Source organism: Oncorhynchus keta, chromosome 25, assembly GCF_023373465.1.
Source record: "Oncorhynchus keta strain PuntledgeMale-10-30-2019 chromosome 25, Oket_V2, whole genome shotgun sequence".
In the NCBI taxonomy this organism is placed as follows: Eukaryota; Metazoa; Chordata; class Actinopteri; order Salmoniformes; family Salmonidae; genus Oncorhynchus; species Oncorhynchus keta.
The window spans coordinates 77,554-221,732 of NC_068445.1; the positions used below are offsets into that span (position 1 = coordinate 77,554).

The window sequence follows — 144,179 nt, forward strand, 5'->3', positions numbered from 1 at the left end:
GCATTTTTGATTTTATTTAAGTGCCCCACTTAATAGTAGAAAAGTGTCAATAACCTGTATTTATTCATGATATGTGAAATATAATTGTCTAAACAGACCGGAACCCTGGCCCATTGATCCTATTGCATGAGAGTCGAGTAAGTCAGGAATTGTGGTGGCCTTTTTCTGTTTATTTCACAAAATCCTAAATTGTCAGGGGCAATTAAACTTTTTAAAAAACAATTAAACTGTTCTGTTGTGTGCAACAGAATATATATTTAAAAATTGAGTTGGAGGACTGTTTTTCCTAAAGAGAGGTAGTACTTATATATACATATATTTTAAACACACACACACACACACACTAGTCAAACGTTTGGACACGCCTACTCATTCAAGGGTTTTCATTTTTACTGCTTTATAAATTGTAGAATAGTGAAGACATCAACACTTAGAAAAAAACAAATATGGAATCATGTAGTAACCAAAAAAGTGTTAAACAAATCAAAATCCATTCTCTGTATTTGAGATTTTTCAAAGCAGCCACCCTTTGCCTTGATGACAACTTTGCACACTCTGTGGCTTTCTCTCAACCAGCTTTATGAGGTTGATGGTGGAACAAACTCCCTCACGACGCCAGGACAGCGGAGTCAATCACCACCTTCCGGAGACACCTGAAACCCCACCTCTTCAAGGAATACCTAGGATAGGGTAAGTAAGGGTAAGTAATCCTTCTCACCCCCCCCCAAAAAAAAAAAAATATTTAGATGCAAGTGGCTGTTCCACTGGATGTCATAAGGTGTATGCACCAATTTGTAAGTCGCTCTGGATAAGAGCGTCTGCTAAATGACTTAAATGTAAATGTAAATGTAGTCACCTGTAATTAAATTCAATTAACAGGCGTGCATTGTTAAAATTTAAAATTTAATTTTTGAACATTCCTTCTTATTGCATTAGAGCGATTCAGTGGTGTTGTGACAAGGTAGAGGGGTATACAGAAGATAGCCCTATCTGGTAAAAGAACAAGTCCATATTATGTCAAGAACAGCTCAAATAAGCAAAGAGAAATGACACTCCATCATTACTTGAAGACGTGAAGGTCAGTCAATCCGGAAAATTTAAAAAAACAGTCTCAAAAATCATCAAGAGCTATGATGAAACTGGCTCTCATGAGGACCTCCGCAGGAAAGGAAGACCCAGAGTTACCTCTGCTGCAGAGGATAATTTAATTAGAGTTGCCAGCCTCAGAAATTTTAGCCCAAATAAATGCGTCAGAGTTCAAGTAACAGACACATCTCAACATCAACTGTTCAGAGGAGACTATGTGAATTAGGCCTTCAATGGTTAAATTGCGGCAAAAAAAACACCACTAAAGAAAACCGTAAGAAGAAGAGACTTGCTTTGGCCAAGAAACATGAGCAATGGACATTAGACCGGTGGATATCTGTCCTTTGGTCAGATGAGTCCAAATTTGAGATTTTTGGTTCCAACCGCCACATTTTTGTGAGACGCAGAGTAGGTGAACGGGTGATCTCTGCATGTGTGGTTCCCACTGTGAAGCATGGAGGAGGATGTGTGATAGTGTCACCAGCAAAGCACCTCCAGGCTGTGTAAGGGCCATTTGACCAAGAAGGAGAGTGATGGAGTGCTGCATCAGATGACCTGGCCTCCACAATCACCCGACCTCAACCCAATTGAGATGGTTTGGGATGAGTTGGACCGCAGAGTGAAGGAAAAGCAGCCAACAAGCACTCAGCTTGTGGGAACTCCTTCAAGACTGTTGGAAAAGCATTCCAGGTGAAGCTGGTTGAGAGAATACCAAGAGTGTGCAAAGCTGTCATCAAGGAAAAGGGTGGCTACTTTGAAGAATACCAAAATATTTCCGCAGCATTAAAGGTCCCCAAGAACACTGTGGCCTCCATCATTCTTAAATGGAAGAAGATTGGAACCACAAACTCTTCCTAGGGCTGGCAGCCCGGCCAAACTGAGCAATATGGGTAGAAGGGCCTTGGTCAGGGAGGTGACTCTGACAGAGCTCCAGAGTTCCTCTGTGAAGATGTGAGAACCTTCCAGGAGGACATCCATCTCTGCAGCACTCCACCAATCAGGCCTTTATGGTAGAAGCCACTCCTCAGTAAAAAGGCACAACAGCCCGTTTGGAGGAGTTTGCCAAAAGGCCCCCGAAAGACGCTCAGACTATAAGAATCAAGATTCTCTGGTCTGATGAAAACAAGATTGAACTTTGGCCTGAATGCCAAGATTCACGTCTGGAGGAAACGTGGCACCATCCCTACGGTGAAGCATGGTGGTGGCAGCATCATGCTGTGGGGATTTTTTTCAGCAGCAGGTACTGGGAGACTAGTAGGGAAATATGAACAGAGCAAAGTACAGAGAGATCCTTAATGAAAACCTGCTCCAGAGCACTCAGGACCTCAGACTGGGGCGAAGGTTCACCTTCCAACAGCACAACGAACCTAACCACACAGCCAAGACAGCGCAGGAGTGGCTTTGGGGCAAGTCTCTGAATGTCCTTGAGTGGCCCAGCCAGAGCCCGGACTTGAACATCTCTGGAGAGACCTGAAAATAGCTTGAGAGGATCTGCAGAGAAGAATGAGAGAAACTCCCCAAATACAGGTGTGCCAAGCTTGTAGCGTCATACCCAAGACGACTCAAGGCTGTAATCACCGCCAAAGGTATGTCAACAAAGTACTGGGTAAAGGGTCTGAATACTTATCTAAATGTGATATTTTAGTTTAATATATACAAACTAGGGATGCACAATATAGTCAGTGAACATATCGGAATCGGACGATATTAGCTAAAAATGCAAACATCTGTATTGGCTGATGTCTAGTTTAACGCCGATGTTTAAAAACCAATGTCAAAAGGTACTGACAATACCTACATAACGTAGGTACATGACATAATGACGCCACGTAAAATTTTGCACTACACGTGCAACACAGCATTCCTAACCTAGCCCACAATGCCTGCTGTGTGGATCGAGCAGTCAACAAGTCAAGCAGTCATTTGAAAGAGTAAGACAATTTCAGCGAGACAACTCAAAGGGAAATCCATTAAAGCCAAGATAATGAAAGTCATTGCTCTTGACAATCAACCGTTCTCTGTCGTGGGTGATGTTGGCTTTTGCCGACTGGTCAAGCAACGGTACACACTACCAAGTGCGCTATTTTTCAGATGTTGCCCCACCGGAGTTACACAGTTACACACTTCAATTAGCTTCATGACATACATACTATGGAACGCCGTTTGGGTCTTTGCCTGTCAAAAAAATATACAGTAAGTAAGCAAACACCAGCCACGAACGATGTGTTTACAATACCGCGTTGGTAATAAAGCATTATTTGTTAGAGCACAACTTCTGGTACCTAGCTAGCTCCAATACAACCAGCCTGAAAACACTGACCAGTAGAAACTGCAGTCATTTTTAAGGGCTTTCAATTGATGAAAGCACATTGTCATAATTAAATTATACTAACAACAAATGAACAATGAAACAGCACAGCAAGTAAGTGAAAGAAATAGGTTTTGATTATGTTTTACTGGTAATGGGGACATACACAAATGCCAACAAAATAACATTTTGTTCAGTGTGGTGTGTGTAACCTTTTAACTAGGTAAGTCAGTTAAGAACAAATTCTTATTTACAATGACAGCCCAATTGTGCGCCACCCTAGCCACCCTATGGGACTCCCAATCACGGCCGGATGTGATACAGCCTGGAATTGAACCAGGGACTGTAGTGACACCTCTTGTACTGAGATACAGTGCCTTAGACCGCTGTGTCCATGTGTGTGTGTTAACTATTTAACTGTACTAGAATGCTTAAAGGACTGCAAAAATGTAATATCCGTATTGTTTTTTTTGCAAGGAAAATATCAGATATCGGACAAAAATGTCATATCGGTCAATAATACAAACATTTCTGTAAACCAGTTTTTGCTTTGTCATTATGGGGTATTGTGTGTAGATGAGAATTTTTTTTTTTTTAATCCATTTTAGAATAAGGCTGTAAATGTGGAAAAAGTCAAGGGGACTGAATACTTTCAGAATGCACTGTAGCAACTGAATAAGTTAAACATGAGAACTGACCTCTTCAATCTCCAGCGGTTATTGTTATGCCATTCCTTTTATGACCAGTGTTCTCCTGCTGCGACTGATTTGGATGGAGACCTTCACCTGGTGGGACTGCTTCTGTAACAAGAGCTTGAGTTCTCGCTTTCCCATCGCTTCATTGGGAAATTATAGGTCCTCATTTTCCTTTCTAATTGCAAAATTGCATAACCTTCATCAACAACTTCACAGATGTCAGCCACTGCTGCCTTGGTCAACACACCAAAGCAGGATGCAAACTGCTTGTGCAAAGCCTTGGAATTCCACATGGGTCCGGGTATCTGTTCATTTTCAGGGCTAGTCTGTTACAGTTTTGTTTGACACTTTAAAATGTCAAATTATATGTGGGTGGTACTATGGATTTGGAAATGCCAATGTGTGAATAATTTGTCCATCTGGAGAATAGTATGCCACAAACAATAGGAAAGGGGCGAAGAAAAGATACTGCCTGTACCCAAGTTTTAAAACAGCAGCCTTGGTGACAGCCTGTGTTCTCATCACACAAATATTGCAGGTGGAACCTCTGAAGCTACACAGGCAAGAACCTGATAAATGTGGTTAGGTTCTCTTTATTATACAGTGGCAAGAAAAAGTATGTGAACCATTTGGAATTACCTGGATTTCTGCGTAAGTCCAAACAGACAAGCAGTGAGCTTAAACTAATAACAAACATTCAGTGTAGGTTGGGAAAAGTATGTGAACCCCTCCAAAAGCTCATTGGAATCAGGAGTCAGCTAACCTGGTGTCCAATCAATGAGACGAGACGAAAAACACTCACAAAATTTGAGTTTGCTATTCACCAGAATCATTACCTGATATGAACCATGCCCCGAACAAAAGAGATCTCAGAAGACCTAAGATTAAGAATTGTTGACTTGCATAAAGCTGGAAAGGGTTAAAAAAGTATCTCTAAAAGCCTTGATGTTCATCAGTCCACGGTAAGACAAATTGTCTATAAATGGAGAAAGTTCAGCACTGTTTTTACTCTCAGGAGTGGCCATCCTGCAAAGATGACTGCAAGGGCACAATAATACAAACATTTCTGTAAACCAGTTTTTGCTTTGTCATTATGGGGTATTGTGTGTAGATTGATGAGAATTTTTTTTTTAATCCATTTTAGAATAAGGCTGTAATGTGGAAAAAGATGACTGCAAGGGCACAGCGCAGGATGCTCAATGAGGTTAAGAATTCTAGTGTCAGCTAAAGACGTACAGAAATCTCTGGAACATGCTAACATCTCTGACAAGTCTACAGTACTTAAAACACTAAACAAGAATGGTGTTCATGGGAGGACACCACGGAAGAAGCTACTGCTGTCCAAAAAAAACCATTGCTGCACGTCTGAAGTTTGCAAAAGTGCACCTGGATGTTCCACAGCACTACTGGCAAAATACACTATGGACAGATGAAACTACAGTTGAATTGTTTGGAAGGAACACACAACATGTGTGGAGAAAAAAAAAGGCACAGCACACAAACATCAACCTCATCCCAACTGTAAAGTATGATGGAGGGAGCATCATGGTTTGGGGCTGTTTTGTTGCCTCAGGGCCTGGACAGCTTGCTATCATCAACAGAAATGTATTCCCACGTTCATTAAGACATTTTTCAGGAGGATGTAAGGTTCTGTCCGCCAATTGAAGCTCAACAGAAGTTGGGTGATGCAACAGGACAACGACCCAAAACACGGAAGTAAATCAACAACAGAATGGCTTTAACAGAAGAAAATACACCTTCTGTCAGCCCAGTCAGAGTCCCGACCTCAACCCAATTGAGATACTGTGGCATGACCTCAAGAGAGCAGTTCACACCAGACATCCCAAGAATATTCCTGAACTGAAACAGCTTTGTAAAGAGGAATGGTCCAAAATTCCTCCTGACTGTTGTGCAGGTCTGGCCAGCAACTACAGAAAATGTTTTGTTGAGGTTATTGCTGCCAAAGGAGGGTCAACCAGTTATGAAATCCAAAGGTTCACATTTTTTCCACCCTGCACCGTGAATGTTTACACAGTGTTTTCAATAAAGACAAGAAAACATATCATTGTTTGTGTGTTATTAGTTTAAGCAGACTTTGTTTGTCTATTGTTGTGACCTAGATGAAGATTAGATCAAATGTTATCAATTTATGCAGAAATCCAGGTATTTCCAAAAGGTTCACATAATTTTTCTTGCCACTGTATACAAGTCTTGTTTTTAAATTGTGAAGTATATTATGTGACAGTTATGTAAATGCATTATAAAAGGAACTCTGAATTTACAAGACAGATATTCATGAATATTAGAAATATATTGCAATGCACAAGTTCAACAATTGCCTGATGGTGAGCTAGAATTGACTTATTCCTGACTTTTTTTTATTGCATATGAACAACTAATAATACATTGTTCTGACTCACTAATTTCAGACATATTATGAAAGTTATTCAACCTTCAATGTCAACACACTGCCAAACCCAAATATTGACAATCACGTACTAAATAAACAGGTAAATCAATACATTTAAAAAGGTTGAGTAAATTAGAATTTTAACCAAACATATCCACATTTCTATGATCTGCAAATAGTTAGTGAATGCCATAACATAGTTATTTTGTTAGATACTGTACTTTTAGGGTTTAGCTGAAATTGTATTTTGTTCAAACTGCTGTTTGACAAATATAAATATTCTCAGTCTTATCCATAATAATCTCATCATGTAGACTAGCATACTGTATCTGCGAGCTGTTGGCTAGAGCACACGTGTCAAGACCAGAGTAGGCACATTTGCTATTTAATGCAACAGTTTGTTACAAAGCTATCGGTAGAGTTGAAAATGCAATGGAAACACATTGAACACATTTTATTCGGTACTTGAAAAGTTAAACGGAAAAGTAAATTGTATGCACTAAGTCATCAGGCACTGATTTGTATACGCAACAAGTCAGTTTGGTGAAAACAGACCACTGGTTGGAAAACGCGCATTTTCATCATGCAGATTTTATAATTTTGCATGAAAATCGCCAATTGGATGGAAACCTAGCTACTGACCCACAAAACGTCTTTGTAGATTCATGATAGTGTTATTAGACAAAACAATGAAAGTGAACTTCAAAACATGTTGTTTAACTGGGAATTGCAGCTGTTGGCAAGTAATGAATCTTCTAGCTTCTGAACTGACTCATCCTTTAAATAAACTTTCCTACTGTCTGTATTATAAAAATGTAAGTTTACTGGGAGAACACATTTTCTCTTACAGTTCTGGCCTGACATGAGTCATCTTCTTGCAAGCACACTAATAATGTTATATTGTTTACAACCCTTTGTAAAGCACAGCTTTATTGAGAATTTCCATAGTAGGATATGATGCACTCTATAGTTCTTATTAAGACTTTATGTATGCTATATTAAGCCTTTATGAATTGTGGTAAATTTAAAGTGTGACCATTATCCTAACAACTTATATGGAAGGACTGTTCCATTTTCAAAATACATTCCAGTGGTAATAATGTCTCATCAAATAGCTTTGTTTCATTGGGTTAAATATTATCAATTGTATCATTTCAAAGGCAATTAAATGGAACAAAAATTGAAATTAGAGCATCGCAATGTTAGACCATGTTTTTCACCTCCACCATTCTTGCGGAGTCAAAACATATCATGAGTGTGAAAATACAAAATAGCCTGTTCTTCATGACTAATGTTCAAACTTAGATGTCAAACAGTGTCACGGTTCTGGTCTAATGCTTCTAAAAATGTTAGGCATAACGGTTCGTGGAGCTCTCAACTAGCCTTACACCTCACAGATTAGGGTGGTTTTTCTGTTGGTGTAACCTCAAATTCTGTTTCCCTGCAAACCTTTTACCACACTGCTCACAGGCAAATGGCCGCTCTCCGGTGTGTACGCTCTGATGCGTTTTCAGATGGCCAGACTGGGTGAACCTCTTCCCGCACTGGGTGCAGCTGTATGGTCTCTCTCCCGTGTGAACCCGTAGGTGTGTCTCCAGATTTCGCGACGATGTAAAACACTTGCTGCAGAAGGTACAAATAAAACGCTTGCTGTCTCTGCTGTCATACTTGGCTGCAGCGTGAAGTCCGGCGGCAGTCATTTGATAATGGGCAGAGCTCAAGTCTGCAACCTTGTCAAGCAGCAATTCCCTGCGGTCCGGTTTCAGGTATTTCCCGTCCTGCATGGAAACCATTCCCAGCATATCCTGGTTGCTCCATGAAGAACACATATCCAGTTCCACGTCGTAGGGTAGAGCGCTGACCATGGAAACTTCTCTTTTCATTTCGAAATTCCCAGCGAGAGAATTTGGACTACTGTCTGGTTCAAAGGGAAACCGCTTCCCTGTCGGGTGAGTAGAGGGGACGGTGTCAGTTTCTGAAGGGAAATCATAAACGGGTTCCACTGTATCCATTTCATTATTCCCCCCCGGTGGACTGGACCCAGACTCACTAGGTGTCTCGTGCAGCGTGTAGTTAAGGCTCAGGGGGTTCCATCTTCCGGCCGTGAATTTAGAACGCAAAAACTGGGGAGTCCTCTGAGAACTCTCATTCCCCTGCTCGGATCGGTGGCCACTATCCTCTCCACTTCTGTCCCACTCCCTCGTAGTTATGGTGGAGGAGGTTATTCTGGAAGGCCCTTCACCGTCATCCACTTCACCATACGACGCCTCAGTACCTTAGGGAAGAGATTAGAGCAAATAGGGATGTCAAACACAGCAATCTACCTGTGTTTCCATTGTTTTGTAAGGGGAGAAGTAAGAGATGTACACCCACCCTGTTGCCAGCCACATATTGCCCTACACAAGCAATCATAATGTAGATAAAGCTTTTTCCTATGTCTCAAAAACATTTAAAATTGGGTTGTAGCTCAGCCATCTACAACTAATGTCAGGGAGACGCAGTCGAACCAGTTTGGGCCACAACGCTCACGACAAATGACTGTCAGCATTGATGCGGGGAGCAATATTGCCAGTAATGGGGGACATTGTGTAGGCCTACACTTACTTTTGTGTGTGATAATGTTAGGAGTGTGATTCAACTAAGTTCACTTTACCACTTGACATCGGGGAGAGAAAAGCAGTTGACATAACAGACAATTTGCAACGTCCATGCAATTCCACCTGGCTAACAATTCATGTGTACACGTTTCACTTACCCTTCTCACTGAATAGCAGAACATCCTGTGTGTCATTACTACTATCCAAGTCCCCGCCCAGCTTCTCCTCCTTGATCAAGACTATGTCAGGTCCGATCTTCTCCTCTTCAGGTACCTGCAAAACCACCTGATATGGCGAGAGAGCATATTTAATTGAAAATACAGGAAGATGCAGGGTTTGCAGAATGAGTTGTAGAGGCAGCAAAATTGGGGGCATGTTTGTCTTTTACCTTTTAATCATGACTTACAGTACAAGACATTAATACCATAACATTTTTGTACAGACCAGGGGTTGCATATGGTTTCAATCCACACTGAAAGTACTAAAACCCAATAAAATGGAACTATATTAATAATCTCTTCACTCTGTCCAACTTGCTAACAATTACCAAAATAAATGTTAGGTCAGGGAGGATTGAAAATTCTGAAAATAATGGATAGAGGACTAGCACATTTTGAAGGAAATATAAACACATTTTCGGTGCGTTCCTCCGGAGCTCCCAAGTGGCGCAGTAGTCTAAGGCACATCTCAGTGCTAGAGGCATCACTACAGACACCCTGGTTTGAATCCAGGCTGTATCACAATCGGTCATGATTAGGAGTCCCATAGGGCAGAACACAATTGGCCCAGCGTCGTCCGGGTTTGGCTGGTGTAGGTCGTCATTGTAAAATAAGAATTTGTTCTTAACTGACTTGCCTAGTTAAATAAATAGAAAAATAAAATAAAAAATTGAAGACCGAATGCAGCCTGCAGGGCAAAATTAGTTTGACACCCCTGGTATAGACATTGTGATTTCACCAGTAGAGACCATTACTTCCTAATGTAAAATGTCTCAAGACACTCAATGTAATGGAACCACCAAGTAATGGTTGTAGTGGAAACCATTAGACTGCGGTCTAGTGGTCACTGATGTTTTTTTAAGTTGGGCTCTCAACAGGATTTATCATCAATAAAACATGGATGGCAAAACAGAACATGAGAAAGCCATAAACCAGCTCTAATAAAGCTTCATGTAGATTTTTTTAATAGATTTTTTTATTTACCTCTTTATTTTCAGACTGTTCTGTGGCTTCCCGAACAGCTGTGATCTTTCCAGCTCTTCTTAGATTTTCATTTGACTGCTTGGTACAGGCAGCCCTTCCAGATGAAGAGGGATGTTCTAGGACAAAGTGAGAAGTAGGCCTGATAACTAAGTAAGTTACAATGTTGTAATGAAGATAGTATGTGCCATCAATGAATCACACATGATGGACAAGACCATCAAAACGCACACACGACCAAAAATTTGAGGACACCTGCTCGTCTCATTCCAAAATCATGGGCATTAATATGGAGTTGGTCCTCCCTTAGCTTCTATAACAGCCTCCACTCTTGTGGGAAGGCTTTCACTAGATGTTAGAACATTGCTGCAGGGACTTGCTTCCATTCAGCCACACAAGCATTAGTGAGGTTGGGCACTGATGTTGGGCGATTAGGCCTGGCTCGCAGTCGGCGTTCCAATTAACCCCAAAGGTGTTCGATGGAGTTGAGGTCAGGACTTTGTGCAGGCCAGTCAAGTTCTTCCACTCCAACTGAGCACGGGGGCACAAAGTTGGAAGCACAGAAACTAGAATGTCTAGAATGTCATTGTATGCTGTAGCGTTAAGATTTCCCTTCACTGGTACTAAGGGGCCTAGCCGGAACCATGAAAAACAGCCCCAGACCATTAATCTCCTCGACCAAACTTTACAGTTGGCACTATACATTGGGGAAGGTAGCTTTCTTCTGGCATCTGCCAAACCCAGGTTTGTCTGTCGGACTGCCAGATGGAGCATGATTCATCACTCCATAGAACGCATTTCCAGTGCTCCAGAGTCCAACGGCAACAAGGTTTACACCACTCCAGCAGACACTTGGCATTGCGCATGGTGATCTTAGGCTTGTGTGTGGCTGCTCTGCCATGGAAACCGATTTCATGAAGCTCCCAACAAACAGTTCGGCTGACGTTGCTTCCAGAGGCAGTTTGGAACTTGGTAGTGAGAGTTGCAACAGAGGACACAATTTTTTTGCTCTACGCGCTTCAGCAGTTCCGTTCTGTGAACTTCTGTGGCCTACCACTTCACAGCTGAGCCGTTGTTGCTCCTAGACATTTCTACTTCACAATAACAGCACTTACAGTTGACTGGGGCAGCTCGAGCAAGGCAGAAATTTGACGAACTGACTTGTTGGAAAGTTAAAATCCTATGATGGTGACACATTGAAAGTCACTTTGCGCTTCAGTAAGGCCATTCTACTGCCGATGTTTGTCTATGGAGATTGTATGGCTGTGTGCTCGACTTTATACACCTGTCAGCAATGGGTGTGGCTGAAATAGCCGAATCCACTAATTTGAAGGGGTGTGCACATATATTATTTTGTGTGTATGTATGTATGTATGTATACACAAAAAAGTTTGGTTTTTGAAAGCACATTTTTTGTCTATTAAGGTAACATCAAATTGATCAGAATTAGTGTAGACATTGTTAATGTTTTAATGACTATTGTAGCTGGAAACAAGATTTTTAACGGAATATCTACATAGGCACACAGAGGCCCATTATCAGCAACCATCACACCTGTGTTCCAATGGTACGTTGTGTAAACTAATCCAAGTTTATAATTTAAAAGGCTAATTGATAAATAGAAAACCCTTTTGCAATTATGTTAGCACAGGTTTATTTTTATTTTTAATATTATCTACATTGTAGAATAATAGTAAATACATCAACTATGAAATATAGCATATGGAATCATGTAGTAACCAAAAAAGTGTTAAACATATCAAAATATATTTTACATACAGATTCCTCAAAGTTGCCACCCTTTGCCTTGATGACAGCTTTGCACCCTCTTGGCATTCTCTTAACCAGCTTCACCTGGAAAGCTTTTCTAACAGTCTTGAACATATGCTGGGCACTTTTACTTTACTCTGCGGTCAAACTCATCCCAAACGATCCCAATTGGGTTGAGGTGTGATTGTGAAGGCCAGGTAACCTGATGCAGCACCATCCCTCACCTTATTAGTCAAATAGCCCTTACACAGCCTGGACGTGTGTTGGGTCATTGTCACGTTGAAAAATAAAAAGTATAGTCCCACTAAGCGCAAACCAGATGGGATGGCGTTTATTTGAGCTGTTCTTGCCATAATATGGACTTGGTCTTTTACCAAATAGGACTATCTTCTGTATACCACCCCTACCTTGTTGCAACACAACTAATTGGCTCAAACACATTAAGGAAAGAAATTCCACAAATTAACTTTTAACAAGGCACACCTGTTAATTGAAATGCATTACAGGTGACTACCTCATGAAGCTGGTTGAGAGAATGCCAAGCGTGTGCAAAGCTGTCAAGGCAAAGGGTGGCCACTTTGAGGAATTTCAAATATAAAATATATTTTGATTTGTTTAACAATTACTACATGATTCCATATGAGTTATTTCATAGTTTTGATGTATTCACTATTGTTCAACAATGTAGAACAAAATATATTTAAAAAATAAAGCAAGACCCTTGAATGAGTAGGTGTCCAAACCTTTGACAGGTACTGTATATATATATATACACACCGACTTAGGAAAGTATTCAGACCACTTGACTTTTCCAGATTTTGTTAGGTTACAGCAGGGGTGTCAAACTCATTTCGCATCGTGGGCCACATACGGCCTAGGGAGATGTCAAGTGGGCCGGACCATTAAAATTATACCATACTCTGCTATAAATAACCAAAATATCATGTCTTTCCTTTGTTTTGGTGTAAAGAAGCACAAGAACATTAGGAAAATATTGAAATTTAATGAACTATCCTTTTACAAAACATTTCATGAAACACCTCATATTTCCTTAGACAAATGTGCAATTTACTTTTATCATTCACAAATATGCATATTGCAACTGATCCCACTGATTGTACAAAGGCACAAAACTTTAATTGGTACTGAAAAATATAGTAATGCACTTTAAGATTAAATGAGACTTTTAAAGAAAGGAATTTTTAAACCACTTACACATACGCATATAAAATCTAAATGTAATCCCTGCGTACACCTTACAAACTAAGGAGAGTGATTTTAAATGTGTAATGAAGAAAGTGTTCGCCTGTCCTGTAAATCTGTAAACTTCATACATGAAACATACATACACATACAATACATACTGAAAATGTATGGAGTTGTATGAACAGTAGAATTCCATCACACAACTTTTGTTTTGAAGCTGCTGACTAACATTAAAGTGCACATTTTTTAAATCACCACAGTAAGGATTCATCTTCACAGAGCTGTATTCTTTCAATGCAAACAGTATCTAAGGCAGCATTTTAAAGGTGTTAGTCTAGTCTGGACTTGTATTTGTACCTGAAACTTGGCATCTTTTGGCCTGTACAAGTGCATCAACACCAGGTGTCATGTCCTGACTAGCTGTCACTTTCAGAATGTCATTTAAGTGCTTGTTTGTGAGCCTTTGCATTTTTGTTTTATTGATATTCATCACTGAGAAAATTTGTTCACAAAGGTAGGTTGTCCCAAACATGCACAAAATTTTAGCAGCCAGGGCTGTTAATTTGGGGTACCCTGGTAGTAGATACTGATAAAATCAGGGCAGGGTTGCCATTTGCCAGTTGCATCTCCCACAAAGTCAGCTTCAACTTAAATGCATGTATGTTGTCAGAAAACTGTGTGACAACTTTTTTGCGGCCTTGCAACATTTTGTTCAGATTGTTCAAGTGTTCAGTAATATCAACCAAGAATGCAAGGTCCCGTAGCCATTCCTGAGATTGTAATTCCAACACCGGTTTTCCTTTTTCTCCATGAACTGTCCGATTTCCTCTCGTAGATCAAAGAAATGCCTCAGCACAGCGCCTCGGCTTAACCATCTCACTTCAGTGTGGTATGGCAGGCTGTGTAATGTTGCTGTCGCTGAGAAGTTTGTCAAACTGACGATGGTTCAGACCTCTGGACCGGATGAAATTTACAGTGCGAACAACCACCTCCATGACGTGGTCCATTTTCAGCGACTTGCAACACAATGCCTCCTGGTGCAAAATACAGTGAAATGTCCAGAAACGATCTCCTCCATTAAGAGCTTGTACTTTGTCTTTGAACTTTGTCGCGACACCTGCTTTCTTTCCGACCATGGATGGCGCGCCGTCTGTAGCCAGGCTGACAGCGCGGGACCAGTCCACTCCAACTCTGTCCAATGCAGCAAGGACAGAGCCGAAAATGTCCTCGGCTGTTGTGGTGTCCATCATTGGCACCAACTCAAGAAACTCTTCAGTAACAGTCAATGTCTCATCAACTCCTCGAATAAATATGGCCAGTTGGGCCACGTCTGTGATGTCAGTGTCGTCAATTGCCACGGAAAATGCAATAAATGACTTGACTCTCTGTTTCAATTGACTGTCTAAATCTGCCGATAGTTCCGAAATCCTCTCTGCTATAGTATTCCTCGTCATGCTAATATTGGCAAAAGCTTGTCGCTTCTCGGGACATACAAGTTCAGCCGCCTTCATCATGCATCGTTTAACAAAGTCACCGTCGGAATACGGCTTCGATGCTAATGCTATTTCGCTAGCAATTAGGTAGCTGGCTTTTACCGCTGCTTCACTGACTTCTCGGCTCTGGATGAAAGTTGACTGCTGTATCCTCAGACCCGCCAGCAATTCGTTAATCTTATCTCTTCTCAGTTGTCCTTGCAAGCCGTCATATTTTTCGCTGTGATGAGTCTCGTAGTGGCGTCGAATATTATATTCCTTCAATACCGAAACTTGTTGCAAACACACCAAGCACAAAGGTTTTCCGTGCATCTCTGTAAATAAATAGGACGTGGTCCATTTTTCTTTGAAAATTCTACACTCCTTATCTACTTTTCTCCGTTTGGATAACGACATTTTGGCTAATGAGGGTGTAGTGGAGAGGTAGAGACATTAACAATCTTAACAACGTCGTAACAAGCAGCAGATGGCGCATTGATACCGTCTGCTGTTTTCAGTCTGTCTCAGTGATGCGGCTTGTCTTAAAAAAAAAAAAAAAAAATTAATTCCATGTCTTTTATGCATTTTTTCCACTTTCAAATTATCCTGCGGGCCTGATGAACCTCCTTGGGGGCCGGTTCCGGCCCGCGGGCCGTATGTTTGACACCCTGGGTTACAGCCTTATTCTAAAACAGATTAAATTGTTTCCCCCCCCTTAAAAATATATACACAATTACCCCCATGATGATAGCAAAGGGTCTGAATACTTATGAAAATAAGGTATTTCAGATTTTTTTTTAATTATACATTTGCAAAAATGTCTAATGACCTGTTATCTTTGTCATTATGGGGTATTGTAGTTAACTAATGCACTTTTTTACATTGTGCTGTAACGTACAATTTACCTTATTTTAGTGCCCTAAAAAACACAATATGAATACCATTGTAAAGCACAATTTCTCCCCTTTCCAGCAAAATCCAAGACGAGACCTTCAATGCTGCCTGTCTTTGCATGATTGAAGGAGGCAATGAGCTCCGTCGGGTCTTTTTAAAAATGTCAGGTGGGGAAGCGATACCTACTGCGTGATAGTGAAAGGGGGAGATCAGCCGTGTGGGGAAACAGCTTTTTTTCACCCAATCTGTCCAACTCATCACCTCTAAAATGTTAATAAAACACTATAAAGAGTTTATATTAAGTGTCATTACATATCTACTTGAAGGTTTGTGTCGAATTATAAATCGGGGTTTTAGGGCGGCGCTACAGTTATCTTCAGAAGTAAACAGCGGCTGTGGCGGCTTTTGAGTCTTGATGGCTTGCAGTGACAACGCAAAAAATGCATGCATTCAGTTGTACGATTAACTAGGTATCCCCGTTACCCTGTCCCTTTCTTGTTTTTAATTTGTGAGAGAAGCGCTACACCTGGTGGAGAGGCTGTACGACACAGAATAAGCTGTATTGCATTGCATGACACATCACAATTTAACATACAGCTTCAGAGGGGTCCATTGTTTCAACTCTTCTCCAATACTATCGGGTTATTCCCATGTCAATCAACGCTTGAACAGAAACGTAGTTCACACCCCGGATTTTGAAGCCAACACAGTCACTACAGTCCATTAGTTTTCATTGCAGTCTCGTTTGTGCAAATTTGTGCGTAATGGGGTTAGTCAACAGTAGATTGATGAGGAAAAAATCTATTTAATACATTTTAGAATAAGGCATTAACGTAACAAAATGTTGAAAAGGGGAAGGGGTCTGAATACTTTCCGAATGCACTGTGTTTATATATAAATACATTGGGACAGTTAAATTGCACTTCAGAACGATTCTGGGACAGTGATGAAAAAAGTTCGTTTTGGAGCCCTGTATGTAGCAAGCTAGCTACCTAACATTGCCCAAAAATCTGAAGTCAGAGGAGAAACAGTCTCCTGCAGGTGAGGACAGAGAGAAACTGATTAACTCTATTACTGACTATCAAATTATATAAGTTGATGAATTGATCGTAGAATGAAACAATGTACTTGACTCATTATGAATACAGTGGGGCAAAAAATTATTTAAATCAGCCACCAATTGTGCAAGTTCTCCCACTTAAAGATGAGAGGCCTGTAATTTTCATCATGGGTACACGTCAACTATGACAGACAAAATTGTTTAAAAAATCCAGAAAATCACATTGTAGGATTTTTTATGAATTTATTTGCAAATTATGGTGGTCACCTACAAACAAGCAAGATTTGACTCTCACAGACCTGTAATTTCTTTAAGAGGCTCCTCTGTACTCCACTCATTACCTGTATTAATGGCACCTGTTTGAACTTGTTATCAGTATAAAAGACACCTGTCCACAACCTCAAACAGTCACACTCCAAACTCCACTATGGCCAAGACAAAAGAGCTGTCAAAGATCACCAGAAACAAAATTGTAGACCTCACCAGGCTGGGAAGACTGAATCTGCAATAGGTAAGCAGCTTGGTTTCAAGGCATCAACTGTGGGAGCAATTATTAGGAAATGGAAGACATACAAGACCACTGATAATCTCCCTCAATCTGGGGCTCCAGGCAAGATCTCACCCCGTGGGGTCAAAATGATCACAAGAACAGTGAGCAAAAATCCCAGAACCACACGGGGGACCTAGTGAATGACCTGCAGAGAGCTGGGACCAAAGTAACAAATCCTACCATCAGCAAGGGCATTGAAGATGAAACGTGGCTGGGTCTTTCAGCATGACAATGATCCCAAACACACCGCCTGGGCAATGAAGGAGTGGCTTCGTAAGAAGCATTTCAAGGTCCTGAAGTGGCCTAGCCAGTCTCCAGATCTCAACCCCATAGAATATCTTTGGAGGGAGTTGAAAGTCCGTGTTGCCCAGCAACAGCCCCAAAACATCACTGCTCTAGAGGAGATCTGCATGGAGGAATGGGCCAAAATACCAGCAACAGTGTGTGAAAACCTTGTGAAGACTTACAGAAAGCGTTTGACCTTTGTCAATACTAACAAAGGGTATATAACAAAGTATTGAGATAAGTATTTGGTCAATAACAAAAGTTTCTTTTCCACCATAATTTGCAAATAAATTCATTAAAAATCATACAATGTGATTTTCTGGATTTTTTTTCTATTCTCATTTTGTCTGTCATAGTTGAAGTGTACCTATGATGAAAATTACAGTCCTCTCTCATCTTTAAGTGGGAGAACTTGCACAATTGGTGGCTGACTAAATACTTTTTTTGCCCCACTGTATCTTCGCTTTCCATCTTAAGAGGGATAGATGACTGGGACGTCAGGCTACAGCCATACATGAATTACATTTTTTTAATGAAATGCAAACGGTTGGGGCTTTTTGATTTACATACTCCTGTTGAAAATGTGATTATATTACAGCAATGTGACTTGTATTAGTACTATTTCACAATGTTTAACATTGTGTTATTTTACAATGTTTTCTGGGGGGGGGGGGACATACATATTACCAATCACTTCTATGGTTCAGATTAAAATAATTTGGTATGATTAATCAATAACGAAGGGAGAAATGCTGAGAACAAGGTAAAGCAAGTTTACCAGTTGTATTTAGATTGTCATTATGGAGACACCTATTGGAATAATGTGGCAACTTCATCTTTTGGGGTTTTTGGGGTTAAGTTTTCAGGCTTTGCAGGCATGTTAATTTCAGATAGAGCTGGCCACACACACACACACACACACACACACACATACATACATACATACATACATACATACATACATACATACATACATACATACATACATACCGGCATTGAGGGAATCAATGTTAGCTTGGTGGTTTGTTTCTGCCATATTGCCTCTCTGCCCACGCGCAATGATGGTCTCGATCAACTCGAGTTTCCTTCTCAATGCCTCATTCTCTTTGTGGCTTCGAGAGAGTTCCAATTGTAAAACAGCATAACTGTCATCTACGAGCTCGCAGATATCTGCCACCGCCGCTTTGGTCAATGCATCCATGATTGACGACAGTTGTGTATGAAAAGCTCTGTAGTTGGTCATTGTGTTAGGTAGAAATTGGCGCACAGCTAGCATCTTCTCCAGCGACCATAGGTGTTCTCCCGTGGAAATATGGTGTAAACAGCCTCTTCGAGTTGAAACCTAAGCTGCGTTTTTGATATCTGTGAATTTAGCAAGTGCTGGTCGTAGATAATTGAGCTAGCTATCTAACAAGTTGTCCTCCTGAACCGCAACAAATAAAATAGATTTTCCGTTTTTTTTTCTTCTTCTGTGGTTTTGTTGGCGTTCACGAACTTTCAAAATAAAAGCCCTCATCTATGAAATTCGCCAGCCAGAGAGGATAAGCATCGAAGGGCACGGCAGTGGCGATTTTAGCATGCAAATCTTGTTAGGGCAAACTCTCCCAAAAAATGTATATGCCTGCCAGCAAAGCCACTAAACAACACAACACTAAACAATACATTAATTGCACTATAACGGCGACAAGCAGTGCCCACAAACTGTTCCGGCCTACATAAAGCTGTCCCAACAGCAGGGCTCTCTTTTCAGCACCATGGAGTGAATCCTTACCACTGCTACACCTGGCTATCAGTGGAGCCTTGTCTGGCAGCAAAACAATGAATTCAGCCTCCCTTACTGCCTTTAAAAGAAACATAGCTGATATAGCTGACTTGATTAAACAAATGTAGTTTCTACTGACAATTGAGATTTACAAACTATGGCATTAAAGAACGATGAGTGGATAAGAGGCATTCCGTAATTTTGATTAAGACATTAATGAGCGAGCTAAGACAGACGTAGTCAATATAATGTGTTCAGCACTTTTAATTTGTACAGTGACATAATTCAGAACATGGGCTGCTCTTACAGTATTTTCCCTGTACACCAAGTCAGAAACGTAGGATAAATAAAGGGGCCATATAAGCAGACATTGAAAGCTCTTAATATTAGATGATGACATTTCTCAAAAACAGCTACATGTGCACCGCCGAGTCAGAACAGTAATGATAGGCGAAATTAAGAGGTGAAAATAGACCAAATTATTAGGGTGAGGCACATGGACTAACATCTTATTACACAACATACACTTAGTATTACTTTCTTAGCTACAGTATACATATCTCCCTAGCATATTACATAATTTATGCAGCAGCATATAAGACATTTTTGGACTCACCTTGTGATGTGCTCACTTGAACAGGAAGGTGGCGCGGCCGTCCTTCATGGGCAAATTTTGTCATCAGAGAAAGATTTACAATTACGAGTTGGATGACCGTTCAAACGTATTTTCCTAGTCTGAGCTCGTTTATTCCCGACTTCCTAGTTGCAATGCTTGCAGTTAGCCACTGTCACCGGTTCCTTCCAAATCACTCGTTGTGTAATGTTTATGTCCAATGGCTGATGAGCACCGATACGTTTTATCTATAATGTATCTTCATTATTTCTCTTCATATGACAAGGATTAAAAAGGATTTGCCAGTAGATTGTCGACTTGATTTATGATGACTGCTAGCTAAGACTTTGAAAGTAATATGTTGACATGATCAGTCCAATCAAAGCTACTGTACATATAACGCGATTTTACATCATTTTATCTGTGGCCAATGACCTTGAGCCTTCTTGGAAGGGCACTTTTAATATAACTCTATGGCAGGACCCAAAGGGTTGACATTTTGGATGTCTACCCTTACTAAGGACATACACTTGGCGACGATGTAGTGTCCCCATGAGTGACAGAACACTGAGCCAATCACGGCACAATGCTCCTATTTTCTGCTGGCTCGCCACACCACCACAGAAAGCACAGAGCTAGGCTGAAACACCTGCATTTTGGATCTGCCTTACTCAAGAAAACAAAAGAAAGACCATGTTTGTGCACGGTTTTATTAACTTAATGATATATATATATATATTTTACATTGTTTGCAAATCGATATGTGACTCGTATTAATGCCAAAATAACATGCAAAACAGGCAAGCCCCTACTGCCCTGAATGACGGGTCGCCATTGGGCACGGCTGTTATTATTTTAATTGCAACAAAACACAAAACATATCAATACAAAAAAGCATTATTAGGTGGACCCTTGTTCAACAGGCAGTGATATAAAGGGTAAAATACCATATAATAAATCTGATTTTAGTAGGCCACATTCCAATATTAAATTCAGCTGTAAGCAGCAATGAACTGATTTCACAGGATGACAGAAACCCAGTTATCAATAAGCACTCAGGAGGCCGGTGTCCCTCCAGAGTGGTCGAGTGCCGTGCGACAGCTTTTTTGCCCTTTGGCCTCATTCACGGCCACTTTCTCAAGCGGCAGCCGTGCTCCTGCTGTTCACGTGCCGTTTCCTCACACAGCCCACCTGCCATTCTCCAGACCGACAACACTACAGCTGCCAGGTGGAGACGAGACACTTTTTTCATCTTGTAGCCATCGGTTTTCCTACTAACTGTCGCCACTTATTTGTATATATTGATTGATTTTTATTATTTAAGATACATTGGAAGCTATTTGAAAAATGTATGTGGAATAGTACTGTAAATGATTGTGTGTGCTAAATATATCAGATATCAAGGGCCAGTCCTGATCCACTGGTAACGACAAATCAAATCCAAATCCAGTCAAATCAAATGTTATTATCATATACTTGCAGGCTTCTCACACAGTGTGAAAAAAAGTGACATAGTAATCAAATAAGTAACATAGGAAAGCATTGAAATATAAAACAAAGTAATATGCAGATAAAAGAAAATAAGATTTAAAAATTGCCTGTAGGGTTATAGTATGGACATTGTTTGCCCATGTGCATAGTGAGTGGAATAAGGTACAGTGCAGTAGCAGCATAGAATGATATGAAAGTATATACATTAGTATTTTTTGTTATTTTATTTTTTTATTTTTTTTATTTCACCTTTATTTAACCAGGTAGGCTAGTTGAGAACAAGTTCTCATTTGCAACTGCGACCTGGCCAAGATAAAGCATAGCAGTGTGAACAGACAACACAGAGTTACACATGGAGTAAACAATTAGCAAGTCAATAACACAGTAGAAAAAATGGGCAGTCTATATACAATGTGTGCAAAAGGCATGAGGAGGTAGGCGAATAATACAATTTTGCAGATTAACACTGGAATGATAAATGATCAGATGGTCATGTACAGGTAGAGATATTGGTGTGCAAAAGAGCAGGAAAGTAAATAAATAAAAACAGTATAAAAACAGTATGGGAATGAGGTAGGTGAAAATGGGTGAGCTATTTACCTATAGACTATGTACAGCTGCAGCGATCGGTTAGCTGCTCGGATAGCTGATGTTTGAAGTTGGTGAGGGAGATAAAAGTCTCCAACTTCAGCGATTTTTGCAATTCGTTCCAGTCACAGGCAGCAGAGTACTGGAACGAAAGGCGGCCAAATGAGGTGTTGGCTTTAGGGATGATCAGTGAGATACACCTGCTGGAGCGCGTGCTACGGATGGGTGTTGCCAATCGTGACCAGTGAACTGAGATAAGGCGGAGCTTTACCTAGCATGGACTTGTAGATGACCTGGAGCCAGTGGGTCTGGCGACGGATATGTAGTGAGGGCCAGCCGACTAGAGCATACAAGTCGCAGTGGTGGGTGGTATAAGGTGCTTTAGTGACAAAACGGATGGCACTGTGATAGACTGCATCCAGTTTGCTGAGTAGAGTGTTGGAAGCCATTATGTAGATGACATCGCCGAAGTCGAGGATCGGTAGGATAGTCAGTTTTACTAGGGTAAGCTTGGCAGCGTGAGTGAAGGAGGCTTTGTTGCGGAATAGAAAGCCGACTCTTGATTTGATTTTTGATTGGAGATGTTTGATGTGAGTCTGGAAGGAGAGTTTGCAGTCTAGCCAGACACCTAGGTACTTATAGATGTCCACATATTCAAGGTCGGAACCATCCAGGGTGGTGATGCTAGTCGGGCATGCGGGTGCAGGCAGCGATCGGTTGAAAAGCATGCATTTGGTTTTACTCGCGTTTAAGAGCAGTTGGAGGCCACGGAAGGAGTGCTGTATGGCATTGAAGCTCGTTTGGAGGTTTGATAGCACAGTGTCCAATGACGGGCCGAAAGTATATAGAATGGTGTCGTCTGCGTAGAGGTGGATCAGGGAATCGCCCGCAGCAAGAGCAACATCATTGATATATACAGAGAAAAGAGTCGGCCCGAGAATTGAACCCTGTGGCACCCCCATAGAGACTGCCAGAGGACCGGACAGCATGCCCTCCGATTTGACACACTGAACTCTGTCTGCAAAGTAATTGGTGAACCAGGCAAGGCAGTCATCCAAAAAACCGAGGCTGTTGAGTCTGCCGATAAGAATATGGTGATTGACAGAGTCGAAAGCCTTGGCGAGGTCGATGAAGACGGCTGCACAGTACTGTCTTTATCGATGGCGGTTATGATATCGTTTAGTACCTTGAGTGTGGCTGAGGTGCACCCGTGACCGGCTCGGAAACCAGATTGCACAGCGGAGAAGGTACGGTGGGATTCGAGATGGTCAGTGACCTGTTTGTTGACTTGGCTTTCGAAGACCTTAGATAGGCAGGGCAGGATGGATATAGGTCTATAGCAGTTTGGGTCCAGGGTGTCTCCCCTTTGAAGAGGGGGATGACTGCGGCAGCTTTCCAATCCTTGGGGACCTCAGACGATATGAAAGAGAGGTTGAACAGGCTGGTAATAGGGGTTGCGACAATGGCGGCAGATAGTTTCAGAAATAGCGGGTCCAGATTGTCAAGCCCAGCTGATTTGTACGGGTCCAGGTTTTGCAGCTCTTTCAGAACATCTGCTATCTGGATTTGGGTAAAGGAGAACCTGGAGAGGCTTGGGTGAGGAACTACGGGGGGCGGAGCTGTTGGCCGAGGTTGGAGTAGCCAGGCGGAAGGCATGGCCAGCCGTTGAGAAGTGCTTATTGAAGTTTTCGATAATCATGGATTTATCGGTGGAGACCGTGTTTCCTAGCCTCAGTGCAGTGGGCAGCTGGGAAGAGGTGCTCTTGTTCTCCATGGACTTCACAGTGTCCCAGAACTTTTTGGAGTTGGAGCTACAGGATGCAAACTTCTGCCTGAAGAAGCTGGCCTTAGCTTTCCTGACTGACTACGTGTATTGGTTCCTGACTTCCCTGAACAGTTGCATATCACGGGGGCTATTCGATGCTATTGCAGTCCGCCACAGGATGTTTTTGTGCTGGTCGAGGGCAGTCAGGTCTGGAGTGAACCAAGGGCTGTATCTGTTCTTGGTTCTGCATTTTTTGAACGGAGCATGCTTATCTAAAATGGTGAGGAAGTTACTTTTAAAGAATGACCATGCATCCTCAACTGACGGGATGAGGTCAATGTCCTTCCAGGATACCCGGGCCAGGTCGATTAGAAAGGCCTGCTCACAGAAGTGTTTTAGGGAGCGTTTGACAGTGATGAGGGGTGGTCGTTTGACTGCGGCTCCGTGGCGGATACAGGCGATGAGGCAGTGATCGCTGAGATCCTGGTTGAAGACAGTGGAGGTATATTTGGAGGGCCAGTTGGTCAGGATGACGTCTATGAGGGTGCCCTTGTTTACAGAGTTAAGGTTGTACCTGGTGGGTTCCTTGATGATTTGAGTGAGATTGAGGGCATCTAGCTTAGATTGTAGGACTGCCGGGGTGTTAAGCATATCCCAGTTTAGGTCACCTAACAGAACAAACTCTGAAGCTAGATGGGGGGCGATCAATTCACAAATGGTGTCCAGGGCACAGCTGGGAGCTGACGGGGGTCGGTAGCAGGCGGCAACAGTGAGAGACTTGTTTCTGGAGAGAGTAATTTTCAAAATTAGTAGTTCAAACTGTTTGGGTATGGACCTGGAAAGTATGACATTACTTTGCAGGCTATCTCTGCAGTAGACTGCGACTCCGCCCCCTTTGGCAGTTCTATCTTGACGGAAGATGTTATAGTTGGGTATGGAAATCTCTGAATTTTTGGTGGCCTTCCTGAGCCAGGATTCAGACACGGCAAGGACATCAGGGTTAGCAGAGTGTGCTAAAGCAGTGAGTAAAACAAACTTAGGGAGGAGGCTTCTGATGTTGACATGCATAAAACCAAGACTTACTGCAGTAATGTGACATAACTATTTCATTGGTCCGGTAGACAAAGGTAATTTCAGTGTGTACAGAATATAAATAAATAGTAAGTGTGTGGTAAGGTGCAGTAGTCAGCCCAGGGTTCAGCTGTTGGAACAGTCTCGTGGCTTGCAGGTTGAAGCTGGCTTTGAGACAGATGGTCTGAGACTTGATTTTGACCCTCACTGCAGCGGATCCCTCTCCGACGTGCGCCACCGCCTCCCACATTCACAATCAGAGGCCCCTTTCATGTAATGGGTGACCTAAATCTGGACCCCCTCATCCGTGGCATCCCTGGTTGGAGCATTCTTCCGAATGGAAAGGAAAGACCATTGAGGTACATTTGAATCGCACATGGTCTTACACATGAGTTTAAGAATTTACTTAAAAATAGAGAAAACAAGTGTTACACATTTAATAATATTAATTCTTACTGTGAAGAATGGTCTTCAGAAACAAATCTCTGAAACAGGTCTTATACCCTGCCCCAGTCCAGGTTGTGGCGATGGCAAGACGGTTTGACAGAATGCAGGGGGGGCTAGCATGTTGGAGTGAACAGCCGTGTTTGAGAGAGGCTCCCGCAACGTTTTATGAAGCAGTCTAACTTAACCTACTTTACTGCACTTTTTGCACCATAAGTCTCTTTTTAATACAATAGTATAATTTCTATGACAACATGTTGGGTTGTAAGCGACTAAAGGCCTCCTCCCTACCGCACAATGAGACACCTATAGCGTAAGGCACATGTAATAACGTGAAACTTTCAGAACTTACCCTGGCTCTGGGAGAATTACGTGTTGCTATAGCTGAGGATTTCAAGGCTGCTATTGCTAAACTGGATGCCAAAATCATGAACGCTAACCGAACGGTTGCTTCGCAGGGCCAGAGTATTGTGGATGTTGAGAAGGCTACTAAATTCAACGCTGGTAGGCTTGATGAGTTAGAGAAGCTATGGACGTCTTTTCAGGAGAGTGTGCAGAGGCTTTCCGTGAAAGTGGTCGACTTAGAGGGCCGGTCTAGACATCATAACCTTCGCATTGTTGGTCTAGCAGAGGGTGGATGCTGGATCTCGCCATACCAACGTCTTGCCTGTTTGATTGGCTTGCCAGGTCTGATCATAGACACTTTCGAATTAATGTCCTTAAATTCACCCCTTTTTGTTTTTATTTTGTTAGTTATTTGTTTATATATTTTTACATTGTTTTTTTTCGGAGGTCCGGGCATGTATGTGTTCATTAGCCAGCCTGCCAGCTTAGTGGAGTCTGCTACTAGCACTGTCAGTGTAGTCAGTTCAGCTATCCCCATTGAGACCTTGTCTGTGCCTCGACCTTTGTTGGGCGAAACTAAACATGGGGGGTGTTCGCCTTAGCAATCTCACTAGGATAAAGACCTCCTCCATTCCTGCCATTATTGAAAGAGATCGTGATACCTCACATCTCAAAATAGGGCTACTTAATGTGGACACCAGGCGAGGCCACACAGATTCCTGTTGAACACTGTCTCTTTAACTTCCTTACTTTCTCAATAACAGTCTCCCCTTCACTTCATCCCTCTCTCCCCTTCTCCCTAAATCCTCAAGGTTATATCAGCTGTGTCGGTGAAACCCTTCCCACATCTGAGCTGGGCACAGCATGATCAGAGGTCACTTGAGAGGTCACTTGGTCAGGTCAACAGGAAGTATTATTAAAGAGATGCTTTACATTGAAAATATGTAGTCCCAGAGTTAATGATTCATTCATTTTTTTATTTTTGTATCTGTCGGCCACAGCCGCAAACTCAGGATCTGTGTCAAGTTTAACCGACCCTCTCTCCCCATTCATCACCATTTTACCTGTTGTTGTTTTAGCTGATTAGCTGTTGTCTCACCCGTTGTTGTCATAGTTAGCACTCCAAATCAACACCTGTGATTACTCTATGCCTCGCTGTATGTCTCTCTCATATGTCAATATGCCTTGTATACTGTTGTTTAGGTTAGTTATCATTGTTTTAGTTTACAATGGAGAGCCTATTCCACTCATTATACCTCTGATACCTCCTTTGTCGCCACCTCCCACACATTCGCTGACCTCATCCATTATAACCAGCTTATCCAGAGATACAACCTCTCTCATCATCACTCAGTGCCTGGTCTTACCTCCGCTGTACCTGCACCCCACCATTCCCCTGTCTGCACATTATGCCCTGAATCTATTCTACCACGCCCAGAAATCTGCTCCTTTTATTCTTTGTCCCCAACGCTCTAGGCGACCAGTAGCCTTTAGCCGTACCCTCATCCTACTCCTCGTCTGTTCCTCGGGTGATGTGGAGGTAAACCCAGGCCCTGCGTGTCCCCAGGCACCCTCATTTTGTTGACTTCTGTGATCGAAAAAACTTTGGTTTCATGCATGTCAACATCAGAAGCCTCCCCTCTAAGTGTGTTTTACTCACTGCTTTAGCACACTCCGCAACCCTGATGTGTTTGAATCCTGGCTTAGGAAGGCCACCAACAATTCTGAGATTTCCATACCCAGCTACAACATTTTCCGTCAAGATAGAACTGCCAAAGGGGGAGGAGTTGCAATCTACTGCAGAGATAGCCTGCAAAGTTCTGTCATACTTTCCAGGTCTATACCGAAACAGTTTGAACTTCTAATTAAAAAAATTTACCTCTCCAGAAATAAGTCTCTCACTGTTGCCGCCTGCTATCGACCCACCCTCCGCTCCCAGCTGTGCCCTGGACACCATTTGTGAATTGATCTCCCCCCATCTAGCTTCAGAGTTTGTTCTGTTAGGTGACCTAAACTGGGACATGCTTAACAGTCCTACAATCTAAGCTAGATGCCCTCAATCTCACACAAATTATCAAGGAACCCACCAGGTACAACCCTAAATCCGTAAACATGGGCACCCTCATAGACATTATCCTGACCAACTTGCCCTCCAAACACACCTCCGCTGTTTTCAATCAGGATCTCAACGATCACTGCCTCATTGCCTGTATCCGCTATGGGTCCACGGTCAAACGACCACTCCTCATCACTGTCAAACGCTCCCTAAAACACTTCTGCGAGCAGGCTTTTCTAATCAGCCTGGCCCGGGATAAGGATATTGACCTCATCCCGTCGGTCGAGGATGCCTGGTCATTCTTTAAAATTAATTTCCTCACCATCTTAGATAAAAATGCCCCGTTCAAAAAATGCAGAACTAAGAACAGATACAGCCCTTGGTTCACTCCAGACCTGACTGCCCTTGACCAGCATAAAAACATCCTGTGGCGGTCTGCAATAGCATCGAATAGTCCCCACGATATGTAACTGTTCAGGGAAGTTAGGAACCAATACACACAGTCAGTCAGGAAAGCAAAGGCTAGCTTTTTCAAGCAGAAATTCGCATCCTGGAGCTCTAACTCCAAAACGTTTTGGGACACTGTAAAGTCCATGGAGAACAAGAGCACCTCCTCCCAGCTGCCCACTGCACTGAGGCTAGGTAACACGGTCACCACTGATAAATCCATGATAATCGAACATTTCAATAAGCATTTCTCAACGGCTGGCCATGCCTTCCTCCTGGCTACTCCAACCCCGGCCAACAGCTTCGCCTCCTCCGCAGCTACTCGCCCAAGCCTCCCCAACTTCTCCTTGACCCAAATCCAGACAGCAGATGTTCTGAAAGAGCTGCAAAACCTGGACCCGCACAAATCAGCTGGGCTAATCAATCTGGACCCTCTCTTTCTAAAACTATCCACCACCATTGTTGCAACCCCTATTACCAGCCTGTTCAACCTCTCTTTCATATCGTCCGAGATCCCTAAAGATTGGAAAGCTGCCACAGTCATCCCCCTCTTCAAAGGGGGTGACACCCTAGACCCAATCTGTTTGAGACCTATATCCATCCCGCCCTGCCTATCTAAAGTCTTCGAAAGCCAAGTTAATAAACAGATCACTGACCATTTCGAATCCCACCATACATTCTCCGCTGTGCAATCCGGCTTCCGAGCCGGTCACGGGTGCAACTCAGCCACGCTCAAGGTACTAAACGATATCATAACCGCCATTGATAAAAGACAGTACTGTGCAGCCGTCTTCATTGACCTGGCCAAGGCTTTCGACTCTGTCAATCACCGTATTCTTATCGGCAGACTCAATAGCCTTGGTTTTTCTAATGACTGCCTCGCCTGGTTCACCAATTACTTTGCATGTTGTCCGGACCTCTGGCAGTCTCTATGGGGGTACCACAGGGTTCAATTCTCGGGCCGACTCTTTTCTCTGTATATATCAATGATGTCGCTCTTGCTGCGGGCGATTCCCCGATCCACCTCTAAGCAGACGACACCATTCTGTATACTTCTGGCCCTTCCTTGGACACTGTGCTAACTAACCTCCAAACAAGCTTCTATGCCCTACAACACTACTTCTGTGGCCTCCAACTGCTCTTAAACGCTAGTAAAACCAAATGAATGCTTTTCAACCGTTCGCTGCCCGCACCCGCCCGCCCGACTAGCATCACCACCCTGGACGGTTCTGAGCTAGAATATGTACCTAGGTAAATACCTAGGTGTCTGGCTAGACTGTAAACTCTCCGTCCAGACTCATATTAAACATCTCCAATCCAAAGTCAAATCTAGAATCAGCTTTCTATTTTGCAACAAAGCCTCCTTCACTCACGCCGCCAAACTTACCCTAGTAAAACTGACTATCCTACCGATCCTCGACTTCGGAGATGTCATCTACAAAATAGCTTCCAACACTCTACTCAGCAACCTGGATGCAGTCTATCACAGTGCCATCCGTTTTGTTACCAAATCACCTTATACCACCCACCACTGCGACCTGTATGCTCTAGTCTGCTGGCCCTCACTACATATTCGTCGCCAGACCCACTGGCTCCAGGTCATCTATAAGTCTATGCTAGGTAAAGCTCCACCTTATCTCAGTTCACTGGTCACGATGACAACATCCACCCGTAGCACACATTCCAGCAGGTATATCTCACTGATCATCCCTAAAGCCAACACCTCATTGGCCGCATTTCCTTCCTGTTCTCTGCTGCCAGTAACGAATTGCAAAAATCGCTGAAGTTGGAGACTTTTATTTCCCTCACCAACTTTAAACATCAACTACCTGAGCAGCTAACCGATCGCTTCAGCTGAACATAGTCCATCTGTAAATAGCCCACCCAATCTACCTACCTCATCCCATACTGTTTTTATTTTATTTACTTTTCTGCTCTTTTGCACACCAGTATCTCTACTTGCACATCATCATCTGCTCATTTATCACTCCAGTGTTAATCTGCTAAATTGTAATTATTCGCTCCTATGTCCTATTTATTGCCTACCTCCTCATGCCTTTTGCACACACTGTATATTATTTTTTCTACTGTGTCATTGACTTGTTAATTGTGTAATTGGCTTGTTTATTGTTTACTCCATGTGTAACTCTGTGTTGTTGTCTGTGTCACACTGCTTTGCTTTATCTTGGCCAGGTCGCAGTTGCAAATGAGAACTTGTTTCCAACTAGCCTACCTGGTTAAATAAAGGTGAAATTTAAAAAATACAATTTCACCTCCTGATGATTGATGACTGGCAGAATCAAAAATAAAAAACAAAGCTTAAACATGCTCTCTATCTCCATCTGTCTCTCGTCTGCAGGCATGTTAAGATGTGAGAGAGGATAGCAAACCCCCAGTCCAGTCATCACCACCTCACCCTTTCTTAAGATAACCTGTGGGCTGACTGGGAGCCCAAGGCTGGTTAGGAGACACCACTAGAGACACTATTATGTAATTGTGATGAACTGAGAGAATATTAGTGTAGCACTGTGATTCATTAATCATATGCTGTCTTCCCTGATCCTCTGTTACCTCTGTTACCTCTTTCCCATTCTCTTTTACATTTCTCTCGCCACCTCTTTCTTCCTGTTTTTATAATGCACACCATTGAAGTTACAGATTGAACTTGTATTTATAAAATTACAATGTATTATGTATTCATAACACTTGGATAATTAACTTCTTTCAATAAATCGTTTCACATTCTCTAATGGTTGAAATTAAGTCTCATTTGATTAAATGCTACACCTATCCTGTGTTTCTCAGATCAATGCAGATGAAGGAAATTAGATATTGAGACTAACAGGTTTTATAGTATTTACATGATACAAAGTAAGTGTAGTGTACTGTTTTTTATATTCTATTTCTGTATATATGAATTAGAAATCATCCTTTAACTAGTTAAATCATGTTTATAGTCTTTTTTTGAGGACATTTTTACAACTCAAACTATGGATTTTACACAAGAGGCTACAAGATTTTCCTATTCCCATGAAGAGGGCCAAAGGATTATTACCACTACCTCATTGCTAGATGAGATGACAGCCACAGAGAATACTGGAATGGATTTTAACAAGGCTTAGAGACTTGCAACACCTTATGGAGAAAGATACCAAACTTGACCTCAATTATATCGCCTTGTGTGACTATTGGAGGAAATGCCTAATCCCCAGAGGCCTCCGTATTATGGAGTTTCCAGCTAATGGAGCACAAGGTAAAACTGAATTTAGAGATAAATGGGAGGCTATTCTCAACAAGTGTTCTTTTGACCTAATCCTACTTCTAATAGAAGAATCTAAAAAGGACGGATAAATAGTCCAAACTGTCACGCCCTGACCTTAGTTATCTTTGTTTTCTTTATTGTTTTGGTTAAGTCAGGGTGTGACAAGTGTGGTTGGTTTAGTTTTTGTATTGTCTAGGTGTTTTTGTATATCTATGGGGTTTTAGTATGTCTAGGTATATGTAGGCCTATGGTGGCCTAAATTGGTTCCCAATCAGAGACAGCTGTTTATCGTTGTCTCTGATTGGGGATCCTATTTAGGTTGCCATTTTCCATTTTGGTTTTGTGGTTTATTTTCTATGTGTAGTTGCATGTCATCACTCCTTATTATCAGCGGTTTGTTTCGTGTTATTCGTAATAAAGAAGAATGTATTCAAATCCGGCTGCGCCTTGGTCTCATCGTTACGACGAACGTGACACAAACAGAAATTGAAGAAATAAAAAGGGAAATCACAGAACACAGTGACAATTCTAACAAAGCACAATGTGATGAGATCTTGAAAGAGAAAGTAGACACATTCACTCTGACATTGAATCAAGACAAGCTAAAAAAATTTAGAAGGGAAGAAGTAGACCATAGAGATGGCAAGGTCTTTGCCTGGAGAAAACCAACACGCAAGACTTCAGAATAACATCTGCAGAGAAGGAAGCCTAGAAATGTTTCTTTCAACTTTACAAGCAGTGACGATGAGGATCACCCCAGACGCTCAGAGGCCAGCTCCTCTCAAGATTTTTTAGATCAGGAAGAGGAGTCACACAGGTTCCTCAACAAGAGGGGGAGAGGACGCGGAAGAGGCCAACATGGAGGGGGAAGAAGAAATCAAGACTATCCAACCACACGGAGCAGGACAAGAACAAGACTGTGATCAACATTTCTGGAGAACCCCTTTCTGATGATTGCATAAGGGTATTGTCTAAAGGACTGTCCTTTGCCCCCACATATTCAACTAATGAATTTAATACAAAGATTGACCTATTTAGTATCTACAGGAATCTACATCTGAAGGCCTGGTACAAGTAGAACATCTGTCCAACTACAGACGCCAGTGTCTCAGGTCAGGCAGTTTCTGTTCCCTCAAAAACACCTTTCAAGCCCAAGTCCACTTTTTGTCCCATCGTCCAGAATGCCACACTAAATACATTTGCCAAGAAAGTGAATTTTGATGTGGAGAATATGTTTAAGGGAGAGAGGGATGCAGTTGAATCATTGTTGAATCATTATCCAAAAATGTCCAAAAATTAGCGGATATAGTTAAAAAAGCAGACAAAGGTGTTGCTACAGTAGTGTGGAGTAAAGACAAATACACTGCTCAAAAAAATAAAGGGAACACTTACACAACACAATGTAACTCCAAGTCAATCAAACTTCTGTGAAATCAAACTGTCCACTTAGGAAGCAACACTGATTGACAATAAATTTCACATGCTGTTGTGCAAATGGACTAGACAACAGGTAGAAATTATAGGCAATTAGCAAGACATCCCCAATAAAGGAGTGGTTCTGCAGGTGGTGACCACAGACCACTTCTCAGTTCCTATGCTTCCTGGCTCATGTTTTGGTCACTTTTGAATGCTGGCGATGCTTTCACTCTAGTGGTAGCATGAGACGGAGTCTACAACCCACACAAGTGGCTCAGGTAGTGCAGCTCATCCAGGATGGCACATCAATGCGAGCTGTGGCAAGAGGGTTTGCTGTGTCTGTCAGCGTAGTGTCCAGAGCATGGAGGCGCTACCAGGAGACAGGCCAGTACATCAGGAGACGTGGAGGAGGCCGTAGGAGGGCAACAACCCAGCAGCAGGACCGCTACCTCCGCCTTTGTGCAAGGAGGAGCAGGAGGAGCACTGCCAGAGCCCTGCAAAATGACCTCCAGCAGGCCACAAATGTGCATGTGTCTGCTTAAACGTTCAGAAACAGACTACATGAGGGTGGTATGAGGGCCTGACATCCACAGGTGGGGGTTGTGCTTACAGCCCAACACCGTGCAGGACGTTTGGCATTTGCCAGAGAACACCAAGATTGGCAAATTTGCCACTGGCGCCCTGAGCTCTTCACAGATGAAAGCAGGTTCACACTGAGCACATGTGACAGACGTGACAGAGTCTGGAGACGCCGTGGAGAACGTTCTGCTGCCTGCAACATCCTCCAGCATGACTGGTTTGGCGGTGGGTCAGTCATGGTGTGGGTTTGCATTTCTTTGGGGGGCCGCACAGCCCTCCATATGCTCGCCAGAGGTAGCCTGACTGCCATTAGGTACTGAGATGAGATCCTCAGACCCCTTGAGAGACCATATGCTGGTGCGGTTGGCCCTGGGTTCCTCCTAATGCAAGACAATGCTAGACCTCATGTGGCTGGAGTGTGTCAGCAGTTCCTGCAAGAGGAAGGCATTGATGCTATGGACTGGCCCGCCCGTTCCCCAGACCTGAATCCAATTGAGCACATCTGGGACATCATGTCTCGCTCCATCCACCAACGCCACATTGCACCACAGACTGTCCAGGAGTTGGCGGATGCTTTAGTCCAGGTCTGGGAGGAGATCCCTCAGGAGACCATCCACTACCTCATCAGGAGCATGCCCAGGTGTTGTAGGGAGGTCATACAGGCACGTGGAGGCCACACACATTACTGAGCCTCATTTTGACTTGTTTTCAGGACATTAGATCAAAGTTGGATCAGCCTGTAGTATGGTTTTCCACTTTAATTTTGAGTGTGACTCCAAATCCAGACCTCCATGGGTTGATAAATTTGATATATCAATATTCCATTGATAATTGTTGTGTGATTTTGTTGTCAACACATTCAACTGTGTAAAGAAAAAAGTATTTAATAAGAATATTTCATTCATTCAGATCTAGGATGTGTTATTTTAGTGTTCCCTTTATTCTTTTGAGCAGTGTATGTGACAGAAGCCTACAATCAGTTAGAAAATGATGAATTCTACCAATCTCTTACCTTCAAGCCTACAGAGGAACTAAAAACTGAATTGAAAGGGATCCTCACAGAAGCTAAGGAGAATGGTTACATTTCAGACAATGAGTTCAAATTTCTTTTCAATGGCAGTCCGCGTATGGCTTCTTTTTACCTTCTTCCAAAAGTCCACAAAAGTCTTGAAAATCCCCCAGGCAGACCAGTCATTAGTGGTAATGAAAGTCTGACAGAACCAATCTCTAAGTACATTGATTACTTTATTAAGCCTTTTCTGACTTCACTCCCAGCCTATCTTCAAGATACCACAGATCTTGAACAATATAGGTACCGCTTCCTTTTTAGTCACCATGGATGTGGAGTCTCTATACACCACCATTGAGCATGAACAAGGTTTGGCAGCTATGCACCATTTCTTGAGTACCCGACCTGAAACTGAGATGCCTCCTACAGAATTCATTGTCTCACTGACTGAATGGACTCTTAAATATAACATATTTTCTTTCAGAACCGTATTTTAAAATCAGGTCAAAGGATGTGCCATGGGATCTTGCTACAGCCCTTCCTATGCTGGTTTGTAAATGGGAAAATGACTTAATTTTGAATTATTCTAATAACCAGTTCTTTGACCGGATTATATGGTGGGGATGCTATATTGATGATGTTTGCCTGTTTTGGTCCGGCTCAGAAGATTAACTTATTTCCTTCCACCAATACCTTCACAGCATTAACCCTAACATCAAACTAACTATGGAGTACAGCAAGGATAACATTCATTTTTTGGACCTCGATATTAGTAAAAATGACAAAGGTTGTTTGCACACATCAAGCTTTAGGAAACCTAAAGATGGGAATACCATTCTGAGGGCAGACAGCTTTCACCCCAAAAGGCTAAAAGAGAATATTCCATATGGCCAATTCCAAAGTGTCCGCAGAATTTGCGATCGGGAAACAGACTACAGTGTCAAATCTGCTGAAATGGAGAATTGCTTTTTGCTACAGCATTCAGGTCCTGAAAAATGCAGGTATAAAGACTTGATTACTTGACAGAGAGAACTTGTTGCGAAGGGGAGTGCCTCGTGATACATCAGAGAGAGTGTATTTTGTTACAAAATACAGTACTGAAGCAGAGAACATTAAAATAATCATTAAAAATAATTGGGGAATCATCCAAAGTGATTACGCTACTACGCCAAGTCTTTCCTGAGCCACCAGTCAGTCATAAGCTTTAAGAGATGTCCTACCCTGAATGACAAATTACATTTACATTTACATTTAAGTCATTTAGCAGACGCTCTTATCCAGAGCGACTTACAAATTGGTGCATTCACCTTATGACATCCAGTGGAACAGCCACTTTACAATAGTGCATCTAAATCTTTTAAGGGGGGTGAGAAGGATTACTTTATCCTATCCTAGGTATTCCTTAAAGAGGTGGGGTAAATTAAATTAGTCCACATTTATCTTCCGGGTGACTCTCACAAACCCAAGGGCTCTTTTAAATGTAACCAATGCAACCATTGCAGAAATTATGCAAATAAGTATTTTGTTGACACAGCTTCCAAAATGGAGTATTACGTCAAGCATGTAATTAACTGCAAAACCACTCCTGTCATCTATAGATTGGAATGTCCACAGTGCAAGGTTGGACAGAGAAAGAGACGCCTTCAAGACCGCTTAGCGGAACACAAGTACGCCATACGGGTAGGCAATGAAGACTACCCCATGGCAAGGAACTACAAGTCCTTACACCATGGCAACCCTGCCTCCCTACAAGCTATGGGTATTGCTCATATTCCGGCCTCTATTAGAAAAGAGGACCGTCTTAAAAAGTTAATCCAAAGGGAATGTTTTTGGATTTACAAACTACAGGCCAAAAAATAACCTGGTTTAAATGAAGATATGGATTTCTCACCCTTCCTGTAGGGTCATGATAGGTCCATTTGCTGTCATCTAGTGGACATTTTGCTCAATTGCCCTCAGCTATGTTTAGACGGTTGTTGTTCATGTTTTGCTGTGTTCTAGTGTACTATGGAATATATTGCTTTAATATTCTTGACACTTCTCCCAGTCATATTTAAGGTTAGAACTACCTTTCTAAGTGTTCTGATACTTCTAGCTTGGAGTTGTATTTGTATGATAATATAGCTACGGTATTTCACCTTTTAATGTGTATAGTATTGCTTACTAGGTGTGCCTAATCAATGTTGTAACCACTCCCTCTTCCGATTAGGGCTAATTGGAAAAGCTGTTCAAGTATTCTTTTTTTGTTGTTGTACTCCCTGACGAAGGCCAAGCAGCCGAAAAGCATCGTTTAAAAAAAAGCGTTGTTTCTATTGAACATGCCATACTAATAAATGCATTTTAATTAATTATATGAAGAGTGCCTTGGTCCTCCTTTCATTTTCATGTTTATAGTCTACTGCATAGTTACAATGTGTGCCCATTGATGTCCCAGGATTGGTAAACACTGTTTAAGAACTGACTTTTTTACAGAGAGTTGAATGAGTGTGTGTTATTTCAGAAAATCACAGAAATCACGCATAGCTCGGAAACACAATTCAAAAAGATTTGTCTGAACACGCTGCAACTGGATCTGTAACTTTTTTTGAACATCACCAATTTGACATTGTACGATTTCTCTTAAATTACGAAAGATAAATGGCTGGTTCTTTTTTTATTGACACAGTAGGTTCCAAGGGTATGGAAGTCGGCCATAATAACGGCCATCTTTAAATCAGGCGACCCTGCTGACGTGAGTAACTACAGGCCCATTAGTATACTACCTGTGGTGTCAAAGGTTGTTGAAAAGTGTGTAGCAGAACAACTGATTGCCCACCTCAACAACAGCCCCTTCACATTACACTCCATGCAGTTTGGCTTCAGAGCGAAACACTCCACAGAAACGGCCAACTGCTTTCTTCTGAAAATGTGAAGTCCAAGATGGACAAAGGGGTGCTGTTGGGGCTGTGTTTCTGGACCTAAGGAAGGCTTTTGATACTGTTAACCATGAGATTCTCATCACAAAATTGTCCAAGTTCAACTTTTCCCTGATGCCTTGAGATGGATGAAATCATACCTTGAAGGCAGAACTCAGTGGGTCAGAGTGAGCAATGAGCTGTCGCCCACTCGTAGCTATGATGTGGGCGTGCCCCAAGGGTCAATACTGGGGCCCCTCCTGTTCAGCCTGTACATTAATGATCTGCCTTCTGTATGTACTGGGTCTGAAGTTCAAATGTATGCAGATGATACAGTGATATATGTGCATGCAAAGAGCAAACAACAAGCTGCACAAGAACTCACTACTGTAATGGTCCAGGTTACAAAGTGGCTCTGTGACTCATGTTTGCATCTCAATGTGAAAAAACTGTTTGCATGTTCTTCACAAAGAGGGCAACAGATGCTACTGAGCCAGATGTCTATGTGTCAGGGGAGTAGCTCCAGGTGGTATCCGATTTTAAGTACCTTGGCATCATACTTGATTCCAACCTCTCTTTTAAAAAGCATGTGAAAAAGGTCGCTCAAATAACTAAATTCAATCTAGCTAATTTCCGATTTATACGAAATTGTTTGACTACAGAGGTAGCAAAACTGTACTTCAAATCTATGATACTCCCCCACTTAACATACCGCTTGACTAGTTGGGCCCAAGCTTGCTGTACAACATTAAAACCTATTCAGTCTGTCTACAAACAGGCTCTCAAAGTGCTTGATAGGAAGCCCAATAGCCATCATCATTGTCACATCCTTAGAAAACATGAGCTCTTGAGTTGGGAAAATCTTGTGCAATACACCGACGCATGTCTTGTATTCAAGATCCTTAATGGCCTGGCTCCCCCTCCACTCAATATTTTTGTTAAACAGAAAACCCAGACATATGGCAGCAGATCCACAAGGTCTGCCATGAGAGGTGACTGTATAGTTCCCCTAAGGAAAAGCACCTTTAGTAAATCTGCATTCTCTGTGAGAGCTTCCCATGTCTGGAATACACTGCCATCAGACACACATAACTGCACCACATATCACACTTTCACAAAATGCTTGAAGACATGGCTAAAGGTCAATCAGATTTGTGAACATGGTCCCTAGCTGTATGTTGCCGCTTTCCATGTTGTCTGTAGCTTGTGAGGTATGGAAACACTTTGTTGCTTTTATGAATTTTGTCTTGCTGCTTTTTGTTCTATGTTGCTCTGTCTGTATGCTATGTCTTGCTTGTCCTATGTTGCTATGTTGCTATGTCTATGGTGCTATTGTCTATATTGTCATTGTTTTTAATAACCTGCCCAGGGACTGTGGTTGAAAATTAGCCGGCTGGCTAAAACCGGCACTTTTACTGAAACGTTGATTAATGTGCACTGTAAAAATAAAATAAAACTAAACTAAACTTACTTTGATGTGAAGTGGTACTATTTTGTGACATGCAATTGTTGTACTCAATTGTGCCTATGAAGCTAGTTACATTATTCAATTAGCTCTGTAAAACAATGCTAATGGCATCAGAGAGGTATTAGCTTGAGTTGTATCCTTTGAAGCTGCTCTGGCCTTACATGACCATGGCCTGAGTATTCATTTGGACTGTTTAGCATAGCTCTGCTCTGCCACCTTGTGAAAATCTTCAGTCACTATTTCTTACTGTTTCTTATTGTCTCTATATCCCTCATAATTGTGATGTTGTAAATGCAAGTTATTATTTTTATAGCAGTGTTGTTATGTTACTTAATTGTAATATTGTTTTATTGCTACATACTGATATTGTATTCTAATTACTAATAATTCCTCTTTATTCTGTACTTTCAGAAACCACACACAAAAACAGTATTTCCGGTCACAACTTGCAGACTTGTTTACATGCTTCTGTGCGTTTTGTTGCCAACCTTACTTTGCTACCTGACAACTTTATGGTTTTTACTTTATAATTACCATTTATATTTTTAGTTTTTCCCTCACTCAGCTTTTTTTCATTCAACTTTTTCAATCGAGACACTTTATCTGGACATGGTTCGTCAGGACCTCCAACAGCCGAGGCTAAGTAGTAACATTAACATGATGCCTTCTTACTGCAGTGGCTGTACTCATAATATACAGGAGAATGATCACCTTACGGCGAGGATAGACCAGCTTCAGACGCAATCATTAGGCAAGGGTAATTTCAGTGTAGGAAAGGATGAAACAGCGTCTGTGCCACCAGTAAGTACAGATAGTAGTGTAAATCCCCCTGCACGGTCCCTGCAGCCGGACAACTTTCTCATGGCTTCTGTAGGGAAATGCTGTAGGAATGCTCAACCGGTGTCGCTCATTCAGCCGACAGAAACTTTCAAACGGTTCTCCTCATTAAGCAGCGAGTTGGAGTCAGAGGGCTCAGGTCCTCCACGAGAGAGAGAGAAAGAAAGAGTTGAAGAGAGCATACCTAAATTCACACAGGACACCAGATAAGACAGGAGAAATACTCCAGATATAACAGATTGGCCCTAGCCCCCCAACACAAACTACTGCAGCACAAACACAGCTGCTAGAATCTTGACTAGAACCAAGAAATGTGATCATATTACTCCAGTGCTAGTCTCTCTACACTGGCTTCCTGTTAAGGCAAGGGCTGATTTCAAGGTTTTACTGCTAACCAATAAAGCATTACATGGGCTTTGCTCCTACCTATCGTTCCGATTTGGTCCTTCCGTACATACAGTGGGGCAAAAAAGTATTTAGTCAGCCACCAATTGTGCAAGTTCTCCCACTTAAAAAGATGAGAGAGGCCTGTAATTTTCATCATAGTTGCACTTCAACTATGACAGGCAAAATGAGTAAAAAAATCCAGAAATCACATTGTAGGATTTTTAATGAATTTATTTGCAAATTATGGTGGAAAATAAGTATTTGGTCAATAACAAAAGTTTATCTCAATACTTTGTTATATACCCTTTGTTGGCAATGACAGAGGTCAAACGTTTTCTTCACACTGTTGCTGGTATTTTGGCACATTCCTACATGCAGATCTCCTCTAGAGCAGTGATGTTTTGGGGCTGTTGCTGGGCAACACGGACTTTCAACTCCCTCCAAAGATCGTCATCCTGGTCCCTTTGCAGAAAAACAGCCCCAAAGCACGATGTTTCCACTCCCATGCTTCACAGTAGGTATGGTGTTCTTTGGATGCAACTCAGCATTCTTTGTCCTTCAAACACAACGAGTTGAGTTTTTACCAAAAAGTTATATTTTGGTTTCATCTGACCATATGACATTCTCCCAATCTTCTTCTGGATCATCCAAATGCTCTCTAGCAAACTTCAGACGGGCCTGGACATGTACTGGCTTAAGCAGGGGGACACGTCTGGCACCGCAGGATTTGAGTCCCTGGAGGCGTAGTGTGTTACTGATGGTAGGCTTTGTTACTTTGGTCCCAGCTCTCTGCAGGTCATTCACTAGGTCCCCCCGTGTGGTTCTGGGATTTTTACTCACCGTTCTTGTGATCATTTTGACCCCATGGGGTGAGATCTTGCGTGGAGCCCCAGGTCGAGGGAGATTATCAGTGGTCTTGTATGTCTTCCATTTCCTACTAATTGCTCCCACAGTTGATTTCTTCAAACCAAGCTAAATCAAATCAATCAAATCTAATTTTATTTGTCACATACACATGGTTAGCAGATGTTAATGCGAGTGTAGCGAAATGCTTGTGCTTCTAGTTCCGACAATGCAGTAATAACCAACAAGTAATCTAACTAACAATTCCAAAACTACTGTCTTATACACAGTGTAAGGGGATAAAGAATATGTACATAAAGATATATGAATGAGTGATGGTACAGAGCAGCATAGGCAAGATACAGTAGATGGTATCGAGTACAGTATATACATATGAGATGAGTATGTAAACAAAGTGGCATAGTTAAAGTGGCAAGTGATACATGTATTACATAAGGATGCAGTCGATGATATAGAGTACAGTATATACGTATGCATATGAGATGAATAATGTAGGGTATGTAACATTATATTAGGTAGCATTGTTTAAAGTGGCGAGTGATATATTTTACATCATTTCCCATCAATTCACATTATTAAAGTGGCTGGAGTTGAGTCAGAGTCAGTGTGTTGGCAGCAGCCACTCAATGTTAGTGGTGGCTGTTTAACAGTCTGATGGCCTTGAGATAGAAGCTGTTTTTCAGTCTCTCCGTCCCAGCTTTGATGCACCTGTACTGACCTCGCCTTCTGGATGATAGCGGGGTGAACAGGCAGTGGCTTGGGTGGTTGTTGTCCTTGATGATCTTGACCTGGAGGGCAGGTAGCTTGCCCCCGGTGATGCGTTGTGCAGACCTCACTACCCTCTGGAGAGCCTTACGGTTGTGGGCGGAGCAGTTGCCGTACCAGGCGGTGATACAGCCCACCAGGATGCTCTCGATTGTGCATCTGTAGAAGTTTGTGAGTGCTTTTGGTGACAAGCCGAATTTCTTCAGCCTCCTGAGGTTGAAGAGGCGCTGCTGCGCCTTCTTCACGATGCTGTCTGTGTGAGTGGACCAATTCAGTTTGTCTGTGATGTGTATGCCGAGGAACTTAAAACTTACTGCCCTCTCCACTACTGTTCCATCAATGTGGATAGGGGGGTGTTCCCTCTGCTGTTCCCTGAAGTCCACCATCATCTCATTAGTTTTGTTGACGTTGAGTGTGAGGTTATTTTCCTGACACCACACTCCGAGGGCCCTCACCTCCTCCCTGTAGGCCGTCTCGTCGTTGTTGGTAATCAAGCCTACCACTGTTGTGTCATCCGCAAACTTGATGATTGAGTTGGAGGCGTGCGTGGCCATGCAGTCGTGGGTGAACAGGGAGTACAGGAGAGGGCTCAGAACGCACCCTTGTGGGGCACCAGTGTTGAGGATCAGCGGGGTGGAGATGTTGTTACCTACCCTCACCACCTGGGGGCGGCCCGTCAGGAAGTACAGTACCCAGTTGCACAGGGCGGGGTCGAGACCCAGGGTCTCGAGCTTGATGACGAGCTTGGAGGGTACTATGGTGTTGAATGCCGAGCTGTAGTCGATGAACAGCATTCTCACATAGGTATTCCTCTTGTCCAGATGGGTTAGGGCAGTGTGCAGTGTGGTTGAGATTGCATCGTCTGTGGACCTATTTGGGCGGTAAGCAAATTGGAGTAGGTCTAGGGTGTCAGGTAGGGTGGAGGTGATATGGTCCTTGACTAGTCTCTCAAAGCACTTCATGATGACGGAAGTGAGTGCTATGGGGCGGTAGTCGTTTAGCTCAGTTACCTTAGCTTTCTTGGGAACAGGAACAATGGTGGCCCTCTTGAAGCATGTGGGAACAGCAGACTGGTATAGGGATTGATTGAATATGTCCGTAAACACACCGGCCAGCTGGTCTGCGCATGCTCTGAGGGCGCGGCTGGGGATGCTGTCTGGGCCTGCAGCCTTGCGAGGGTTAACACGTTTAAATGTTTTACTCACCTCGGCTGCAGTGAAGGAGAGTCCGCATGTTTTCGTTGCAGGCCGTGTCAGTGGCACTGTATTGTCCTCAAAGCAGGCAAAAAAGTTATTTAGTCTGCCTGGGAGCAAGACATCCTGGTCCGTGACTGGGCTGGTTTTCTTCTTGTAGTCCGTGATTGACTGTAGACCCTGCCACATACCTCTTGTGTCTGAGCCGTTGAATTGAGATTCTACTTTGTCTCTATACTGACGCTTAGCTTGTTTGATAGCCTTGCGGAGGGAATAGCTGCACTGTTTGTATTCGGTCATTTTACCAGTCACCTTGCCCTGATTAAAAGCAGTGGTTCGCGCTTTCAGTTTCACGAGAATGCTGCCATCAATCCACGGTTTCTGGTTAGGGAATGTTTTAATCGTTGCTATGGGAACGACATCTTCAACGCACGTTCTAATGAACTCGCACACCGAATCAGCGTATTCGTCAATGTTGTTATCTGACGCAATACGAAACATATCCCAGTCCACGTGATGGAAGCAGTCTTGGAGTGTGGAATCAGCTTGGTCGGACCAGCGTTGGACAGACATCAGCGTGGGAGCTACTTGTTTTAGTTTCTGTCTGTAGGCAGGGATCAACAAAATGGAGTCGTGGTCAGCTTTTCCGAAAGGAGGGCGGGGCAGGAAGTATGCGTTGCGGAAGTTAGAGTAACAATGATCCAAGGTTTTTCCAGCCCTGGTTGCGCAATCGATATGCTTATAATTTAGGGAGTCTTGTTTTCAGATTAGCCTTGTTAAAATCCCCAGCTACAATGAATGCAGCGTCAGGATGTATGGTTTCCAGTTTGCAAAGAGTCAAATAAAGTTTGTTCAGAGTCATCGATGTGTCTGCTTGGGGGGAATATATACGGCTGTGATTATAATCAAAGAGAATTCTCTTGGTAGATAATGCGGTCGACATTTGATTGTGAGGAATTCTAAATCAGGTGAACAGAAGGATTTGAGTTCCTGTATGTTTCTTTGATCACACCACGTCTCGTTAGCCATAAGGCATACGCCCCCGCCCCTCTTCTTACCAGAAAGATGTTTGTTTCTGTCGGCGCGATGCGTGGAGAAAGCCGCTGGCTGCACCGCCTCCGATAGTGTCTCTCCAGTGAGCCATGTTTCCGTGAAGCAAAGAACGTTACAGTCTCTGATGTCCCTCTGGAATGCTACCCTTGCTCGGATTTCATCAACCTTGTTGTCAAGAGACTGGACATTGACGAGAAGAATGCTAGGGAGTGGTGCACGATGTGCCCGTCTCCGGAGTCTGACCAGAAGACCGCCTCGTTTCCCTCTTTTACGGAGTCGTTTTTTTGGGGGGTCGCCGACTGGGATCCATTCCGTTGTCCTGGTTGAAAGGCAGAACACAGGATCCGCGTCGCGAAAATCATATTCTTGGTCGTACTGATGGTGAGTTGACGCTGATCTTATATTCAGTAGTTCTTCTCGACTGTATGTAATGAAACCTAAGATGACCTGGGGTACTAATGTAAGAAATAACACATAAAAAAACAAAAAACTGCATAGTTTCCTAGGAATGCGAAGCGAGGCGGTCATTTCTGTCGGCGCCGGAAGTATCTGCTTACCTATTGCAGATTCAGTCTTCTCAGCCTGGTGCAGGTCTACAATTTTGTTTCTGGTGATCTTTGACAGCTCTTTGGTCTTGGCCATAGTGGAGTTTGGAGTGTGACTGTTTGAGATTGTGGACAGGTCTTTTATTCTGATAACATGTTCAAACAGGTGCCATTAATACAGGTTGCGAGTGGAGGACAGAGGAGCCTCTTAAAGAAGAAGTTACAGGTCTGTGAAATCTTGCTTGTTTGTAGGTGACCAAATACTTATTTTCCACCATAATTTGCAAATAAATTCATTTAAAAATCCTACAATGTGATTTTCTGGATTTTTTCTCTCTCATTTTGTCTGTCATAGTTGAAGTGTACCTATGATGAAAATTAAAGGCCTCTCATCTTTTTAAGTGGGAGAACTTGCACAATTGGTGGCTGACTAAATACTTTTTTGCCCCACTGTACCTACACGTACGCTACTGTCACAAGATGCAGGCCTCCTTACTGTCCCTAGAATTTCTAAGCAAAGAGCTGGAGGCAGGGCTTTCTCCTATAGAGCTCCCTTTTTATGGAATGGTCTGCCTGCCCATGTGAGATACGCAGACTCAGTCTCAACCTTTAATTCTCTATTGAAGACTCATCTCTTCAGTAGGTCCTATGATTGAGTGTAGTCTGGCCCAGGAGTGTGAAGGTGAATGGAAAGGCACTGGAGCAATGAACTGCCCTTGCTGTCTCTGCCTGGCCGGTTCCCCTCTCTCCACTGTGATTCTCTGCCTCTAACCCTATTACTGGCTTACTGGTTCTCTTCCATGCCGTCCCTAGGAGGGGTGCGTCACTTCAGTGGGTTGAGTCACTGACGTGATCGTCCTGTCCCCCCTCCCCCATGGCTTGTGCCGTGGCAGAGATATTTGTGGCTTTGGCAAAGTGCAAAGGGTTATATCCTGCCTGTTTGGCCCTGTCCGGGGTTACTGTCTCGGCCTCCAGTATTTATGCTGCACTAGTTTATGTGTCGGGGGGTTGGGTCCGTCTGTTATATCTGGAGTATTTCTCCTGTCTTATCCGGTGTCCTGTGTGAATTTAGGTATGCTCTCTCTAATTCTCTCTTTTTCATTTACTCTTTCTCTCTCTCTCTCTCTCTCTCTCTCTCTCTCTCTCTCTCTCTCTCTCTCTCTCTCTCTCTCTCTCTCTCTCTCTCTCTCTCATGGGACCTGAGCCTTAAGACCATGCCTCAGGACTATCTGGCCTGATGACTCCTTGCTGTCTCCAGTCCAGCTGGCCGTGCTGCTGCTCCAGTTTCAACTGTTCTGCCTGCGGCTATGGAACACTGACCTATTCACAGGACGTCCTACCTGTCCCAGACCTGCTGTTTTCAACTCTCTAGAGACAGCAGGCGCGGTAAAGATACTCTGAATGATCGGCTATGAAAAGTCAACTGACATTTACTCCTGAGGTGCTGACTCTCTACAACCACTGTGATTATTATTATTTGACCATGCTGGTCATTTATGAACATTTGAACATCTTAGCCATGTTCTGTTATAATCTGCACCCGGCACAGCCAGAAGAGGACTCATAGCCTGGTTCCTCTCTAGGTTTCTTCCTGGGTTCTGGCTTTTCTAGGGAGTTTTTCCTAGCCACCGTGCTTCTACACTTGCATTGCTTGCTGTTTACGGTTTTAGGCTGGGTTTCTGTACAGCACTTTGTGACATCAGCTGATGTAGGAAGGGCTTTTTAAAATAAATTTGATTGATTGAATTTAATTGAAAGAGTTAAGAACAGCGGCAGACAACATATGATTAATGAATTACAGTGCTACCTTAATATTCTCTCAGTTCATCACAATTGCGGTGTCTCCTAACCAGCCTTGGGCCCCCAGTTGGCCCGAAGGTTATCTAAAGAGCAGGTGAGGTTGCGATGATGGGACTGGCTTCCTCTCTCACATCAAAACATACCTGCATACGAGTGACAGATGGATAGAGAAAGAGAACATGATTAAGCCTTGTGTTTTTTATTCCAACACGGTCAGTCATCTGAAATCAGGAGGTGAAATGCAAAATTGACCATGGATCATTAACTCTGGGACTACTACATCTCTTTCTGTATTTCAATGTAAAGCATCTCTTTAATAATAGTTCCTGTTGATCCGACCAAGTGACATCTCACCTATGATCATGCTGTGCCCTCTGTGTCAGCCAGTTCAGATGCGGGAGAGGTTCACCAAAACAGCTTATATAACCTAGAGGATTTAGGGAGAAGGGGGAGAAGGATGAAGTGAAGAAGAGATACTGTTATTGTGTGTGTGTGTGTGGTCTCACCTGGTGTCCGCACTAATTGGCTACAGAGTACTTTATGCTGAAAAACAGACACATGAGGACAAACAATAGAAGATAATGTCAATAGAAGATACTGTATGTGACGCAGACACCTATCGGAGTGTACCTCAAACATTTAAATATAGAGGGCTATGTGTCTCACCACATGGTTATTGCAAGGCTAACCCCCAGGGAAATCATGACTTGGCAGCAACAGATAGTCCAGTGAAAATGGCTGTGTTAATGTGGTGTAAATCTGAAAATTAGCAGCTGACATCTTAAGTTTTTAAAAATTAATGCATGTGAGACAGGTTCCATGTACAACAAGACAGGCAGAGGTGGAGAAAAAGAACACAGAATTGTTTAATTACCTGTGGTTATGGACACTTTTGCCAGCAATAAAGCATCCACGGCCTGTTCCTCAGACAGTGAACATCTGGCAATATCTACATTTTCGACCTCTTGATCAGCTCGTTCTTTGAAAGTAAAGAAAACAGCTTATTTTTTATAGATATGAAAACAATAATTGAGATATGACCGTTCAATCTAAAGCAGCAGATGTCATTTTTAGGATACATCAAAACAGCCCAGTGCTGCTTACCTGAGATCTTTATAGGTGTCCGCTTTGACTTCCTTTGTTTCGGAAAAAGTTGCTTTCAGAACAATTATTTTTGATTAAAAAGAAAAAAGGTTTTGCTCTTGACAAAAAGACACAAATGTACCTCCATATAGCTCATAACAATTTGCCTGTGAATAACCACACCTTCATACAAACGTGCTACTGTATGCAGAATTCTTGATGCTGCCATATCCTGCCAGCATGCCCACAAGTGAGCCCCTCAGGAGCAGAATCATGACGCGTGGAAGAAGGAAAGGAATGAGATGGGAACAGCAATTTGTTGCAAGTTGGGGAGGGCTAATATTTGAACAATAGACTATTCAACCTTTACTAAAGAATGGTCTAATAGCCAAGCTTGGTGTGAAAAACCCCCTCCTATCACACACCAGATTTGCCCTAACAACCAAGGGGTAGCTTGCTACTCAATGTAATAAAGTAATGACTTTTCAAATAAGTTACCGTACACGTTATGTTGCTGACAATTTGTTAGCTACACTGTCCTTAAGGACCACAATGCATATCATTACAGCAGTATGTACCGGTATGTTAGCTAGCTACCTAACGTTAGTAGTTATACATCAAACTTGCCAGTATATTACCTATAGGCTAACTACCCCAATTTTTCTCTGAATGGAAACACCATAATTTTAATCAAATTAATTAAGCCACATTTCTTAAAATAAATCCCATATACTATGTTATTATGAAAAATGTTGTAAATTCTCTGGTAATGCCAATAAGGAATACTAGGAATACTATGAAATGCTTCTCAAAGATGGTCAAATTAGCAATAACTTGCAGTAACAGAAAAAATGAGAATTAAATGACGTGCCACAGAATTCTGCAGCAGCGCACAGGGTGTGTCGCAGTATGAAGCAACTTTTAAAGGAGGAACCACTGTACATATGGTCAGCAGTTGTGTGGTTCAGTAATTATGTTGTTCAGAAGTTGTGGTCATTAGTTGTGTGGTTTTGTGGTCAGTAGTGTCTGCAATGATGTTTGTGGTCCAGTAGTTGTGGTCAGTAATTTTGGTGAGTAGTTGTTGTCAGTAGTGGTCAGTAGTGTCTGTAAGTAGGTGTATGGTCCTGTAGTCAGGGTCAGTAGGTATGTGGTTGTGGTCAGTTGTGGTGAATCATTTTCATCAGTAGTAGTGGTCAGTAGTTGTGTGGTTGTGGTGAATAGTTGTGTGGTTGTGCTGAGTCGTTGTGGCCTGAGTGGTTGTGTTCAGGAGTTGTGGTCATTAGTTGTGTGGTTAGAAGTATTGTGTTTGTGATAAATAGTTGTGTCCTTATGCTCATTGTTTGTGTGGTTCAGTAAATATGTGGTCAGTAGTTGTGGTTAGATGTTGTTTGGTTGTGGTCAGTAGTTGGGGTCAGTAGTGGTCAGTTGTTGTGGTAAGAAGTTGTGATAAGTAGTTGTGTGGTTGTGATCAGTAGCTGTGATCAGTAGTTGTGGTTGGTAGTGGTCTGTTGTTATGGTCAGTAGTTTTGAGGTTGTGGTCAGTAGTTGTTCTCAGTAGTTGTGTGGTTGTTGTCATTAGTTGTTTGGTTCAGTAGTTGTGGTTAGTAGTTGTGGTCAGTAGTTGTGGTTCTGTACTTGTGGTGAGTAGTTGTGTTGTTATGGTTCAGTAGTTGTGTTCATTAGTTGCGATCAGTAGTTGTGGTCAGTAGTTTTCATCAGTAGTTGTGTTGTTGTGGTCAGTAGTTGTGTGGTCCAGTAATCATGGCCAGTAATTGTGTGGTTGTGGTCCGTAGTTGTGGTGAGTAGTTTTCATTAGTAGTTGTGGTCAGTAATCAAATCTAATTTTATTTGTCACACGCAACGAATACAACAGGTGTAGACATTACAGTGAAATGCTTATGTGACAGGTTAAAGGACATATTCATAGCCTGTTATACATTGAAAAGTATTAGTAAGTTCATAGTATGTGAGGATCTTAAAACATCTAAGGTTAAAAAGATGCATTCAGTATTAGTTGATAGAGATTGATAACATTCATATAATTGTGTTAAAGTTCAAATCTGTCAAAGGGTACGAATTGTGAGAGTAATGTGTAAATGTTATATTGATTACTTTATTTTGTGGTGCCTAAAAGTGTTAATCTGTGATCTACGAAATGCTCTTAAGCTATGAGCCGGAGATCGATTGCTCTGGTCTCCACGCATATTCCTGGGGAAATTCGCGGTCTTTTCTCATTGAACTAAATGTTGACTTGAGAATACAACACCGTATCACTCTCGTGATTATTTCTCCCCTGTTTTCAGGTACTTTATTGATGATAAAAATAGTAATTTAAATGTTATAACTAGCGAACATGTCAAGAGTGTTTAAGGTGTGTTTTAGTAACGTCTTGAGGAAGTTAGAGTTAAGTGAAGAGAGTAATATTAGCCCTGCTCGGTTGAAGTGAAGGATAGCGTCGTACTGAGAGTAGCTGCCATTTTATGTTGATTGTGAATGAACATGCGTGTTGTTAATAAGATATTTTGCTGTGTTATTTGTATAATGGGTTTTCTGTTATGTAATGTGTTACTTTTGTGAAATGATTGAACTAAATGTTGACTTGAGAATACAACACCGTATCACTCTCGTGATTATTTCTCCCCTGTTTTCAGGGGCGTATAACACTTACTTTTACAAGCCCTTAACCAAAAACGCTTTAAACGTGTTAAGGCTAGGCATAATACTGCCCCCTTTGGATGAATTGCGTGCCCATAGTAAACTGAAATAAAATCTGTCCAAAATTGCTAATATATGCATATAATAATAATTATTGGATAGAAAACACTCTAAAGCTTCTAAAACCGTTTGAATTATGTCTGTAAGTATAGCAGAACTCACAGGGCAGGCAATCTCCCAAACTAGTTTTGGAAGCCTGAAACTTGGGGCAACTTTGACGTCATCGCCTCCACCCTTCCCAACCAGCTATGGATCTGGAGACATTTTCTATGTCTTCCACTAGATGTCCTCATTCAGTAGAGCGTTTAATTGTGCAAATCCCGCGAGCTTTGACCCTTTGGGAGGCAAAACAGTGGGTGTCGTGAGAAAATACATGTGCGTTAGGGCGCGAATTGGACACAGACCTTCCTCTGTTCCAGCTTGCCTGAGAAGAAGTATGATTGTCCGGTTGAATTGAGAATTGTTTTGTACGTTTATAACATCCTAAAGCTTGATTCTGCACTTAGTTTGACCAGTTTAGTCGACATATAATATGTAATTTTTAAGTTTTGATGCGCAACTGTTCGGGACCAGAAGTCATTTTGGATGCATTTCAGCTGAAAGTGGTAGCAGAACTGAAACAAAACGATGTATTGGGTTAGTATGACTCCTTCCACTACATTCTGATCGAAGACCATCAAAGGTAAGGGAATATTTATGTTGTAATTTTGTATTTCTGTTGACTCCAACATAGCGGAGAAATATTACTTACGTCTGAGCGCTGTCTCAGGTTACTGCATAGTCAACTAATTCTGTAACGTTAAAAACAAATCTGACACAGCGGTTGCATTCAGAACCAGTGTATCTTTCTAACTATATGTAAAACATGTATCTTTAGTCAAAGTTTATGATGAGTATTTCTGTTATCTGGCGTAGCTTTCCATAATTTCTCCGGACATTTTTGATAATTTTATGAACATGGCGTCAATGTAAACCGTGATTTATGGATATAAAATGCATATTATTGAACAAAACATAAATGTACTGTGTAACATGTCATATGACTGTCACCTGATGAAGATTTTCAAAAGGTTAGTGAATGATTTATTCTTTAATCCTGCTTTTATAATTTTATATTTTCTGGGACAAAATGGCTGCCTCTTGTCTTTGTTTCGGTGGTGGTCTAATATAAATATGTGCTGTGTTTTCGCCGTAAAACATTTAAAAAATCTGACATGCTGGGTAGATGAACAAGGTGTTCAAGGTGTTTATCTTTCATTTGAAGTATTGGACTTGTTAATGTGTGGAGGTAAAATATTTCTAAGAATATATTTGCATTGCCTGCGCCACCGTTTCAGCTGACCGGGGGCGGACCCTGAGAGGGACCCCTCACTTTAATTGGTTTTAAGAAGTTAAAAAGAAAAACATGTTCAGTAAAAAATTAATAAGTAAAAACATTTAAATAAAAGTAACAAACTATTAAACAGCAACAGTAAAATAACAATAGCGAGGCTATACACAGGGGGTACCGGAACAGAGTCAATGTGCAGGGGCATCGGTTAGTCGAGGTAATTGAGGTAATATGTACATACATTTACATTTACATTTAAGTCATTTAGCAGACACTCTTATCCAGAGCGACTTACAAATTGGTGCATTCACCTTATGACATCCAGTGGAACAGCCACTTTACAATAGTGCGTCTAAATCTTTTAAGGGGGGGTGAGAAGGACTACTTTATCCTATCCTAGGTATTCCTTAAAGAGGTGGGGTTTCAGGTGTCTCCGGAAGGTGGTGATTGACTCCGCTGTCCTGGCGTCGTGAGGGAGTGTGTTCCACCATTGGGGAGCCAGAGCAGCGAACTGTTTTGTATTCATAAACAACTGTATATTTGATAGATTTGAGAACCACCCATTTAAACTACAAACCTGACATTGGTTAAGTCCAATGGGTAGCCTACTTAGCCCTGTTGCTTGGTGTGTGTGTGTGTATATATACATATATATACATATATATATATACATATACGTCTCCGGAAGGTGGTGATTGACTCCGCTGTCCTGGCGTCGCGAGGGAGTGTGTTCCACCATTGGGGAGCCAGAGCAGCGAACAGTTTTGACTGGGCTGAGCGGGAACTGTACTTCCTCAGTGGTAGGGAGGCGAGCAGGCCAGAGGTGGATGAACGCAGTGCCCTTGTTTGGGTGTAGGGCCTGATCAGAGCCTGGAGGTACTGAGGTGCCGTTCCCCTCACAGCTCCGTAGGCAAGCACCATGGTCTTGTAGCGGATGCGAGCTTCAACTGGAAGCCAGTGGAGAGAGCGGAGGAGCGGGGTGACGTGAGAGAACTTGGGAAGGTTGAACACCAGACGGGCTGCGGCGTTCTGGATGAGTTGTAGGGGTTTAATGGCACAGGCAGGGAGCCCAGCCAACAGCGAGTTGCAGTAATCCAGACGGGAGATGACAAGTGCCTGGATTAGGACCTGCGCCGCTTCCTGTGTGAGGCAGGGTCGTACTCTGCGGATGTTGTAGAGCATGAACCTACAGGAACGGGCCACCGCCTTGATGTTGGTTGAGAACGACAGGGTGTTGTCCAGGATCACGCCAAGGTTCTTAGCGCTCTGGGAGGAGGACACAATGGAGTTGTCAACCGTGATGGCGAGATCATGGAACGGGCAGTCCTTCCCCGGGAGGAAGAGCAGCTCCGTCTTGCCGAGGTTCAGCTTGAGGTGGTGATCCGTCATCCACACTGATATGTCTGCCAGACATGCAGAGATGCGATTCGCCACCTGGTCATCAGAAGGGGGAAAGGAGAAGATTAATTGTGTGTCATCTGCATAGCAATGATAGGAGAGACCATGTGAGGTTATGACATGTAGGTAGAGTTAAAGTGACCATGCAAAGATAATAAACAGAGAGTAGATAATAAACAGAAAGTTGCAGCAGCGTAAAAGAGGGGTCTGGGTAGCCATTTGATAAGCTTTTCAGAAGTCTTGGGGGTAGAAGCTGTTCAGGAGCCTTTTGGACTTAGACTTGGTGCTCCGTTACCGCTTGCCGTGCGATAGTAGAGAGAACAGTCTATGACTATGGTGGAAGGTGTCTGACTATTTTCAAGGCCTTCCTCTGACACCGCCTGGTGTAGAGGTCCTGGATGGCATGCAGCTTGGCCCCAGTAATGTACTGGGCCATACACACTACCCTCTGTAGTGTCTTGTGGTCGGAGGCGGAGGAGTTGCCATACCAGGCAGTGATGCATCCAGTCAGAATGCTCTTGATGGTGCAGCTGTAGAACCTTTTGAGGATTTGAGGACCCATGCCAAAAAAAATCAGTCTCCTGAGCTTTGTCGTGCCCTCTTCACAGCTGTCTTAGTGTGTTTGGACCATGATAGTTTGTTGGTGATGTGGACACCAAGGAACTTGAAGTTTTCAACATGCTCCACTGTGATGAGAATGGGGGGCATGCTCAGGCCTCCTTTTTCTGTAGTCCACGATCAGCTCCTTTGTCTCGCTCATGTTGAAGAAGAGGTTGTTGTCCTGGCACCACACAGCCAGGCCTCTGACCTCCTCCCTATAGGCTGTCTCATCGTTGTTGGTGATCAGCATGTTGTGTCGTCAGCAAACTTAATGGTGGTGTTCTAGTCGTGCTTGGCCACGCAGTCATGGGTGAACAGGGAGTACAGGAGGGGACTAGGAACACACCCCTGAGGGGCCCCAGTGTTGAGGATCAGCGTGGCAGATTTTTTATTGCACCTTTATTTAACTAGGCAAGTCAGTTAAGAACAAATTCTTATTTTCAATGACGGCCTAGGAACAGTGGGTTAACTGCCTTGTTCAGGGGTAGAACGACAGATTTTTATCTTGTCAACTTGGGGATTCGATCTTGCAACCTTTCGATGACATGTCCAACGCTCTAACCACTAGGCTACCTGCCTCCCCTGATGTGTTGTTGCCTACCCTTACCACCTGGGGGCAGCCCGTTAGGTAGTCCAGGATCCAGTTGCAGAGGGAGGTGTTTAGTCCCAGGATCCTTAGCTTAGTGATGAGCTTTGTGGGCACTATGGTGTTGAACGTTGAGCTGCATTCAATGAATAGCATTCTCACATAGGTGTTCCTTTTGTCCAGGTGGGAAAGGGCAGTGTGGAGTGTGATTGCATCATCTGTGGATCTGTTGGGGCAGTATGCGAATTGGAGTGGGTCTAGGATTTCCAGGATGATGGTGTTGATGTGAGCCATGACCAGCCTTTCAAAGCACTTCATGGCTACAGACATTTAGGCAGGTTACCTTCACTTCCTTTGGCACAGGGACTATGGTGATCTGCTTGAAACATGTAGGTATTACAGACATGGTCAGGGAGAGGGTGAAAATGTCAGTGAAGACACTTGCCAGTTTGTCCACGCATCTTCTGAGTCCATGTCCTGTTAATCTGTTTGGCCCCACAGCCTTGTGAATGTTGACCTGTTTAAAGGTATTGTTCACACCGGCTACGGAGAGTGTGGTCACACAGTCATCTGGAGCAGCCTGTTCTCTCATGCATGCTTCAGTGTTGCTTGCTTCAAGGTGAGCATAAAAGGTGGTATACTCCTCAATGTCATTGGATGAACCCCTGAACATATTCCAGTCACTACAGGACTGCAAAACAGTCCTGTAGTGTAGCATCCGCGTCATCTGACCACTTCCATATTGAGCGAGTCACTGGTCACTTTAGTTTTTACTTGTAAGCAGGAATCAGGAGGATAAAATTATGGTCAGATTTGCAAAATGGAGGGCGAGGGAGAGCTTTGTATGTGCCACTGTGTGTGGAGTAAAGGTGATCTAGAGCATTTTTCCCTCTGGTTACACATTTGACATGCTGGTAGAAATGAGGTAAAACAGATTGAAGTTTTCCTGCATTAAAGTCTCCGGCCATCTAGGAGCGCCACTTCTGGATGAGCATTTTCTTGTTAACTTATTGCCTTTATACAGCTCTTTGAGTGTGGTCTTACTGCCAGCATCGGTTTGTGGTGATGGTAGATAGTGTGGTCCACACCTTATCATACGGTACTCTACCTCAGACGAGCAATACCTCGAGACTTCCTTAATATTAGACATTGCGCACCAGCCGTTATTGACAAATAGACACACACCACCACTCCTCGTCTTACCGGACGTAGTTGTTCTTTCCTGCCGATGCATGGAAAACCCAGTCAACTGTATATGATCCGTGTCGTCGTTCAGCAATGGCTCAGTGAAACTTAAGCTATTACAGTTGTAATGTCCCATTGGTAGGATAGTCTCGAACGGAGCTCATTCAGTTTATTCTCCTGTGATTGCACATTGGCCAATAGAACGGATGGTAGAGGCGGGTTACCCACTCACCGATGAATTCTCACAAGGCACCCCGATCTCCACCCCCTGTACTGCCGTCTTTTCTTCATGCGAATAATGGGGATTTGGCCCTGGTCTCTGAGAAACAGTATATCCTTTGCTTCGGACTCATTAAAGAAAAAATCTTTGTCCAGTTTGAGGTGAGTATTCACTGTTCTGATATCCAGAAACTATTTTCGGTCATAAGAGACGGCAGCAGCAACATTATGTACAAATCAAGTGGGTTGACGTGCAGGTACTGCTAATAAGAAAATAAGGTGTGTTGGGCAAATACAACTAATAGTTCAGGGTTGCTGAAACTGCTAACAAAGGCCGGGCCTTTTTAATAATACCCCTAGTCTATGTTTTTTATTTGTTGCATTGGATGCGTCTCAATCCACCTCGTCCGGTGATGTCGCACATCTGCAGTGAAAATGTGACAGAGCTAGAGTACTTGTTTGTCAGACCATGAGACATCCTGAAAATCGGTCTTCTCACAAAATCATCTGTAGCATCCAAACTACGACCCATCTGTTGAAAGACGAGGCTCCCATGAACACAATGGTGTTCTCCATTTTGCTCTACGACCCCCACAAGCGTCTTGGGACTCATTTTATAGTTCTTGTTGGTATTAGATAGAACGCCCACTTGTGGGGAAAACAACCTGTGGTTCCCTAAGTTACCCCACTGGCTCAGAGCAAAAACATGACCCCATTCAAACAGTTTTCTTGTTGTCTGCTTGTTTTAATCAATTACAAAACTACATTTAAGAAAAGCATGTCTAAAGATTATTGCTCCAAAGTGTTCTCACTACTTCGAAAAATGTAATATTCTAGGGCTTCCCTCATGCCCCTTTTCATGACAGTGCAAGCAGCAACTTGGGTGAGTGCTAGCTACATAGCTACTGACAGAACATTAAGCTAGCCAAGACCAACAACACAAACAAATAGACTACACAGATACAAGTAGTGAGTGGAGTATACTAACAAGTTAAATGGATTATTTGTGATAAAATGTTTTCCACACAAAAACGTACTTGTAGCCTACTTGGCCACCGTGTCCCCAAATTTCTCACTCCCATGCCAAATAGCCTGAAGATGTTTGACCCGATTACACAGCAGCTTTGGCATGTTTTGTTATCCTGTATAAACAAAATAGACTTTTACAATGGTGGTCCATTGGAAAGATTGTTTGTTTTCCACAATCTGTGGGCGTGGTCGAGGGAATTACTTTTATTTTGTGATTATCGACTCAGGATAGCCTAAACACAAACATACAAATATAGACTCGGAGTGTTGCGTGACGATACAGCGTGACGCAACATGACAACGTAAACACGATTGGTCGACAGTCTTTGGTCAATGTCCAATGGGATTTCCATCTCCTCTTTTCTGCGATATCTCTGGCCTTTACCCCTCAAACGCTCCCTGTGCCAAAACATGGCTTGTGCTTAAGGAGCTGCATCCCGGGATATGTAGTCAGTCATTTAGCGACATACCTCCAATTCCAAATGCTTTACCCATCAAAACACAACAAGGACCATGATGCTGCTCGAAATTGCGCATGGGATATCAGACAGCCGATAACCCGTCTATTATGCTACTTCGCTGAAATAAAAAGGTACCAGAAAACTGCGAGCGAACAACCATTGGAGCCACTTGAGAAAGTAATAAAGTAAAATATGTACTTTTTCCTGATTTGTGTAATTTAAAGGATGGGATGCATATCGAAGTGTTTCTCAATACACTCAATCCATAGGTTGCTTTCTGAGTCAGCCTGCCCGCTCGGCGCCTTGATTGAAACAATGCATACAAAGCTTAGTTAGCGAGGATTTGTTAGGCTAGTAGTTAACCTTAGCTAACGCTACATTTGTCGTATGCAAAGTTGAAATGGAAACCTAGTTATCGTTTCATATTATTTTCAGCGCTTCTACAACGCACTGGTCAGCATTTTAGTTGTACTTCACATGAACTAGTGTGTAAGTTAGCTATTTGCATTGCGTGCACATTTAGCATTTTGCCTATTGAGAGGCTAGTTACTGTAGCAAACAGCTATAGCATCCCCCTGCCCGCCATCTTTTTAAAGGAATAGATGTGATGCACAACCATATGCACCCGGTCGCTAAATTGTAAATGGCTACTATTTTGTGAAATAAAGTGTGTACGCCCAGTCGAGTAACTAGCTAATCTGTCTACATTTAGCCATATGGATTTGTAATTGCTAAACGTGCCAGATTTTGGCGTAGTTTATTATCCTACAATGTGTACTTTTGTGAATGTTGATCTCTGCATCATTGCTGTTGCCCAGCGAAATGCTCACTTCTTTGCCTCTGTTAGAATTCCTAAGTGGTTTGTGTAGGCTATATTACTTTGGCTACATGTATGTGTACTCACATTTTAGATTCATTTGACTTTTAGTTTATTAGAATTTAGCCACCATAGCTCAGTCATTCTCATAAAATATTAGCCCAATTGACTCGAGATTTGACTACTGTCTGTGAGGATGGCATCTGAAGGTCTCATATTTTCTGAACAGCACTTTCAGAAAATTCTAATTCCAATATTTGACCATTTTGTTTGGCAGGGCACATACACCCAGGTGGTGATGGGATGTGTGTACTGCTGGAGGAATAATGAGCTGAAAGAGGAGCAAAGTATCTATTGAAAACACTAGACTCAGACGTTTTGTAGAACAGGGAAGAAGTGCTCTCCTGTTGCCAGTATGTCGGCTGTTCCTGCATCCGCCCCAGCACTTGTCAATCCCCCGCCACCAGAGTTCACCAACCCCAACAAGCCTGGCCGGAAAACAAACCAACTACAGTACATGCAGAACGTTGTGGTGAAGACTCTATGGAAGCATCAGTTTGCGTGGCCCTTTTACACACCTGTGGATGCCATCAAATTATGTCTTGCCGTAAGTCAATTCCACACTCAGTAGTTTTCTCTCTGTTATTGGTAGTCAGTATGGGGTACTAAAATCAGAGCCTTAATGCTAGAATCCTTAATTGAGACAATAACAAAGTGTGGACCCCCCCTCTGTTTTGGTAAAAAGCTGAGGAATGGACCTGGAGAAATGTAACCACTCTCAAATTCATAGACTGAGCTATGGATTCAAGGACTGACCATCCATAATATCAAATGCGTAGTTTTAACCATGTTTTGAGGCTACAATGTTTGTTTACGTTTAACAAACATTGGAGTGAAACAGGCTTATATATTGGGTTTTGATGGGGTATGACAGTTGAACTATGCTCATGAGACATTTCTAAGTTATATTCTCCAAGAATCAGTAGGTATATGTCATTAATGTCTAAGTCTAAAATGTATGTAGTAACAAATGATTCTACCTTTAACAATATTTGCCTCTGGGTAAAAGTAGGCTGTTGCATTTTAATATATACATTGTGTGGATGTGTGTACATTTTGGTGTTGTTCCTAAACTAACCCTAACCCCTCATTGTTGAACAATCATAATCTTAAAACGTTTTCTTTATTTCCTGGCTGTTTTGTTATTGCTCATTCATAGTGAATTCTACTTTCCTCTTGATGCTGTCATACAGGACTATCATAAAGTTATCAAGAGCCCAATGGACATGGGAACAATAAAGAAGAGGCTAGAGAATAACTACTACTGGAGTGCCAGCGAGTGTATGCAGGACTTCAATACAATGTTTACTAACTGTTATATCTACAACAAGGTGAATTCTCCTTTGCCATTCATAAAAATATATAGATGCGAAAAACAACAAGGTCTGCACTCAACAAGTAGTTCACAGAGCTTATTTCCTTTAGCAGTGTTTTCACTGGATCACATACAGATACAGTTTACACACAGTTTACACACACAATGTTTTTTCAGTGACATTGATGAAGACTTTTGGACTGTATTTTGACTCATTACGAGGAGGATGTATTTATACTTCCTCTAGTCAGTCTAGAGGTGCCCCGTAGGCATTTTTAATAGCTGTGATGATTATGATCAAGTGAACCATCTGACCTTGTTCACCTTAATCTTGACCCATAACTCATCCTTTCTTGTGTTCCCACAGCCTACAGATGACATTGTGCTGATGGCCCAAGCTCTAGAGAAGATATTCTTACAGAAAGTGGCCCAAATGCCTCAGGAGGAGGTGGAGCTGCTACCACCGGTGCCCAAAGTCAAAGCAGCCCGCAAACCAGGAGGGCCCGTTAGTGCAGGCAAGTCCAGCCTTTCACAGTTGATAGGGACTCATGCGCTGAGGAAATGTCTGTCATTTACACCTTTTTGCTTCCATCATCTTTCTTGCAGAGAGCCAAGCACAGGGTGAGTCGACGGATTCACCCCCATCTTCTTACCCCAGCTCCCCTCCACTTCTATCTCAGAATCCTGTCATAGCAGCCACGCCAATGCCAACCATTACATCTGTTACCCCTGTCCGAGCTGTGCCTACCGCTGCCTCCATGATGGCTGTGGTTCCAACGGCACAGCCAGTCATCAAAGTAAGTCCCAGAGAGACAGGCTGCTCTAGGGGGTCTTTTCATTTAGCTCTACAGTCTAACGGAGGATTCTTGTGGGGAGCGTATTTTACAGTTCTACTCGTCAAAATGTTGTCTTAGGATATAATCCATTAGAAATCTGAGAGAAATTCTAACATGCCATATATTGATGAAGAGAAGAGGCTACTGATATATTTGCATTTGGACATTGTCATTTCCACAGAAAAAGGGGGTCAAGCGGAAAGCAGACACAACAACTCCCACCACCTCAGCAATCTCGGCCAGTAGAAGTGACTCCCCTACCCAGCTCCTAGAATCCAAACAGGAGAATGTCTTGTCCAGGCGGGAGAGCACAGTGCGGTCCGTCAAGCCCCCCAAGAAGGACACAGAGGATGGAGAGGCGCCCCTGCTCAGTGGCAAGAAAGGCAAGCTCGGCGAGCAGCTGAAGCACTGCGAAGTCATCCTGAAGGAGATGCTGTCCAAGAAGTACACGGCCCACGCTTGGCCTTTCTACAAGCCTGTAGATGCTGAAGCGCTAGAACTGCATGACTACCATGAGATAATCAAACACCCCATGGACCTGAGCACTGTCAAAGTAGGTACCCTATTCACTCCCTCGACTCACTACTAACTCTTCTAAATTACCCTCCAAAGCCTGGCTGTCTACTTGGTGGAGGAAAATAATTTGACCAATGTTTTTATTTGGTGGTTAAGAATAGTTCACATGGAACTATCCCTCAACAACAGTCACTGCTAAGGGGAGGACAATTACATCTGTTTTGCTAATATATTTGTTTAGAGTTTTATAGAGATCTCTATCTCAATAATAAGGCTCTGACTGTTTGCTCTGTATTAACAGAAAAAAATGGACAGTCGAGATTACCAAGACGCCCAAAGCTTTGCGACAGACGTCCGGTTAATGTTTTCAAATTGCTACAAGTACAACCCCCCCGACCACGAGGTTGTTGCGATGGCCAGGAAGCTCCAGGTAGGATAAGATTAATCAGATATTCACACCACCTCATTGGAGAGTTGTCGGTTGAACTACCCCTTGTCTTGTGTTTCTCAGGATGTGTTTGAGATGCGATTTGCCAAGATGCCGGACGAGCCCATCGAAGCCACCCAGCTCTCCACCATGCCGGTGGTAAGCAAGAGTACAGAGAGCAGTGAGAGCAGCGGCAACACCTCCAGTTCGGAGAGCTCCGACTCAGAGGAGGAGCGGGCCACGCGGCTCGCCGAACTGCAGGAACAGGTGGGTTCGGAACAGGTGGGTTCTCACAACCAAGGACCAAGATCCAAAACCCATGGATGGATGAACAGGGAGATGCCCCCCCCCCCATGCCCCACTTCAGATTTAGACCGCTAACCCTTAAAAATCTAAGCCACTCCACGATGTTCAGAAATGATTTTCAGCCAGCCCTCCAGAGTAAAAGTGACATAGTTAACCCTCTGCCGCTACAAATGCTGAAATAAACTGTTAGAATAACTTGGTATTATGGCTTGCATGCTGAAACTGTAGAGCTCACATTTTTAGAGCAATGTTTTACATTTCATTCATACCAATGGTGATAGTTTTTAGCTCTAATGAAATAGTTTGTTGTGCTACTAGAATGTTAACATGATCTTTGGAGTTTTCTATCTTTGTCCCCTGATTTCCCCTTTGGCTTTCTTACCAGCAAATCACTGTGGAGCACCCCAATGGTAACAGGGCGGGGGGAAAAAACGGGTGTGCCAAACGTTTTCAGGTGATTTATCTCTTACTTCCCCGTCCCCACAAAACTTTTATTTTTGTATTGCACCTTGTTGAAAGAGCGGTAGAGGGTTACATGTGGGGATGAGAACTATTAAACAGGTTGTAAGTGTGCTAAAGGTATTTCCCTCAGTAGTCAGCTTGCTCTTTGACATGTAGCCCTAGATATTCCTTTTTAAGGCTTTTTGTGAGATGCAGGTAGTTACTTTTTCTCCCATTGTCACATTTTTTTAGTGGTTTAAAAATGGGAAATGTTAGTTTTCATGGTGGTCACAGTGTTTGCTGGTGATGTTAGTGTTTTTTTTATGATTCTGGCAATGATTTCAAATGTGTTGTTGTGTTGTAGGTTCTTATTTCTTCCAAGTTGAATAACTCCTAAAGAACAATGTCTTTGTGCTGAAGACAAGGAAGTGTCACTGAGAGCGTTCACAATTATATGTTATTCTTTTTCTGTTTTATATTACTTGTTTCTTCAAAAAGCAATCAGTCAATGCGTCACTTTGGGAGTCAGCATTTGCTTATTGTTTTAAAGTTTTCGGTAGACAGCCACAGTACAGGCTGGTGGCCTGGTGTGCTTCTCTGACAGCTTTTTTCCAGGGGCCAATGGGAAATTATTTAACGAGACTCGTTTTTTTCCTTGCCAGTATAGTACTGTTTTTATGAGATCAATGACTGTACACTATTTACACACACACTCTTGATTGTTTCCTGAGCTTTCATTTGAGAATATATGTAGAAATATGAGTAAGTGTATAGTTAATTAATGCACATACAATACATGAATACGGTAACTTGAGGATGATTTAAGATGCAGCAACCCTTTAAAAGTTAAGTCAATCAAGCAAACCCATGAATTGGCTAGAAAATGAGACCCATTCAAAGTCAATGGAAAATAAAACGTTCCTCCTAGGGCCAATATAACTGTCATAATTGTGACATAATGGTCCAAGACATTTTCTGCAACAGGTTACACATACCTACATCCCACAATAGCTAACCCTTGATGCCTGTATTTTTCCATCACTTCCAGTACCTTGTCCCAGTCTCTGCATCCGCTTTACCCTATATAAACTAACATCTGGGCTCATCGTGACTCTTTATTCTGCTTCTCTCCTCAGCTGAAGGCCGTTCATGAACAGCTGGCTGTTCTGTCGCAGGCCCCAGTAAGTAAACCAAAGAAAATGGAGAAAAAGCAAAAAGATAAGAAGAAAGACAAAGACAAAGCCAACAAGGGGAAGGCTGATGACGAGAAGAAGCCCAAGTCAACACAGCAAACCAAGCCAGCTAATCAGAAGAAGGCTCCAGCCCGGAAACCAAACCGCACGGGGGCGGCTACCAGGTACTACTGCCCAGTCTTATCATACAGTGCCTTGAGAAAGTATTCACACCCCTTGACTTTTTCCAAATGTTGTTGTGTTACAGCTTGAATTTAAACTTTTGTGTCACTGGCGTACACACACTACTGGAATTATGTTTTTAGAAATTAAAAATGAAAAGCTGAAATGTCTTGAGTCAATAATTATTTAAACCCTTTGTTATGGCAAGCCTAAATAAGTTCAGGAGTAAAAATGTACTCTGTGTGCAATAGTGTTTAACATGATTTTTAAATGACTACCTCATCTCTGTACCCCACACATACAATTATCTGTAAGCTTCCTCAGTCGAGGAGTGAATTTCATACACAGATTTAATCACAAAGGCCAATGCTTCGCAAATGGTAGATGTGTAAAAAGCAGAAATGAAATATCCCTCTGAGCATGGTGAAGTTAATTACACTTTTGATGGTGAATCAATACACCCAGTCACTACAAAGATACATGCGTCCTTCCTAACTCAGTTACCAGAGAGGAAGGAAGCCGCTCAGGGATTTCACCATGAGGCCAATGGTGACTTGAAGTCAGTTATGGAGTTTAATGACTGTGATAGGAGAAAACTGAGGATGGATCAACAACATTGTAGTTACTCCACAATAATAACCTAAAATGACAAAGTGAAAAGAAGGAAGCCTGTACAGACTAAAAAATATTCCAAAACATGCATCAGATTTGCAAAAAGGCACTAAAGTAAAACTGCAAAAAAATTGGCAAAGAAATTTACTTGGTCTTGAATACAAACTGTTATGTTGGGGGCCAATCCAATACATCACTGAGTACCACTGTTCATGTTTTCAAGCATGTGGCTGCACCATGTTATGGGTATGATCGTCATCAGCAAGGACTAGGGAGTTTTTTGAGGGGATAAAAATAAGCGGAATAGAGCTAAGCACAGGCAAAATCCTAGAGGATAACCTGGTTCAGTCTGCTTTCCAACAGACACTGGGAGACATTCACCTTTCAGCTGGACAATAACCTAAAACACAAGGCCAAATATACACTGGAGTTGCTTACCAAGACGACAATGAATGTTCCTGAGTGGCCTAGTTAGTTTTGACTTAAATTATTCTAACATGTATCGACTCGGGTGTGAATACTTATGTAAATTAGACTTTTTCATTTTCAATACATTTGCTACAAATTCTAAAAACATAGTTTCATGCCATCTTTATGCTCCGTTGTGTGTAAAAAAAATATCTAATACATTTTGAATTCAGGCTGTAACACAACAAAATGTGGAATAAGTTAAGGGATATGAATACTATCTGAAGGCACTGTATCCGTTTCAGAATTTGTCACAATTAATTTGCTCATTTACTGCAGGGAACTTGAACTTTTGGATGAATCATCATTATCCATGCCACTTGTTGTAACAGTGTTAAGCTCTGCTGTGTTACACTTTCCCCTTGTAGTCTGATCCAGATGTAAATCATCTGTACTTTAAACTTCTCTCAGTGCTAATTTGATCCTGACAGAGGCAAAACCCGTAGGCCTATCAAAGATCTGACCAAAACATTTTCAGGCAAACAAAGAAAGGGACCAAGGTGGCGGTGGCGAACAACGAGTCTGAAGAGGAGCCGTCCCTTCCCATGTCATACGACGAGAAGCGCCAGCTTAGCCTGGACATCAACCGTCTTCCGGGTGAGAAGTTGGGTAGGGTGGTCCACATCATCCAGGCCCGGGAGCCTTCCCTGCGTGACTCCAATCCGGACGAGATAGAGATAGACTTTGAGACACTCAAGCCCTCTACCCTTCGTGAGCTCGAACGATACGTCAAGTCCTGTTTGCAAAAAAAGCAGCGGAAACTTTTACGTAAGTTGTGAGCTATTACTCTTGTTGTTTTTACAGATACCCTTCTCCAGTCGCTAATGGTTACCTGGTTCTTCAGGGGTAAACCTCTTTTCTCTGCCTGTTTACTAAATACACCCTTGCGTTTGTTCCCCCACTTTTTAGCACGGATGTTACTCACCCTTTGCACATTTGCTTTTTGGTATTTTATTAGGATCCCCATTAGCTGTTGTGAAACCATCAGCTATTCTTCCTGGGGTCCACATGAAACATGACATATTACAGAACATAAATAGACAAGTAAAGCACAGAACAGAACTACATGAATTTAGAAACGGCACACACAGCCTACATTTCAATACATATACAAAAAATATCTAGGTGAAATAGGGAAGAGGCGTTGTGCCGTAAGGTAGTGGTGAAACAGGTCAAGTGCTTGTTCACCCGCCCGCAATTGCAAATAACCCATCCGCAACTGCTCAACTATATGCGATAAAGTGAAACTCTGAGGCCTGCACCCAACCTAACCCATAAATATAGAAAATGCGCTGTAGGCTACGGTCAGACTGCAGAACGATTTTTGGAGTGTGTATGCAGGATTTTGTTTTGCCTGATTTAGATATGTTTCTGCTTATAATATCCAACATTTTGTTAGGCTATTTGTTAGTCAACTTGTCTATAATTAGATGTATGTAGCTTCTCTTTTGTCATGTGTTTCCCTAAAATACTAAATATACCCTTGCTCAACAGAATAATGTAATAGCTTGATAGAATGAATGCTTCAATCTAGGTGACATCGATAAACTTTTCTCTGTCGTCTTTCGCAATGCTAAGACCTTTCGGGACTGGGGAGAAAATAAACTGCAATACAGTAAAAAAAACTAACGTAAGACTTTCTGTGAAAAATGTCCAAATGACATCAGTTTGATCAGTTGTAAGGAAAAAGAATACTGTGAAAACGACCCAACTTTTTTCAGTTCGGCTTCGATGCATATTTTATGTGGTTGAAATTACCCAATCGTCGTACTTGATTAAATTAAAGATAACTAATAGAAAATGACTCAAGTAAAAGTTGAGTCACCAAGTGAAATTCTTGTCTAAAAGTATTTGATTTAAAATATACTTAAGTATCAAAAGTAAACATATAAATAATTGTAAAAATCCTTATTAAGCAAACCAGACAGCACTGTTTTCTTGTTTTAAAAAAAAAATGTATTTACAGATAGCCAGGGAAACACTCCAACACTCAGACATCATTTACAAACAAAGCATGTGTGCTATGAGTCAGCCAGATCAGGGGCAATAGGGTTGACCAGGGATGTTCTCTTAATAAGTGTGCGAATTGGACCATATCCCTGTCATGCTAAGCATTCAAAATGTAAAATGGGTGTCAGGGAAAATGTATGGAGTAAAAAGTACATTATTTTCTTTAGGAATATATTGAAGTAAAGGTTGTCAAAATTATAAATGGTGAAGTTCTGATACTTTAAAGTATTTTTACTTTAGTACTTTACATCACTCGTTGATGTACTATCACCTTTTATGATGCTTTCATGATGAAGACAGCACCTCTAAAGATTGTATATAACTGAGCATTGCATTCTCTCAAGATTCAGAAAGAAATCATATTTCTCTACTCCTGTTCCCAAGTCCAAATTTTGCGTACATTTGGTGTATAATTTTACTGCAAGGAATGCTTAGTTCTGCAGGAGTTATTATTAAGGCTAATGCCCTATTCGCTTTGGGACTAGTTGGTTATGTATTTATTATCACAGAATGTCTGTTAATCCAGAGGACGATTCGGACAGGATATGTTTTTTCCAAACTGCCCCCTGTAATTTATTTTTTATATATACACACTACTGTTCAAAAGTTTGGGGTCACTTAGTAATTTCCTTGTCTTTGAAAGAAAAGCAACAAACAAAAGTACATTAAAATAACATGAAATTGATCAGAAATACAGTGTAGGCATTGTTAATGTTGTAAATCACTATTGTAGCTGGAAACGGCGTATTTTCTTTATGGACTATCTACATAGAGGCCCATTATCAGCAACTGTCACTCCTGTGTTCTAATGGCACGTTGTGTTAGCTAATCCAAGTTTATCATTTTAAAAGGCTAATTGATCATTAGAAAACCCTTTTGCAATTACATTTGCACAGCTGAAAACTGTTGTTCTGATTTAGGAAGCAATAAAACTTTAAACTTGTTGTGTATCTGGAGCACCAGGATTTGTGAGTTAGATTTCAAGGCTCAAAAAGGCGAGAAACAAAGACCTTTTTTCTGAAACTCGTCAGTCTAATCTTGTTCTGAAAAATGAAGGCGTGAAATTGCCAAGAAGCTGAAGATCTGGTACACGCTGTTTACTACTCCTTCACAGAAAAGCGCAAACTGGCTCTAACCAGAATAGAAAGAGTGGGAGGCCCCGGTGCACAACTGAGCAAGAGGACAAGTACATTTGTGTCAAGTTTGAGAAACAGACGCCTCACAAGTCCTCAACTGGCAGCTTTATTATATAGTACCCGCAAAACACCAGTCTCAACGTCAACAGTGTAGAGGCGATGCTTGAAGCACAGCGCTGTTTATGACTTCAAGCCAATCAACTCCCGAGATTAGGCTGGCAATACTGTAGTGCCTATGAGAACATCCAATAGTCAAAGGTATATGAAATACAAATGGTATAAAGAGAAATAGTCCTATAATAACTACAACCTAAAACTTCTTAACTGGGAATATTGAAGACTCATGTTGAAAGGAACCATCAGCTTCCATATGTTCTCATGTTCTGAGCAAGGAACTTAAACATTAGCTGTTTTTTTTTTATGTATTATATTAATTTAAAATAAGTGTTCATTCAGTATTGTTGTAATTGTCATTATTACAAATATATAAAAATTGTCCGATTAATTGGTATCGGCGTTGAAAAATCATAATCGGTCGACCTCGTGTGTGTGTGTGTGTGTGTGTGTGTGTGTGTGTGTGTGTGTGTGTGTGTGTGTGTGTGTGTGTACACAGTTGAAGTCAGAAGCTTACATACACCTCAGCCAAATACATTAAAACTTAGTTTTTCACAATTCCTGACATTTAATCCTAGTAAAATTATTTAAAAAAATGTGAAATGTCAGAATAATTGTGGAGAGAATGATTTATTAAAGCTTTTATTTCTTTCATCACATTCCCAGTAGGTCGGAAGTTTACATACACTCAAATAGTATTTGGTAGCATTGCCTTGAAATTGTTTAACTTGCAAAAGACCTGCAAAAGTTGGGTGATTTTTGGTCCATTCCTCCTGACAGAGCTGGTGTAACTGAGTCAGGTTTGTAGGCCTCCTTGCTCACACACTCTTTTTCAGTTCTGCCCACAAATTTTCTATAGGATTGAGATCAGGGCTTTGTGATGGCCACTCCAATACCCTGACTTTGTTGTCCTTAAGCCATTTTGCCACAACTTTGGAAGTATGCTTGGGGTCATTGTCCATTTGGTAGACCCATTTGCACCAAGCTTTAACTTCCTCACTGATGTCTTGAGATGTTGCTTCAATATAATCCACATAATTTTCCTTCCTTATGATGCCATCTATTTTGTGAAGTGCACCAGTCCCTCCTGCAGCAAAGCACCCCCACAACATGATGCTGCCACCCCCGTGCTCCACGGTTGGGATGGTGTTCTTCGGCTTGCAAACCTCCCTCTTTTTCCTCCAAACATAATGATGGTCATTATGGCCAAACAGTTCTATTTTTGTTTCATCAGACCAGAGGACATTTCTACAAAAAGTACGATCTTTGTCCCCGTGTGCAGTTGCAAACCGTAGTCTGGCTTTTTTATGGCGGTTTTGGAGCAGTGGCTTCTTCCTTGCTGAGCGGCATTTCAGGTTATGTCGATATAGGACTCGTTTTACTGTGGATATATATATACTTTTGTACCTGTTTCCTCAAGCATCTTCACAAGGTCCTTTGCTGTTGTTCTGGGATTGATTTCCACTTTTCCACACCAAAGTACGTTCAACTTAGGAGACGGAACTCATCTCGTTCCTGAGCGGTATGACGTCTGCGTGGTCCCATGGTGTTTATTTGAGGTCAACCGATTATGATTTTTCAACGCCGATACCGATTATTGGAGGACCCCAAAAAAAGCCGATACCGATTAATCAGACAATCTTTTTTACATGTATTTATTTATTTGTAATAATTCCAATTTCAACAATACTGAATGAACACTTTTATTTTTACTCAATATAATACATCAATAAAATAAAATTTGCCCCAAAGGAAACATGTTCAATTTGGTTTAAATAATGCTAAAACAAAGTGTTGGGAGAAGAAAGTAAATGTGCAATATGTGCCATGTAAAAAAACATTAACATTTAACATTTAAGTTCCTCGCTCAGAACATGAGAACATATGAAAGAAAGCTGGTGGTTCCTGTTAAAAGGACTTTATATAATATTCCCAGGTAATAAGCTTTAGGTTGTAGTTATTATAGGAGTTATAGGATTATCGAAATGATAGGACTAATGGACTATTTTTCTCTATACCATTTGTATTTCATATATCTTTGACTATTGGATGTTCTTATAGGCACTTTAGTATTGCCAGTGTAACAGTATAGCTTCTGTCCCTCTCCTCGCCCCTACCTGGGCTCGAACCAGGAACACATCGACAACAGCCACCCTCGAAGCATCATTACCCATCGCTCCACAAAATCCGCGGCCCTTGCAGAGCAAGGGGAACAACTACTTCAAGGTCTCAGAGCGAGTTACGTCACCGATTGAAACGCTATTAGCGCGCACCCCGCTAACTAGCTAGCCATTTCACATCGGTTACACACTCCTAATCTCGGGAGTTGATAGGCTTGAAGTCATAAACAGCTCAATGCTTGAAGCACAAGGAAGAGCTGCTGGCAAACACACTAAAGTGCTGTTTGAATGAATGCTTACGAGCCTGCTGCTGCCTACCACCGCTCAGTCAGACTGCTCTATCAAATATCAAATCATAGACTTAATTATAACATAATAACACACAGAAATACAAGCCTTATGTCATTAATATGGTCGAATCTGGAAACTATCATTTCAAAAAGAAAATGTTTCTTCTTTCGGTGAAATACAGAACCGTTCCATATTTTATCTAACGGGTGGCATCCCAAAGTCTAAATATTGCTGTTACATTGTACAACCTTCAATGTTATGTCATAATTATGTACAATTCAGGCAAATTAATTACGGTCTTTGTTAGGAATAAATGGTCTTCACACAGTTTGCAACGAGCCAGGCGGCCCAAACTGGTGCATATACACGGAAAGCAAGAAAAGTTACACAATTTCCCTAGTTAATTAAAAGAAAGTCATGTTAGCAGGCAATATCAACTAAATATGCAGGTTTAAAAAATATATGCCTGAGTTCATTTTAAGAAAGGCGTTGATGTTTATGGTTAGGTACACATTGGTGCAACGACAGTGCTTTTTACGCGAATGCGCTTGTTAAATAACCGTTTGGCGAAGTAGGCAATGATTCAATGAGAAATTAACTGGCACCGCATCGATTATATGCAACGCAGGACAAGCTAGGTAAACTAGTAATATCATCAACCATGTGTGGTTAACTAGTGATCATGTTAATTAAGATTGATTATTTTTTATAAGATACGTTTAATGCTAGCTAGCACCTTACCTTGGCTCCTTGCTGCATAACAGGTAGTCAGCCTGCCACGCAGTCTCCTCGTGGAGTGCAATGTAATCGGCCATGATCGGTGTCCAAAAATGCTGATTACCGATTGTTATGAAAACTTGAAATCGGCCCTAATTAATCGGCCATTCCGATTAATAGGTCGACCTCTAGTGTTTATACTTGCGTACTGTTGTTTGTACAAATGAATGTGGTACCTTCTGGCATTTGGAAATTGCTCCCAAGGATGAACCAAACTTGTGATCTACTATTTTTGCTGATTTCTTTTGATTTTCCCATGATGTCAAGCAAAGAGGCATTGAGTTTGAAGGTAGGGCTTGAAATACATTCACAGGTACACCTCCAATTGACTCAAATGATGTCAATTAGCCTATCAGAAGCTTCTAAAGCTGTTTAACCTGTTGCGACGAGCCATCCCGGATCCGGGATCGTGAATACAGCCTCAAGCTCATTACCATAACGCAACGTTAACTATTCATGAAAATCGCAAATGAAATGAAATCAATATGCTAGCTCTCAAGCTTAGATTTTTGATAACACTGTCATCTCAGATTTTCAAAATATGCTTCTCAACAATTGCAAAACAAGCATTTGTGTAACACTATTGATAGCTAGCGTAGCATTTAGCGTTAGCATTCAGCAGGCAACATTTTCACAAAAACCAGAAAAACATTCAAATAAAATCATTTACCTTTGAAGAACAGATGTTTTCAATGAGGAGACTCAGTTAGATAGCAAATGTTCAGTTTTTACAAAAATATTATTTGTTTAGGACAAATCGCTCCGTTTTCTGCGTCACGTTTAGCTACGAAAGAAACCTGTATCCAGGATTGTGTAAATCTATCCGCAAGCTCATTAGCATAACGCAATGTTAACATTCATGAAAATCGCAAATGAAATGAAATAAATCTATCTGCTCTCAAGCTTAGCCTTTTGTTAACAACACTGTCATCTCAGGTTTTCAAAAATATGCTTCTCAACCATTGCAAAACAAGCATTTGTGTAACACTATTGATAGCCTAGCATAGTATTATGCCTGACATTCAGCAGGCAACATTTTCACAAAAACCAGAAAAACATTCAAATAAAATCATTTACCTTTGAAGAACTTCAGATGTTTTCAATGAGGAGACTCTCAGTTAGCCTCTTCGAGATAGGGGGCGCTCTTTTAATTTTTGGATAAAAAACGTTCCCGTTTTAAACAAGATATTTTGTCACGAAAAGATGCTCGACTATGCATGGAATTGACAGCCTTGGAAAGACAAAACTCTGACGTTTCCAAAACTGCAAAGATATTATATTATCTGTGAGTGCCCCAGAACTAATGCTACAGGCGAAACCAAGATGAAGTTTCATACAGGAAATGCCCCAGATTCTGAAGGCGCTGTGTTCCAATGTCTCCTTATATGGCTGTGAATGCGCCAGGAATGAGCCTGCGCTTTCTGTCGTTTCCCGCCATTGTCTGCAGCATTGTGACGTGTTTGTAGGCATATCATTGGAAGATTGACCATAAGAGACTACATTTACCTGGTGTCCCGCCCGGTGTCCTGTGTCGAAATTATTGCGTAATCTGTAGGTCCATGCGCGTTCCATTTCTTCAGAAGAGAAAGTAAACTGCCACGATGGATTTTATCGTCGATAGATATGTGAAAAACACCTTTAGGATTGATTCTAAACATCGGTTTGCCATGTTTCTGTCGATATTATGGAGTTAATTTGGAAAAAAGTTTGCGTTTTAATGACTTATTTTTTTTCCTTACCCAAACGTGATGAACAAAACGGAGCGATTAGTCGACACAAATAATATTTTTTGTAAAAACGGAACATTTGCTATCTAACAGAGTCTCCTCATTGAAAACATCTGAAGTTCTTCAAAGGTAAATGATTTTATTTGAATTCTTTTCTGTTTTTTGTGGAAAATGTTGCATGCTGAAATAGAGGCATAATCCTATGCTAGGCTAATACTAATACTAATACTGTTACACAAATGCTTGTTTAGCTATGGTTCAAAAGCATATTTTGAAAATCTGAGATGACAGTGGTGTTAACAAAAGGCTAAGCTTGAGAGCAAATAGATTAATTTCATTTAATTTGCGATTTTCATGAATAGTTAACATTGTGTTATGCTAATGAGCTTGCGGATAGATTTACACAATCCTGGATACAGGTTTTTTTTCGTAGCTAAACGTGATGCAGAAAACGGAGCGATTTGTCCTAAACAAATAATCTTTCAGGAAAAACTGAACATTTGCTATCTGAGAGTCTCCTCATTGAAAACATCCGAAGTTCTTCAAAGGTAAATTATTTTATTTGAATGCTTTTCTGGTTTTTGTGGAAAATGTTGCATGGTGAAAGAGAGGCATAATACTATGCTAGGCTATCAATACTGTTACACAAATGCTTGTTTAGCTATGGTTCAAAAGCATATTTTGAAAATCTGAGATGACAGTGTTGTTAACAAAAGGCTAAGCTTGAGAGCAAATAGATTAATTTCATTTCATTTGCGATTTTCATGAATAGTTAACGTTGTGTTATGCTAATGAGCTTGCGGATAGATTTACACAATCCTGGATACAGGTTTTTTTTCGTAGCTAAACGTGACGCAGAAAACGGAGCGATTTGTCCTAAACAAATAATCTTTCAGGAAAAACTGAACATTTGCTATCTGAGAGTCTCCTCATTGAAAACATCCGAAGTTCTTCAAAGGTAAATTATTTTATTTGAATGCTTTTCTGGTTTTCGTGAAAATGTTGCCTGCTGAATGCTAATGCTAAGCTAAATGCTACGTTAGCTATCAATACTGTTACACAAATGCTTGTTTTGCAATGGTTGAGAAGCATATTTTGAAAATCTGAGATGACAGTGTTGTTAACAAAAGGCTAAGCTTGAGAGCAAATAGATTAATTTCATTTGCGATTTTCATGAATAGTTAACGTTGCGTTATGGTAATGAGCTTGAGGCTGTAGTCACGATACCGGATCCGGGATGGCTCGACGCAAGAAGTTAGATTGCAAATGTTCAGTTTTTACAAAAAGATTATTTGTGTTGACAAACCGCTCCGTTTTCTCCATCACGTTTGGGTATGAAAAAAAAACGAAAATTAAGTCATTAAAACGCGAACTTTGTTCAAAATTAACTCCATAATATTGACAGAAACATGGCAAACCGATGTTTAGAATCAATCCTCAAGGTGTTTTTCACATATCTATCGACGATAAATCCATCGTGGCAGTTGACTTTCTCTTCTGAAGAAATGGAACGCACATGGACCTAGAGATTACGCAATAATTTCGACACAGGACACCGGGCGGACCCCTGGTAAATGTAGTCTCTTATGGTCAATCTTCCAATGATATGCCTACAAATACGTCACAATGCTGCAGACATCTTGGACGAACGGCAGAGAGCATAAGCTCGTTTACGGCACATTCACAGCCATATAAGGAGACGATAGAAAAGCAGAGCTTCAAAAATTCTGCTCATTTCCTGTTTGAGTTTCCTCTTGGTTTCGCCTGTAGCATGAGTTCCGTGGCACTCACAGATAATATCTTTGCAGTTTTGAAAACGTCAGTGTTTTCTTTCCAAAGCTGCCAATTATATGCGTAGTCGAGCATCTTTTCGTGACAAAATATTGCGCTTAAAACGGGCACGTTTTTTTTATCCAATAATGACATAGCGCCCCCATAGGTTGAAGAGGTTAACCCACCGTTCCTAGGCCGTCATTGAAAATACGAATGTGTTCTTAACTGACTTGCCTAGTTAAATAAAGGTATAAAAAAAATATGCAAAATCCGCGCCCAAAAATACAGATTTCTGATTGTTATGAACACTTGAAATCGGCCCTAATTAATTGGCCATTCCGATTAATCGGTAGACCTCTAGAATGTATATGTATGTATATGTGTGTGTTGATATGTATATTTGTATATTTGGATTTGTATACGTGTATATTTATTAAACCGTTCAAAAGTTTGGGGTCACTTACAAATGTCCTTGGGCTTTGAACGAAAAGCACATTTCTTGTCCATTAAAATAACATAAAATTGATCAGAAATACAGTGTAGACATTGTTAATGTTGTAAATTACTATTGCAGCTGGAAATATATCTGCATAGGCCTACAGAGGCCCATTGTCAGCAACAATCACTCCTGTGTTCCAATGTCACGTTGTGTTAGCTAATCCAAGTTCATAATTTTAAAAGGCTAATAGATAATTACAATTACGTTAGCACAGCTGAAAACTGTTGTACTGATTAAAGAAGCAATAAAACTGTCCTTTAGAGTTGTTGAATATCTGGAGCATCAGAATTTGTGGGTTCGATTACAGGTTAAAAATGGCCAGAAACAAAGACCTTTCTTCTGAAACTCGTCAGTCTTTTCTTGTCCTGCGAAATGAAGGCTATTCCATGTGAGAAATTGCCAAGAAACTGAAGATCGCGTACACCGCTGTGTACTACTCCCTTCTCCAATTGATGCTCTCTGTGAAAAGGATGTTTATCTGTTTTCTGTAGTTGATATGTCTGGATTTGACTGTATGCCTCAGTATTAACTTTCCCCTTACCTCCTTCCTTCTCCTGTGCAGAGAAGGCAGGCTCGGCGCCAGCAGGGGGCGCCTCTCGAATGAGTGGCAGCAGCAGCTCTTCTGACTCTGGCAGCAGCAGCTCCAGTGGTTCCAGCTCAGAAAGCAGTGACTCCGATTGATCAGAGAAAGACCCACATACAGTCCAGTCCCTCTCTTACCGTAGTTAATTTACCCCCCTTTCTAGCTAGTAGTCTACTCTCTTTTTTTTCTTCCCCTGGATGACTTTTATAAGATAATGAAAAGACTTTCGATGACGAGGATATTGATAATGTTTTGTATTTAGAAATGCCTTTAAAGAAAAACATAGGAAACGTGTAAGAAGATATAGCTGACTGAACATGGTCAGGATTTGTTTTTGCTGGCCCTTAAAGGGAAATGCCTGGTATCACCAGAACAACATGCGTTTAGTTAATATTATAATTTTTTAAAGACTATGTTACATAAGTAGTAAACCGTTAAGAAACACTGAGATTGATTTTGGTTTGGACAAAATTGTCTCAAGGAACAAATATGGTCTTTCTCTTCCTGGGATGGCTGTTGCCTCTAGTTTGACCTTTGCCACCACACATTATTCCATTTTTTTTATTTCGGTTTTATGGATACAGCTATATTTAAGAAATTAAGATAATTATTTTTATGGTCATACATACAATTTTTGTTGACAATGTAAAACAAATGGTTTTAACGATCATCTATAGAAGAGAATTGATAACTGTTTATTTTTGTTCTCAATCTTCCATTCTCCATTCAGTGTTTGTAAATCTGTTGTCTCAAGGGTCTGTTCAATGTAGTTGACGGTTAACACTAGACTGCGATTGAGTGATACATTGACTTAATCATGGCCCTACTTGTATTTACTGAGTGTTTTATCTACACATTTATGGAAAGTAAAGTTGCTGTTTGATACATTTTCTGATTGTCTTAAAGATTATTTTTGAGTCTCATGCTTTGATATTCTGTCCACAGTATGTGGTGGCATATACAAATTCACTTTTGCCGCCAGTGTTAAATGCTCCCCTACTAAGATGTAACACACATCACACACTATTGTGGTTTGTTTCCCAGCCTGTTTGTATATTTGGCATGTGCCATATCTGACAACTTTCATTATTGAATGTTATAACTTTTTCCTTTGTCTGTGTTTGAGCTAGTCTTTCATTTGAACATTATGGTTGTATTCCATATGTAGGTGAATTAACACTCACAGTATAGCCTGTTTCTTTTAAGAGTGGAGAGCAATGGGCTCTCTGTCTCCTCTGTGTAAACAACTAATCGCCACGTACACAAAAAAAAACGTACACAAGACAGAAAATTAGAATCTAAAAGTAAATAATCGTATTGTTATTTTGTTCATATTTGAGCATTACAAAGACCTCTGTAAACAGAACTAGGTAGATGTGTCATAATGCACAACCTAGTCTTCCTTCCAAATTCAGAATCATGAATTCAAACTCCTTGTTTACCTTTTACAATACACCTGTTGTGACTGGATTTTTACAATTATGTATCTGTAATTTCTGAGATGGTAAGTGTATTTTCTATCAATTTTAGATCATTTACAACTGCAGTTCACGAAGCTGAGATCATTTTGTTAGTTGTTAGTAGTGGTGATGTTTTAAACTTGAACTGCTAAATCCCCATTAACCTCATTATACAGATTGACAACCTCTTACATAAAAAAAGCTGTTTTGCCTGAGGGATGTCATACGAATTGTTTTCACCATATTCACTTATTTGTTCATTTTAGTTCTTGGTCAACATATAATAGATAATTTTTATATTTTAATAAAATAATTTTATGTATTTGCATGCACTCCTGCTGTAACTTTCTGAAATATTTTTTAGCACTGTATTGTAACTTCTGTAGACATCAATCTTTGAGAACTAAAGATTTGTGTTGTAGTTTTAGGGTTTAAGGGTGAAATTACATAGGGATGCTGGGCAAACAAAAAGTTAATATTTGATGTAATTATTTACATGGGATACCATATTTTCTGAGTTCCTTTGTTTTCATAAATAAACCACATAAACATACACGATTTTGAGCTCCTTTGTATCCCATCCACATCACAGCTGTTTAGGCCAATAACTGGCATAGCTATGTAAAAGGTTTGTGGTAAGTCAGAACTTATAGTAGTAGACAGACATTTAATTGAAAGAGCACACTTCTATTCCACATGACAGTACACATAATCAACCTCTACTTGCTGTTGGAACAGTTTGTTTATTTTTTTAATTGTTATAGTTTGTTAGTTTACTTACGATAATACTGCATTGAAATGCAAAAAAATCTAGAAATTATACAAATGCCTGAGCTTATACTGCCATGCCCCAATACATACACAGGTAGCCTCTTAGAATCAGAGATTGAAATACTTGCACATTCATCTCTAACATAACGTAGGCTCAGCATTCCTGAACAGTCTCATTACAAGTCAGAATGTTGAACAAACTTAATTTCAACTTACTTCACCTGTTGTCTGCTAATTTTTGTCTTTATGTCGGCGGTAATCTAATACAAAATCACACTTTATTTGGATGCTACAGAAAGTGTCATACTGTTGATAAGCAACTACTTGCCAATGTTACAGTTAGGGTTAGGTTTAGAATAAGGGTATGGGTTAAGGTAAGTGATGAGCGATTAACCAACATTTCTGTTATTTTTCCAGATTTAAAGCAACTAATTGTTTTGTTTTAGTTTGTTTTCTCTGTGCTCTATGTGCACATTGCACAGTTTCTCTAGTGATAAATCAGATCCAGCCTGAACTGTGTAATGATAGTAGGGAGTTATAGTGCAGAAAACATGGTAATTACCTACAATGAACATAATCCATTGCACCCACTTGTCCGGTCTGTGTTTCTTTTATGCCTGCTATGGAAGAGAGAAGAAAATAAACGTCCTCTCACTGTTAACTGCATTGATTTTCAACAAACTTAACGTGTAAATATTTGTATGAACATAAGATTCAACTGAGACATAAACTGAACAAGTTCCACAGACATGTGACTAACAGAAATGGAATAATGTGTCCCTGAACAAAGTGGGGGTCAAAATAAAAAGTAAGTCAGTATCTGGTGTGGCCACCAGCTGCATTAAGTACTGCAGTGCATCTCCTCATGGACTGTACCAGATTTGCCAGTTCTTTCTGTGAGATATTACCCCACTCTTCCACCAAGGCACCTGCAAGTTCCCGGACATTTCTGGGGGGAACGGCCCTACCCCTCACCCTCAGATCCAATAGGTCCCAGACGTGCTCAATGGGATTGAGATCAGGGCTCTTCGTTGGCCATGGCAGAACACTGATATTCCTGTCTTGCAGGAAATCACGCACCGAACGAGCAGTATGGCTGGTGGTATTGTAATACTGCATGTTAGGATGAGCCTGCAGGAAGGGTACCACATGAGGGACAAGGATGTCTTCCCTGTAATGTACAGCGTTGAGATTGCCTGCATTGATAACAGGCTCAGTCTGATGATGCTGTGACACATCCCCCCAGACCACGATGGACCCTCCACCTCCAAGTCGATCCTGCTCCAGAGTACAGGCCTCGGTGTAACGCTTCAACGATAAATGCGAATCCGACCATCACCCCTGGTGAGAAAAACGCGACTCGTCAGTGAAGAGCACTTTTTGCCAGTGCTGTCTGGTCCAGCGACGGTGGGTTTGTGCCCATTGGCGACGTTGTTGCTGGTGATGTCTGATGAGAACAGGCCTTACAAGCCCTCAGTCCAGCCTCTCTCAGCCTATTGCGGACAGTCTGAGCACTGATGGAGGGATTGTGCGTTCCTTGTGTAACTCTGGCATTTGTTGTTGACATCCTGTACCTGTCCCGCAGGTGTGATGTTCGGATGTACCGATCCTGTGCAGGTGTTGTTACACGTGGTCTGCCACTGCAAGGACGATCAGCTGTCCTCGCAGTTGATCAGCTGTCCTTCCGGTTCCAACCGGAAGCGCCTTAAATTGGGGGCATAGGGGCTGTTTCGAAGGTTTAAAAAATACACATCTTTCCAAAACTTCATATGTGTGATTAGGCAACCCTCATGAACTGTAAATCAGTAATTTCTCACATCTTATTTACAAGAAAAACTCACACACAAACACAGCAAGGACGGTGACACAATGTGGGACTAACAGACACACAGAGCCTGCAATAGTTAGCTTTGTTCAAACTATCAAAGAACCGTCAGACCTAGAGCTCTGAAACTTTAGAAACATGTTCTAGAGCTCAAGTCGATAGTGCACGGTGAGTTATGTGGCTCTAGACATTTAGAAAAGTCCCAGAGTCGCAAGACTAGGTGCATTGAAACCGCCTTGGCCCATAGAGATGGACCCTAACGTTTCTGTCCGATAGCTCATTCAAGGACCCCGTAGCAATGTTTTTAGTTTTTTTAAAAATAATGTAATAATGCTACCTTGCACTTTTAAATAAAGTATTTTTGTAGTGTTTCTCCAATATCAACCGTTGGCTGATGCAGCTTCTTGAAAAAAATCAAGAGAAATAAGATTTTAGTTACAATTTGTAGTGCATAACACATTTTCTTGAATTTGTTTGAATATCAGCTTTGTGATGGATGTTAATTTTGTGTTTGCTTTTAATTAGTTGCGTGATGATTCAATAGCATAATAACTCAATCTGTCAAGACCATATCTCATTAACAACTGGCTGACAGTGGAGGATGTCACCTCATCACCCAAATGTCAACAGTGCGGTATCAACCCAGCTGTCGTGCGCTGTAGAGACTGCCTTCCGTGTCCCTTCTTCTGTGCTGATTGTGAAACAATCCATTTTTGTGGTCCACAATCGATATGCCATGGTGAAAGGCTTTCTACAGCCACTGCAGTGGCAGCCCTGCTTCAAACCAACTTGGTAACTTTTTTGTGTTTAAAAAGATAACACATTCTATTTACCTTCATTGCCATGTTGAATATCCTATGTCATTAATTGTATTCTATTATCTGATGTTTTTATTTAGATCATCTTCTGCTTGTAGAGATCCTGCGACGTTTTTTTCTGTGTCCACAACCGGCAATTAGGGTTTGCCCTGGCAGATCTGTTGCACTTTTAACCATGAATACTAAGGATGCTGTATATCTTTATTTAGTTTGTCTTGTTCGACTTTTAAACCGATCAACTTTATTGACTCATTCCTCTCTTTAGGTCGTTAAAATCTGGCATTGCCTGAGCTCCATTTCGAGACTGGTAAAGCAGGCATGAAAGAGTGGCTACTGGCCTGCCACCATCAACTTTTGCACCATCTTCAACAGACGTGTTCTCTTTCATATGAAGAGATGAAGATGGCTGCGCCAGGCATGTCACGACAAGCATTTTTTACAATGCCTGACCAGAGGACAGAGCGTTTTGGTAGAGTAAGTTTATCCTCATTATTCTAAAGCAAAACTGACAGACTAATTGTAATGCAAGACTGGCGGTGGCTATTTTATAATTAACTGCTATTTTGTTATTTATCGTAAACATTCATCTGCCGCCATCGGCTCATGTTTCAGCATGATAATGCACGGCCCCATGTTGCAAGGATCTGTACACAAATCCTGAAAGCTGAAAATGTCCCAGTTCTTCCATGGCCTGCATACTCACCAGACATGTCACACATTGCTCTGGATCAACGTATGCAAAGGAATTGTGTCGCACTGCATTAGACAAATAGTGATCACACCAGATACTGACTGGTTTTCTGATCCACACCCCTACATTTGTTTTTAAAGATACCTGTGACCAACAGATGCATATCTGTATTCCCAGTCATGTGAAATCCATTGATTAGGGCCTAATTAATTTATTTCAATTGACTGATTTCCTTATATGAACTGTAGCTCAGTGAAATCTTTGAAATTGTTGCATGTTGTGTTTATATTTTTGCTTTGATCCGACACTGTATGGAAGGGCTCTTCAACCCTGTTCCTGGAGAGCTACCGTCCTGTAGGTTTTTACTCCAACCATAATCTATCTCACCAGGTAAGCTAAATCAGGTAAGTTATCACTGTGACTGGAGTGAAAACCTCCAACCCTCGAACAGGGTTGGAGAGCACTGCTGTGCAGTAACAATGTATTTGTGTATTAATATTCCTCCTCCCTTCCTGATAAGTGCCTCAGATGGTGGCAGACACTCCATAATGACAGAGCAAGCCGAGCTGCTGGAGGGCTACCATGAACTGATGAACCTGGAGTGCTCATGGAATGACCTCATGTATTAGTAGTACCGAACAGACAGCAAGAACACGCACAACATTAACCTCATTCTAAACTACTTTGGAAAGGTGCAGAGGCCCTGTCGGATGACCTGGCCAAGCAGCTGTGGAAAGTGCTGTGGATAGCGCGCATTGAGGGCACCCAGTCGTGTCACACAAGTAGGACAAGATGTGGCTGAAGGAACCACAAACCTAAAACCCCAGTTTTACAGCAGCACACTGGCAATCTGCCATGGATGTTGTTTATAATTAGGGCCTTGTGTTTTGCGCAAGCATGTGTCATAGCAAGACTTTATCCTGTATTTTAAGCCTTTTCTAGAATTGAGAATAACACCAAAAATGAAAGCATTTCCGAGAATGGTGCTGGACCATCTGACATAAAAAGAAAAGAGTACAGTTTAATGAAAAATCTTTAATCAAACTGTCCCTGCATTCATCTCCGCCAGACTCCACTACTGAAATGAATTAGTCTCCAGCTTCAACTCAAGCTCTCTCCATAAACTCCAAATGTTCCTGACAGCACATAATAATAATTTGGTGGGTGCTTATATTTGTCCTATTTCACAATCTACAAGTGTGTATTAATACACCCTCTGAGAGTGGGGTCACGGCCAGGGACTGCAATTATCAAAGGAAACCTTGAAGCAATTACGGTTAAGTGCCTTGTTCAAAGGCACATGGACATATTTTGTACCTTTTCGGCCCAATGTGTTAACCACTAAGCTACCTACCGTCTTCATCACCCCCATCCACCATGAATTCCCCTGGTACCCTGTCTGCCACCGAATTGAATACAATATCCTCTTTCTGACCGACAAAGCTCTTCACCACCTTTACCTCTGACATTCGCCCCAACATTTTCCCCTGCCAACCCACATGCTCACTCCATTCTACCACAGCTGGCCACCTTGTTCCACCAAAGCTCTGGAAATCCTTCTCTCCAGCTGTTACCTCACGCTCTATTTACATAAAGTTGCTTCATGAAACAGAAGATAGTCTTCTGCCATATGAGTCGTTATGACTGGGTCAAGGCTAATTATAATGCACCCACTAGTAACGTTAACAATTTTGCACCAAACTTAAACGTTTAAAGGTTTTTGATTACGTTAACTTATTGCAGTCAGTTGCGTAAAGTAATGAAGTAGAAATACTATCCGTACTTTACTTTTTACTATTTATGTCGACTTTTACTTTTACTTCACTACATAAAAAAATAAAACAAGTATACTTTTACTCAAAAATCAAATCAATCTGAAGCTGGAAGAAAAAAAACGAATCATGTTGGAAAAAGATGCAAGCAACATCGGCGAGTCGGCACACTCATTGGGGGAACTTGTTTAGCTCGGCTGCAAGCGACGACACGCAGAATTGATCCAATCCTCTTCAATTTGGTTAAATCCAAGAGTCCTAAAGTGTAAAGCCCACCCACCGGGAGCCTGTCACTCACAAAACAGTCATCCACTCAGCAGCACTTTGCTCAAGCGTGTCAGAAATCGCTCTCCCACACCTCCTGATGAGGACAAACACCCTTGGCGGTATCGAAAAAAAAAGTTTGCTTTTCTCGGAATGAAGGATTCGTCCTACCGGATGAAATGTCTGTAATGCTTAGTTCAGGAAATAACGTTACTAGCGTTCAAGAACTCACCATCGATATGCTGGTAGTTTGCTAGAATAACGTTAGCATGCTATCTAACATGAGATAATCTAGGTAGCCCACATTTGCTAATGCAACAGGCAGTGTTAGTTGATGCTAGCTAATCTACCCAAATAGTTCACTAGCTAGTAGCTACCTATGTTAGCTGGCTAAAATGTGCCCAGATTCGGAAGCTTTGTTAGCTAAACGAGCAAACTAGCTAGCTTAAGTGAACTGGTAGTTTCCGAATCGGGGCACATTTTAGTCAGCTAACATTAGTCTAGCCAAATACCTTGACTAACTGGTCAAGCTAGCTAGCTAACGGTTAGCTTTTAAATTTTTGCCAACATCCAGTTAGCTAGCCATTTTATTAATTGTGTTAGTTGATAAAGTTGTTCTTAACTCGCTAATTACTGCAGACGTAATTTATTGACGTAACCTACTAGCTAGATCAATTAACATAGTTTTTTCTCATAGTAACAGAGTATGCTGACACCATGAGCCCAGTCGCCAAGGCCATCAACATCCTGCAGGCTGAAACCAATGTCCAGATGGGGTGGCTACTTCCAACTATCAACCAGCTGATCACAAAACTTGACTGAATCAAGTTGTCCCTGTGGTTAATTAACATTATTTTATTATTCATAAACAACTGTATATTTGATAGATTTGAGAACCACCCATTTAAACTACAATCCTGACATTGGTTAAGTCCAATGGGTAGCCTACTTAGCCCTGTTGCTTGGTGTGTGTGTGTGTATATATATATATATATATATATATACATATACGTCTCCGGAAGGTGGTGATTGACTCCGCTGTCCTGGCGTCGCGAGGGAGTGTGTTCCACCATTGGGGAGCCAGAGCAGCGAACAGTTTTGACTGGGCTGAGCGGGAACTGTACTTCCTCAGTGGTAGGGAGGCGAGCAGGCCAGAGGTGGATGAACGCAGTGCCCTTGTTTGGGTGTAGGGCCTGATCAGAGCCTGGAGGTACTGAGGTGCCGTTCCCCTCACAGCTCCGTAGGCAAGCACCATGGTCTTGTAGCGGATGCGAGCTTCAACTGGAAGCCAGTGGAGAGAGCGGAGGAGCGGGAAACATCTCCAATCCAAAGTTAAATCTAGAATTGGCTTCCTATTTCGCAACAAAGCTTCCTTCACTCATGCTGCCAAACATACCCTTGTAAAACTGACCATCCTACCAATCCTTGACTTTGGCGATGTCATTTACAAAATAGCCTCCAATACCCTACTCAACAAATTGGATGCAGTCTATCACAGTGCAATCCGTTTTGTCACCAAAGCCCCATATGTTACTCACCATTGCGACCTGTACGCTCTCGTTGGCTGGCCCTCGCTTCATACTCGTCGCCAAACCCACTGGCTCCATGTCATCTACAAGACCCTGCTAGGTAAAGTCCCCCCTTATCTCAGCTCGCTGGTCACCATAGCATCCCCCACCTGTAGCACACACTCCAGCAGGTATATCTCTAGTCACCCCCAAAACCAATTCTTTCTTTGGCCGCCTCTCCTTCCAGTTCTCTGCTGCCAATGACTGGAACAATCTACAAAAATCTCTGAAACTGGAAACACTTATCTCCCTCACTAGCTTTAAGCACCAAATGTCAGAGCAGCTCACAGATTACTGCACCTGTACATAGCCCACCTATAATTTATAAATAAATAAATAAAAACATTTTGGCCTGCTGGAGGTCATTTTGCAGGGCTCTGGCAGTGCTGCTCCTGCTCCTCCTTGCACAAAGGCGGAGGTAGCGGTCCTGCTGCTGGGTTTTTGCCCTCCTACGGCCTTCTCCACGTCTCCTGATGTACTGGCCTGTCTCCTGGTAGCGCCTCCATGCTCTGGACACTACGCTGACAGACACAGCAAACCTTCTTGCCACAGCTCGCATTGATGTGCCATCCTGGATGAGCTGCACTACCTGAGCCACTTGTGTTGGTTGTAGACTCCGTCTCATGCTACCACTAGAGTGAAAGCACCGCCAGCATACAAAAGTGACCAAAACATCAGCCAGGAAGCATAGGAACTGAGAAGTGGTCTGTGGTTCCACCTGTTGTCTATTCCATTTGCACAACAGCATGTGAAATGTATTGTCAATCATTGTTTCTTCCTAAGTGGACAGTTTGATTTCACAGAAGTGTGATTCACTTGGAGTTACATTGTGTTGTTAAAGTGTTCCCTTTATTTTTTTGAGCAGTGTATATACCCCACCAGTCAAAAGTTTGGACACATACTCATTCAAGGCATTTTCTTTATTTTTCTATTTTCTATATTGTAGAATAATAGTGACGACATCAAAACTATGAAAAACACACACACACACACACACACATATATATATATATATATATCTCAGAGGTCTAAGGCACTGCATCTCAGTGTAAGAGGTGTCACTACAGTCCCTGTTTCGAATTCAGGCTGTATCACATCCGGCTGTGATTTGAAGTCCGATAAGGGCAGCGCACAATTGGCCCAGCATCGTCTGGGTTTAGCCGGTAGGCTGTCATTGTGAATATGAATTTGTTCTTAAATGAATTGCCTAGTTAAGTAAAGGTTAAATAAAGATAGATATATATATAAAAATTGTATAACAAAGTAGAATGTATTTATATTAGTCCAGCTGGGGGCAGTAATGAAACATATTGGATGCCAACTGCCGTTAAACTCCAAAGAAGAAGACAACGGAAACCGATTTTTTTGCTGTTAATCAGCTGATACAACAACATTTCACCAGACCACGGTCAAAAGGTTGTGTAGATCGTAAACGTAAGTGGTTTAAACTTATTTTTATTTGGCTGTCGTTTATTGTTATAATGAGAATAGTGCTGTGCTTTTTTAGGTTTGAATTGTTAGGTAAGTCATCTTGGGCGTATGAAAATACGCCATTTCTGTTAAACGTTTCTTAAACGGAAGCAAACTGAACGAAATGGGGAGGGACCTACCTGAATTTGTCCAATAGAACGTCGTTTTAGTTACAAACGTTGCGTTTCAACTCTTTGTCTAGCTAATTATTACACCCTTCTATAACGTTAGTTATAAGCTACACTAGCTAACACGTTAGCCAGCTAACTAACGGTAATTATCTGTTTTAAACGTTGTCATGCTGAAATGTAATATACCGTTTTGATTTAATCACCAACTCAGAACGAAAGCAAAAGATTCAGTCACACCAACTTGTTGATAGTTGGTAACTAACTCCAAACAACCACGTTTACCCATGGAAGATAACAATACAAGACCATCGTCTGACCATCGCTTAATGAGAGGTCTGGTTAGCAGATATCGCTGAATTTGTTCAGGAAATGTGTCATTCTAATGCATCGAAACGACCATTTTACTATTTTACATTAAATAACGTCTTCATCGTACTACTAACATTTTGTTTGGTATGGTCTTCGGGTCAACAGCACTAGAATTGGCTTCCTTTTTGGACAATAGAATGAGTCCAAATTCACCATAGGCTGGAAAACTGCTTAAGAATGTTGGCTAATCTGGAACGCTAGCGCGAGCCCATGGCAATTTCATTGAACGTTCGCAGGGCCTGTTTTGACTAGTGTGACGCTTACAATTCAATTTCGCCCAAATGGAACAAATGTATCCCTTTTTATTTTACCACTACAATCTATTCGTCGGTCAACTCGTAAACATCCGTACGTCAATGGTGTCAACTATGCTTACTTCTGCGTAATGAGAAATTAAGGGAAGGGGACTTCTGACTTTCTGGTCTAGTGATCGATGACAACCGAATTTACATAATTACAAAGATGAGATTCTCCTGATTTAATAAAATCTAAATATACACATTGTGAGTTATTTGGCGAAATGGACCAGCATACATATCCATAGGAAAACAATGGGGGGGAGCTCAGCGTTCCAAGGGCAAAAAAGTATTTTGGGGCTAGCATTTGATGACAACCGAGCTCGCTGCCCAGATGTACATAATTAGAAAGAGGAGATTCTCACAATAAAAATGGAGTCCGACCTGAATAAAATCCAAATATACACATTGCGAGATATTTGGCAAAATAGACAGACATGTCTGTATTTCCCTGTAGTAAACAATGGGATGAACTCAAGAGTTCCATGAGTCATTTTTTTGTTTGCATTTAACTACCAACAACGTGGGCAGGTCTCAGTGCCAACAATGGCAAAGCAGGCGGTGTGACTTAGAGCAATAAACTTGGAATAGAACGTTCGGAAGGCCAGTTGGTGCCACTGTGTTCAATAGAACTAATATGAGCTGGCAGGGTGAAAATGCCCTAAAGGCCTTTTTTTTCATGTTTACTTCAAAATGACGGCAAGCAGCTTGGAAATATGGTCATATTATGAAACGGGGCTCCACAGCGGATGCAATGGACTTGTTATCGGAAAAAAAGCATTGTTAAATGTCAGGACATGATGAACACAACATTTTTACCGCTTTTTTTGTTGATAAAAATGTGTTCATTGCATTGGCTATGGAGCCCAGTTTCATAACATTACCGTGTGTCCCAGCTGTTTTCCATAGTTATGAAGTAATCATGAAAAAAAACGGGCATTATTTTATGGCATTTTTCACCCAGCCAGCTCCGACGGGGCTCTATGCTAACTTTTTTTTCCCCAAGGAGTACATGTGCTCCTAAATGAAAAAATGTAGGAGCACACAAAGAAATGTAGGAGCACAGTGAAAAATGTAACACAAAGTTTATTAACAATTTACATACATATTTATACTGCGTGAGTGTACTAAGGGACACACACCTGTGGAACAGCACATGCCTACTAGACGCAGGATATCAGTTGTCCAGCTGCTTTTGTATGTTGGCCGTCCGGCACGCTTGGAGGTCAGCCAGCGGTCCACGGCAGGAGTGGGATCGAACTCCTTGACAGAGAAGACCCCTCCAGGCTGATCCTCATCAGGTCTTCGGTGGTGGAGACCCAAGGCAGCTTCTTGACGAATTCTTAATCCGGTTCTGCGCAGAGAAGCTTCGCTCACACTGGGTGGCTGAAATGGGCAGCACCAGCATAAGCTGCACCAAATGTTCTAGGGAAAAGATGATATCTTTCAATTTCATTAAATCATCAAAACCAACCATAGGATACCATACATGGACTCAAGACTGTTAGTCTACCTTGTAATTGTGCCTGTAGGGGTCCTTTGTCAACATGGTCTCCCACAGGCAACTGTAGGACTTGTCCTTGAAATTGTGGCTGACCAGGATTTTCAGCCCCTGCCACTTATCCAGGATTGCAGCTATGTTGCACCCCCATCTGCAGGATTGAACAGAGCAAGTGAGTTTGCAAATATGCAAATGTAACATTGTCTCATATGGCAATGCAGTGTCAAATAAATTCTTACATCTCTCTAGAGGCTCCTTGAAATGCCTCATCAGGTATGCCACACCATCATCGCCAAAGGTGAGAAGGCTGGCCTGGTCTTCTGGCCATGTGTAAGGGTTTAGCATGTTAAAAGACAGCTCTATAGTAGACTCTATTCATAGGAAGGTGGAGGTGGTGCAAAGGGAGAACAAACAAATTAAAGACATTTTGCTTGATGTACATGTCGCTCAATGCGGAACAATCTAATATTTTCAGGGCTACTGGAGAATGACAACAGCAGAGGCTGTGAGGAAACAGTCTGAGACTTTATGCCAAACTCAACTAAAACTGCCCACTGATGTTGTGCGTAATATCACTTTCTCCAGAGTCCATAGAATAGGTAAGGCCTCTGGAAATAGGCCACAGGCTTTTATTGCATGTTTTGACAAATTTAAGCAAGCAAACGGAAATGGCGAAGAACATGGGCAGAGAACTCAGAAACACTAATTTTGGAATGAATGATCACTTCCCCACTGAGATCAATGTATCCCATCATGAAGGAAAAGCGTTGCCTGAATCAACGAGTCTCCATGGTGATGGATAAACTTTATATCAACGGGCAACTGTATTTAAAAAAAATAAAAAAAAATATTTCACCTTTATTTAACCAGGTAGGCTAGTTGAGAACAAGTTCTCATTTGCAACTGCGACCTGGCCAAGATAAAGCATAGCAGTGTGAACAGACAACACAGAGTTACACATGGAGTAAACAATTAGCAAGTCAATAACACAGTAGAAAAAAAAAATGGGCAGTCTATATACAATGTGTGCAAAAGGCATGAGGAGGTAGGCAAATAATTACAATTTTGCAGATTAACACTGGAGTGATAAATGATCAGATGGGCATGTACAGGTAGAGATATTGGTGTGCAAAAGAGCAGAAAAGTAAATAAATAAAAACAGTATAAAAACAGTATGGGAATGAGGTAGGTGAAAAAGGGTGAGCTATTTACCTATAGACTATGTACAGCTGCAGCGATCGGTTAGCTGCTCGGATAGCTGATGTTTGAAGTTGGTGAGGGAGATAAGTCTCCAACTTCAGCGATTCTTGCAATTCGTTCCAGTCACAGGCAGCAGAGTACTGGAACGAAAGGCGGCCAAATGAGGTGTTGGCTTTAGGGATGAAGGACTCTAGGGTAACTCCCTGGCTATTTTAAATCCAATGTTCAAATCTGAGTTTGTGAGTTGTAGTGTATCATTACATGAACTACAACAAATACATGCTCTAGTGATCTCCACTATAATGAATACATGCACTATTGATCTCCAATTGACAAGGAAAGGGTTGCATATAATAGCTCAGGTTAATGTATGTAGCCTTCCTATCAAAATACATGAGGTTTTTAACTTTGTCAACATAAATAATATTCATATTTTGACTCTGACCGAAACGCATTTAGATGTATCTGTAAATTATGGGCAAATGAACATTCATGGATATAGTCTACTGAGAAGAGACAGGAATAGGAATGGTGGGGGTGTAGCACTGTACATTCAGAATCATATACCTTTTAAGAGGAGGGATGACCTTAATGTATGCCTCACCAGGCACCCATATTGGTGGTATGTGTGTATAGACCTCCTAGCTCAAAGGTGTCCAATTTGGATGACAGAAATAGTGGCAGAAACTATTGGGAGTGCAGCTAGACAACTGCTTATCATGTTTGTCTCAGATAACTAATCTATGTAAAAGAAATATATATATATATATATTATAACAGCATGCATAATCAGAAGGATAGCTAAATATTTACCGGGGGAAATTATTCAGCAAATTACACAAGCATTAATTGAGTTGGGTGAACTACTTTTCTGTGTTCTGGGGAAATGCATCAAGTGAAGTTAGGAGGCTGCAGAATGCACAGAACAAAGCAGCAAGGATTGTTTTAAGGTGGAGATATGGTTCTTCTGTTTTAGTCATGCGCAATGTTCTTGGTTGGTCATCAATCGACAAGATATAAAATTTAAAAAACATGCTTATTTTATTTCATCATATACATTTAAAACGGCCAAGTTATATTCACAACGGTATTCAGTTGGTAAGAGACAGACATTCCGTAAATACTAGGAATAGATTGTCCACTATCTATGCGTTATCCAGACAGAAAAGAGAAATAGGCAAAATAACATTTCGATTTAGAGCAATAAAAAAATGGAATAAATTAACTGAGCAAACCAGAAACCTTTTCAATATATAAATGTAAACATTATTTTAAAACAATTTAACTATAATACATAGAAATGTTGTGGGACTATAGTAGATGAAGAATCAATATTTTTTAGATTGAATATTTATGTTAGTATATATGTGAGAATGTGTTGGTATTATAAATTGTATTTTAATGTTTAAGGACTCTCGGAAGATTAGTCCAAATGGGGACTAAAAGAGATCCAAATCTAGTCTGTGAAAGTCAGAACAGAATCTTCCAAACAATTCAGTCTCCTTCAACCCATGTCTCTTGTGCAACAGAAAACAATAATTCTGTGGTATTTACCATTACAGTACTTAGTGCACGCACACACACACACGCACAGTATTGTTTAACATTCTCTGCTATCAAATAAAACTAGATCATAGACCATTTATTAGTTACAAACCTATGTGCCTCTCTCTCTGCAGCTGGGCAATCACTCCCCCATAGTGGCCCATGTTCAGAGGCACCATCTGCCCTGAAGTAGATGCACCTCTTCATCCATGATTCTCCTCTGGGCAAACAGCACGAAATGTGTCCTTGGTGACATCCAAAACACCTCGAATGACAACACACAAAAAACAATTATACAAAAGTAAACTGAATAAAATGATCTCTTATGAATAATGATTAAACTTTACACAAGAATAACCCTATAAAGAGGAACAACTTACCAATGGCATGAGAGTGCTCAAGGGTCTGTTGTCCGACCATGAGATTGACTGGCTTCCCATCCTCCAACAAGCGTATGTAGACAATCTCGCATTTGGTGTTGGATATATCAGTGTCTCCGTCTATTAGAATGGCAAGATACTTCGCGGCTTTCAGCTTCGCTGACAGGCTCTCTCTCATTATGTCAGCAATTTGACAGATCATCTCCGCACATTTTACATCATTGTCGTATGTGGGATTAATGTCAACTCTGTTTTTGTGGTGGAGTCTGATAAGCGGACCAAATTTGACGAAAGGTTCTTCTTTCGCAATGAAGTATGCAATGTTTATCTTTATTTTCAGCTGCCTCTTCTCCTCCTCAGACAGCAGCACTTGCCGCCTCAAGGCTGCTGACACCGTGCCTGATGGTTTCTCCTGTCTCAACAGGTACAGATCTCTGCACTGGATATGCCGTCGCGAGATGTTATGTTTCGCTACGCTATCTCTTTTCAGATGCGGGTTTCCTGACATGAAGGACAAGTTTCTTGCCTGTTTCTGCCCTCTACATTATTTGCAGAACATGACGTTGTTTTCGAACTCTAGCCATGGGAACATTTTGAGCCAATTCGCATTGAATCTATATGTTCTCCCTCCACCAGCTACAGTGGACGTTGAAATGACAGTGAGGGTCATGGTAGCTTCGCTAACGTTGTTCTCAGCATCCCTAACGTTAGCTGCCTTAGGTAAACCTTGTGAAGAGGCTTCATTAGTTGAACCTTGTGAATCTTCCTCTCCTGATTCCTCTTTCTCCTCGTCTCTTTTTCACTTAAAATAAAATTGAATGGGCTTCATTTTTAGCAATGTCTGCACGTTAACTTATAGCCTATACCGATACTATTTTCCGGTGTTCACCTTTCTCTCTCTGATTGGACTGCGTCATCACAAAGAACTCTACTATGGTTGGAGTGTGCCGCTTGTGGAATGTGGGACTTGTAGTTTTTAAACAATTAGCAGCGGTGGAATAGCACAAACTAGTCTTCAGTCGTTCTATTCCCAGCTCATTGTTTTGCGCAATAATGCTACTTTCTTTAATGTAGGCAATAAGATCTACCTGCATAAATCTTATGGGTTTACCTCAGGAAACTTGACATGAACCTTTCTAGGGCAGGCGTTTCGCTAGCGGAACCTACTCGACAACATTCCGCTGAAAAGGCAGTGCGCGAAACTCAAAAATATATTTTTGAAATATGTAACTTTCACACATTAACAAGTCCAATACAGCAAATGAAAGATAAACATCTTGTTAATATACCCATCGTGTCGAGATTTCAAAAATGATTTACAGCGAAAGCACAACATATGATTATGTTAGGTCATAGCCAAGTCAAAAAAACACAGCCATTTCTCCAGCCACTAACCTTTGATCCTCATCAGATGACACTCATAGGACATCATGTTACACAATACATGTATGTTTTGTTCGATAATGTGCATATTTATATCCAAAAATCTCAGTTTACATTGGCGCGTTATGTTCAGTAATGTTTTGCTTCCAAAACATCCGGCGATTTTTGCAGAGAGCCACGTCAATTTACAGAAATACTCATAATAAACATTGCTAAAAGAAACACGTGTTATGCATTGAATTTTAGATTCACTTCTCCTTAATGCAACCTAAAAATAGTCACTCCAGGCACCCTAGTCATAGACTGTTCTCTCTGCCCGCAAGCCATAAGACTCCTGAACATCTAATCAAATGGCTACCCAGACCATTTGCATTGCCCCCCCTTCTACGCTGCTCATACTGTTATTTAGAGCGCATTCGCCAAAAGCCACAAAATAATGTAAATACTACGTGAGTCTTCCATTTGGGAACTTTTATTAGATCCCCATTTGGAAGTTCCTTTTGGGAACTTCGCAATCCTATTGATCAGACAACCATGAAAAGGTAGGCTCTCTCCCTCAGTTGCCTGTTCACATCAACACGATCAATAACTAATGCTAGCCAGTGCATGATGATCTAAAATCTAACGAGGGAACATTGGATAAACCCTCAAACTTTTTCAGCTAGTTGGCAGTCAAAATTGCACTGATAAACGATGAGAGATAGTAGCCTGCTCGTCCTTCTGCAGCTTGCCTGTCAATGCATGCTTGTCCCAACCCACGTTTGGACAACTTAATGGGAACTTGACTGTCTGTCTGCAGATTTGATCAATGCCAAATACACTGTGAAAGTGCAGGGAGCCAATTTCAAAACAACAAAAATCTCATAATTAAAATTCCTCAAGCATACAAGTATTTCACACCATTTTTAAATTCTTGTTAATCCAGCCACAGTGTCTGAATTCAAAAAGGATTTACAGCGAAACAACCACAAACGATTATGTTAAGTCCCACCAAGCCACAGAAAAACAGCAAAGCGAGGAGTCACAAAAAGCAGAAATAGAGAGAATTAATCACTAACCTTTGATGATCTTCATCATATGACACTCATAGGACTTCATGTTACACAATACATGTATGTTTTGTTTGATAAAGTTCATATTTATATAAATATCTGAGTTTACATTGGCACCTTCACTAGTTCTAAAACATACAGTGATTGTGCAGAGAGCCACATTAAATTACAGAAATACTCATAATAAACATTGATAAAGATACGACTATTATACATGGTACTTTAGATAAACTTCTCCTTAATGCAACTGCTGTGTCAGATTTCAAAAAAACTTTTGATCTTCATCAGAATGCACTCCCAGGAATCCCAGTTCCACCATAAATGTTTTGTTTGTTCGATAATGTCCATCAGTTGTGTCCAAATATCTTTTTTTGTTAGGGCATTTGGTAAACAAATCCAAAAGCGCGTTCAGGTCGCGCCGAACGTCGGACGAAAAGTTCCAAAAAAGTTATGTTACAGCCCATAGAAATATGCCAAACTCAGTATGTAATCAATCTTTAGGATGTTTTTAACATAAAACTTCATTAATGTTCCAACCGGACAACTCCTTTGTCTGTACAAATGAAGTGGAATGTAGCTACCTTTTCACTTGAGCGCGCCAGACCGAGGCTGTGGCACTCTGCCAGACCACTCACTCAAAGAGCTCTTATGAGTATCCTCAATACAGTTTGTAAATACTGTTGACATCTAGTGGAAGCCTTGGGAAGTGAAACATAACTAATATCCCACCGTATATTCAATGGGGGCTGAGTTGAAAAACTACAAACCTCAGATTTCCCACTTCCTGGTTGTTTTTTTTCTCAGGTTTTTGCTATACTCTGTTATACTCACATCATTCAAACAGTTTTAGAAAACACTGAAGTTTCTATCAGAATGTACTAATTATATGCATATTCTAGCTTTTATGGCTGGGTAGCAGGCAGCTTAATTTGGGCACGTTTTTCATCCAAGCTACCCAATACTGCCCCCTACTACAAATAAGTTAACTTCCTGACTGATGTCTTGAGATTTTGCTTCAATATATCCACATAATTTTTCCTCCTCATGATGCCATCTATTTTGTGAAGTGCACCAGTCCCTCCTGCAGCAAAGCACCCCCACAACATGATGCTGCCACCCCCGTGCTTCACGGTTGGGATGGTGTCCTTCGGCTTGCAAGCATCCCCTTTTTCCTCCAAACATAACAATGGTCATTATGGCCAAACAGTTCTATTTAAATTTTATCAGACCAGAGGACATTTCTCCAAAAAGTACGATATTTGTCCCCAAACCGTAGTCTGGCTTTTTAAGACAGTTTTGGAGCATTGGCTTTTTCCTTGCTGAGCGGCCTTTCGGGTTATGTCGATATAGGACTCGTTTTACTGTGTATATAGATACTTTTGTACCTGTTTCCTCCAGCATCTTCACAAGGTCCTTTGCTGTTGTTCTGGGATTTATTTGCACTTTTCGCACCACATTACGTTTATCTCTAGAAGACAGCACTCGTCTCCTTCCTGAGCGGTATGACAACTGCGTGGTGCTTATGGTGTTTATATTTGCGTACTATTGTTTGTACAGATGAAGGTGTTACCTTCAAGCGTTTGGATACTGCTCCCCATTTGTATTAATTTCTTCCTGAGGTCTTGACTGATTTGATTTTCCCATGATGTCAAGCAAAGAGGCACAGAGTTTGAAGATAGGCCTTGAAATACATCCACAGGTACACTTCCAGTTGACTTAAATGATGTCAATTAGCCTATCAGAAGCTTCTAAAGCTATGATGACATTTTCTGGAATTGTCCAAGCTGTTTATAGGCAGTCAACTTCTGACCCACTAGAATTGTGATGCAGTGAAATAATCTGTCTGTAAATAAGTTGGAAAAATTTCCTAGCCGACTTGCCAAAACAGTCCTACAAAAATGTTGCGGAGGATGAGAACATCAGTCATGGACACTTCATTTTTTCATTATTCATATTACCATAATATTCAGTTATACATTCAAGAATATTTTCATTTTACTCTGTTTAAATTACAACACAACATGCATTCAGACAGCTGGACGTGTTGAGGTAATGACAAAAATAATTCAATTCCATGTTGAAATGACTCTTTGTGCAAGGTAGAGAACACTATCTTCATTATGATATTTTGTTACATTACTAAATGTTTTTTATTTTTTAAATCATTACTGCCATGGTGTTTTAATGGTTCCATGAGAATGACCCAGTAAACATAGGGTGAACGAACACAATTGTCATGTATAAGCCCCCCCGTGCCTGCTGTGTCCACTCTCCACTGTCATAACTCTACTGCTGTTCTGTTGAAAAGATGGCATACCCCAGAACCCACAACCCATTTGCAGATGATGATGAGGAGGAGCAGCGCTGGTCAAGTGGGGGATTTTACGACCCCCAAGAGAGGGGGGTGAGTGAGGCAGAGCGCAAGCAGAGATGCCTCCAACAGGAAGTGATGCGTGCGGCCAAGTCTGCGGTGGTCAGCAGCCACCGCTCCCTGGGGCTCATCTATGAGTCGGAGAAGATCGGCGCTGAGACTGCAGAGGTAAGCCTATTCATTCAGAAAGTATTCAAACCCCCCTGACTTTTTCCACATTTTGTTACGTTACAGCCTTATTCTATTTCAAGCTACACACAATACCTGTTTTTAATGAAGAAGCAAAAACAGGTTTTTAGAAATGTTTGCAAAATGTTTTTATAACTGAAATATCACATTTACATAAGTATTCAGACCCTTTACTCAGCACAATGCAGCTGAAAAACATTCCCACATGATGCTGCAACCACAATTATTCACCGTAGGGATGGTGCCAGGTTTCCTCCAGACGTGAAGCTCAGCTGCAGGCCAAATAGTTTAATATTGGTTTCATTCATCAGACCAGAAAATCTTGTTTCTCATGGTCCGACTCCTTTAGGTGCTCTTTGGCCAACTCCAAGTGGGCTATTGTGTGCCTTTTACTGAGGAGTGGCTTCTATCTGGCCACTCTACCATAAAGGCCTGATTTTGGTGGAGTTCTGCAGAGATGGTTGTCCTCCTGGAAGGTTCTCCCACCTCCACAGAGGAACTCTGGAGCTCTGTCAGTGACCATTTGTGTTCTTGGTCACGTCCCTGACTAGGCCCTTCTCCCCCTATTGCCCAGTTTGGACGGGTGGCCAGCTCTAGGATGCTGATCTGTACCTCGGAAAAGTCACCCTGGAGCATCTGTATTATCAAAGTCCTGCATTGTTAGATGTATTTCTCCATGTTTTTTGGCCCACTGTAAAGAGTAATATAGCCGAGTGAATTTGATAACACTGATTTCCTCTCTGTGTCCATCCGTAGGAGCTGATGCGTCAGGGGGAGGCTCTGAAGAGGACCGAGAGGATGGTGGACAACATGGGCCAAGACCTGAAAACCAGCCAGAAACACATCAACAGCATTAAGAGTGTGTGGGGAGGCCTTGTCACTTACTTTAAGGCCAAGCCTGAGACCACCAAGTCCCTGCCAGAAGAGCCTGTTGTTTACCAAGCCAGCAGCAAGTAATGCCCAGTCCCTCCCTGCTTATTCCTATACCTCTATCTCTTTACTCTGGCATGTGCTGTTGCTATATACAATGCTAGTGAACAACTTTTCATGGGATATCCCAAACATTCCACCATCAGTAGCCCCTTGTTGACTGAGTATTTAGGCTATCCGCGGTGATACTATCATAGTTTCTGCCATGTTGCCCATACAGGTCTTGTGTGAGGAATGAAGAGGTGTAAGATGGTGGTAGAGGGCTTATTCTTACACTGTCAGTCTTTACTTTTTCTGTGTTCAAGTCTGATTAAACTGTGAAGTGTGTAATGTCTTTAGTATTTGGTCAAAGATCATCCTGCCTTGAGTCTCTGACTGTATGTGTGTGTGTTAGATTGCAGAATGCCATGTCTCACAGTAAGGAGCATGAAGGCAAGTACCAGGCCAGTCACCCCAACCTGAGGAAGTTGGACATTGGAGGTAAGGCCACAAACCTCAGCCACAAAATAATATCTCCTTTGTCATCCCTTGTTCCCTTTTAGTTGGTCAACTTGGTACAACACAGCTATGAGGAGTTTGTGTGCTAGAGCCCTCTACTGAAGAATATTATAATTATGCTTGACAAGGCCAGTGAACACCATGCCTCACCGGGAGTTCTGCCTTCCACAGGTGATAAACCCGAGGCACGGATTCGTTTCTTAAATTCTCCCGCTCTTCACCTCGAGCTTAGCAGAACAATTTACAAATTTTAAGAAACATTTTGTGTTCCAATGTTATTTATCAGGGTTTACGCCAACTTAACTGTCTTACATCCTTCTGGACATTGTTAAATTTTGGTAACTAGATTTGTGAAGTTCCCGACAATTTGTTAGTTATTCTTTGGCCTGTTTAGCCTTGCTAACTGGTTGTTAATAATATGACAAGCACAAACGAGTCGACCTAAGGCTGTTAAGCCAGGTTTGAGTTCACGATCTTGCCCAATGTCTTTGATGTCTCGGCTGGGTACATGCTCAGGCTGTCCTGGATCGAACCAGCCCGTGGATATTCACTGTATCTTTTTTGTCACATGCGCAGAGCATACAGATAAGAGGCATTGAGTGAAAAATCTGCCCGACACCTCTGTTATAAGCCCAATCAATTCGCAATAATTCTACATTTACATTTACATTTAAGTCATTTAGCAGACACTCTTATCCAGAGCGACTTACAAATTCTAAATATAATTGTTTTTTGGCCAAGATTCAAAAGAGCTATTTTTATTTCTCATTGGTAACTGAATGCAGGCTTAAACACGTCACACATCACTTTGCAATGAGCTGGAGGCATTATGCATTTTGAAAATACATACACTATATATACAAAAGTATGTGGTGGTCCTTCTGTGGCTCAGTTGGTAGAGCATGGCGCTTGTAACGCCAGGGTAGTGGGTTCGATTCCCGGGACCACCCATACGTAGAATGTATGCACACATGACTGTAAGTCGCTTTGGATAAAAGCGTCAGCTAAATGGCATATATTATATATTATGTAGACACCCCTTCAAATTAGTGCATTCGGCTATTTCAGCCACACCTGTTGCTGACAGGTGTATAAAATCGAACACACCGCCATGCAACCTCCATAGGACAAACATTTGGCAGTAGAATAGCTTTCTGACGAGCCCAGTGACTTTCAGTGTGGCACCGTCATAGGATGCTACCTTTCCAACAAGTCAGTTTGTAAGATTTCTGCCCTGCTAGAGCTGCCCCGGTCAACTGTAAGTGATGTTATTGTGAAGTGGAAACGTCTAGGAGTAACAACGGCTCAGCTGGGATGCTGGCCTTCTAGGCAAAGTTGCAAAGAAAAATCCATCTCAGACTGATCAATAAAAAAGATTAGGATGGGCAAAAGAACAGAACAGACACTGGACATCGCTTCTGCACTGTTGACATTGAGACTGGTGTTTTGTGGGTACTATTTAATGAAGATGCCAGTTGAGGACTTGTGAGGTGTCTGTTTCTCAAACTAGACACACACACACTCTTGCTCATTTGTACACCGGGCCTCCCACTCTTTCTATTCTGGTTTGAGACAGTTTGCGCTGTTCTGTGAAGGGAGGAGTACACAGCGTTGTACGAGATCTTCAGTTTCTTGGCAATTTCTCGCATGCAATAGCCTTCATTTCTCAGAACAAGAATAGACTGACGAGTTTCAGAAGAAAGTCCTTTTGTTTCTGGCTGTTTTTAGCCTGTAATTGAACCCACAAATGCTGAAGGACAGTTTTAATCAGGACAACAGTTTTCAGTTGTGCTAACATAATTGCAAAATGATTTTCAAATTATCAATTAGCTAATCCAAGTTTAGCGTTTTAAAAGGCTAACACAACATGCCATTGGAACACAGGAGTTATGGTTGCTGATAATGGGCCTCTATACACCTATGTATAGAGGCCCATAACAATGTCTACACTGTATTTCGGATCAATTTGATGTTATTTTAACGGACCAAAAATGTTTTTCTTTCAAAAACAAGAATTTCAAAGTGAACCCAAACTTTTGTTTGTGTGTGCGCTAGTTAACAGATTTCGCTGTTTTGGTACTGCTCATATGTAGATTGGTTGGGAATGGCAAAAAAAATACAACGTTGACTTAGAGTTAACTCTGCAAATGGCTGGGTAATTTGATAAGTCAGTCAATTGATCAATAATATAATACTCTTAGCAAAGGTGTTTATCTTTAATTTACAATCTGTCAACTATGAGAATATAAATATTTTGTGAAACAGCACAGTGGAAAAATATATGGCAGCTAGAAATCAAAACCTGATGGTCTTCAGAGATTGGAGGGATTGAGGGTTGCTGAAGGCTGGGACTAAAAATAAACAAGGTAGTTTACATTAGTTATGTATAAGCTGAAAGTAAAAGCCTAAGTATTGTTGTCCATTCGTTTACTCAATTTATGGGGGAGTAATACAAATGTAATACTTAATTAGGGGTAATAGGGTTAGGGAAATTATTAAAGGCAGCAAATATATATATATATATATAAAAGTCCCCTTTCCAGGATCCTGTCTTTAAAATATAATTTGTAAAAATACAAATAACTTCACAGATAGCTCTGTAGCTCTAACTCCAAAAAGTTCTGGGACACTGTAAAGTGTGGAGAACAAGAGCACCTCCCTCCTCCCAGCTGCTCACTGCACTGAGGCTAGGCAACATGGTCACCCCCGATAAATCCATGATAATCGAAAACTTCAACAAGCATTTCTCAACGGCTGGCCATGCCTTCCTCCTGGCTACTCCAACCTCGGCCAATATAATCTATTTCTGAAACTGTCCGCCGCCATTGTCGCAACCCCTATTTACCAGCCTGTTGGAAAAGCTGCCGCGGTCATCCCCCTCTTCAAAGGGGGAGACACCCTGGACCCAAACTGTTACAGACCTATATCCATCCTGCCCTGCCTATCTAAGGTCTTCGAAAGCCTAGTCAACAAACAGATCACTAACCATCTCGAATCCCACCGTACCTTCTCCGCTGTGCAATCTGGTTTCCGAGCCGGTCACGGGTGCACCTCAGCCACACTCAAGGTACTAAACGATATCATAACCGCCATTGATAAAAGCCAGTACTGTGCAGCCGTCTTCATCAAACTCGCCAAAGCTTTCAACTCTGTCAATCATCATATTCTTATCGGCAGACACAGTAGCCTCGGTTTTTCTAATGACTGGCTTGCCTGGTTCACCAAGTAGTTCACCGAGTTCAGTGTGTCAAATCGGAGGGCATGTTGTCCGGTCTTCTGGCAGACTCCATGGGGGTGCCACAGGGTTCAATTCTCGGGCCGACACTTTCTATCAATGATGTCACTCTTGCTGCGGGCGATTCCCTGATCCACCTCTACGCTCTACGATCCACCTCTAGACGACACCATTCTATATACTTCTGGCCCTTCCTTGGACACTGTGCTATCTGACCTCCAAACGAGCTTCAATGCCATACAACACTTATTTCGTGGCCTCCAACTGCTCTTAAACGCTAGTAAAACCAAATGCATGCTTTTGAACCGTTCGCTGCCTGTACCTGCACGCCCAACTAACATCACCACCCTGGATGGTTCCGACCTAGAATACGTGGACATCTATAAGTACCTAGGTGTCTGGCTAGACTGTAAACTCTCCTTCCAGACTCATATCAAACATCTCCAATCCAAAATCAAATCTAGAATCGGCTTTCTATTTCGCAACAAAGCCTCCTTCACTCACGCCGCCAAACTTACCCTCGTAAAACTGACTATCCTACCGATCCTCGACTTCGGCGATGTCATCTACAAAATAGCTTCCAATACTCTACTCAGCAAACTGGATGCAGTTTATCACCATGCCATCCGTTTTGTTACTAAAGCACCTTATACCACCCACCACTGCGACCTGTATGCTCTAGTCGGCTGACCCTCGCTACATATTCATCGCCAGACCCACTGGCTCCAGGTCATCTACAAGCCCATGCTTGTTAAAGCTCCGCCTTATCTCAGTTCACTGGTCACGATGTCAACACCCACCCGTAGCACGCACTCCAGCAGGTGTATCTCACTGATCATCTCTAAAGCCAACACCTCATTTGGCCGCCTTCCAGTTCTCTGCTGCCTGTGACTGGAATAAATAGCAAAAATCCCTGAAGTTGGAGACTTTTATCTCCCTCACCAACTTCAAACATCTGCTATCTGAGCAGCTAACCGATCGCTGCAGCTGTACAAAGTCCATCGGTAAATAGCCCACCCAATTCACCTACCTCATGCCCATACTGTTTTTATTTTATTTACTTTTCTCCTCTTTTGCACACCAGTATCTCTACCCGCACATGCCCATCTGATCATTTATCACTCCAGTGTTAATCTGCTAAATTGTAATTATTCGCCTACCTCCTCATGCCTTTTTCACACAATGTATATAGACTCTTTCTTTTTTTCTACTGTGTTATTGACTTGTTTATTGTTTACTCCATGTGTAACTCTGTGTTGTTATCTGTTCACACCGCTATGCTTTATCTTGGCCAGGTCGTAGTTGTAAATGAGAACTTGTTCTCATCTAGCCGACCTGGTTAAATAAAGGTGAAATAAAAATAAATAAAACAGATCTTCATTGCAAAGGGTTTAACCTCTTTCTCCTACCCGACACGCAGGCGTCCCATCTAGACATCTGGAAATGCAAATGCACTACGCTAAATGCTAATAGCACTCGTTAAAACTCAAACGTTCATTAAAATACACATGCAGGGTACTGAATTAAAGCTACACTCGTTGTGAATCCAGGCAACAAGTCAGATTTTTAAAATTATTTTTGGCGAAAGCATGAGAAGCTATTATCTGATAGCATGTAAGACCCGCAGGGGACGTAAACAAAATAATTAGCATAGTCGGCGCTACACAAAACGCACAAATAAAATATAAAACATTCATTACCTTTGACCATCTTCTTTGTTGGCACTCCTAGATGTCCCATAAACATCACTATTGGGTCTTTTTTTCGATTAAATCGGTCCATATATAGCCTAGATATCGATCTATGAAGACTGTGATCAAGGAAAAAAATAGCATTTTATAACGTAACGTAATTTTTTTTAATTAAAAAAGTCGACGATAAACTTTCACAAAAGACTTCGAAATACTTTTGTAATGCAACTTTAGGTATTAGTAAACGTTAATAAGCGATCAAATTGATCACGAGGCGATGTATATTCTATAGCTGTACGTCTGGAAATAATGTCCGGGTAAATCTCAACCAAAATATCCGGTCGGAGACAGGAAGAAAGGCGCTACCTTGTGCCCGTTTGACCAAGAAACAAATCGTAGGCAAATTACAAGACTGTTGACATCGTGTGGAAGCTGTAGGTATTGCAACCTCGGCCCCATTTAATGTGGTTCACATTCAACAATGGGTTCTAGTGGCGCATGGATATATTTTCGCATTTTCAGTGATCAGATTTCCCTGCGCTTTTCGATGAAACGCACGTTCTGTTATAGTCACAGCCGTGATTTAACCAGTTTTATAAACGTCTGAGTGTTTTCTATCCACACATACTAATCATACGCATATACTATATTCCTGGCATGAGTAGCAGGGCGCGGAAATGTTGCGCGATTTTTTTAACAGAATGTTCGAAAAAGTAGGGGGTAGGAGTAACAGGTTAAGCATTGTTTCCCATGCTTGTTCAATAAACCATAAACAATTAAGGAACATGCACCTGTGGAACAGTCATTAATTGCCTAAGCTGTTAGTGTCTTAAGGTCAAAGGTATGGAAATGTGGGAAACTAAAGAGGCCTTTCTACTGATTCTGAAAAACACAGAAAGAAAGATGCCCAGGGTCCCTGCTCATCTGCGTGAATGTGCCTTAGGCATGCTGCAAGGAGGCATAAGGGCTGGAGATGTCCGTACTGTGAGATGCCGAAGACAGCGCTACAGGAAGACAGGACGGACAGCTGATCGTCCTCGCAGTGGCAGACGACGTGTAACAACACCTGCACAGGATCGGTACATCCGAACATCACACCTGCGGGACAGGTACCGGATGGCAAAAACCACTCCCCGAGTTACATCAGGAACACACAATCCCACAATCAGTGCTCAGACTGTCCGCAATAGGCTGAGAGAGGCTAGACTGAGGGCTTGTAGGCCTGTTGTAAAGGCAGATCCTCACCAGACATCACCGGCAACAACGTCGCCTATGGGCACAAGCCCACTGTCTCTGGACCAGACAGGACTGGCAAAAAGTGCTCTTCACTGACGAGTCGTGGTTTTGTCTCACCAGGGGTGATAGTAGGATTCCATACATGCTGTCTGCTATCTGCCCGTTGCAGTTGAAACAGTTTCATCTGTGAAGAGCACACTTCTCCAGCTTGCCAGTGGCCACGGTAGGTGAGCATTTGCCCACTGAAGTCCGTTACGACGTTCAACTGCAGTCAGGTCAAGACCCTGGTGAGGACAATAAGCGTGCAGATGAGCTTCCCTGAGACGGTTTGACAGTTTGTGCTGAAATTCTTCAGTTGTGCAAACCCACAGTTTCATCAGCTTTCCGGGTGGCTGGTATCAGATGACCCCGCAGGTCAAGAAGCCGGATGTGGAGGTCCTGGGCTCGCGTTGTTACCGGTTATGAGGCCAGTTGATCTTACTGCCAAATTCTCTAAAGCAACAAAGGTGGCTTATGGTAGAGAAATAAACATTAAATGCTCTGGTGGACATTCCTTCAGTCAGCTTGCCAATTGCACGCTCCCTTCAAAACTTGAGACATCTGTGTTGTGACAACTGCACATTTTAGTGGCCTTTTTATTGTCCTGTGTAATGATCATGCTTCTTGATATGCCACACCTGTCAGGTGGATGAATTATCTTGGTAAAGGAGAAATCCTCACTAACAGGGATGTGCAAAACAAATTTGTGCATTGATTTGGAGAGAAATAAGCTTTTTGTGCATATAGAAAATGTCTAGGATCTTTAATTTCCGCCCATGAAACATGGGACCAACACTTTGTTGCGTTTTTTATATTTTTGTTCAGTGTATTTCCTCATATGTGACCTCACATACTTTGACCGAGACAGGTCCGTCTGTGATTTGTTGATCACTATTATGCAAATGACAGCATTATTTTTAAGTCTTTATTTTCCTCATATTGTAATAGGTCATATTTCATAGAAATCTGGAACACTTGGCAGCTACTTTAAGCAAAAGGATAATTTTCTGTCAATGACATCTCCTGTGTGTGGTGTAGGTTTCGACGCATTTGCATCAGATGACAGCTCATCTAGTCAAAATGGCTACCCTGCAAACAGACAGCTTAGAGCCGCCCACCAGACCCTGGACAACAACTTAGGTAAGAGCCTTCCAGGACCTATGGGAAATAACAATTACATTTGTCTTAATTTTATTCATAACTTTTAATGGCGATCAACAACAAAAGAATCCAACTCCTTATCAGCAGTTAACATCTATTTGTGTATATCTGTTTTTGTGTGAAGCCGAAGGCAAATTTCCACATTTTGTGGAGAATTAAAAAAATATATATTCTAATTTTAACGAACCCCTGTTTTCTTGAACTGCTCCAGATGAGATGTCCCTGGGCCTGGGAAGGTTAAAGAACCTAGGACTGGGCCTCCAATCTGAAATTGAGAATCAGGACACTTCTCTGGACAATCTGCTGGGTAAAGTGGACAAGCTGGACCTCAAGATCAACAACACCAACCAGCAGATTAAAAACCTCAAATAATAAATCCCAAACATTCTGACTCACCGGTCAGAGACACCGGTCAACTCAACACCCCCTTACCTGGGTTTCGCTTCAAAGCAGCTCTCTGTGCATCAAGATGTCTTATTCCTCTATGATAGAGTACCAATGTTATTGATACTCTAATGAATGATATTCAGTTCCTCAAACAGCTCCATATAAATGCATAGACCACCCTGTTCTTGACTATTTATGATTTGTTATCTTGTGATTTTTAGAAAGGAAGGATCTCTGTGAGTAGGACCTGTGTAGTGGGTTTAAAGGGTAGTTGAGACAAGTGTTAATGGTCTGTTATTGTTGCCCTCAGTTTGCATCGTGGTAAGTTGCATTTTAATTTAGTTTGGTAAGTAAATTAATTCAATTTCAACTCAAAGCGAGGGATCCTCTTTGAAAACAAAGTGCCACTACTTGCATTCATGAATTGAATTTGAAAGGGTTTACTGACTTGACTGAATTGAAATGCTATTGACCCCAACCTTGATCGCTGTGTCCAGAAGCCAGAAAAATAAATTGTGTGGTGCTTGTTTGAAACTGGAATGTCATACTGTGGTATGTATGCTGTCCGCTGCCTGTTGATTAGATAATTCATATCCTATTTGTAACTTTTGAGATGACATACCCACAGAATTCGAATGAATGATTCATTACATTTCTTTAGACTCACCCACACTCTTGTACATAAACATTCCCCCCCAGCCCTTGCTGGACCTGTGCTTGGTTCATGTAGAAATAGACAAAGAACCACACCTGTTCCCCTGGAAGAATCAAGTGCCATCCACTCTTGTCTTACACCAGGTCTTAGGCTCGAATTCAATCTGACGCACATTATAGAGTGCTGTCAACAATGCACCTTTTTAAAGGCAATGTTACGGCATTTTGCGGAAGTTGCATTCACGGTAAATGCTTAAATATGTCACGTGCTCCAACGTGTTTCTGATTAAATATCGGCCTTTTATTTTATTTGGGGATCTGAAAGAATGTAACCTGATGTGGTAGCCTACTGGTTAAGAGCGTTGGGCCAGTAACTCGAAAGGACACTGGTTCGAATCCCAGAGCCGACTAGGTAAAACATCTGCCGACGTACCCTTCAGCAAGGCACTTAACCCTAATTGCTCCTGTAAATTGCTCCGGATAAGAAGGTCCGCTAAATGACAAAAAAATGTAAATGTTCAACCTTCATGTTGCTTTAACTTATCCTGTGACTTCAAATTTTTGTAAATGAAGAGATGAGGAAAGGAAGCCACTCTACACTATTGAAATGCACCCCCAGTGTCTCACAACACAAGTGGCTTCTTGTATGTGTAGCCACTTCTGTTTCTCATATTGTTTTTGCAAGCTACCGCTCCAAACCTTGCTACTTTTCTGAAGGGATGTCAATGTGTGGAAATATGCGGAATGGAAATTGCATTGTTAATTCTTCCTTAATTTGCTTTTTCATCCTTTTGCTTTTGATAAATCACCTCGTGTATACTTTCTTTTGTGATTGAGGAGAATATTTAACAGATAATGTGACTGCTCTTTGTCTGATAAATGACTTCTGCAAATAGAAGGAACATTTATGCCTTCCTCTCTGTGTGTGTGTGTGTGCACAGAAGTATATGAAACATCTTTATTGCCGTTTTACAAATGTCAATGTACACATGCTAAGAATATGGTTTAAATACAGACTTTAAATTGAGAGACATGTATTCTGTTGTCTTCCTAGAGATGTAGACGAATATCCCATACTAACCCTAACCCATACTTTTTGTCTAACTTGTTTGTGAAATGTTGATGTGGTTACTTAAACTGCTGTAACTTTTTTGATCTGAATATCATTTTTTGTCCAAACTCCAGATTTGAGTAGCAGAGAAGTAGAAGAAGCTGGTAAGCCTTTTTTTGTGGTTGCAAAGTGGAATTATTAGCTGATTTGTGTCAAAAGCTGCATGATTTCACTCACAGAAAATCACAGTTCGAAGTGATGTCACAATGGGGAGCCTTAGAATCTTGAGAAATCCCATGTTAGCGGATTTGGGCAACAAAAAAAACGGACTAACAGTTTAACAGATATCATAGTTGTATACAAGCAACTCGATCGAGACAGTTCCGCACATTTTTGAAGTTGGAATGGCATTTCAAGCTTAAATGGTGTAGGAGGAGTAGCGTGCGGAGGAAGAAGAATAACAACTAGATAACTTTACAAGTAAAGTTGTGGGGCTAGCAAAAGCTCTTTAAACATTCATTTGTGGTAGTGAAAGATGTGTAAAAATGTCATTTTTAATTCCCATCAAGTCAGTAGATTTGGTCAGTAGTTAGATATGTATTCAGAAGTTGTGTAATTTTGTGTTTGAGTTGTGTAATGTGGTTCAGTAATGTTGTGGTTCAGTAGTTGTTTGGTCAGAAGTTGTGTGGTTATGTAATTGTGCAATTACATGGATACTGATGTGGTCAGTAGTTATGTGGTTCAGTAGTTGTGTGGATGTGGTCAGTAGTTAAATGTGTGATCAGAAGTTATGTAATTCAATGTCAGTTGGAAGTGATGTCACAATGGGAAGCTTTAGAATCTTTAGAAGCCACTCCTCTCTCTCTCTCTTTCTCTCCTTTTCATTTTTTTGGCCTGCAGTGTCAGCGAATATCTTAGCAATGGTTCCAGTTTGTAATCTCAGTATTGACATAGAGCTATTGTCAGAAGACAGCGGGCGAGGGGTTACTTAAACCGCTCACCCTCGAATGGTAATCCCAAATTAGTTTTTTTCTTCTCCGCAGTTGACGAGCAGAGAAGTAGAGAACTCTTTTGATTTAGTGGTCAAAATGATAGTTTGGAAATTAATGAATCGGCTAACTTCTGACATGATTTAAAAGACAGGCGATGGGTTACGAAAATGGCTCTAGTTACAGATTGGTAGTCTTGATTTGAAATTAGACTTCGTATTTGAAAAGCAGAGTGGGGGAAGATTTCTTACCTTAGTCTCTAAATTATTGCGTCAGTGGTCAAAATGGCAGCTATTTGGGAAAAGTTGAAAACACGTGGTAATGCAGTTACAAAAACAGCTGTACCATAAGTTACATAGTGAAATATTTAGATTCTGCAAACAGATATGAATAGCAGAGAAGTAGACATATCTTTTTGTCTAACTTGTAGTGGTTAAACTGCCAAAATGTTACAGAAAATGATGATGCGGTTACTTAAACTGCTGTAACTTTTGATCCAAATATAATTTTTTGTCAAAGGCAGATTTGAGTAGCAGAGAAGTAGACGAAGCTGGTATTGCTAAGTGGTTGAAAGTGGAATTATTCGCTGGTTTGCATCAAAAGTTTCATGATTTCAGTTTGAAAATAACAGTTTGAATGTCACAATGGGGAGTCTTACAATTTTGACAAATCCCATGTTAACGGATGGAATGTAACAAGATGACAAAGTGAGTAACGATCGTGTTGCTTGTATACAACTTTTTACGAGACCATTCCTGAGTTTTTGCTGGAACAGCATTTCAAACTTAAACACTGTAGGAGGAGTAGCGTGCGGAATAAACAGAAGAAGTATGACGAATATCTAAGCTTAGATGGTAACTTATAAAGTTGTGGGGCTTGCTTAAGCTCTTTAAACTTTTTTTTTATTGTGGTAATGTCAGTTAAAGTTTTACGCAATTAAAGCACCTGAATATAGTCCAAAAAATATTTGGCCTGGTTACTTTGACAGACTATTATATCAATCTCATTACTTCGGACAGTGCGTCAATTGTACTGAAGAAAAATAAACCTAACATGTATTGGTGGCAGTATTGGTGCCATGTTTCATGAGCTGAAATAAAAGTTCCCATTTTCCATATGCATAAAAAGCTTATATCCCTCAAATTTTGTGCACAAATGTGTATACATCTGTGTTAGTGAGTATTTCTCCTTTCCCAAGATAATCCATCCACCTGACAGGTGTAGCATATCAAGAAGCTGATTTAAATAGCATGAGAATTACACAGGTGCACCTTGTGATGGGGACAATAAAAAGCCACTCTAAAATGTGTTTTGTCACATAACACAATGCCAAAGATGTCTCAAGTTGAGGCAGCATGCAACTGGCAAGCTGACTGCAGGAATGTCCACCAGAGCTTTTGTCAGAGATTTTAATTTATCTATCATAAACTGCCTCAAACACATTTTTTTTGAGAATTTGGAAGTATGCCCAACCGGCCTCATAATCATAGACCACGTGTATGAGGAACGTGTGGGCCCACGTGTGTGGGCAAGCGGTTTGCTGATGTCGACGTTCTGAACATAGTGCCCCATGGTGGCGGTGGGGTTATGGTCCCGACGACAAACACATTTGCATTTTATCAATGGCAATTTGAAAGCACAGCGATACCGTGATGAGATCCTGAGGACCATTGTCGTGCCATTTATCTGCCGCCATCACCTCATGTTTTAGCATGATAATGCACAGCCCCATGTCACAAGGATCTGGACACAATTTTGGGGAGCTGATAATGTCCCAGTTCACCATGTGTTTGCATACCCACCAGACATGTCACCAATTGAGCATGTTTCGGATTCTCTGGATAGACGTGACAACATGTTCCAGTTCCCGACAATATCCATCAACTTTGCACAGCCATTGAAGAGGAGTGAGAACATTCCACAGGCCACAACCCGATGAACTCTATGCGAAGGAGATGTGTTGTGCTGCATGAGGAAAAGGTGGTCACATCAGATACTGACTGGTTTTCTGATCCAAGCTGCTACCTCTTTTTTTAAGGTATCTGTGACTAAAAGATGTCTATCTGTATTTCCAGTGTTGAAATCCATAGATTAGGGCCTAATTAATTAAGTAAATCGACTGATTTCCTTCCTTTATTATTTTAAACTCCATAAAATCGTTGAAATTGTTGCATGTTGCGTGTATATTTTTGTTCAGTATAGATCACACAACTACAATTAGGTTACTACACTTAGACGACTACCCTTTTTATACATTTTATCCTACTATAATATACTGTAGTACAGAAGACAAGGAGGTATTGTCTTTTAAATAAATACACTTTATTTTATCACACTGTATGGATTACAACAGGGGGGTCATGAAGTCTTCTCATGGCTGGAGGGGTATCAGTGGGAAGAGGGACCCACTGGCCAGAAGGGGAAACCCCTTCTCTGCCCCCAGGGGGATAAACAACTTAAGAGTATTTGAGTTACATTATTTTAAATGCATTTTGTTTTACCATAAACATTAAGGTCAACATGTTATTCTGCTTTCTCAACATACTTGTTTTATACACTTACATGAATAGGACTTTAAACTAATGCAAGCAGTGAAATGTCATTCATGTTTTGGTCAAGATTCATACCTGAGAGATGTCTGAAGTTAAAATGCAGTACGTCTGCAGCACACCTGAAATGGAGGCAACTTTGTGGTCGGGAAATGAACACTGGATCCAGCAGAATATTATTTTCCGTGGTAGCAGCTTGTATCAACTGTGCGTACCCTCTCTCGTTAAACAATGTTTGATTGACCTGGACAGCAGATCCTCATTGAAGTCACCGTAGACAATGATCGGATGATGATTTACGATGGCCAGAGTCCAGGAGGTTTGCAAGATTTGGTAAGAACTGGGCAATACTGCCCAGTTCTTACCAAATCTTGTGAACCTCCTGGACTTGGTGGTCTGTAGACAGTGACTATCAATGCATCGACTGGGACCATGATCTTGACTACCAAGAATTCCAAGTCGGTCACATTCTGTATGTACTGAATGTTGTGCCCTTCAAGGGAGTTTTTTACATAACTTGCTCCATGTTTGTTGGACAGATGTGGGTAGTTTGTGGAAGAGATGGTCTGTTGTTAAAACATGAGATAGTCTCCTAACTCTAGATTGTCAGGAACCAAAGAGCCAAACATTTTAGTTTCTGTGACACACAAAACATCTGCAAGAAACAACTCATAGTGCGAAATTGTCATCAATGTATGCAGACAATCCCTGCACATTGTGGTGAATAGCTATGAGTGTTTGGTGTGGAGTTGTGTGTGGTGTCAGTGAACTTTTGAAAAGTGGCAATGCGTCGTCAAACATATGCTATCCATTTTCTCATGCTATCCAACGAGCTACATATTTCCGGATCAGAATATATTTTATTCTTGTCAAATTCAGTAATGAGTAATCCACGGAGCGAGGTAGTTCATTGAGCGCGAAGTATGCCATGCCTGGTTCGAAAATATGCTTGAGTGAAACCACTGCAGATTCCATCGTGATGCCCTGAACCTTAAGTCTTGTGCAAGCAAAGGCCAGTTTTATGGGGAACTGATGGCGAGCCACTCCCTTTACTGCCATGTTTGGGGATCCTTTTTGTATCCATGTGCATCAATGTTTATAATATTAGAGTGCCATAATTGTGGTTGCGATGTGGTATCCATCTTTGTTGATGGCAAAAATGTGTAACACGTCAGTTGAGCAATCGGGTGGGTCGGTCACTGCCTGGCTAAGCAAAGCTTTGTTGCTGTCAGATAAGGCTTTCCCTTTCTGTTTGACGCGAAGCCTGTTCAACGGTTGTGCGAAGGCAACGTCCTCTTTCTGTCTTTCTGATCTCAGTCAGGGTTACCATCTGAAAGGTGTCTTGCGAAAAGTCCAGCACATGTCCTTCAAACAAGCACAGGGGTTTAGCATGTCCCATCGGTGGCAACTGGTAAAAGTCTCCCACAGCTAACAGACATTCCTCAAAGGTTTCTTGATTTTTATTTCACCTTTTTTTTAACCAGGTAGGCTAGTTGAGAACAAGTTCTCAATTGCAACTGCGACCTGGCCAAGATAAAGCATAGCAGTGTGAACAGACAACAACAGAGTTACACATGGAGTAAACAATAAACAAGTCGATAACATAGTAGAAAATAAAGAATCTATATACATTGTGTGCAAAAGGCATGAGGAGGTAGGCAATAAATAGGCCATAGGAGTGAATAATTACAATTTTGCAAATTAACACGAGTGATAAATGATCAGATGAACATGTGCAGGTAGCGATACTGGTGTGCAAAAGAGCAGAAAAGTAAATCAAATAAAAACAGTATGGGGATGAGGTAGGTAAATTGGGTGGGCTATATACCGATGGACTATGTACAGCTGCAGCGATCAGTTAGCTGCTCAGATAGCAGATGGTTAAAGGTTGGTGAGGGAGACTGCATCCAGTTTGCTGAGTAGAGTATTGGAAGATATTTTGTAGATGACATCGCCGAAGTCGAGGATCGGTAGGATAGTCAGTTTTACTAGGATAAGTTTTGCGGAGTGAGTGAAGGAGGCTTTGTTGCGAAATAGAAAGCCGATTCTAGATTTGATTTTGGATTGGAGATGTTTGATATGAGTCTGGAAGGAGAGTTTACAGTCTAGCCAGACACCTAGGTACTTATAGATGTCCACATATTCTAGGTCTGAACCATCCAGGGTGGTGATGCTAGTCGGGCGTGCGGGTGCAGGCAGCGAAAGGTTGAAAAGCATTCATTTGATTTTACTAGCGTTTAAGAGCAGTTGGAGGCCACGGAAGGAGTGTTGTACGGCATTGAAGCTTGTTTGGAGGTTAGATAGCACAGTGTCTAAGGAAGGGCCAGAAGTATACAGAATTATGTTGTCTGCGTAGAGGTGGATCAGGGAATCGCCCGCAGCAAGAGCAACATCATTGATATATACAGAGAAAAGAGTCGGCCCGAGAATTGACCCCTGTGGTACCCCCAGAGACTGCCAGAGGACCGGACAACATGCCCTCCGATTTGACACACTGAACTGAACTCTGTCTGCAAAGTAGTTGGTGAACCAGGGCAAGGCAGTCATTAGAAAAACCGAGGCTACTGAGTCTGACGATAAGATTATGGTGATTGACAGAGTCGAAAGCCTTGGCCAGGTCGATAAAGACGGCTGCACAGTACTGGCCTTTATCGATGGCGGTTATGATATCGTTTAGTACCTTGAGCGTGGCTGAGGTGCACCCGTGACCGGCTAGGAAACCGGATTGCACAGCGGAGAAGGTACGGTGGGATTCGAGATGGTCAGTGATCTATTTGTTGACTTGGTTTTCAAAGACCTTAGATAGGCAGGGCAGGATGGATATAGGTCTGTAACAGTTTGGGTCCAGGGTGACTCCCCCTTTTGAAAAGGGGGATGACCGCGGCAGCTTTCCAATCCTTGGGGATCTCATATGATACGAAGGAGAGGTTGAACAGGCTGGTAATAGGGGTTGCGACAATGGCGGCGGACAGTTTCAGAAATAGAGGGTCCAGATTGTCAAGCCCAGCTGATTTGTATGGGTCCAGGTTTTGCAGCTCTTTCAGAACATCTGCTATCTGGATTTGGGCAAAGGAGAAGCTGGGGAGGCGTGGGCGAGTAGCTGCGGGGGGGGGCGGAGCTGTTGGCTGAGGTTGGAGTAGCCAGGAGGAAGGCATGGCCAGCCGTTGAGAAATGCTTGTTAAAGTTTTTCGATTATCACGGATTTATCGGTGGTGACGGTGTTACCTAGCCTCAGTGCAGTGGGCAGCTGGGAAGAGGTGCTCTTGTTCTCCATGGACTTTGCAGTGTCCCAGAACTTTTTGGAGTTAGAGCTACAGGATGCAAATTTCTGCTTGAAAAAGCTGGCCTTTGCTTTCCTGACTGACTGGCTGTATTGGTTCCTGACTTCCCTGTACACTTTGCCTGTGGGCATCTGTTCTACAATGTGTCAGCAGAGCGTGATACCCTTTGTTTGCATAATTGTTCTCTTTCAGGCAGAGAATACACCTGGCATACCCCTTTTTATCCACTGTATTGAAAAAAATGGACCCAGCTCCAGCTCCACTTGATCTCTGAATCCACTTGTTTAACAAGCAACACCGCATTTTCATCTAATTCTCCCATTCTGAATATTAACCACGTACTGTAGAGGGAAAACATTATTTCATAGACAGTTCGTTAACATTTCACACAGATTGCCAGGGTCCAGTAAAGAACTAACACATTATAACTTGAGGAACGGCAAGGAGTCGTATACCAGTTAATACTATAGCGAATTGGTTAGCTCATCTGATGTTGTTACGTTACCTAGCTAACATTAGCTGTCTGACTTTATTAGCCAGCTAATTTTCACACCATAAACTAAATTATTTGATCAGTTAAGTTGGCTAATGTTGCTCAACATTTCTCTGGCTAGCTAACAGAGAATTTGATCCAGCTAGCAAGATACATAACAATACTAACAACACTTGTTCCACCACACTTTCTCCCTCACCTCAAACTTTCCAAATGCCAGTTGTTTGTCGGTTACAGCTCATGAAGTACGCTCCATCACCTTCTCACCCACATCTCCGTGTTCAGACTTCTCACCTCTTCGTAATAGTTCAGGGGACGTGCTGCTGTAACTGGCAAACTGCCTTTCCACTCTCTGCTGTCTTTCCAGAGCACGTGCTGATGCTGTAACTAGCAAATTAGTTATCTTCAGTCGTGTGCTGCATTCTGCTATGTGAACAATTGGCTAAGCCTTGGATACAGTGAGCATTGCTCCAAACGTGCATCACTCGTCCGCTTACAGCCAGTAGTGATCCCCCGCCCCAATTTTTCTTGTCAGATCTACACGAAGCACGTAGCTCACCTATTTTTGGCTTCAAAAAGGCAAATTTCGCCGAAAGGTGACCAGTTTGCATCCCTGAATCTATTGTTTATCCTGCGTTCATCTCTGGTCATGGGCTTTCCTTTACGGAGCTGAAGCGACATACCTGCCTTGGCCTGATGCATCTCTGTGACAAATTGCAACAAAAAAAAAAATTGTATCTTTGGTGAAGCGATTGTCAGTGAAGAATACCCTTGCATTAAAATATCTGCTTGATAACAGTCTGTGTTGCTCATCTAGTGTGTTTTCTCCAGTGGGAAATTGAACAGGGAAAGCCATGGCCTCAAGTTTTGGGATTCTGTAAAAGCTGACTGGGCTGTTTCCTTCGGCAAGAGCAATGCAAAATATCTCGTAACCAAACGATAGCATCTCCTATCCGATGTCTGCTGGTTGTAAGCATGTGAGTAGGGCAATGCCAGTAATCTGCTCATTGCTGGCCTGTTCGGAATCCTCAGGTGACTGATCAGCTTCAGTGTCGTTTTCACATCTGAGTTTCGCTGTTCTGAGGTCTCATTTTCATCCATGCTCTCCTGTGTCAGTCCTTTCACCAATGTCCATCAGGTCAGTTGCATCGTGTGAGATCGTCAATAGTTAGGTCATGAGCTGAGACCTCATCTCTCAGTGATATGTTTTTATACTCCTGTGGACCTCTTTCAGTTTTATGGAGGTAAGTACTTTAGACATGTTGAGTGTTTGAAACTGGTAGTGGCCTTTTGTAATTAAGTCGTCTTTTCATCTTCTCCTTTAGGAGCTGAGATTCGCTGTTGGGCCTCGGTAAAGAATTTACTGTTGCCTCCATCTCAGACATTACAAATACGACTGGACCATTCACAGCATGTTGCCGTCCTTTGGGAAGTGCAATACTCTTAGCAAATGGAAAGTACTTGGCAATAATGTGTCTCAAGTATATTGAGATCACTAAATTCAGAGGGAATTGGAGACAATTGCAATTTATTGACCACAGAAATAGCGGACATGCTTCCTTATCATGGCAGCTGTGACAGATCCACTCCTTTCTCCTCTCAGCAACAGTACATTGCTCAACATCTGAACATTAATCAGTACAAACATGAACATAAGTTCCTTTCAGGCAAGTGGAAAGCAGATTGGATATCTTTAGTAGCGTGCACAGTTGCATGATTTTACTTGATTTGGAAACAATGTTCTGTGGCAGACTGTGTAGACCTACAGTTGAAGTCGAAAGTTTACATGCACTTAGGTTGGAGTCGTTAAAATTCGTTTTTCAACCACTCCACAAATTCCTTGTTAACAAACTATGGTTTTGGCAAGTCGGTTAGGACATCTACTTTGTGCATGACACAAGTAATTTTTCCAACAAATTGTTTACATAGTGAAATACGTGAAATACGTGGAATAATCTGTATCACAATTTCAATGGGTCAGAAGTTTACATACACTAAGTTGACTGTGCCTTTAGAACTTCTCTGGGATTGGTGTCCCAGTAGAGTTACAATTTCCGGTCAAACTGGAGAGGGTGTAATTCCCATTTAAAATGGCGCTGGGAGAATTTAAAATGGCGCCGGAAGAAAGGGCAGCAGTTTTACAGGCTATTATTGTGCTATTATGTGGGGGGGTTTTGCGTTATTTGTAACTTATTTTGAACATAATGTTTCTGCAACCGTATCTTACAGCAAAAAAAGAGCTTCTGAATATCAGGACAGCTTCACTCACCTCAGACTAGACAAAGATTTTTTCTTCAACAAGCAGGATGCACCGCACATTCTCCGAACACCCTACAAGGCCAACATCCCAGTTATTTGCAAGAGGAAGAGACACGGGTGCAGAGGACACAGAGCGGGTTGCCTCGTAAGGATCCACAGAAGGCGAGTGGGAAAGCTGTCGTTACAGTCAATATTACTCGCCAATGTGCAATCATTGGACAATAAATTAGACAAGGTACTATCACAAATATCCTACCAACGGGACACCAAAAACTGTAATATCTTATGTTTCACGGAATTGTGGCTGAATGATGACATGGTTATTCAGCTAAATAGAAAAGAATAGCGAAATAGAACAGCACATGTAAGACGAGGGGGGGCGGTCTGTGCATATTTGTAAACAACAGCTGATGCACGAAATCTAAGGAAGTCTCTAGATTTTGCTCGCCTGAAGTAGAGTATATTGTGATAAAATGCATGCTATTTGCCTAGAGTTTTCAGCCATACTTTTTGTGGCAGTTTATTTACCACCACAGGTGGATGCTGGCACTAAGACCGCACTCAGTCAGCTGTATAAGGAAATACGCAAACAGGAAACCGCTCACCCAGAGGTGACGCTCCTAGTGGCCAGAGACTTTAATGCAGGGCAACTTAAATCACTTCTACCTCATTTCTATTAACATGTTAAATGTGCAATCAGAGGGAAGAAAATTCAAGATCACCTGTACTCTATACACAGAGATGCGTACAAAGCTCTCCCTCACCCTCCATTTGGTAAATCCGACCACAATTCTATCCTCCTGATTCCTGCTTACAAGCAAAAATTAAAGCAGGAATCACCAGTGACTCGGTCTACAAAAAAGTGGTCTGATGAAGCAGGTGCTAAACTACAGACTGTTTTGCTATCACAGACTGGAACATGTTCTGGGATTCATCCGATGGCATTGAGGAGTACACCACATCAGTCACTGGCTTTATCAATAAGTGCATCGAGGATGTCGTCCAGAGACTGTACGTACATACCCCAACCAGAAGCCATGTTATTACAGGCAACATTTGCACTGAAACAAAGGGTGGAGCTGCCGCTTTCAAGGTGCGGGACTACCTTGGAAGCTTATACGAAATCCTGCTATGCCCTCCGACGGAACCATCAAATAGGCAAGCGTCAATATAGGGCTAAGATTGAATCGTACTATACCGGCTCCGACGCTCGTCTTATGTGGCAGGGCTTACAAACTATTACAGGCTACAAAGGGAAGCACAGCCAGGAGCTGCCCAGTGACACGAGCCTACCAGATGAGCTAAATCACTTCTATGCTCGCTTCGAGGCAAGCAACACTGAGGCATGCATGAGAGCATCAGCTGTTCTGGACGACTGTGTGATCAAGCTCTCCGTAGCCGACGTGAGTAAGACCTTAAAAACAGGTAAACATTCACAAGGCTGCGGAGCCAGACGGATAACCAGGACGTGTGCTCCGGGCATGTGCTGACCAACTGGCAGGTGTCTTCCCTGACATCTTCAACATGTCCCTGATTGAGTCTGTAACATGTTTCAAGCAGACCACCATAGTCCCTGTGCCCTGGGGCGGCAGGGTAGCCTAGTGGTTAGAGCGTTGGACTAGTAACTGGAAGGTTGCAAGTTCAAACCCCCGAGCTGACAAGGTACGAATCTGTCGTTCTGCCCCTGAACAGGCAGTTAACCCACTGTTCCTAGGCCGTCATTGAAAATAAGAATTTGTTCTTAACTGACTTGCCTAGTTAAATAAAGGTAAAATAGCCCTGTGCCCAAGAATACAAAGGCTACCTGCCTAAATGACTACAGACTCACGTCTGTAGCAATGAAGTGCATTGAAAGGCTGATAATGGCTCACATCAACACCATTATCCTAGAAACCCTAGACCCACTCCAATTTGCCTACCGCCCAAACAGATCCACAGATGATGCCATCTCTATTGCACTCCACACTGCCCTTTCCCACCTGGACAAAAGGAACACCTATGTGAGAATGCTATTAATTGACTACAGCTCAGCGTTCAACACCATAGTACCTTCAAAGCTCATCACTAATCTAAGGATCCTAGGACTAAACACCTCCCTCTGCAACTGGATCCTGGACTTTCTGACGGGCCGCCCCCAGGTGGTGAGGGTAGGTAGCAACAAATCTGCCACTCTGATCCTCAACACTGGAGCCCCTCAGGGGTGCGTGCTCAGTCCTCTCCTGTACTCCGTGTTCACCCACGACTGCATGACCAGGCACGACTCCATCATTTAGTTTGCAGACGACACAACAGTGGTAGGCCTAATCACTGGCAACGACGAGACAGCCTATAAGGAGGAGGTCAGAGACCTGGCCGGGTGGTGCCAGAGTAACAACCTATCCCTCAACGTAACTAAGACTAAGGAGATGATTGTAGAATACAGGAAAAGGAGGACCGAGCACGCCCTCATTCTCATCGACAGGGCTGTAGTGGAGCAGGTTGAGAGCTTCAAGTTCCCTGGTGACCACATCACCAACAAACTAGAAGGGTCCAAACACACCAGGACAGTCGTGAAGAGGGAACTACAAAACCTATTCCCCCTCAGGAGACTAAAAAGATTTGGCATGGGTCCTGAGATCCTCAAAAGGTTCTACAGCTGCAACATCGAGAGCACTGCCTGGTATGGCAATAGCTCGGCCTCCTACCAGAAGGCACGACAGAGGGTAGTCCGTACGGCGCAGTTCATCACTAGGTGCCTGCCATCCAGGACCTCTATACCAGGCGGTGTCAGAGCAAGGCCCTAAAAATTTCAAAGACCCCAGCCCCAGTCATAGACTGTTCTCTCTACTACCGCATAGCAAGCGGTACCGGAGTGCCAAGTCTAGGACAAAAAGGCTTCTCAACAGTTTTTACCCCCAAGTCATTAGACTCCTGAACAGGTAATCAAATGGCGACCCGGACTATTTACAATGTGTGGCCCCCCAACCCCTCTTTTACGCTGCTGCTACTTTTACGCTGCTGCTACTCTCTTTTAATCATATATGCATAGTCACTTTAACTATACATTCATGTACATACCTGCTCAATTGGTCTGACCAACCAGTGCCCCTGCACATTGGCTAACCCGGCCACTACCACCCGCAAACCCCTCTTTTATGCTACTGCTCCTCTCTGTTAATCATATATGCATAGTCACTTTAACCATATCCACATGTATATACTATCTCAATCAGCCCGACTAACCGGTGCCTGTATATAGCCTCGCTAGTTATTTTTCACTCTTTTTACTGTTGTATTTAGTTATTTTCTTACCTATTGTTCACCTAATACCTTTTTTGGTTAGAGCCTGTAAGTAAGCATTTCACTGTACACCTGTTGTATTCGGCGCACGTGACAAATAAACTTAGATTTGTCCTTCTGTAGCACAGTTGGTAGAGCATGGCGCTTGTAACGCCAGGGTAGTGGGTTCGATTCCCGGGACCACCCATACGTAGAATGTATGCACACATGACTGTAAGTCGCTTTGGATAAAAGCGTCTGCTAAATGGCATATATTATATTATTATATATTATATATATTATTTAATAGTTAATATAGCGATTAAACTTTTACATATAAAGTGTCTTATATCGGCTGAAAGCTTAAATTCTTGTTAATCTAACTGCACTGTCCAATTTACAGTAGCTATTACAGTGAAAACATGCCATGCGATTGTTTGAGGACGGCACCCCATAATCAAAATATTTTTTACCGACACGGGTTTCATACATTCAAATATAAAATGTTCACTTACTTTTTGAAAATCTTCCTCTGATTTGTCATAAAAAATGGTCCCAGAGATAACATGTAGTGTCGTTTTGTTAGATAAAATCCTTTTTTATATCGCAATAAGTCTGTATAGTTGGCGCCATCGACTTGAGTAATCCACTCGTTCAACTTGCAGAGAAAGGAATACGAAAATCTACCCCTAAACTTGTTTCAACAAGTCAAAATATGTTTGTATTTACTCCTCAGACACCCTAAAATGTAATCAAACTATTTTATATATTTCGGAGAGAATTATGTTTAATAGGAAAGCGATTTTAGTAGGTGCGCAAAAACTCTTCTTATTCGTTTTTGATGTTACAAGCCTGATTTTTTTTTACATAGACTGTTGGACTGCTGGCACTCCAGGGAGCTATTTTACAATATGAGCTTTCTCTTGCATTTCTAAGAGGATGGTTTCTCCCCCAAAAAATCCAGTTGGTTTTTCTACTACCATATCTATTGTGTTATTTTCTCCTACATTACTTTAACATTTATACAAACTTCAAAAAAGTGTTATTTCAAATGTTATCAATAATATGCATATCCTGGCTTCAGGGCCTGAGCTTCAGGCAGTTTGCTTTTGGGCATGCTTTTGTGGAATGTTTGACCCAAGTTAAACAATTTAAAGGCAAAGCTACCAAATACTAACTGAGTGTATGTAAACTTCTGACCCACTGGGTATGTGATGAAATAAATAAAAGCTGAAATAAATCATTCTCTCTCCTATTATTCTGAAATTTAACATTCCTAAATGTCAGAAATTGTGAAAAACTGAGTTTAACCTCTCTAGGGTATGTGGGCATCCCACCTTGCTAACATCCAGTGAGTTTGCAGAGTGCCAAATTCAAATACAGAAATACTCATTATAAAAATTCAGAAGATACAACTATTTTACATAAGTTTAAAGATTAACTTCTTGTTAATCCAACCATGGTGTCATATTTCAAAAATGCTTTATGGCGAAAGCATACCTTTATTATTATTTGAGAACATAGCCCAGCAGACAAATCATTACAAACAGTAACCAGCCAGGTAGAAGAGTCAGAAATAGAGATACAATTAATCACTTACCTTTGATAATCTTCATATGGTTGCACTCAGAAGACATTAATTTATGAAATAAATGTTCCTTTTGTTCGATAGTCTCTCTTTATATCCGAAAACCTCAGAGTTTCTCTAGCAAACCTAACCAATAGAACTAACAACCACATTTAGTGGAAGGATGAATTTACTTAAGTCATTTTTTATCTCAATGAAAACATGTCATTTTTACCAGTAAATGTGGGCCTGTTTTCTTTGGCAACTGTGGTATAAGCAGGATAAATGCCTCCGCTCTGTACCTTATCTGGAACTAATAAACTCAGACAGTACCAAGTCATCCATTATTTCCAGATAATGATCAAAGCGTCTCTGTTTATCCCTTACATGTTTGTAGAGTATGTGTGTATGTAAATGTATCCGTCTCTCTGGGTCTATCCACCCTTTCCTTGCTGTGTTCGGTCCGGTGCACTCTGCTGCAACTACCTTATGACGTACTTCACCGTTTCTCTATCTGTAGCCTTGGATGTGAAAGTGTTTCTCATGACAGAACATTTGAATAAAATAAAAAAGAGCAAAATAAGTCGTTACAACACCATGTGGTCAATCTGAATGTGCTTACATATGTTGTCTTGACAGGGTTTGGTGTACCTAGTTTGGCTACAATACAAATATCTGTGTCTGATTTATGTGCCAGACCACTCTCACAATGTGTATTGGTCAGTTGACAATGAAGTTTACATTTTAAATGGTTAAGGTTATGGTTTAGGGTGGGGACGTCCAAAGGATTCCAGATAGCACTGACCATAAACATATAGGAGCTATGGATGCATGGACTGACAATCCTTTATTTAAAAATTAGAGTTTAAACCATGTTGAGGCTATACAGTGTTTGTTTTCAGTCAAACAGGCCTATGTTTGGTTCTGATGGGGAAGAACTGTTCAACTATACTCAAAAAGCATTATAACTTATTTTCTTCAAGAATCAAATCAAATGTTTTGTCCTTGAAAGAGGCAGTTCTACCCTTTAGCCCTATTGCCTGTAATCCATGGCTTCTGGTTTGGGTATATACGTACAGTCACTGTGGGGACGATGTCATTGATGCACTTATTGAGCCAGTGACTGATGTGGGGTACTCCTCAATGCCATCGTAAGAATCCCGGAACATATTCCAGTCTGTGCTTGCAAAACAGTCCTGTTGCTTAGCATCAGCATCATCTGACCACTTTTTTATTGGTGCTTCCTGCTTTTAGCTTTTGCTTGTAAGCAGGAAGGAGGATAGGATAGTATTGTGGTCAGATTTGCGAAATTGAGGGCGAGGGAGAGCTTTGTACACGTCTGTGTGTGTGGAGTAAAGGTGTTCTAGAGTTGTTGGTTTTTTCTCATCTGGTTGCACATTTAACATGCTGATAGAAATGAGGTAAAATTTATTTAAGTTTCCCTGCATTAAAGTCCCCGGCCACTAGGAGCGCCGCCTCTGGATGAGCGTTTTCCTGTTTGCTTATGGCCAAGTACAGCTCATTGAGTGAGGTCTTAGTGCTAGCATTGGTTTGTGGTCATAAATAGAAGAAAACTCTCTTGGTAAATTGTGTGGTCTACAGCTTATCATGAGATACTCTACCTCAGGTGAGCAAAACATTGAGACTTCATTAGATTTTGTGCACCAGCTGTTGTTTACACATATACATAGACCGCCACCCATTGTTTTACCAGAGGTGGCTGTTATATCCTGCTGATACAGCATAAATCCCGCCAGCTGTATGTTGTTCATGTCGTCTTTCAGCCATGACTCGGTGAAACAAATCGATATTAGTTATGTGCTGTTGGTACGATATACGTAGTTTGTCTATTTTATTATCCAATGATTGTACGTTGGCTAATAGGACCGATGGTAAAGGCAGATTACCCACTCACCGTCGCATCTTTACAAGACACCCCGACTTACGTCCCCGATATCCCTGTCTATTTCACCTGTGAATGACTGGGATGAGGGCCTTGTCGGGTGTCTGAAGAAAATGCTTTGCGTCCGACTCTTAAAATAAAAAAAATCTTCTTCCAGTATCAGGTGAGTAATCGCTGTCCTGTTATCTAGAAGCAATTTTCAGTCATAAGAGATGGTGGCAGAAACATTTCGTACAAAATAAGTTACAAATAACACAAACACAATAGCACAATTGGTTAGGGGACCGTAAAATGGTAGCCATCTACTCCGGCGCCATTGTATCACTCCCTTGAACAGCCATTCCAGCTCAGGGTGCCAGCCTTCACATTCACATTTTGAGTATTTGGCGCATGGTGGGGGAAGTGCATAGGGAAAGTCCACACTCCCTTGAACAGTTTTCACATTTGTGATCAACTCCTTTTACTGTCCAGCCACTCCAGCTGAAGGTGCCAGCCTTCACATTCACATTTTGAGTACTTGGGGCACGGTGGTGGAAGGTGTAGACAGTCCATCAGAGAGGCTGCTGGTAGGGAGACAAAACAATAAGAATTGTATTGTAAAGTACATCACTTTACATGGGGTTCAAGTGAGGAATGGGCTCAATTGGAAACACTCATCATTCAACCTATAGAATGTTGTTTTACATCATATTTTGTAGATTTATTTTTCAATTAAATTGTCCCATTGGATGTATCGGGGCAACCATGAATAGTTTTGCAAAACTATTTATTTTGTGGTCGACAACTAGTTAGAGAATGCTGTGTTTAGCTGCCATAAAACACTTGCTAGCTCAATTACCTACTATCACCAAGGCTAGACGCTAAATGTTAGCTAGCTGACGCTAATAGAGACATTTGAAAACAACCTTGACACAAATGAATTAGCAACAAAATACACTACTAGAAATACAATAGCTACAATTACCTATTTTTTTACTTTTTAAAAACTTTTTGGTATCTTCCCCCGGCTGGTCTCAATTGTCAACCAACTGACTGACTCACAACGACTATTGGAAAGTCAGGAGCAGAGGCTGGCTCGAGCTGCAAGGAAGACGGCTCAAGCAGGCCATCGCTGCTGGATTTTGTGTTTTGTTGGCATTTGAAGATACAAGTGTGCTGTTATTTGTTATGTTAAAAATCACAGATTTGTAAAAAAAAAGACAGGAAATAGTAGCCTATTATTGACATGGTGATGTGAGGTCTCATTAAACTTTGTCTATGTTCAGGTTCAGCAAAACTTGGGTTATGACAAAGAAACACTATGACAAAAGTTACAGTTGGTGATACAATTCATAACTTACCCAGTTTAGACAGAAGAAAATAAAAGTGTCTTCTCAAAATGCTCAGGCAGCCCATTGCTACTGTTTAAAGTTCCATGCAGGAAAATGTTTGTCTCACAAATGAGGTGTGCAAAAATAAATGTGACATTAAGCAGACGCTTTTATCCAAAGAAGCAGTATGCATGCATTCATTTTCCATTTGTGGCCATGGGAAGCAAACCCACAATCATGACGTTTTGAGCGCAGTGTTTTTTTTCCATCGACTGTCATGTCGTTATTTATTTTGCTATTTTAATAAGCTATTAGACATTTGTAACAATTTTATAGTTTCATGTGCCTTAATAAATTTGTATGCCATCTGTAAATATGAATAAAATGTTTCAATTACGGGCCTAGTTGTTTTAGCCAAAGAAAAAGTCTACAACCTTCCCACTTGCCATGTTTGGCTGAGATGAGTTTGGTGTGCCATATAGCATGCTTCTGTCTATTTGAGCTGGTCAGTATGTCTAGGTAATCCTGTCTAACGCAGCTCTAAAAAAAAGTATTGTGTATTAAAACTGCATAAGTGTTGCTCTCCACTTTCTGGAGGACTGAGTTTTGAAATCAGTGGAATTTGAATATGATAGCTTCTGGATTACATCTTTAAACTAAAGGCAATCATGGCATCTGACAGGAGACATCCAACCATGAATGATGGTAAGATAGTCTGGCTAGATACCTTATCAGATATTACACGTTTGCTGTAATGAATGAAAAACTTTGCATGTTATCTTTGGTATCATAAACAATCCTTGCTTCCTGCCTGTGTCTGGTTAAGAAAGGAGGGGGAGGGCCCCCTCCGGAGGAACATCTGTCAGAATGCCCAGAATATAATCTTTAAGTTAAGATCGAGATGGAGCCAGTCACATGTGTGAACCGATCCAATGAATCATGTTTATGTAGGTTTAGATAGCAGTATATAAGGCTCTATGTAAGTAACACCCCTTCAAAGCTCACTTCAGACCAGTCTTTAAGCATCTAAGTTTGACTGTGACCACTCCAGCTTGGTGACAATAAAGAGTGATTCATTTAATATTGACATTGAGTGTCCTGTGTAAGAACTTCAGTAACAGAGCCATATAAAGTTGAAGTCAGAAGTTTACATACACCTTAGCCAAATACATTTCAACTCAAGTTTTTCACAATTCATGACATTTAATCCTAGTAAAAATTCCCTGTCTTGGGTCAGATAGGATCACCACTTTATTTTAGGAATGTGAAATGTCAGAATAATAGTAGAGTGATTTATTTCAGCTTTTGTTTCAGCTTTTGTTTCATCGCATTCCTATTGGGTCAGAAGTTTACATACACTCAATGAGTATTTGGCAGCAGTGCCTTTGAATGGTTTAACTGGGTTCAAACGTTTCGGGTAGCCTTCCACAAGCTTCCCACAATAAGTTGGGTGAATTTTGTCCCATTCCTCCTGACAAAGCTGGTGTAAGAGTCAGGTTTGTAGGCCTCCTTGATCGCAAACGCTTTTTCAGTTCTGCCCACAAATGTTCTACAGGATTGAGGTCAGGGCTTTGTGATGGCCACTCCAATACCTCGACTTTGTTGTCCTTAAGCCATTTTGCCACAACTTTGGAACTATGCTTGGGGTCATTGTCCATTTGGAAGAACCAAGCTTGAACTTGAACTGATGTCTTAAGATGTTGCTTCAAAAAATCTACAAAATTTTCCAGCCTCATGATGCCATCTATTTTGTGAATTGCACCAGTCCCTCCTGCAGCAAAGCACCCCCACAACATGATGCTGCCACCCCTGTGCTTCATGGTTGGTATGGTGTTCTTCGGCTTGCAAGCGTCCAAAAAGTACGATCTTTGTCCCCATGTGCAGTTGCAAACCGTAGTCTGGCATTTTTATGGCAGTTTTGGTGCAGTGGCTCCTTCCTTGCCGAGCAGCCTTTCAGGCTAGTTTTACTGTGGATATTTTTTTTTTTACCTGTTTCCCCAGCATCTTCACAAGGTCCTCTGCTGTTGTTCTGGGATTGATTTGCACTTTTCGCATCAAAGTATGTTAATCTCAGAACACGTCTCCTTCCTAAGCGGTTTGACGGCTACATGGTCCCATGGTGCGTACTATTGTTTGTACAGATGAACATGATACCTTCAGGCGTTTGGAAATTGTTCTCAAGGATTAACCAGGCTTGTGGAGGTCTACAATTGTTTTTCCTGAGGTGTTGGCTGATTTCTTTTGATTTTCCCATGTCAAGCAGAGGCACTGAGTTTGAAGGTAGGCCTTGAAATACATCCACAGCTACACCTCAAATTGACTCACATTATGTCAATTAGCCCATCAGACGCTTCTAAAGCCATGACATCATTTTCTGGAATTTTCCAAGCTGTTTAAAGGCACAGTCAACTTGGTGTTTGTACACTTCTGACCCACTGGAATTGTGATACAGTGAAATAATCTGTTGGAATTGTTGGAAAAATTACTTGTGTCATGCACAAAGTAGATGTCCTAACTGACTTGCCAAAACTATAGTTTGTTAACAAGAAATGTGTGAAGTGGTTGAAAAACAAATTTTAATGTCTCCAACCTAAGTATGTAAACTTCTGACTTGAACCTGGTTGGTTAGCTACCTGCAGGGTAGTAATGTCAAATTACTTAAGTTCAAATTACATTTTATTGGTCACATACACATGGTTAGCAGATGTTAATGTGAGAGTAATGGAATGCTTGTGCTTCTAGTTCCAACAGTGCAGTAATAATAAACAAATAATCTAACAATTCCACAACAACTACCTAATACACACATCTAAAGGGATGGAATGAATATATGTACATATACATTTATGGATGAGCGATGACCGAGCTGCATAGGCAAGACGCAATAGATGGTATAAAATACAGTATATACATGAGGTGGGTAATGTAAGATATGTAAACATTATTTAAAGTGGCCAATGATTCTGGTCTGTATGTAGGCAGCAGCCTCTCTGTGTTAGTGATTGCTGTTTAACAGTGATGGCCTTGAGATAGAAGCGGTCTCTCGGTCCCAGCTTTGATGCACCTGTACTGACCTCGCCTTCTGGATGGTAGCGGGGTGAACAGACAGTGGCTCGAGTGGTTGTTGTCCTTGATGATCTTTTTGGCCTTCCTGTGACATTGGGTGCTGTAGGTGTCCTGGAGGGCAAGTAGTTTGCCCCCGGGTGATGCGTTGTGCAGACCGCACCACTCTCTGGAGAGCAGTTGCCATACCAGGCGGTGATACAGCCCGACAGGATGCTTTCAATTGTGCATCTGTAAAAGTTTGAGGGTTTTAGGTGACAAGCCAAATATCTTTACCTTCTTCACCACACTGTGTGTGAGTGGACCATTTCAGTTTGTCCGTGATGTGTATGCCAACGTTCCACCTTCTCCACTGCTGTCCCATCAATGTGGATAGGGGGGGTGCTCCCTCTGTTTCCTCTAGTCCACGATTATCTCCTTTTTTTGTTGACGAGAGATCGTTTTCCTGACACCACACTCCGAGTGCCCTCACCTCCTCCCTTCAAAGTCCGCCCATCTCTTCTGCGGCGACGTTGTTTTGGGTCGGCCTCTGGGATTAGATCCAATGTCCTGGTAGGTGGTCCGAACAAAGGATCCACATCGGTAAAGTGATATTCCTGGTCACAATGTTGGTAAATTGACGTCGCTCTGATATCCAATAGTTCTTCCCGGCTGTATGTAATAAGACTTAAGATTTTCTGTGCTAACAATGTAAGAAATAATACTTTTTAAAAAACGAAACACTGCATAGTTTCCTAAGGACTCGAATGCGAGGCGACCATCTCTGTCGGCGCATCTTGTTGTGATTATGGTTCATTGTTTACCTAGCTAATGTAATCTAACGTTACGTGTATGACATCATTAGTATCTCAGAGCTATTTGCTTAGCTAGCTTACATTAGGCTATAGCTAGCTAACACTGAACCTGATTGGTTCGCTACCTGCAGAATCATGCAGGCTAGTAGCATCATGAGTTGTGATTATTGTTCATTTTTTACCTAGCTAGCTAGATACATGTCTTAACAAAATACTCCACTATGCAAGTAACCACTCCCTGGTGCATTCGTAAATTCAGTCTGGTCATCTACTCCAATTTCAAAGCACTCTAGTCTGTGTGCCAGAGAGCGCAGAATAACTGAAGATTTTCGAAAGCTCAACACCAGTTAAATATGGCCAAACTCACTCATCGGCCGCTGTGCGCTCAGAACACTAAACGCTCAGAATTTACAATCTGACAGCACAATTGCAGTCACCAATGCTCTGGATAACAAAGCAGCCTAACCAGCTCTGCGAGGGCAAGTAATGTTCAGTGAGCTGTTCTCTCTCTCTCTCACATAGATGTCTGCACCAATTTGTAAGTCGCTCTGGATAAGAGCGTCTGCTAAATGACTTAAATGTAAATGTCTGGAAGTAGTTAGCAAATTAGTTTGGGTGCCTGATAGCTGTTAATACATTCGGTTAAACCCTTAAATAGATGGTTGGGGCTAAAGTTTAAGAGGATGTGAACAATGCTGAATGGGTGTAGACAAAGAGGGTTCTCCAATAGCAGTACCAAAACTTTCAAAGACCATTTTCTCAAAAGTGAATTTACAAGTTTATCAACTTTCAAAGCAAAATTACTTTCCCATTGTTCCCCAACTGTAGTGTATGATATACCATTTTGCAGCTCTGAGTTTCTACTTTTATCCAATGTAGAAAGCACAATTTAAAATGTTGCTTCATGAGACCGATTTGAGCCCGTCAGTCACAAATCTGTCCTCGGTTGCAACACTTCTAAACTGCCTGGAAGCACAAGAACATTTCGTCGGGAGCTTCATGAAATTGGTTTCCATGGCCGAGCAGCCACACACAAGCCTAAGATCACAGTGCGCAATGCCAAGCATCGGTTGAAGAGGTGCAAATCTCGTAGCCATTGAACTCTGAAGCAGTGAAAGTCCGTCCTCGGGAATGATGAATGACGCTTTACCATCTGGCAGCCCGACGTACGAATCTGGGTTTGGCGGATGCCAGGAGAACGCTACCTGCCCCAATGTATTATTATTCCTCCTCCCAGTTTGGTGGAGGAGGAATAATGGTTTGGTGCTGTTTTTCATGGTTTGGGTTACTTAGTTCCAGTGAAGGGAAATCTTAACTTTACCAGACAATTCTGCTTCCAACTTTCTGGCAGTTTGGGAAAGGCCCTTTTCCTGGCCTGCACAGAGCCCTGATGAATTGGAATGCTGACTGTGAGCCAGGCCTAAACTCTCAACATCAGTGCCAGACCTCACTAATGCTTGTGGCTGAAAGAAAGTAAGTCCCTGCAGCAATGTTCCAAAATCTAGTGGAACGCCTTCCCAGAAGAGTGGAGGCTGTTACAACAGCAAAGGGGCGACCAACTCTGTATTAATGCCCATGATTTTGGGAAGTTAAGAGCAGATGTCCACATACTTTTGTATCTGTGCATATGCCAGCACCGGTACTGCAAGCCTTCCTCTTATGCGTGAAATGAGTTGGGGAAAAACTGACACTTTGCATCTTAGAAATAGTTCACACATACAGTATATCACAAAAGTGAGTACACCCCTCACATTTTTGTAAATATTTGAGTATATATTTATGTGACAACACTGAAGAAATGATACTGTGCTACAATGTAAAGTAGTGAGTGTACAGCTTGTATAACAGTGTAAATTTGCTGTCCCCTCAAAATAACTCAACACACAGCCATTAATGTCTAAACCGCTGGCAACAAAAGTGAGTACACCCCGAAGTGAAAATGTCCAAATTGGGCCCACAATCATTAATTCAACTTTTTAAAACACACTTTTATTTGAGTCCTCAGATGAGACTAAAATGTAGCTTTTTGGCCATCAAGGAAAATGTCTGGCGCAAACTATGTCTGGCGCAAACCCAACACCTCTCATCACCCCGAGAAAATCATCCATGCTTTTCAACGGCAGGGACTGAGAAACTGGTCAGAATTGAATGAATGATGGATGGGGCTAAATACAGGGAAATTATTGAGGGAAACCTGTTTGTCTTCCAGAGATTTGAGACTGGAATGGAGGTTCACCTTACAGCAGGACAATGACCCGAAGCATACTGCTAAAGCAACACTCCAGTGGTTTAAAGGGGAAACATTTAAATGTCTTGGGATGGCCTAGTCAAAGCCCAGACCTCAATCCAACTGAGAATCTGTGGTATGATTTAAAGATTGCTGTACACCAGCGGAACCCATCCAACTTGAAGAAGCTGGAGCAGTTTTGCCTTGAAGAATGGGAAAAAATCCCAGTGGCTAGATGTGCCACGCTTATAGAGACTTGCAGCAAAACGTGGCTCTACAAAGTATTGACTTTGGGGGGTGAATAGTTGTGCACGCTCAAATTCTGTTTTTTTTTCTTATTTCTTGTTTGTTTCACAATAAAAAATATTTTGCATCTGCAAAGTGGTAGGCATGTTGTAAAATCAAATGATATACACCCCCCCAAAAAAATCTATTTTAATTCCAGGTTGAAAAGCAACAAAATAGGAAATATGCCATGGGGGGTGAATACTACAGAGGGTAGTGCGTACGGACCAGTACATCACTGGGGCTAAGCTGCCTGCCATCCAGGACCTTTACACCAGGCGGTGTCAGAGGAAGGCCCTACAAATTGTCTAAGACCCCAGCCACCCCAGTCATAGACTGTTCTCTCTACTACCGCATGGCAAGTGGTACCAGAGTGCCAAATAGTTTTGACCTGAATGAGATTGCATGGTGTGACTGATTAGTTCAGAGCAGAAAAGGAGGCAATAGACAATGATATATACATAGACTTGATTGAGCTCATTGATCCAAGGGCACTTTCTTTAAAGAAAATAACATAATATGGCCTCACTCACTGTGATAGCATTCACAGTATTGCAAGGGATCTCCTATCACTTAGTAACCCAAACTGTTAATTCCATTTAAACTAGGCCTACTTTACTGTAACCAAACAGGATTTGTCTGTGAAATCTTATCTTGGGCGACTTCAAACTCGCACACACACCAAATGTGTAGATATCCCATCAATCACCATTAATGACTTGTCAGGCTTAGTTTGTGTTAATTTCCTGTGTTCTGTTGGGTCGTGTTCAGTAGAACACGACCCTGCTCTCAGGTTGTGTGGGTTGTCCTTGTGGATTTAATTTTGGAGGCCATTCTTTTCAATGTGGTCCTTGACTTTCCTGGCTTCATCCCAGCTGACTCCTTTCGTTCCACTTTCTCTCTGTTGACTAGTTCTCTGTCCTCGTCCAGTTCGAGTATATGTGGCATCAACAGCGTGGAACTCCCCTACTCCAAATGCTCTCTTTCCAAGAGGCTGCCTTGTAGTGGCTTGCTTGCAGTTTGAGGTATGCTCATGTTTGTTTCCTGTTGCACTGCATGCAAAGCAAGAGCACATCCACCTCTGCAGGAGCATTTTTCTCCAGTCACATCATGCCCATACTTCTGGAGGCTCGGTTGGGACCTTTGGCAGCTTTGGCATGGAGACGGCTTCACCATGTTCTTCAATCCACAGCTTGAGCCAGAAGGAGGCTGGGTGGCACAGCAGCACGGCCTATGGACAGCGACTGAGTCTGAGTGGCAGTGGAGATATTGTCCTGCTCTGCCTTGTCCTGAGTAGAGACAACAGGATGCATCTTGATTGTGGTAAAGGAGGTACTACAGGGATGTGTGTTGTCCCTAGCCATGTTGCAGTCATTTGTACAGTCATTTTTCACTTGGATAACCACTTTGTATTCTCTCAAGTCAGGGGAGTCCCCCACTGTTCGGCTGCATGTCCTCGTCTTCTCGGTGTCCTCCGCAGCGGAGCTCTTGATTCTTCAAGGCTTTGTACTTCTAATACAGAGACATAAGAGGCAGATGTGAGGAATCAAAAGAGAGCAAGCACTTTGTGGAGGCGATGTGTCAGTAATTGCTGCCGTTTGACAACAATACACTAAGAATGAATGCCATTGGGTCTATGGCGCATACCTGTAAGTTCTGGAAGTGTATGAGGGACTTGCAGTGAAAGTGCCTGGCCGTGGACTTGAAATAGAAGAACTTATGGCACAGTCTGCAGAGAAAACCAGCCACCGGGACAACAAAGCTTGAACCTGGAGAAAATAATGGAGAGATATGAGGCGGGAAATAAATAATGCTTCGTCTCACTTTCTGTCCTACAGTTTTGTTTTTTTCAATCCTTTCTGAGTGACTGGGTGTGTCATCATAGCAACAGCATAATCACCGTATTGTGTTTCAGAATCAAACGCTTCATAGTCCCCCACATGCTCTTGCGGGACTGCTCTTTGACCGGGCTGCGATCCCTGCAAAAACAGTGAGAAATTAAACACTTGGAAAGAAATGTACATGACGCATGGCAGTTATGTTCCTTGGGAAATTTAGTCCATTAATACCCTGCTATCCTCATCCTCGTGGGTCTCCTCCTCAAAGTCATCTTCTTCCTCGAAACATCCCACTGCATCCACAGTGATGAGTTCTTCAATGACCTCTGGCTCTCCTTCCTCCTGGAGCTGGGGTCAAAAGGAGGACATGAGGTGAATCAACATTAAGCTAAACAATGCCCCCTGTTGGATATTGTGCTTCATGAACGGTGCATTGCTCAGTGAGGGACAAATCCCAACTGTCTAATTTTCACTTAGTAATGCATTGACATTTTGACTAAAGTGGCAGTTAATATTTGCCCCTGAAGTGGCTAGTAGCCAAGCGAGACTAGTCAATAGTCATAGATGATAAACAAGGACAAATGCCCCAAACCAAAAATTAAAAGTCCATATTTCATAAACACACATTATTATGCACTACTGCTGTTTATTCACATGCACACACCTCCACCTTCCGCTTGTGTTCTCGGGACTTCATGTGCTCCACAAACTTCCGTGGCGTCCTGAACTGGCGATTGCAGACGGTGCAGAAGGGACGTGAGGACTGCTTTGATAGCTTAGAAACCAGAGAGAATAAAATGTTTACAATGTTATGGCTCTACCCGCTTCCATTCTCCACAAAGCCCATTTCACCTTTTTACTCTTCCCAACCTTAGTGCTTCTCTCTGACATCACCTTTACCTTGTGCTCCTTGGTCCTCCGGTGCTCGAGGAGGTCGCCGGTAAAGTGTGTTTGGCAGGTTGCACACCAGCGCTGCACCCTTGCTGGCTTTTTGCCCCTGGAATGTAGCCAAACAGAATTTGAAATCCACTCTATTGCATTTGCCAGGCTGCCTGACTACTGCCAGTCCCCGTGTCTCAGTCTCACCAACACTGACAGCGGATTGTGATGATAGAGAAGTGTAGTGAGTAATATGGTAATAGAGTTTGCCCCTTACCCGGCTTTGTGTGTACCCTGTAGAGAGTCGCCGACCCGTGGTAATAGATTGACCAGACAGGCATTGCTCACTTGCTGAATCTCCATCATACGCTGTTGATGTTCCAATCCGTTCATATGGTTCTGGAAATTCTGCAGGCAGGTGAGGGGCAGACAGACAAAATTAATTTGAGTTTAAAAAAAATTTTCACAGGATGAGCATCAATACTTACATACAGTATTAATTTTGTCAACAATAACTATGACAAAAAAAACTCATTAACAACCTATTTTTCCTGACTAAAACTATAACGAGAATCCCTGGAAAAAAACTATAACAAATTGCTTTTCATTTTAGTTGACACAAATATGGAGACAAGAATTACACGTGAGACTAATAGAAATGTATTATGAAATGAAGCTCCTTTCATCCGTTTTGTCCAATCCTAAGCACACATGCAGACTATTTAAACGCTATCCTCTCATTGGCAGAATTTAGATCTTGTAGTTGCGCGGTTTGATTGAGCCGATATGCTTGGCTCTCCCACACACTCCCAGATGGTCACTTCTGTCACTCATCATTTTTTAAAAACTGATACAAAGACTGGACACTTGACTTGTAAATAACCTCAACTAGAAACAATGTTTGCTCTCTTACTTTCATGTAGGCCATTTTTTATTTGATCACATCTGAAGCTTTATTTTCCCTTTGTGCATCTGTTATTCATTAAATCGGTGTTGCGGTAGCTTTTTTCCTATGAGAATTTGTTGAATATTAGGAGTATAGTGATACTTCGGTCATTTTTGTGAAGCTCAATGTTGCCTGCTGAGATATACGAGGGGATAGTAGACCAAGTTGGATAAGGATATCTGAATGTGCAATGTACTGACTATTATGTGACTAAAATGGCTGTGACAAACTAGGATATAATTATCCAGAGTTTTAGTCCAATGATAACTAAAACTAATGAAGGATGAAATGACTAAAATGTGACTAAGACTAAAGGGTATTTCAAGACTAAAACTAAAATAGCTGCCAAAATTAACACTGCTCACATTTGGTATTCAGACCCCTTCCCCTTTCCCACATTGTTATGTTACAGCCTTATTCTAAAATGGATAAAACTTTTTTAAAGTTCCTCAAGCTACACACAATACCCCACAATGACAAAGCAAAAAAGGATTTTTAGAAAAACTGAAATATCACATTTATATAATTATTCAGACCCTTTACTTCGTACTTTGTTAAAGCACCTTTGGCTTCAGTATACTGTACAGTCCATTCAGAAAGTACTCAGACCCCTTGACTTTCTCCTCATTTTGTAGTTTGTCGCGTCATACCCAAGATACCCAACCTGACAGAGCTTGAGAGGATCTGCAGAGAATAATGGGAGAAACTCCCAAAATATAGGTGTGCCAAGCTTGTACACAAGAAGACTGGAAGCTATAATCTCTGCCAACGGTGCTTCAATAAAGTACTGAGTAAAGGATCTGAATACTTATGTAAAGGTGATTTAAAAAAAAAAATGTAGATCTACATACATTACAGAGAGTATTCAGTCCCCTTGACTTTCTCCACATTTCACAGCCTTATTCTAAAATGTATTGAATTGCTCTAACAAGCATGACATTGACAGTCCATTCCCCAAGCAGCTGTTTCGTTTTATAGTGATGGGTTCTGACTTCTAAACTTGAAATATGAGCCAAGGGCTTGGAATGTTACTGAGTAAGGGAAAGGCAATCACATGGTTGCGGCCACTGATAAGGGTGGAGAGCTGTGGATTAGTGAGGAATGGGGGCCAAGGTCAGGTAATTTAAGGGAGAAAGAACAGTTTATTACCCACATCACTTAACTACCTGCCTATCAATAAAGATGACATGTTTAGAGGGAAGGAGGAGACTTGTGCTGGTGGGAACAAGTCTTTGTCTGTTCAGCTGTCTGACTCATTGCGTAACTAAAACCTGGTTTAAGCTTTTCATAGTTGTCCGTCAGGTTCTAAATAACAGGGTAAAAACTAACAATAGTACTTGTGCTAGCTTTACGTGTGTGGCTTTGTCCTCACCTGCTGGTTGTGGTAGGGGTTGCTGCAGATGTAGCAGTAGTGGCTGTCAGTCGCAGCTCCTCTGTCACTGTCCTCACCTTGTCCCCCTACACCACAGGGGGTCCCCGTGGCTGTTGCTGCAGCCAACTCCTCTAGGCCTGTGCTGAACGCCCGGCTCTCGCTGCTCTGCTGGATGGTGACTTTCAGGGATGTGCCTACCCCCAGAACATGCTTTAGCCCAACACACAGGACAGCATCCAGTGTCAGCACAGATAACACTCGCAGATGGAGCATTTTTTAAAATCAGGATTACGAAATTTAATTAAATTCCTTTAGTGCACACCTACTTCAGCTGTTATACTTTCTTTGCAACATTCCTCCGCCACTTGAATGGAAGTGCTTCCTCCTCTGTACTCGAGAGCAGAGATATCTATGGAAAAGCAAAATATATTGTGTGCTAAAACACATAAAAATAAACAATGTATAAGGGTAATACCATTGATTTGATTCCTATTTCATTACAACAGCAAAGTGTCAGAATCAAGACTGCCATAAAATCTCCAAAACACACCTACAGGCTGAGGTACATCTGTTGACATTTCATTATCAGACTTCTGGACTGCCTCTTGTCCAATTTTTATATTCACAGGCTCTTCTGACCTGTGAATAAGACCAGTCCAGAAAATAAAGATTAACAAAAACAAAAAACAACCAGGTTTAAATTTAACATAGCTGTGGTGGTAGGCAGAATAACTGGTCTGTGTTCAGTAAGTAGACAACAGTGACAGACTTTTGTTTTCCATGGCAAAATTGTGAGCCCTACTAAACAACTCCAGTTAGATACTTACAAATTCATCTTCTGCTTCTTCATCTCAGGCTCCTGTTGCTTTGCAAAGAATTGTCCAGCTGATTCCGCTTCCTGCATCTCTGTAAAACAAGGATAACACATACCCAGATCAGCACAAAATTGAAATAGGCATATCAAGACACTTAAAATTGATGGGTTCTGACTTATAAACTTGAACATTTACATTCTACATTTACATTTAAGTCATTTAGCAGACGCTTTTATCCAGAGCGACTTACAAATTGGTGCATTCACCTTATGACATCCAGTGGAACAGCCACTTTACAATAGTGCATCTAAATCTTTTAAGGGGGGTGAGAAGGATTACTTTATCCTATCCTAGGTATTCCTTAAAGAGGTGGGGTTTCAGGTGTCTCCGGAAGGTGGTGATTGACTCCGCTGTCCTGGCGTCGTGAGGGAGTTTGTTCCACCATTGGGGGCCAGAGCAGCGAACAGTTTTGACTGGGCTGAGCGGGAACTGTACTTCCTCAGTGGTAGGGAGGCGAGCAGGCCAGACGTGGATGAACGCAGTGCCCTTGTTTGGGTGTAGGGCCTGATCAGAGCCTGGAGGTACTGAGGTGCCGTTCCCCTCACAGCTCCGTAGGCAAGCACCATGGTCTTGTAGCGGATGCGAGCTTCAACTGGAAGCCAGTGGAGAGAGCAGAGGAGCGGGGTGACGTGAGAGAACTTGGGAAGGTTGAACACCAGACGGGCTGCGGCGTTCTGGATGAGTTGTAGGGGTTTAATGGCACAGGCAGGGAGCCCAGCCAACAGCGAGTTGCAGTAATCCAGACGGGAGATGACAAGTGCCTGGATTAGGACCTGCGCCGCTTCCTGTGTGAGGCAGGGTCGTACTCTGCGGATGTTGTAGAGCATGAACCTACAGGAACGGGCCACCGCCTTGATGTTAGTTGAGAACGACAGGGTGTTGTCCAGGATCACGCCAAGGTTCTTAGCGCTCTGGGAGGAGGACACAATGGAGTTGTCAACCGTGATGGCGAGATCATGGAACGGGCAGTCCTTCCCCGGGAGGAAGAGCAGCTCCGTCTTGCCGAGGTTCAGCTTGAGGTGGTGATCCGTCATCCACACTGATATGTCTGCCAGACATGCAGAGATGCAATTCGCCACCTGGTCATCAGAAGGGGGAAAGGAGAAGATTAATTGTGTGTCGTCTGCATAGCAATGATAGGAGAGACCATGTGAGGTTATGACAGAGCCAAGTGACTTGGTGTATAGCGAGAATAGGAGAGGGCCTAGAACAGAGCCCTGGGGGACACCAGTGGTGAGAGCGCGTGGTGAGGAGACAGATTCTCGCCACGCCACCTGGTAGGAGCGACCTGTCAGGTAGGACGCAACCAAGTGTGGGCCGCGCCGGAGATGCCCAACTCGGAGAGGGTGGAGAGGAGGATCTGATGGTTCACAGTATCGAAGGCAGCCGATAGGTCTAGAAGGATGAGAGCAGAGGAGAGAGTTAGCTTTAGCAGTGCGGAGTGCCTCCGTGATACAGAGAAGAGCAGTCTCAGTTGAATGACTAGTCTTGAAACCTGACTGATTTGGATCAAGAAGGTCATTCTGAGAGAGATAGCGGGAGAGCTGGCCAAGGACGGCACGTTCAAGAGTTTTGGAGAGAAAAGAAAGAAGGGATACTGGTCTGTAGTTGTTGACATCGGAGGGATCGAGTGTAGGTTTTTTCAGAAGGGGTGCAACTCTCGCTCTCTTGAAGACGGAAGGGACGTAGCCAGCGGTCAGGGATGAGTTGATGAGCGAGGTGAGGTAAGGGAGAAGGTCTCCGGAAATGGTCTGGAGAAGAGAGGAGGGGATAGGGTCGAGCGGGCAGGTTGTTGGGCGGCCGGCCGTCACAAGACGCGAGATTTCATCTGGAGAGAGAGGGGAGAAAGAGGTCAGAGCACAGGGTAGGGCAGTGTGAGCAGAACCAGCGGTGTCGTTTGACTTAGCAAACGAGGATCGGATGTCGTCGACCTTCTTTTCAAAATGGTTGACGAAGTCATCTGCAGAGAGGGAGGAGGGGGAGGATTCAGGAGGGAGGAGAAGGTGGCAAAGAGCTTCCTAGGGTTAGAGGCAGATGCTTGGAATTTAGAGTGGTAGAAAGTGGCTTTAGCAGCAGAGACAGAGGAGGAAAATGTAGAGAGGAGGGAGTGAAAGGATGCCAGGTCCGCAGGGAGGCGAGTTTTCCTCCATTTCCGCTCGGCTGCCCAGAGCCCTGTTCTGTGAGCTCGCAATGAGTCGTCGAGCCACGGAGCGGGAGGGGAGGACCGAGCCGGCCTGGAAGATAGGGGACATAGAGAGTCAAAGGATGCAGAAAGGGAGGAGAGGAGGGTTGAGGAGGCAGAATCAGGAGATAGGTTGGAGAAGGTTTGAGCAGAGGGAAGAGATGATAGGATGGAAGAGGAGAGAGTAGCGGGGGAGAGAGAGCGAAGGTTGGGACGGCGCGATACCATCCGAGTAGGGGCAGTGTGGGAAGTGTTGGATGAGAGCGAGAGGGAAAAGGATACAAGGTAGTGGTCGGAGACTTGGAGGGAGTTGCAATGAGGTTAGTGGAAGAACAGCATCTAGTAAAGATGAGGTCGAGCGTATTGCCTGCCTTGTGAGTAGGGGGGAAGGTGAGAGGGTGAGGTCAAAAGAGGAGAGGAGTGGAAAGAAGGAGGCAGAGAGGAATGAGTCAAAGGTAGACGTGGGGAGGTTAAAGTCGCCCAGAACTGTGAGAGGTGAGCCGTCCTCAGGAAAGGAGCTTATCAAGGCATCAAGCTCATTGATGAACTCTCCGAGGGACCTGGAGGGCGATAAATGATAAGGATGTTAAGCTTGAAAGGGCTGGTAACTGTGACAGCATGAAATTCAAAGGAGGCGATAGACAGATGGGTAAGGGGAGAAAGAGAGAATGACCACTTGGGAGAGATGAGGATCCCGGTGCCACCACCCCGCTGACCAGAAGCTCTCGGGGTGTGCGAGAACACGTGGGCGGACGAAGAGAGAGCAGTAGGAGTAGCAGTGTTATCTGTGGTGATCCATGTTTCCGTCAGTGCCAAGAAGTCGAGGGACTGGAGGGAGGCATAGGCTGAGATGAACTCTGCCTTGTTGGCCGCAGATCGGCAGGCTACCGGAGACCTGGAACTCCACGTGGGTCGTGCGCGCTGGGACCACCAGATTAGGGTGGCCGCGGCCACGCGGTGTGGAGCGTTTGTATGGTCTGTGCAGAGAGGAGAGAACAGGGATAGACAGACACATAGTTGACAGGCTACAGAAGAGGCTACGCTAATGCAAGGAGATTGGAATGACAAGTGGACTACACGTCTCGAATGTTCAGAAAGTTAAGCTTACGTAGCAAGAATCTTATTGACTAAAATGATTAAAATGATACAGTACTGCTGAAGTAGGCTAGCTGGCAGTGGCTGCGTTGTTGACTTTGTAGGCTAGCTGGCAGTGGCTGCGTTGTTGACACTACACTAATCAAGTCGTTCCATTGAGTGTAATAGTTTCTACAGTGCTGCTATTCGGGGGCTAGCTGGCTAGCTAGCAGTGTTGATTACGTTGCGTTAAAAGAACGACAATAGCTGGCTAGCTAACCTAGAAAAATCGCTCTAGACTACACAATTATCTTTGATACACAGACGGCTATGTAGCTAGCTATGTAGCTAGCTACGATCAAACAAATCAAACCGTTGTGCTGTAATGAAATGAAATGAAAATGTGATACTACCTGTGGAGCAAAGCGGAATGCGACCGGGTTGTTGAGTGCGGAAGTTCTATTCAGTAGACGTTGGCTAGCTGTTGGCTAGCTAGCAGTGTCTCCTACGTTAAGGACGACAAATAGCTGGCTAGCTAACCTCGGTAAATTAAGATAATCACTATAAGACTACACAATTATCTTGGATACGAAGACAGCAAAGACAGCTATGTAGCTATCTAACACTGCACTAATCAAGTCGTTCAGTTGAGTGTAATAGTTTCTACAGTGCTGCTATTCGGTAGACGGTGGACGTTTGTTAGCTGGCTAGCTGCTGGGCAGATAGCAGTGTAGACTACGTTAGGACGACGAAATACGAAGTTGCAATAGAAGTGCTGACTGTTTCACTTTGTTGTCCTCTTTCTTTTCCTTTTTCTTCTGTCCTTTTGTCCTTATTTTGTCTTCCTTTCTTCTGTTAACTAGATATTTTTGTTGTTATTCTTTGTAAGCTAGCTAGCTTCTTCCAGGAGAGTCCCTAGCAACTGCTTAGCAACAAGTAAACAATTCTGCTAGCAATTCAGCTAGCTAAGATAACTGTACAATTTTATGAAAAATAGTTAATTTTTCAAAAGCCTGTCTTTTTTGGTTTGTTCCTTGTTTAGTCTTCTATTGAGTCTTGCAGTTCTCTTGATTTTTTTCGATGTACTTCACTCTAAAAAAACATTTACATCTCAATATATACAGGAGCTCATTTTTCAGCAGCTGCTCAATTTAGAACTCCGGAACACTCTAGCAGAACATGTTATTGTATACATCAGGTATCTTATGATAAGGAGGAGGGCCACAGTCTGGCTTCAGTTGTTGTAAATTTAAATACTTGCTACACCAGAAGTGAATGATTATATGTAAAATGAATGAATATGGTGGAATCAATTATGGTTGAATATGAGCCAGGGGCTTGGAATGTTACTAAAGTAAGGGAAAAGGCAATCACATGGTTGCGGTCATTGATAAGGGTGGAGAGCTGTGGATTAGTGAGGAATAGGGACCAAGGTCAGGTCAGATTAAGGTCAGGTCACTCTAGCGTGGATCAGGTCAGGCTAGCGTCCCACCTCGCCAACAGCCAATGAAATTACAGGGCGCCCAATTCAAAACAACAGAAATCCCATAATTAAAATTCCTCAAACATACAAGTATTTTACACCATTTTAAAGATACATTTCTTGTAAATCATTTACATTACATTACATTTAAGTCATTTAGCAGACGCTCTTATCCAGAGCGACTTACAAATTGGTGCATTCACCTTATGACATCCAGTGGAACAGCCACTTTACAATAGTGCATCTAAATCTTTTAAGGGGGCCACAGTGTCCGATTTCAAATTGGCTTTACGGTGAAAGCACACCAAATGATTATGTTAGGTCAGCACCTAGTCACAGAAAACCATACAGCCATTTTCCAGTCAAGGAGATGTCACAAAACTCAGAAATAGCGTTATAAATATTCACTTACCTTTGATGATCTTGATCGGAATGCACTCCTGGGAATCCCAGTTCCACAATAAATGTTTTTTTGTTCGATAAAGTCCATCATTTATGTCCAAATACCTCCTTTTTGTTTGCGCGTTTAGTTCACAAATCCAGGCGAAAGTTCAGACGAAAAGTCCAAAAAGTTATATTACAGTTCGTAGAAACATGTTAAACGATGTATAGAATCAATCTTTAGGATGTTTTTAATCATAAATCTTCAATGTTTCAACTGGACAATGAAAAGGAACGCAGCTACCCCGCACGCATGATTTAGCTCATGGCACTCTGCCAGACACCTGACTCAAACAGCTCTCATTCTCTCCCCCTTCACAGTAGAAGCCTGGAACCATGTTCTAAAGACTGTTGACATCTAGTGGAAGCCTTGGGCAGTGCAATATGACCCCATAGACACTGTATATTCGATAGGCGATGACTTGGAAAAACTAAAAATCTCAGATTTCCCACTTCCGGGTTGGATTTTTTTCTCAGGTTTTTGCCTGCCATATGGCTTCTGATATACTCAGACATCATTCAAACAGTTTTAGAAACTTCAGGGTGTTTTCTATCCAAATCTACTAATTATATGCATATTCTAGCTTTTGGGCCTGAGTAGCAAGCAGTTTACTCTGGGCACCTTATTATCCAAGCTACTCAATACTGTCCCACAGCCATAAGAAGTTAACAGTATTTCATGTGGTACTTTACTTTTGACGACCCAGACCACCATTTTATTTGTTCACACACAGAAGATTGACTGTCAAACATGGATTTTTATTGTGGCTGTGTTGCTGGGGGTCAACAGAAATAAGTTGCCAGGTTAACTAAGAGGGTTTCTAGAGTCAGGTGTTTAAGTGAGATAAGACCATGGGACTCACCTGTATTAGGAGTCCTATCATCCCTCTCCCCTAGCCCCTCTGCACTGCTGGAGCTCAGCTGGTCCCCAGCACTTCCTGTCTGTTCCTTCTTCCTCTTCCTAACACGAATGTCCTGTTTGGACACAAACACAACAAAACACCACACATCATTAAATCAATAGTTCACACTCACAGATCATTTTAGGATGTGCAGTTGCTCAATGTTAATTTAAGTAAAGAAGATAATAGTACTGTAGATGTAGCCTATACTGAAGCGGTCCTGCCCAGAAAGGTTCTCCGATTCAGAGTGGTAGAAGAAAAGATGAACCTTGTTTAAAAAGTGTGTAAGGGAATGATTGGGTCCTGATGCGAACAATCCCACTTGGGGAATAGGAGCCGGTCCAAGGAGAGATTGCCTTGTCCCCTCAGACAAAAATGAAGTAAAGGGTAGCCCACTACCCATGGCCAAGCCTCGCATGTTACCTATAGATAGAGGAGAAAGGCATTGTATGTACTTGGGGGATAATTCCTTTTCCCTATAACATCCACAGCATTTTGACTCTTCTATATGCTACTAAAACATCAACCACCTTCCTGTGCGAGAATATAAGACAGAGGCTTACCTCGCATCGGTTGTTGCATGAGCAGTGCCCCTTGCAGCATGGGGTTGGTGGCAAGGAGAGAGGCCCGGGGAACTGGGCAGAGGTAGATCATGCTAGGTGGAGGTGGTCTGATTGACATCAAAATTAGAAAATTAGACAAAAATCTGGATAAGGTGTTTGACTTTATTACTAGGTTCAGTGTAGCTGAGGAATGCTCATCTCCGTTCTCTTATATCAAAAGGAGTTGACTATCGATAACCGGTTACTAGCAAATCGTGTGACAACATTGAGTCACCAACAGTCAGAGCCTAATATTGGAATCAAGGAGCCTAACGTTAATCCTTAGTACAAGGACCTTACATGTTCCGTTTAAAGGGCGAATTGGCTCTGGATGCCAAAACATTTACATTTTACATTACATTTAAGTCATTTAGCAGACGCTCTTATCCAGAGCGACTACAAACTGGTGCATTCACCTATGACATCCAGTGGAACAGCCACTTTACAATAGTGCATCTAAATCTTTTAGGGGGGGTGAGAAGGATTAATTATCCTATCCTAGGTATTCCTTAAAGAGGTGGGGTTTCAGGTGTCTCCGGAAGGTGGTGATTGACTCCGCTGTCCTGGCGTCGTGAGGGAGTTTGTTCCACCATTGGGGGGCCAGAGCAGCGAACAGCCATATACATATACTTTTAGAAGCATAAATCCCTCTACTTTCAGATAACGTCGCAAATGCAAAATACACAGTTACTGT

The 144,179-nt window shown here is 42.0% G+C and overlaps 4 protein-coding genes and 2 long non-coding RNA genes across 19 annotated transcripts in view; 2 read left to right on the forward strand and 4 right to left on the reverse strand.

Moving 5' to 3' along the window:
* Nucleotides 1-4,015: 4,015 nt before the first annotated feature.
* Nucleotides 4,016-19,018, reverse strand: si:dkey-7l6.3 (zinc finger protein 177). 2 transcript variants are annotated; one of them, XM_035762781.2, is made up of 5 exons: nt 18,523-19,018; nt 10,299-10,414; nt 9,255-9,381; nt 8,550-8,774; nt 4,016-8,441 (listed from the first exon to the last, which is right to left on the reverse strand). In XM_035762781.2, exons 1-5 carry the CDS (start codon nt 18,806-18,808, stop codon nt 7,891-7,893), a joined length of 1,305 nt encoding a protein of 434 aa, XP_035618674.1. In that variant the 5' UTR covers nt 18,809-19,018; the 3' UTR covers nt 4,016-7,890. The 2 variants fall into 2 exon arrangements, with proteins under 2 accessions (XP_035618674.1, XP_035618673.1); XM_035762780.2 differs by having other exon boundaries at nt 4,016-8,774; nt 18,523-19,017.
* Nucleotides 19,019-56,747: 37,729 nt separating this feature from the next.
* LOC118376106 (bromodomain-containing protein 3-like) lies at nt 56,748-76,988 on the forward strand. 6 transcript variants are annotated; one of them, XM_052478461.1, is made up of 12 exons: nt 56,748-56,977; nt 57,887-58,216; nt 58,863-59,000; nt 59,352-59,503; nt 59,595-59,781; nt 60,002-60,373; nt 60,638-60,766; nt 60,848-61,045; nt 61,455-61,523; nt 62,647-62,867; nt 64,424-64,713; nt 74,955-76,988. In XM_052478461.1, the coding sequence occupies exons 2-12, from the start codon at nt 58,025-58,027 to the stop codon at nt 75,071-75,073; spliced, it is 2,067 nt and encodes a 688-aa protein (XP_052334421.1). In that variant the 5' UTR covers nt 56,748-56,977; nt 57,887-58,024; the 3' UTR covers nt 75,074-76,988. The 6 variants fall into 6 exon arrangements, with proteins under 6 accessions (XP_052334421.1, XP_052334420.1, XP_052334423.1 ...); XM_052478460.1 differs by having other exon boundaries at nt 56,748-56,969; XM_052478463.1 differs by having other exon boundaries at nt 56,748-56,969; nt 60,848-61,030.
* Nucleotides 76,989-85,452: 8,464 nt separating this feature from the next.
* Nucleotides 85,453-106,889, forward strand: snap29 (synaptosome associated protein 29). Of its 3 annotated transcripts, none has more exons than XM_035762777.2 (7): nt 85,495-85,578; nt 91,397-91,460; nt 95,780-96,010; nt 96,788-96,984; nt 97,356-97,441; nt 104,699-104,800; nt 105,033-106,889. In XM_035762777.2, the coding sequence occupies exons 3-7, from the start codon at nt 95,780-95,782 to the stop codon at nt 105,191-105,193; spliced, it is 777 nt and encodes a 258-aa protein (XP_035618670.1). In that variant the 5' UTR covers nt 85,495-85,578; nt 91,397-91,460; the 3' UTR covers nt 105,194-106,889. The 3 variants fall into 3 exon arrangements, with proteins under 3 accessions (XP_035618668.1, XP_035618670.1, XP_035618669.1); XM_035762776.2 differs by having other exon boundaries at nt 85,508-85,578; nt 91,377-91,460; XM_035762775.2 differs by lacking the exon at nt 91,397-91,460 and having other exon boundaries at nt 85,453-85,578.
* Nucleotides 87,691-88,452, reverse strand: LOC118376103 (uncharacterized). Its single transcript, XR_004823968.2, has 3 exons — nt 88,151-88,452; nt 87,924-88,062; nt 87,691-87,835 (listed from the first exon to the last, which is right to left on the reverse strand). It is a non-coding gene; the product is annotated as an uncharacterized LOC118376103 (long non-coding RNA).
* Nucleotides 90,129-91,370, reverse strand: LOC127911656 (uncharacterized). The gene is made up of 2 exons (XR_008078776.1): nt 91,037-91,370; nt 90,129-90,921 (listed from the first exon to the last, which is right to left on the reverse strand). It is a non-coding gene; the product is annotated as an uncharacterized LOC127911656 (long non-coding RNA).
* Nucleotides 106,890-129,145: 22,256 nt separating the features above from the next.
* Nucleotides 129,146-144,179, reverse strand: part of ciz1b (cdkn1a interacting zinc finger protein 1b) — a 22,882-nt gene continuing 7,848 nt past the window's right edge. For 4 of the 6 annotated variants that reach the window (XM_035762773.2, XM_035762772.2, XM_052478467.1 and 1 more), the window contains 14 exons: nt 143,447-143,553; nt 143,152-143,306; nt 142,845-142,956; nt 136,754-136,832; nt 136,477-136,565; nt 136,253-136,335; nt 135,927-136,136; nt 133,886-134,016; nt 133,630-133,726; nt 133,394-133,504; nt 132,961-133,077; nt 132,792-132,870; nt 132,539-132,660; nt 129,146-132,403 (listed from right to left, as the gene is read on the reverse strand). In XM_035762773.2, coding sequence (XP_035618666.1) covers nt 132,314-132,403; nt 132,539-132,660; nt 132,792-132,870; nt 132,961-133,077; nt 133,394-133,504; nt 133,630-133,726; nt 133,886-134,016; nt 135,927-136,136; nt 136,253-136,335; nt 136,477-136,565; nt 136,754-136,832; nt 142,845-142,956; nt 143,152-143,306; nt 143,447-143,553 — 1,582 coding nt within the window. In that variant the 3' untranslated portion in view covers nt 129,146-132,313. Of the gene's footprint in view, nt 132,404-132,538; nt 132,661-132,791; nt 132,871-132,960; nt 133,078-133,393; nt 133,505-133,629; nt 133,727-133,885; nt 134,017-135,926; nt 136,137-136,248; nt 136,336-136,476; nt 136,566-136,753; nt 136,833-142,844; nt 142,957-143,151; nt 143,307-143,446; nt 143,554-144,179 lie in introns of all 6 variants that reach the window. The other 2 variants (XM_035762771.2, XM_035762774.2) reach the window with 2 other exon arrangements.

Bases quoted from the DNA above. Each gene is read 5' to 3' on its own strand.
- snap29 (XM_035762775.2), top strand. From the start codon at position 95,780: ATGGCATACCCCAGAACCCACAACCCATTTGCAGATGATGATGAGGAG. The intron at 97,442-104,698 runs GTAAGGCCACAA...TGTGTGGTGTAG, and splicing joins GAGGAAGTTGGACATTGGAG to GTTTCGACGCATTTGCATCA. The intron at 104,801-105,032 runs GTAAGAGCCTTC...GAACTGCTCCAG, and splicing joins GACCCTGGACAACAACTTAG to ATGAGATGTCCCTGGGCCTG.
- si:dkey-7l6.3 (XM_035762780.2), bottom strand. From the start codon at position 18,808: ATGCTAGCTGTGCGCCAATTTCTACCTAACACAATGACCAACTACAGA. The intron at 10,415-18,522 runs GTATGTATGTAT...ACTTTGTCCTAG, and splicing joins CATTGATTCCCTCAATGCCG to AACATCCCTCTTCATCTGGA. The intron at 8,775-9,254 runs GTAAGTGAAACG...CTCTTCCCTAAG, and splicing joins TCTGCTATTCAGTGAGAAGG to GTACTGAGGCGTCGTATGGT.
- LOC118376106 (XM_052478461.1), top strand. From the start codon at position 58,025: ATGTCGGCTGTTCCTGCATCCGCCCCAGCACTTGTCAATCCCCCGCCA. The intron at 58,217-58,862 runs GTAAGTCAATTC...GCTGTCATACAG, and splicing joins CCATCAAATTATGTCTTGCC to GACTATCATAAAGTTATCAA. The intron at 61,046-61,454 runs GTGGGTTCTCAC...CTTTCTTACCAG, and splicing joins AACAGGTGGGTTCGGAACAG to CAAATCACTGTGGAGCACCC.